The 144,179-nt window shown below is 43.6% G+C and overlaps 3 protein-coding genes across 7 annotated transcripts; 1 reads left to right on the top strand and 2 right to left on the bottom strand.

Moving 5' to 3' along the window:
* Window positions 1–20,556: 20,556 nt before the first annotated feature.
* On the top strand, window positions 20,557–49,142 carry CLDN18 (claudin 18). 2 transcript variants are annotated; one of them, XM_044252295.1, is made up of 5 exons: window positions 20,557–20,776; window positions 40,873–41,037; window positions 41,667–41,784; window positions 45,885–45,995; window positions 46,949–49,142. In XM_044252295.1, exons 1-5 carry the CDS (start codon window positions 20,557–20,559, stop codon window positions 47,118–47,120), a joined length of 786 nt encoding a protein of 261 aa, XP_044108230.1. In that variant the 3' UTR covers window positions 47,121–49,142. The 2 variants fall into 2 exon arrangements, with proteins under 2 accessions (XP_044108230.1, XP_044108229.1); XM_044252294.1 differs by lacking the exon at window positions 20,557–20,776 and adding an exon at window positions 29,800–30,102.
* A 28,042-nt stretch (window positions 49,143–77,184) lies between these two features.
* On the bottom strand, window positions 77,185–121,197 carry DZIP1L (DAZ interacting zinc finger protein 1 like). Of its 4 annotated transcripts, none has more exons than XM_044252291.1 (18): window positions 121,009–121,197; window positions 116,918–117,174; window positions 114,168–114,252; window positions 110,001–110,582; window positions 107,564–107,648; window positions 104,248–104,369; window positions 103,390–103,551; window positions 100,327–100,455; window positions 94,886–94,948; window positions 93,316–93,456; window positions 91,019–91,049; window positions 89,892–89,945; window positions 85,583–85,716; window positions 84,695–84,887; window positions 82,003–82,219; window positions 81,382–81,572; window positions 79,684–79,823; window positions 77,185–78,126 (listed from the first exon to the last, which is right to left on the bottom strand). In XM_044252291.1, the coding sequence occupies exons 4-18, from the start codon at window positions 110,499–110,501 to the stop codon at window positions 77,965–77,967; spliced, it is 2,325 nt and encodes a 774-aa protein (XP_044108226.1). In that variant the 5' UTR covers window positions 110,502–110,582; window positions 114,168–114,252; window positions 116,918–117,174; window positions 121,009–121,197; the 3' UTR covers window positions 77,185–77,964. The 4 variants fall into 4 exon arrangements, with proteins under 4 accessions (XP_044108226.1, XP_044108227.1, XP_044108225.1 ...); XM_044252292.1 differs by having other exon boundaries at window positions 116,918–117,101; XM_044252290.1 differs by lacking the exon at window positions 121,009–121,197 and adding an exon at window positions 120,758–120,885.
* A 6,260-nt stretch (window positions 121,198–127,457) lies between these two features.
* Window positions 127,458–132,710, bottom strand: A4GNT (alpha-1,4-N-acetylglucosaminyltransferase). The gene is made up of 2 exons (XM_044255170.1): window positions 132,274–132,710; window positions 127,458–128,149 (listed from the first exon to the last, which is right to left on the bottom strand). The coding sequence occupies exons 1-2, from the start codon at window positions 132,682–132,684 to the stop codon at window positions 127,535–127,537; spliced, it is 1,026 nt and encodes a 341-aa protein (XP_044111105.1). The 5' UTR covers window positions 132,685–132,710; the 3' UTR covers window positions 127,458–127,534.
* Window positions 132,711–144,179: the final 11,469 nt, after the last annotated feature.

The following is a 144,179-nucleotide window of genomic DNA, read 5'->3' as shown; positions in this document are numbered from 1 at the left end:
TCCGGCAGGGCATCTTCCAGGCGGCCCAGCCCCCCTCCCACCAGTCCTTGGGGACAAAAGGCCCAGCGCCTGCCTCTTCTAGGTCACAGCTTCGGCAGGACCAGAGATGGGTCGACAAGATGCCTTTGAAATGAGGCTGACTTACTGAAGCTAATGGATATTCAATGAACGCTCTTCCCAGCTCACCAGAAGGAAGATGGTCTGAACCCTGCTCTCACTGTGAGGCGGTGAAGGAATAGGAGGCCCAGTTGTTCTGAAGCTTGGCAAAAGAAAGCACCAACCGTACCATTAGCTTGAAGATAAACATACCCCAGAGCTCAGGGAGAAAACCTTCTTTAATTGCTGCAGCACCTTCTTGGCATGGGTACCTCATCCCCAGGGAGGGTTTGGAGCGTTATAGGCCGATGAGGGACCACACTAACTGTGCCTCCCCCTGAGGACTTCAGAGATAATTGCAAGTTGAAACACCACTGAGAAGGCATCCCGATTGATGATTCACTCAGCAGGGGTCATTTGGAAAGCCACACTAGATTTCACTATTCAGAGGAATTTCTGTGCCCTACAAGAGAGCCCCTACTCCACAGCAGCAGGCCTTCCCTCGCTGTCATAGATATTCAGATCAGTGCTTTTCAGAAAGAAGACTTCGGCAGGCAGTGGCCTACCTGCCCCTTCAGCCTCCTAGAATAATAGTCTAAGGCCAGGAAGTGCCAAAGCAGATGAGAGCGTAGAACGTGTTGAATAGGGAGAGGGAAGTGAAGATGAAAGGGTCCTCCAAGACATTTGCCACTGAGCATGGACGTCCCTTAAACTCCAGCAGGTTGTACACTGAGGGTTCACAGCTTCACTTGTGCCCCGGGGAAAACATCAGTGTTCGGTGTGGATCCTATTCACAAAGTGATTCTTCTTTCCAAATTAGAAGTTTAAAATCTCTTCTATCCATGCAACAGAAAGTGTACCATATGGGAAGAAGGCCCAGGGTTCTTCTGAGATGGATGGAAGGACACCACAGCACCAAGAAGCAGTTTCCAGAATAACAAGTTACTGAGTACAAGTTTCCAGTCACACACTCAGATGTTTAAGAAAGCAAGTTTGTCCGTTCTTTAACAACTGAGTGTAAGTTCTACTTTGAGCCATATTTCACTCAATGACAAAAATTTGGATCCTCATTCCTTATGTTTTCCTGAATGTTGAAGCCAAACCAGGGAGCTTATATGGTACCAAAGCGTTAGAGAAGCACTGTCCGTAGAAAATTTAAAAGCAATAATAAAATCTATTCAAAATCAGCCTGTTTTTAAGTATTATCATGTACAATTCTATATAATTTATGTCAATGAAAAAATTATCCTCCAAAAATATTTTTTGTTGGTTTAATGTTTAAACAATCACTATGGTTACCCTTAAGTATAAATAATATATACATGGGCTTCAAATCAGCACATTTTCGTTACTTCACTTTCAATAAACTCTTTTTTTTTTTAAGATTTTATTTATTTATTTGAGGGAGAGATAACGAGAGAGAGCACAAGAGGGGGTAGGATCAAAGGAAGAAACAGACTCCCCACTGAGGAGGAAGCCTGATGGGGGACTCCATCCCTGGACTCCAGGATCATTACCTGAGCCAAGCCAGTAGCTCAACTGACTGAGGCACCCAGGCACCTAAATAAACATTTTCTACGTAGAAGTTAACTTCAGAAAGTACCTATGGATTCAGCTCCTGCACTGTATTTTGCAAAACATACTGGAGGGAAGGAAAATCCTGAGCTTTACTCTCATGATTACACTGGGCCCCTACACCAAACTGAAACATGATGGAAAGAGCTGGGAACGTCTGCCAACAGGTGTCACAATGACCCCCTCACATAAGGATGTGCCTGAAGACAGCAAGAGATGAGGAGACACACAGAGCTGGTCTCCAGAAACCTGGTTGCTGCCAACAGACCAGAAACCACCATTCTAGTCATCCTCCCAGGTAGAGACTTTCAACTAGCTCCTTGGTGAAGAGAAAACTAATCATAGAACCCATCTGCATATGCTTAATAACATTTCAATTTAACGGTCCTGTAAAAAAAAAAAAAATGAGTTCAGTCTCATTAACAACCCCCCTTTAGTCTTTCTAAACATCTCCCAAGCTTGTTTCAAATAGATCCGAATGGCTGGACTTCCAGAATCAATGAGAGAGTCCTGCGGAGAGGTAACAAGGTAAGCAGCACCTGCCCCCACTAAAGGCCACATTCACAAACTTACTTCTTTCTAAATAAGCTTCATGCTACACTCAAACTCATCTTTAAAAACAAAAACAGAAACACCATAAAACCTCAAGTTGCACAGAAGATAAGAATTTGAAAAGTATCTAATCTGAAACTGTAATTGGAGGCATTAATCTTTTTAATTGGAGGGTAAAGACCTCTGCCCACCAATCTGACATTAATTTCACTAAAAGAAGATATTAGAAACACAACCTTGTAATGGAATTATTAATCTGATAAAAATTTTACTCACCACCATGAACAAGCAAACCAAAGAAGAAATAAAAATGTCCACAAATACAAGAAAAGGTACTCACTGGGGGACAATAACCAAAGCATTCCACGTTAAAATGGGACATCATGTCTGTCTATTCTCTCCTGAAAGTAATAAGAATATTGATAATCCTTAGTTTTTAAGGCTATGGAAAATTATCAACAAGCATAATTTTTTTTCAACAAGCATAATTTTTTTAGCAAATGTATAAGCTGATCTAACTTTTTGAGAGAACAGTATGATCAAAATTTTAAGTTCTTTTTTTTGTGTTTATACTACATATTTCACTTCAGGGAGTTTGTCCTAAGGAAATAATGAAACAAGTGGGAAAAGATTAATGTCCTAAGAGATCATTGTTCTTTCTAATAAAAGACATTGACAACTAAACATATATTGATATGGAATTGATTAAATATAATATAGTCACACGATGGAATCCTATGCAGTCTTTTAAAAGATTGAGGAATATTTTTATGTAATGACATAAAAAATTATTCCATGATATATTAAAAATAAAAAGGTTACAGAATACTGAAAAAGACCAGTCCACTGAATAGGCACGACTGTGGATATAATAATAATTCAACTTTATCTTGGGCCTTTTCTCATCACTTTAAAATTTGGTCAGTGTGTGTAAATATTCTTTGAGACTAGAGGACCACAACTGCAGGTCCCTGATTTTTCTGTTCACTCTTGGTTAGACAAATCTGCAACCACTTTAAGTTATAATTACTGTCTCAGTCCAATGGTTAGTCCATGATATTAATTAAAACTCCAAACTTGCTTTAATATCATTTATGTGTGATACCTATTAAGATATTAGTCATTTGTCTGTTAGCTTTTCTCTTGATGTTTTACTATAAAGTAAATTTGTTTCAGGTCAGAAGCCTATTATCACAAAGGAGGATGGGATTGTCTTCTTTGCTCTTCCCCACACAGAACTTCCCTTCTCCTCACTCCTCTGGCACCCATCCTTTCCCAAGAAGAACTGTCAGCTAAGTCTGGCTCCTTGGGGTAGGACAGGAGGAGTGGTGAGGGGATAGGGAAGGGCCTTATTTGAGTCTAATGGTAAACTCCTTGCTCAAAGACATTGAATCAGAAACAATAGAGCAATGGGACACCAAAGAGAATCTAATCTGAAGTCCACGAGGAGTGTGGGGCTATCGGTTTAGCTGGCCCAGCTCTGATAGAGGAGGAACAGAGGGAAAAAGGAACAGAGGAAAGCCCAAGTGGCAAGAAAGGACTAGACAGTGGTTGGGAGATGAAATAGAATGACCTGTGCTAGAAACAGTAGGTAGCTCTGGGAATTAGGAAAGAGGGAGCATAGAGAGTGGGTGAGGAAGGGAAAGACCATAACCACCGCCCTTATTCTACGTTACGGGCATCACCACCTCCTGAGAAGGCTGTCTTGTTTGTCCTGGAACAAATCGCACCACTGAGGCTCAGAGAAGTTGAGTCAACAACAAAGCAAGAAGTTAAGTCCAGGACTTCTGATTCCAAATCCCTTGTTCCTTCCACACATCAATGGTTCCCAAACAACCCACAAAACCAATATCAGACTGGATGCTCAGAATCACCTGGAGAACTTTTTAAAACGTCATAATCCATAATCCTTGGCCTCATCCCAGACCTACAGAATCAGAATCCCTGGGAGAGAGGATCAAGAAATAGGATATATTCATAAGCTCCTTAGGTGATCTGGTGGTGCTGCCAAGTTGGGCAACTAATATACTAGGTGTATCACATTACCTCCAATATATACCTGTAGGGCAGGGGGTGGGGAATGAACCATCATCTCCTGAGCACCTACTTCTTTACCTTATTATGAGCATCTCCTGTGTACTGCTTTAAGTATATCATCACAAGTTGTCCTTCCTTGACATGGTGATAAGATTAGTACCACCTCACACCAGTGAGGAGGCTGAGAGCAGTTATGTGACCTGTTAAAGAGCCCTTAACCAGTAAGTAGCAGAGCAGGGGCCCGGACCTCAATCTTGCTCCCAGTCTTTGTACCTTTCCACCCTGCTGTGGTGGGGAAGACCTTATGTTGGTGGAAGGAGGATGGAAGATACTGCAGATGAAAGAGATAATTACAGAGCAACTTAACAGATCCACAGTAGTGACTCAGACTGGGGGACACCTTGGCTGGGAGAGCAAGTGGGAGGGAAACTGAAGAACCGGTCCAGGTGCTGTGCCTATGGGTTCACCCAGCATCTCCAGAGTCCCTGCCCAGTGAAGACCAGGTGGCTTGGAGAAGCCTTTATTCCAAGAAGCTGGCTCCCTCTTGTGGCAGCTGCCGCTCACGGCGGAATGATCTGGGACCAAGCAGTCTGGTAGAGAGCCCGTAGCGACTTGACTGTGCATTGGAATCACGGGGAAGCATTAAAATATACCCATTCCCCAAGCCAGTGAGGTAAGACTATTTGGGGAGACCTAGACCTACCGTGTCCCACATAGTACCTACTACCCACATGTAGCTATGGAGCCCTTGAAATGTGGCTAGTTTGAACGGAGATTTAAGTGTAAGATATACACTGGGTTTCACACACTTAGAACAAAAAAGAGAATGTGAAATAGCTCATTAATAATTTTACATTAACTGTTAGTTAAAATGGTATTTGGATATACTGGGCTAGGTATTTTCTTTAAACTAATTCACTTACCTCTTTTTACTTAAAAACGTAGTTACAAGAAAATGTAAAATTACGTATGTGGCTCACATTTGTAGCTCAGATCATATGTAAGATTGCCAAATTTAACAAATGAAAATGCTGGATGCCCAGTTAAGTTTGAATTTCAGATAAACACAAATAAGGTCTTTATTTAGTAAATTTTTAGTCTAAATATGCCCCCATGTAATATCTGGGACACATTTAGACTAAAAATCAAATTCATTGTTTATCTAAACTTCAGATTAAACTGGATATCTCATATATATGGAGCCCCCGGTACGTCTATTGGACACCAGCCTAGATTCCTGCTACTGAGAATGTGGTCTGAAGAGCAGCAGCATGGGTCTTACCTGGGAGTTTGTCAGAAATGCAGCATCTTAGGCCTCACCCATAGCCACTGAACCAGAATTTCCAATTTAACAGGATCACACATGATTCATGAGGACCTCAGTGTTTTAGAAGCACTGAGATTGAGAGCCACCAGTGAAATGGAGGGGTATAGGGAAAGGAAGGTGAGTTTGCCCGGCACCCTCTGCCAAGGCAGACAGTCCTATATTTCAAACTCTGAAGCCACCCACCTCTCTCCTCCTCTATCCCCACCATATACAACACATAAGAGTTCTGTTGAATAAACAATGTGAATATGTGGGTAAGTGGGTGGATGAATGAATGAATAGTGAATGCATCTTTGAGATAGTGAATAAATTCCAGAGCAACTAGGATGATTGAATGGCAAAATTCACAGCGACCTATGGACTCTGGACTTTGGAGGCAGATGGCTTAGAAAGAAATGCCACCCAAAAAGCTATCCCTTCCTTGATCCAGGATGATCCCATGAAAGGAGGTGCACTCCTCCGGGCTCAAGTCTCTCCATCTGTAGCCTAAGAAGGGTGGGGAGCACTGCCTTCTCTCTCCAAGCCAGCTGACTTGGAACTTTTGTGGGACCTAAACACATAACCCCTTGCTCATCCAGGGGCCCCTCTTGGCCCCTGGTCTGATCTAAGTCACTGGTGTCATCTCAGAGCACACCCCAAATCACAGGAAATGTTTCAGATTTCCTTTAATTTTGTAAATTGGTCAGGTTTTAGTCAGTTATTTCTTTTTCTAAAATGGTCATTTCTTTCTTGATTTTTTTTCTTTCACGTTATATACTATAATATCCTAAATACCCAACAATAAATCCCTTCCTGCTTACATCACTTAGAATGGAATCTGTTTTCTATAACTAAAAGCCCAGGCTAATAACAACCTTCTAAGTGAATCTCAAATCCATTTGCTTCTCTCCACTGGCATTGCCACTCCTTGGGTGCAGGCCACCATAACTTCTTGCATGGCCCACTCAAGAGTCTGCTAGATTACCTGCTGTTAGTCCTCACCCACTAGTCAATTACATTCTCCATGTGCAACCAAAGTAACCCTCTAAGATGCAGATGTGATCATGGCCCTTCCCTCCTTAAACCTTTCATTGATTTGTCTTTGCCCTTGTATTGGAGTCTAAAATTCCTAATGAGACTTCAAGACGCTCCATGGCCTATAAGGCCTCCATGTCCTGGCTTCTGCCCAGCCGCTCTCCCCTGTCTACCCTGCCTCACTCTGTGCTGCAGCCATTCCCAACCTCCCCTAGCTCCTGATCCCTTCTTCACTCCCAGGTTTTGCAAGAACTTCTCTCTACCTGGAATATTCTTTACCTGATTCTTCCCACCCTTTTAAGGCTCAGTTCCAATCATCCTGCAAGCCTTTATTAGTTGTCAGTTTTTTCAGGAAATTTCCATAACTACGGAGGTAAAAAAAAGTTCTCTGGCGTATCACTCTGTACTTCAACTACTTTTTCATTTTGGTAACTTCTTCTGTCTGTTTCCTGCCTCTAGACTGAGCTCTCTACGGACCAAGACTATATCTGTGTTATTCACCATTGAGTCCCTAGCACTTCACGGAATGATTAGGACACTTATTAACTTTTTAAATAAGTGAATGCTTTAAACATACTTGCACATAAATTGTACCTAATCTCTCAGTGCTTCAGTTTCTGCATCTGTTAAGATATTGAAGTTCCTATCTCACAGAGCTGTTACAAAGATTAGATTGGGCAATACGTCTAAAGTTGTTATAATAATGCCTGGTACAGTGTATGTGCTCCATAAATGTCAGTGGTCATTATTATTTCTTCACCTAGGGGTGCTCTGTGTGAGTTAGTATTGTGGAAATTGAGGAAGCAGCTGAGTTTGACATCTGGGTGTAGATGGTACAGAACAGGAACTGCTACAGGGGCACAGGATCCCAGAGGCAAAAGCAATGAGATCGTAAGACCCTCAGAAAATCACAGAACTCTTGAACAGGGCTTTGGAGACCCATGAGCTCCAGAATGAATAATAAAACCGGTCTTACTTAGATCTCAAGTGTTCTGGGTAACTATGGCATATACACAGACATATATCCATACCCAGGAGAACAAGCTTTAGGCAAAAAGTAGTTTCATTTCAAACTGAGAAAACTTTTTTTTTTTTTACTCTATTCACTTCTCCTTCCAAAACAAAAACAAAAACAAAAAAAAAACCCTGCAGACACAAATCTGACTCAGGCATACACCAAAACAATGTACCTTAGCCATCAGGATACTTGGATTCTCAACCTACAAACAACTCTGCTATGGTAGGTGGTGACATCACATTTTCCCCAAGAAGAGTTAAGTGTGTAAGTAATTTGCATGTGTGTAACTATAGTGTTCATTCCAGGTACAGCTTGTCATGAAGGAGCAGTAGAGCTCCGATCTCTAATGAAATAGAAAAGTGCTTACAGCTTAAATGCTAGTTGTTTCAACTTCCCTCCTCAAGTTTTCAAAAATCAGAGTTCTGGTTTCTCAAAACTCATATTGCACATAAAAAGTGAATCTTGAAAATAACATAAATATTCAACAGGGAAGGAAAGGTTAAGCAGATATGATAATAAAATGTGAAAATTTATGCTTGCAGTGAATTTTGGATGAAGAAATATTTTTTTGATAAAGACAAAGTTAAAAGAACAAAACATGATTAAAAACTGTGTGTTAGCAGAGTAGCGCAGTGGAAGCGTGCTGGGCCCATAAAAACTGTGTGTTTAGTTTGATCTCAACTATGTAAAAAAGATACATATTCAAATAAAGATGACTAGAAGGAAATAAAGCCAAAAGATTGGCCAAATATTAACCAAAATAAAGCCAAATGTTAGAGGTAGAATCATAGTTTATCATTTTATTCTGTTATTGTTTCTCAGATTTTTAAAAAATTTACTTTTATTTTATTTTTATAAAGATTTTATTGTACTTTTTTTAGAGCAGTTATAGGTTCACAGCAAAATTGAGAGGAAAATACCGAGATCTCCCATATGCTCCCGGCTGCCCACACATTCACAACCTCCCCCAATGATCAGCATCTCCACGGGGGTGTACATTTGTTACAAATGATGAACCTGCTTTGACACATGGTGTTGTACACTTTCTGGGTTTAGACAAATATAGGACAACACACGTATCCACCATTAGAGCAACATACAGAGTAGTTTCCATGCCCTAAAAATCCTATGTTCCACCTATTTGTCCCTCTTTGGGATCTTTAAACTCTTCTCTTTTTTAAAGATTTTATTTATTTATTTGACAGAGAGAGAGAGAAAGCACAATCAGGGGTAGCAGCAGTCAGAGGGAGAGGGAGAAGCAGGCTCTCCACGGAGCAAGGAGTTCAATGTGGGCCTTGATCCCAGGACCCTGGGATCATGAACTGAGTCAAAGGCAGACGCTTAACAACTGAGCCACCCAAACGCCCCTAAATTTTTGATTCTTTAACATTTTCTACCATTTTATATCACTGTTATGGTAAGAGAAAAACAAATACTGTCATTTAAAGAAACCCTTTGTGAAGGTGAATGCAAGTTGAAGCTTCCCGTTTCCCCTCGACACAGAAACACTTTGGGTGTCTGTTCAGCTCCCCTGAACAAAAGCACCCAAAGGTGAACCTGCAGTTTCTGTGTTGAGTTTCAGGAGAAGGCAGGGACGCTTGAGGACCTACAACTAGTCAAACAGAAACCAGCCGTCCCCACCTTGTTTGCTCTCTTGCCTCATTCTCTCCTGAGAGCATGAGACACGAAGTACCACAGCTTCCTGATTCTGAGTGGTGATTCAGATAAGGTGTGTGCTGGTGGGTAAAGGAAAACTGCAGTGATCCTCACCCCAACCATATAGGGGGTTATTGCATACATTAGCTAAAGGTGATTTAATTTTATATTTTAGTATTTTTTATTTCCAGTGATCAAAAGTCAGGAGGAAAACAATCTTCCCCAGTTCATGTACACCAGCTCTTTAGGAAAACAGCATCACTGCGCTCCCTTTTATTAGCCCAGGAGGACTGGCAGTGTATTTTCCTTCAGCATGCCTCCACCCTCCAAAGTGAGATTTTGATTCCAAATTCTTAAATAAGATGAGTTCTTGGGGGCACTTGGGTGGCTCAGTCAGTTAGGCCTCTGCCTTCAGCTGAGGTCATGACCTCAGGGTCCTATGAATCGAACCCTGCAGGGAGCCCTGCATTGGGCTCCCTGTTCAGCGGGAAGCCTGCTTCTTCCTCTCCCACTCCCCCTGCTTGTGTTCCCTCTCTTGCTCTCTCTCTTTCTCTGTCAATTAAATAAATAAATAAATAATCTTTTTAAAAAATTTCTTTCAATAATGTCTTATGGTTTTCAGAATATAAGTTTCATATTTCTTTCATTAAATTTATTACAAAGTATTTTGTTCTTTTGGATGCTATTTTGGGTGGAATTATTTTCTTAGTGTCATTTTCAGATTTTTTCATTCCAAGGATATGGAAATGCAATTAATCTTTGTATATTGACCTTGTATTCTGCAACCTGCTCAACTCATTATTGGCTCCATTAGTTTTTTCATCAATTTAATATTATTAGAATTTTCTATATTTAAGATCATGCCATCTGAAAATAGTAATAGTTTTACCTTTTCCTTTTCAATTTGGATGCCTTTTTTTTTTCATATTCTTGCCTAATTGCTCTGTGTAGACCTCCAGTAAAATGTTGAAGGAATGATGAAAGTAGGTAGACATCTTTGTCTAGTTCCTGATCTTAGGGTGAAAGCATTCAGTCTTTCACTATTAGATAGTTGTTATTTGTGGGGGTTTTCATAGGTGTCCCATATCAGATTTAGGACATTTGGAATCATATTTTTATTTCCCAAAAAAAATCCTTTAGAATTTTCTTTGTTACACATCTGCTGATGAAGAACTCACTCATCTTTTTAAATGTTTTTTTCTTTATCTTCATTCTTGAAAGATGCGTTTGCCAAATACATGTAAAATTGTAGGTCAGCAGTTATTTATTGCACCTTGAAGGTATCATCCCTCTGTCTTCTACCTTCCATTGTTGCTGACTGTCCAACTACTGCTCATTTGAAAGTCATCTCTTTTTCACTGGCTGCTATTAACAATTCTCCTAATCTTTGATTTTCAGCAATGTCATGATGTGTCTAGGAATAGATTTCTTTTTATTTATCTTGCTTGGGAATTTGGGGACCTTAAATCTGTGCATTGGTGTCTTTCATCGGTCCTGAAAATTTCTCAGAGATTATCTCTTCAAATACAGCATCTGCTGCATTCTTGCCCACTTCTCCTTTGTGGATTTCATTAAACATAAGTTTGGTATCCTATCACTGTATCTTCTATGACTCTTACAACCTTTTCTTTCTCTCTTTCTTTCTTCCTCCCCACCCCTTCCTTCCTTTCTTGCTGCCACCCCCTCTCTCATTTATCCACATATAATATTTTGGTTAATTTCTTCTGATGGATCACTTCATTAATGACTTCTTTGAATATTTGCTATTGTGTTGTGTTTTATTTTTGCTGGCTTTTTCTCTTATTTATGTGCATATCTGGTTATTTTTGGCTATATGTTGTATATATATTTTTTTAATTATTTAAAGGAATAATTTGAGACCCACAATAAAGAGATAGTGCTCAAGGGAGAATTTGAATTTCCTTTATGTCAAGTGCTCCAGGTTGTTGCTAGCATGAAACTACCTTAAACCAAATTATCTGTAGTACTAGGGATTTTTTAAAGCTACAATTCTGGACTTCTGAATCATCCTTATCTTAAGCGTTTACACTTTTGGGATCCCAGTTTAATGTGGGGTAGTGTCTTGTCTGTCCACATCTAGTTCTCATGGAATTTTTATTTTTTTCTTCTGTACATATCCTACCAAGTTGTTAAAACAAATGTCCTAATTTTGAAGCATCAGCAAATGTCCTTAGTTAAAAGTGATTTCCATGCTCAATTACATCTCAGAGTTCCATTTTCCTTTCACTTTTGGTCTGGTAATTCTTTGTAATATTGTCAGTTTATTATGTTTTCAAGAAGATTTTTATTAATTTTTTGAAATTTTAAATAATTCCTAGTAGGAGATTTGATCAAATTAGCTTGCCCACCATTCCTAAAAATAGGTAACCTCCCCACTCGGCTGACATTTTCACCACTTCTACTGCCCATCCTAAAGGTAATAGAACAGTTTTCCCTATACTTTTCAAAGCATCCTTTCCTGAAGATTCAAAAATCCACCTTCTTCTCCTATTCAGTGAATTCTCAGTGCTACCACTTTTTTTCTCCATAGCTAGATTAGGGCCAGGCTAACCAGGAAGTAGTCCATATGGGATATTAAACCATCACTGAATACACTGGAAATATAATGTCAATTAGCTGAGGTTTCCTTATGCAACTCCTTACCTTGTTGGTGAAAAGTTAAATAGACAACTCCCTCCAAAGCAGAATATGCCCTGTGGTGAAAAAAATTTTTAAAACACATCTCTTCAGCACCTATATTTTTCTCTGAACTTCTCCAACCCAGAGCCTGCCTACTAATGGTTGCTGAAGCTCTCTGTTATAGAGAATTGGAATTACAAAAATGAATCATGCATGACATAGGGCCACTTCCTGAGATTTATTTTTAAATTTTTAAACTTTTTAATAAGCCTACCAAGGAAATGTCTGCTTCGGAAAATAATAAAATTATGGGGAGAATGAAAACTTCAAAAAAAAGTGAAGAATATTTTATGGAATATTTTTAGGGCAGCTTTAATCAATGGGAGAGAATTATTCATAAAAATAAGTTGTCCTTGCCACTTCTAAATAAATGTTGAACAAATATTTAAAGATTTTAGTTTGGACAGAGGGCTCTAAGTTATTAGTCTGCTTAAATGTTCCTTGATTTTGTCTACCCCTAGCTTAGGTGCTCCCCAAAAGACACTCACAAACCCACTTTCAGTGTAGCTTTTCAAAATTTTGCTGTTAATCACCCTAGGTAAGGGAATAAATAAGAATAAAGAAATAAATACAAAATCACCCTAGGCAAAGGAATAAATAAGAATAAAGAAATAAATACAAAATCACCCTAGGCAAAGGAATAAATAAGAATAAAGAAATAAATACAAAATACAAAAAAATAAAAACAAAAATCTGAAATTTTCCAAGCCTCTTACATTATTAGTTCTGTATTACCACTCCTTACCATTTTCTGAAATAATAACCAAGTCCCACTACATATCAGTTCTCCACTTTTATACCTGCCCATTAAATTCCATGCAACTACTGATTATCTCCTTTATCTTAGGGAAGACTGTCCCCAGGCATCAAGATGCAGAAATGTGCATCTATGAAAGATGGCTTCTGGGTAATATAACATGTATTTCTTTCTCTCTATCTGATCAGCACAAGCTGCATTTGTCAGGATTCCATCAGTTAAAGGTAGAAAAACCCAATTCAAACTGGCCTGATCAAAGGGTAAAGTGGGACAGTGTGTCTGGAAGGAGACTTGGTTGTTCATATAACTGAAGAAATTTGAGAGTAAAGCTCTCTACAGGCATTGTCTAGTACAGAGACTCAGACATCATCAAGAATTAGTATCTCTTGTGTGCCTGGGTGGCTCAGTCAGTTAAGCAACTGCCTTGGGCTCAGGTCATGATCCCAGGGTCCTAGGATCAAGCGCCGAATTGGGCTCCCTGCTCAGCAAGAGACCTGCTCCTCCCTCTCCCTCCGCTGCTTCCCTGCCTGGGCTCTCCTGCTCTCTCTGTCAAATAAATAAATAAAATCTTAAAAAAAAAAAAAAAGAATTAGTATCTTCATTTCCCCTGCCTATTTTTCTCTAAAATTGGTTTTATTCTAGATTCCAGTAGGAGGCTCCAGCATCTCCGAGCATTTGCCAGACTCAGTGCCAGAAGGCCCAGCAAATAAGCCCCTCTTCCTTCCCAACAGTCCTAACAAAATATCCAGAATTGAGTCTCACTGTCCTGGTTTGCCTCATGTGCCCATCTGTGATCCAACCACAGCAACCAACTAGGTGAAAGACACTGGTTGGCCAGCACCCAGTCACATGTCTGCCTCCAGAGAGGAAACCAATCCCCCGGAACCTAGTGGATTGAGAAGGATACAGGGTTGTTCCTCAAAAGAGCAGGCAAACTCGACCATTCTCTTACACCGTACACAAAGATCAACTCAAAATGGATAAAAGACCTCAACGTGAGACAGGAATCTATCAGAATCTTAGAGGAGAATATAGGCAGTAATCTCTTCGATATCAGCCACAGCAACTTCTTTCAAGATACGTCTCCAAAGGCAAAGGAAACAAAAGCGAAAATAAACTTCTGGGACTTCATCAAAATCAAAAGCTTCTGCACAGCAAAGGAAACAGTCAAAAAAACAAAGAGGCAACCCACGGAATGGGAGAAGATATTTGCAAATGACAGTACAGACAAAAGGTTGATATCCAGGATCTATAATGAACTCCTCAAACTCAACCCACACGAAACAGACAAACACATCAAAAAATGGGCAGAAGATATGAACAGACCCTTCTCCAATCAAGACATACAAATGGCTATCAGACACATGAAAAAATGCTCATCATCATTAGCCCTCAGGGAGATTCAAATTAAAACCACATTGAGATATCACCTTACACCAGTTAGAATGGCCAAAATTAACAAAACAGGAAAGAACATGTGTTGGAGAGGATGTGGAGAAAGGGGAACCCTCTTACACTGTTGGTGGGAATGCAAGTTGGTGCAGCCTCTTTGGAGAACAGTGTGGAGATTCCTCAAGAAATTAAAAATAGAGCTTCCCTACGACCCTGCAATTGCACTCCTGGGTATTTACCCCAAAGATACAGATGTCGTGAAAAGAAGGGCCATCTGTACCCCAATGTTTATAGCAGCAATGGCCACAGTCGCCAAACTATGGAAAGAACCAAGATGCCCTTCAACGGATGAATGGATAAGGAAGATGTGGTCCATATACACTATGGAGTATTATGCCTCCATCAGAAAGGACGAATATCCAACTTTTGTAGCAACATGGACGGGACTGGAAGAGATTATGCTGAGTGAAATCAGTCAAGCAGAGAGAGTCAATTATCATATGGTTTCACTCATTTGTGGAGCATAACCAATAGCATGGAGGACAAGGGGCGTTAGAGAGTAGTAGGGAATTTGGGTAAATTGGAAGGGGAGGTGAACCATGAGAGACTATGGACTCTGAAAAACAGTCTGAGGGGTTTGAAGTGGCGGGGGGGTGGGAGGTTGGGGTACCAGGTGGTGGGTATTATAGAGGGCACAGCTTGCATGGAGCACTGGGTGTGGTGAAAAAATAATGAATACTGTTTTTCTGAAAATAAATAAATTGGGAAAAAAAAAAAAAAAGAGCAGGCAAGGTGCAATAACTTAGGTGACAGCTATCCCAGTCTGCTTAACACTGAGGGGTTTTCCCAGGTCCTATGACTTTCAGTGATCTAAGTGGGATGGTCTCAGGCAAACCAGAATGTCTGGTCACACTAATGCTGGTATCAAATGATTCAAAAAGCTAACACTGAGCCACAGTGCCCTGTGACGTTTGTATGTATCTGGAGCAGTACAAGATTCTCCATCAAAATGTATGCTTCTCCCTCTTTCGGATCTCATGTAAGCCCTTCCTGCCCTATCCTCTGTGGCTGAGCACACACTCTCAGTCATCACTGTTTTACAGTGTGGGATAGATAGGTAAACTGCAGACTCAGTCTCATGCTATTCACTTAGCTAGATCCAAATGAGCCTGACACACTCCAACCAGAGTTCCAAGTGCCCTTTCTGTTGGTAAGCTCTGCCTTGAAGTTCACTCATTATGTTTCTTGTTCACTGTACTCCCCCCAGGCCCATGTCCAGGTTCCTCTCTCTTCTCTTGCCTCATTCCACTTCTCTTCACTTTTTCCCTCTTTTCTCTTTGATCCTAGAGAATGAGGGTGACTCTCTCTTCAAGCCCATGTCTATTCTCAGCCTTAGAGTAATGCTGCTTTCACATCATTCATACTTTCCAGTCTCCCTCAACTTACTTACAACTGCCTTGGCCAATACTTTCCAAATAGGGAAAGTACACAGCCCAGACATGGATCAAACAATCCACTGGGGCACAGAAAGATAATTTCAGAACTTCTATTTACAATCACATTTATATTATCTTCCTTTCATTTCCATGTTAGGCTATGTTTTACAACATAATACTTAAAAATCGTAGCACATATAGATCATTTATGATTATGTGTATCTGGGGACCAGGATGGTATCTTATTTATTTCCATATTCCCAGTGCTTGGTGTACTGCCTGACTCACCAATAGCTTTTTAAACAAATGCATCCCTGAATGAATCAAATCAATCAATCAATAAATGATGTTTCTTAGTCTCTGTCCCTAAAGCATTCTAGATGAGTCTCTTGAAAGGTCATAGTCACTGCACTTAGGGACTTTTCATTGCTTACTTTATCTTCCATTGTCTGAGGTAAATGATTTTTCACCAAACACACCACCCCCTCCCTCCACCCACCTTAGCCCCTGTCCTCTCAACCAGATCATCCTGAGTCCTCAAGATCTCCTATCTTTGTCCATCAACATCTCCTCCCAAAGTCAATACCTCCCCTCAGGATCACCAAAATTCTCCCTGTGTCACCTTCAGCTCAAGAGCCATCTCTCTGCCCCTATATCCTGGCTTGCTCCCCTCCAACAATCTTAGTGGCCAGCATCTCACTGGTTATAAGACATCTCCTAGCATCCTCCAACTCTGGGCTGGTCCATAGCAATGGTTTTCCCATCTGAAAATAAATGAGGGAAAAGATGAGGATAATGTGGAATATAAATATGAATACATATGTCATAGCTATCCATGACTATGCTTTATTCTCAGATTGTGGTTTTCTATATTTTTCTGTTATAGAAAACATTCTTGTTCTTATAAATGAGACTGATTGTTGCAATCAGTTATTGCTTTACTAGACAAAATCAAAACCTGGTGTCCTCTTTGGGTCCTGGAATCTTTTGTATGAAAATATTCTCATTCATACAATTCAAAAGTCTGCGGATTACCAAACCATCAGCAAACACGAAAGGTTTTGTTTGATTTGTTTTTAAGGTAGAGAAAAGAGAAGCTGATTTATGGGGTGAAATACAAATAGTTCAGAAGAGGTTACCAAAAAAGTCATGCCTTTCAACCATTAGGTTTTAGCACACCTCTTTCCTAGTAGCAGAGTTTAGAGCTGGGAAGTCAGGGAGCATGTGGAACACTGAGCAACAGTGAGAAAGGGATGCTCTCAGAGAAAGACAGGTGAGGATAGGGTAGTCAGGATCATCTATGATGTCATCACAGGTGCCAAGGGCTGATTCTGTCTTAAAACACTTGCCCTAGAAGGGCCTCCTATATTTTAGGGTACTCCTTGATATTGACATGTGCTGGCAACAGGAAAAATCTGGACATGTTGGATTGTCCATATTCCTTCTGCATCTTTCTTTATCACCAAAGGGGGCAGTGTTTGGGTTTCCCAACTAAAACTGTTTAGCAAACAAATAGGGACCTAATTCTTCTCTTACCTGAAAGGATGCATAATGTTCAAATTCTTTTCCAAATATGCTATGTGTATTTTTATTAAAAATCCATATACTGCGGTGCCTGGGTGGCTCAGCTGTTAAGTGTCAGCCTTCGGCTCAGGTCATGATCCCAGCGTTCTGGGATCGAGCCCTGCATCCTGCTCCCTGCTCAGTGGGAAGCCTGCTTCTCCCTCTCACACTCCCCCTGCTTCTGTTCCCTTTCTCACTGTGTCTCTTTCTGTCAAATAAATAAATAAAATCTTTTTAAAAATCCATATATTATTAGTCACTCAAACTGAGACTCAGAAATATGGCCAGATCTAGAGAACCAACGGAACACTGGGCAGTATCAGATAGCCATACTTATAGGCTTTAGAATTAAATCTCAAGACTGAAATGGCATGGGATATTTGAACCATTTATACCCCCTGTCCACAGTCAGTTATTATCTTGTTACTCCCATAAACCAAACCAAGTGGAAATGAGTCACCAAGTGCCTGAATCCTGTCCATAGAACATCCACATTAGGCTGAAACTCAGGGTTCAGTGGTCATTTTCCTGAGTCATAGCTAACTTGGCAGCATGAGCTCAAGACAAGAACATGCTGAGTCTCTTCTATAGATTCTGGAATGGACATTTTACCTGGAAAGAGCAGGTTGGTTCTCTCACTTCTGCAAATTTTAATTTGGGTTTTTGTTTTATTTTGTTTTGTTTTTTGGAGCCCACTCACAGTGCTAAGGACTCCTGGACATAGTGCTATGCAGCCTGTGTTTTCAAAATATTCCTATACAGTGGGTAAAAAACATTCCTTATTTTTCTGGAAAACAGAGCACCTGTTTTGGTGAAATGGTAAAACAATGTGAGAGTTAAGACATACACTTCTTTTTTTTTTTTTTAAGACATACACTTCTTCACATGTTATCATTCATACCAAGATAGCTTTGCCTCTGATTCCCAGATCTGGTTAAAAAAAAAAAATCCTGCAAGTTTCCAAGAACCCTGGACCACTGACCATCTGGAGAGAAGGTTAGATAGAAGTGTTCTCTTGACTACCATGTGAGGTGTACCTCCAGCGGCCAGAAGGGCAGAGCTATAAGGAACAAGCCTCACAGTCAACTGAAGGGCATTCTGGGTCAGAATCCTCTCCCAGTTGAGGCCTCTCAATTGCCCAATTACAGAGCACATCACTAAGATACGAGGCCCGCTGTTTCTGCTGGTCATGTAATGAGATTTCTCCTGGGCAATTCCCCTCTCCCTGAAGAACTACATGAGATTGTTTTGAGCCCTCATCCACTTTGGGAAAGTCTACTGTCCACTCCAAATTTTACATTTTTACACCCACTGCTGATTCCAACTCCCGGCCCATACTCAAGCCTTGTTCTCTGCTCTGCCCTTCCAGAGCTGTTCTCCTCTATGCACTCAAGTATCAACACAAATACGGAACTCAGCCCTCAGATATTACTTGTTAGAGCAGTTTCAAGTTCACAGCAGTATTGAATGGAAAGCAAAGAGAGTTTCACATACTCCCTGCCCCCATACATGTGTCGCCTCCCCCACTATCAATGTCCAGCAACAGAGTGCCACATCCATCACAACAGGTGAACCAACACTACATCATTATCACCCAAAGTCCATAGTTTACATTAGTATATACTCTTGGTGTTATACATTTATGGATTTTGATAAGTATACAATGCCACGTGTTTACCCATCATAGTTTCATACAAAATAACCTCACTGCCTTAAAAATCGTCTATGCTCCTTTGATTAATCTTCCCAGAGCTCTGAGCTCCTTGCAATCACTGATCTTTTATTGCCCCCACAGTTTTGCCTTTTCCAGAATGTCATATAGTTGGAATCATACAGAAGCCTTTTCAAATTGGTGCTTTCACTTAATAATAATGCATTTAAGTTTCCTCCATGTGTTTTCAAGGCTTGATAGATAAATTTTTTGTGCATTGGATAATATCTCATTGTCTGGATATACCAGTTTATTTATCCATTCACCTACTGAAAAATATCTTGTAACTATCAAATTTGGTCCATTATGAATAAAGCTTTTATAGACATCTGATGCAGGTTTTTGTGTGGATGTAAGTTTTCAACTCATTTGGGAAAACTCCAAGGAGCAAAACCACTGGATCTTATGCTAAGAATATGTATATCTGTAAGCAACTGCCAAACTACCTTCTAAAGTGGCTGTACCTTTGCATTTCCACCAGCAATGAGTGAGAGTTCCTGTTGCTCCACATCCTCATCAGAATTTGGTGTTAGTGTTTTGGATTTTAGCCATTCTAATAAATATGAAGTTATTACCTTGTTGTTTTAATTTGTAATTCCTTAATGGCATTTTTTCCCTATGCTTATTTATCATCCATGTGTCATCTTTGATGAGGCACTGTTCAGGTATTTTGCTTATTTTTTCATCAAGCTGTTCATTTTCTTATTGTTGAGTTTTAGGGTCCTAGTAGATTTTGGACAAGAGTCGTTTATCCAGGTAGGTTTTTTGTATATAAAATATTTCTTTGAAAATATTTTCCTTTTGCAAATATTTTCTATCTGTGGCTTGTCTTCTCATTATTCTGAGGTTGTTAGTTACTTTTGATCTCGATTTTTAGAGATATAATTCTGTCATCTTCTGGTTTCTATTGCTGCAATTGATATCCTGACAATAATTTCTTTCTTTCAAGTTTTTTAAAGGTTTTTCCCTTTATCTGTTGTACTTTGCAATACTACAATGCACCCAGATGTTGATTATTTTACTAACCTTTTGTGGAAATGTTGGGCATCTTTAATATGGGATTAATGCTTTTCATCAATTCTAGAAAATTCCTAGGCAATCACTTACCAAATAGTGTCTTCCTCTCAGTCTCTTTACTCTCTCATTCTGGGACTCCTATTAGATATATGTTGGAGCTTCTCATTCTACACTCCAAGCTTCTTACTGCTGGTTCGTGTTTTCTATCCCTTGATTTTTGTCTATTTTTTGCATCATTTTCTCAGTTATATATATATATATAGTTATATTTAATTTATTGAATTAGAGCAGCATCGATACCCTGGGAGGGCCTCACAGACAAAGCATTTTCATCTCCAACTATTTTTGAGGCATGACAACCTGCAGGCCCTTCCAGGCAATGCCCTCTACCCCTGCTTTATCCTCTACAGAGAGGAACCTGGCTAATCAGGAAAGAAACTCCCTCTGAAGGTAAACAGTGAGTAGAGTGTACATATGGTAGAAAACAAATGGGTCTTGGTACCATGTTGTGGAAATTATCTCACTGGGGTAGATAAAGGAGGAGGACAAGCTCAGGTGGCACTGTTGAGCCCCTCCTCCATTGCATGGCCCATTTGTGACGTGGGCACCAACCTCCCCGAGAAAACGCCATCCCTACACCCTGCACACTCAGAACCAGGCTGTCCCTCTGTCGTGTGGTCCTCTGTGTCAAGGCTGCACTCCACCATGGCTGTGACTGCCTGCCAGGGCTTGGGGTTCGTCGTTTCGTTGATCGGGATTGCTGGCATCATTGCCGCCACCTGCATGGACCAGTGGAGCACCCAGGACTTGTACAACAACCCAGTGACAGCTGTTTTCAACTACCAAGGGCTGTGGCGCTCCTGCGTCCGTGAGAGCTCGGGCTTTACTGAGTGCCGGGGCTACTTCACCCTACTGGGACTGCCAGGTAAGGTCTGTGCTGTGGGCCGGCAGGGAGATGGAGGCCGCTGCCTGGGGCACCACAGAGGGATGGCTGAGGAATGAGGAGCAGCAGCGACCAACACCAGAGTCAGAACAGAAGTGCAGCAACCTTAGGGAGAGGCTCTTCCTGAGCTGTCAGGACTCCTGTTCCCCTCACTGGCTAGTGCCCAGTTTTCCCCAAGGGGTCCATCATTTCACAACTCCTATATGACCAACAGCATGGAGACTCAAGCACACAGAGGAACAGGACTCAAGAGGCCCAATTTAGCCCCCAATTCCCCCTCCCTGAAATGGGGACTGTGGATCTCATAAACGGAGTTTCATCTCCAGGCCCTTTTATTCCTGGGTCCGGCTTCCAGGAAGCCTAAGCCCGCAGCAGCAACAGAAAGGGGCAGAGGAAAGAGATTCATACAGAAAAAGAACTGAGGGCCATGGTTCTCTGAGGGGTGCTAAATGGGCCCCTTCTCTGGGCTCTCGGCTCCTGCCCTCCAGAAAATACTGGCCACATGGAGTCAGATTCTGGGTGCTCTCTCTGTACAGGGGCCTTCTGTGGTAAGGGATCTCTGCCATGGAGGCAAGATGTGTGGTTGTGATTCCCCAGATTGGTATGAACCACACAAGGACTGTGTGTTCATTGGCTTAGTAGCTTGGTCATTTTAACTTGAAGAAAAATTCAAGTCTCAAGAGTAGGTTTTAAAAGTGTTAAAAAAAAAAAAAAAAGAGGAAATGTTAGAAGTGTCTTTCACTCATATAACAGAGTAAAACACTGAATAAACTTGTCATTTTTATTTTTTAGTTTTTTGTTCCTTCCGTAAATTTACATCAAAGTCTTGAGAGGGACACTGATCCAAGAAGGGCATTGGAGGGAGCACCAGAAATAGAAAACAGGGCTTTCCCCTCCAGGAACTTGCCATCTGACTATAGGGTCAAGGCTTAGAAATGCACAGAAGCTAACAATAAAGACTTAAGTCACACAGTGAATCATTCTTTTATACACTCCACACCTACTGATGGAGAGCTCACTGCAACCTCAAGATTCTTGGGGCTAGCACCCTTGAAATGATGAAAGTGCACCCCAGGCTGGGTATGACCGGGTGACAAGTGAGGCCAGAGGGCCAGTGCTGCAGAGATGAAAGAGTATGGAACTGCTCAGGAAAGGCTCCACTGAGGAAGAAAAGTCATAAGTGAGCCTGGAAAAGCAGGTAGGGTTTGGAAAGGGCAGGGACATGGAAGGAAAAGCAGCATGAGCAAAGACATGAGGGTGCTACCCCTCAAGTATGACTTGGGGGAAAACTGAAGAGTGACCTTGGCTGGAGAAGAGGGTGGAGAATTGTGTGGGCACAATCATAGAAGGCAGTGAATGTTCTCTTCAGAGGTGGGGACTGGGTATAAACAAGCGGACATGAGTCAGATCAGTGGGTGACCAACTGCAGATTCAGTGGGGTCTCTCTCCACGAGGGACTAGAGCAAAGATGAGTCTCTCCCACATTCTTGTATCCTGCTGACGCAGGCTTAGCTCTGAGACTCCCTCACCTCAAATGCAAAAGTTCAGTCTCTCCAGAGACAAGGACCTGCGTCCACACAGAGCTAGAGGCCTTGGTGGAGGGACTCAGCCGCACAGAGCGCCCATCTGAGGCATTCATACGGTTCCACAAAGGGAGGATAAAAATGGTGGCTCATGTACTAGGACTTGAGTAAACAACTGGCTTGCAACATTTTGTGTAACCTCTGCAAACTGCCCTGTGAGCTTGGGGCTATTATTATCACCCTTTTAGGAACAAGAAAAATGAGTTTGAGTGACTTGCCCAAGGTCAAATACAGCTGGAGACAGGGCTCAGACCCTGTTGTGCCTTCACCTAAGCCTCAGAGGTTTGCCCTAATATGAAGACCTGAGACTCTCGGGCTCCAAACAGAAATCTCACCTCACCCAAAGCAAAAGCCCCCAGTGCAAAGGGGTCTTCCTAGCCTCACCTCTTGCCAAAGCCTGGTGCCCCAGCCCCACACAGACTTCTCCTTGGGCAGCTGTCCTGGACTAACAACAGCTATAAACACGCCCCATATGTATTTTACAGATGGAGTCTGAGAGGGGCAGAACAACTCGCTCAAGCTCACAGAGCTAAAATTGGGCCAGACCGAAACTGCCCTTTAGGCCTTCTCTCAGAAACTTCGAGTGTGTGTGTGCACACGCATATATAAGTCCTGTCAGTAGATAGTTTAGAGAACCATTTTTATAAAGAATTTTATAGGAATCCCTTTTAAAGGAAAAAAAAATTCTTACAGACCCTCAATGTTCACTTAAATTCATACTTATTTTAATGTTACTCTAATGCATCCAAGTAGAACAATAGATTTAAATTCCCAATGCATGTAAGTCTTATACAAGTACAAAAGGCACATTTGCACATGTAATATAAATAACACTGAAAAGCTAATCAATCCAAAGTTCAAAATTAGTTTGGTGTTAGGGATAGTGCTCGTTTGCATTTGGATTTTAACAAAGATACAGCCTCCAGGCCATTGCTGCCTTTTGTTTATTTCAGTGTTTCAACTTCAGTATCATTAACAGAGATTCTCTACTTGTGTAGGTTTGTTTTACAAAATGGTGTTAGTAAGTTTGAGGTACTCACCTCTCACACTCAAGCACAACTCTGTCATTCCTGTGGTAATGAGGTTTCTGAGGCTCAATGGCTCTCAATGGTCTTGTTCATTTGAAGTAATGTCGTATTGAAATGTGGGTCTAAAATTATCAACCCAATTATTTCTGGAATTGGGGAGGGAACGTTCTCTGCTATATATTTACCACCACTGATTACTGCTATCAGGTATGTGCAAGGACCCGGCAAGGCAATGCTTGCCGGGGAAGCTGGTGTGGTGTGGAGCCCAAGGCACAGGTGCCCTAGCTTGGAGCATCAGAACCACAAAGCGAGGAGAGGTTCCCTCGCTGTATTTTCTGTTTGAGCAAGAATGAACCCTTTATTCACATAGCAGTTGAGAATATTTAATTATCTTCTGGTATAAACGTGATAATTACCACCAACACAAACATGAACCCTAAGAGCCAGCCTGAGGATCTGGAATGTACTTGTTTTAATGTCCTTTTCATTGTCACTGAGATAAAAGTACAGAATTTTTAAATGTCCACTGAGAAGCCGCACACCCCGAAATGCAAGCACAGACTCAGGCTCAGAGGGAAGAAGTCAGGCCCAACCAAAGCTTCCAGAGAAACTTGAGGCGTAGGACTGGTAGTCAACCTTCCTAGATAAAATCATTTCACTAGCCACATAACTGGAAGCCAGCCTGTCCTGGACTGATCGGGTTTGGACAAGTGTCCCTCTTGGAGTGAAAAAGAAGCTTTACTGAGAAAAAGTTAAGTCTTAATTAAATGGAAATATATACTACAGTTTCCTAGATAATAATATTATAATTTTATTTAATTATGAATTTTTGAAGATGGGAATTTGTCCCTAATTAATGTATAATAATAAATCCTTTATTATTGTATTATTATCATTAGTAATAAATTTATTGAGACCTAACTATGTATAGGTATTTGTTTAATAAATTAGCATGTGTTAATGTGCATAAATTACATAATTGTATACATTTACATAAGTTACTTATGCATACTTAAATTTTCACAGCAACACTATGATGTTAAGTAGTAAGATTATCTCCATTTCATAGATGAAGAAACTGAAGCATAGAAAAATTAAAGAATTTGCCTGATGATACTGTAATAGTAAGTGATAGGGGAAGATTCAAACCCAGGCAGACTTCCTCCAGAACCTAGGCTACATACCAAGAATTCTTATCAAAATACCAAGTTTTCCTTCAGGAACTTGACAAAGTTGTTTATCTATAAGAAGAGGCAGAGGAAATTAACTTTTAATAGTTTTCTTACAGAATAAAATGAAAATAATGGGCTAACTCCACTGGATATTTAACCAAATTTTAAAGTTGTGGTAATTAAAATTGTATTTTGGCCCAAAGATGGACAGAAAGGTATATGGAACAAAACCTAAAATTAAAAACACATATATGTGAATTTCATATAGAGAGGGTTTACAAAGCCATGGAGAGAGGAAAGCTTATTCAATAAAGAAATTGCAGAAATTATTAATTAGCTTTTTTGAGGAATAAAACCAAAATAAATACCAAAGTAGATTCCAGATTAAGTAATGTAAAAACAAAAAAATACTTTTAAATCTTCTAAAATTCTAAAGTAATTCTAATATTGTTTTCTTCCTCTAAATGGAAAATATGCTCCTAAGCATAGAAATGATGGAGGAAACGCAAAAGCAAACTCATCTAACTACATTATTCAACAAATATTTATTAAGCACATATTATGCACCAGGTACTATGAAGCAATAAATAGAATATGTAAAACCATGAAAAAATTTAAAAAGCAAATAATCAATGAGAAAATATCTTTTTAGTAATTATAACAGTACTATATGTTGGCTAATTGAACATAATAAAAAATAAATAAATAAATAATGGTATATTAAGATCTTAAACAGAAAATTTATTCAATAAATCAATAGGCAAAGTCCTAAAATTCCAGTAAATAAATGAGAAAGGAGTATAATCTGACAATTCAGGAAAAGGAAAAAAAATAGATTTTCATAAGCATTTGGTTTTTTTAAAGTTTCAAACTCATTAGTAATCAAAATAATGCAAATTAAAACAAATGTTGTATATAACTTACCAAATTCACAAATTAGATAAGGGTGCAATGAGACAAGATCTTTCAAATACTGCTGCTAGAATAAAATTCATAGGAAAAAAATCTGGTTCTATATAAAAAAGATTTTTTAAAAACTTCACGCCCTTTGACATCTTAATTCTACTCCTAGGAATCTATTCTAACTGATTTAATCAGAAATGCTGGCAAATAGTTTTGCAAGGATGTTCATCGTAACATTGTTTTTCACACACACACACACACACACACACACACACACAACTTGGGAGGGGTATAATCCAACTGCATAAGAATAGGTGCTGGGGTGCCTGGGTGGCTCAGTGGGTTAAGCCGCTGCCTTCGGCTCAGGTCATGATCTCAGGGTCCTGGGATCGAGTCCCGCATCGGGCTCTCTGCTGAGCGGAGAGCCTGCTTCCTCCTCTCTCTCTCTGCCTGCCTCTCTGCCTACTTGTGATCTCTCTCTGTCAAATAAATAAATAAAATCTTTAAAAAAAAAAAAAAAGAATAGGTGCTGTTTAGGTGAATAATAGCACCTCTATGTAACAGAATATTAATCTGCTAGTACTAAAATACTAATTTGCTCATATTGAAATAAATGTTTAATATTACACACATTTAGTGATGTTTACAAAGAGCTTTAATTGTCTATGTATGCAATTAAGTTAAAAGAGCAAAACATCAAGTCATATAATCTCTTAATCATCTGAAAATACATACAGAGAAAGGATAAAAAGGAAATAAGCCAAATAGTTTCCCTAGTATTTAAAATTATGAGTGATTTGGTAAAATTTCCTCTACTTCCAAATTTTCAATAATGAGCACCAAAAAATCTATTCTAATCCCTAATCGGAAATTAGGGATATACCATGTGGTAATATTTTTTAAAAAAGAAATTAATAGACATATCAGTGATTTGTCTTGCTAGTATATTCATTCTACTCCTCCTGTATTCCTAGCTGTGATATTTTATATTGCTATTCAATCACCATATTTTCCTAATTACAACAGAAGACATTTTACATATTATTATTCCTAAAATGATGTAAGGAAAGGGTGGGAGAAATTTTTTTCTCCAATATCAGTAAAATAATATGAACTGCTGAACATTTCTGACCCAAAATGGCACTACCAGACCACATTTAAACCTGAATATAGGGATGGTTTCCCCGAAGAAATCAGCAAAAAATTTTCCTCCATTTTAAAGTTTATTGAACAAAGTTATACCAATCCCATTATTGTTAAACAGAATTAGACCATGAATTATTATTATTACATATTATTATAATCAGACCATGAGTTGTTATTATTATTAGAGATACATTTAATGTATTTTTTTAAGATTTTATTTATTTATTTATTTGACAGAGAGAGATTACAAGTAGGCAGAGAGGCAGGCAGAGAGAGAGAGGAGGAAGCAGGCTCCCTGCTGAGCAGAGAGCCCGATGCGGGACTCGATCCCAGGACCCTGAGATCATGACCTGAGCCGAAGGCAGCGGCTTAACCCACTGAGCCACCCAGGCGCCCCACATTTAATGTATTTTAACAAAGCCTCTCCCATGAGCGAGGAACCCTCTGTGGACCCCCATTCACTCTTGAGCAGTTACCCTTAAAGTGATGGTCCACTCATTTTATAGCCACCAGGAAGTGACAGATTCCATCTTCCAGATGTTTTTAAATCTATCAATATTTATTTTACATTTAAAAAGTAGATAGACTCACATTTTTTTTAAAAAATATGGAGATGGGGTGCCTGGGTGGCTCAGTGGGTTAAAGCCTCTGCCTTCAGCTCAGGTCATGATCCCAGGGTCCTGGGATCGAGTTCCGTATCAAACTCTCTGCTCAGCAGAGAGCCTGCTTCCCTCTCTCTCTCTGCCTGCCTCTCTGCCTGCTTGTGATCTCTCTGTCAAATAAATAAATAAAATATTTTTTAAAAAAATATGGAGACTTACATTTTCTCTATATTCATTCAGTATTCTACTAGATAGAAGTAGCTTCAGTTTATCCTTTAAAATTAATTTTTCCTTCTTCTAAAAAATGAAGTCACTGTCACCATTTCAGACGAGATCGGGCGTGTTCAAGGTGGTATGGCCATATACTGTCACCATTTCAAATAAGAAAGAAAGCTAATTCATTATTACCTGAATAATGTTTTTCCCCAGGTCTTATAATTTTGCCTAAAGTATTTGCATAGGGAAGGGGGAGGGAAACAGCAATGAGCGAGAATAGGTAACTTGTAATAACCTATTTCTTTTGTTGTTGTTGTTGCTTTTCCATCTACTATTTCAGTGGCATTATAGTCAAGATATGGGGTGGGTGTTAGACGAAGGTCAAAAAATGAACAACTGGAAACCAAGCTCTTTATGAATAAAAATACTGCTTCTTGGTTGAAACAAGAGCAAAATGGACTCTCTCCATAGAAACAGTGGCAGAATCATTCTTGAACTATTCCAGTACTTTCCAATCTAATTGGTCAATCCCCATCCAGGAGCAGATACTAGAGGCCCTTTTTCTAGTTGCTTCCTCCTCACCTTTTGTACTTGGCCTTGTAACTCAGTTCAGGGAAAACGGACACCAATGCTGTTTAACCAAAAGGGATGTAACTCCTGCTTACTCTCTTTTTTTGAGTTTTCTGGCTCATGATTCACTCTCTACACTGCTCACAGAACCTAGAGCAAGATAAGCACTTGAGGGGAGTGTGGTGTCTATTCAAACTAGGGGGGAGACCATCCATATTTGCTTTCTGTGTTTGCTGAGGAGAAAAAAGGAATGGGAGCAGTGGCTGGGTGTACTCAAGATAACATTGAAATGTCCAGATGCAAAGGCTTGTTTCCTGGAGAACTTGTACAGGCTAGAGATTGGTATGTTGGATGTGTTTCCAGGCCTGGAAATCCAGAGCTGGGGAAGCTGTAATTACAATGTTTCTGGGGGTGCCTGGGTGGCTCAGTCAGTTAAGTGTCTGACTCTTGGTTTCAGCTCAGGTTTTGATCTCAGGGTCGTGAGTTCAATCCCCATGTTGACTCCATGCTGGGTGTAGAACCAACTTTAAAAACAAAAAAAGATGGTTCTGAATTCAGAGGCAAGACACACATGACCCCAAGAAAGTAGCAGGTCAGTCAATTCTCTTACAAAATCGAACTGGGTAGGAAAAATGCAATGGCTAATTTCTGGCCAGGTCTCTCTTTTTGTAATTATATAATTCCTGATATTTTGACCAATTACAGTGAAAACTTTTCTGCAAAATGTTGAAGACAGAGTGTGAGATCTTAAAGGGCACTGAAGTATTCTACTTTAATATGCAAATGTTACAGACGAAAAAACCATGACCTGCAGATGCTGAGCAGTTTGCCCAAAATCATCTAGCATACAGCATGTTAGTGACAGTGTTAGGAGCAGATCCCAGGGCTCTCAGTAACCAGATCAGGCACTTGGGCCCAGCCAGCCCTGAGCCCTTCTCTGGCCTTCTAGAACCTTCTGTGTCTGCCATGTGGTCTCCATGTGGTTCTCACGGTGTGAATGAAAGTGTGACATGGAGGTCAGCTGGACATCTCGCTTCTTCTTCTCCTATTTCCAATACCTATAAAACAAAAGTAAATCTCTAGGATTTGCCTTCCTGTTCTCAAAAGTGGGGACACCTTGCCTGCCTCTGCCACTCCACATAGAAATGGAGAAAGAATATCAGATCAGAAGTGGGGACTGGAGCCCAATCCTTGCTGACTTTAATGCATGTGTGATCCAAGGCACTTGAACAAGTTCTTCAATCTATTCCTACTTCACTTGCCTCAAAATAGATATGAGTTGGAATAATAATACCTACTCTACCCATTTCTGTAAGAGCAAAATGGAAAGATGTGCATGGGAAGTAGTTTATGAGCTGTGAGGAGAAAATGTGGAAGTCTGATTCAAGGTGCAGTCTCCGGGGCCTTTGTTTTAAGTGAGGTCAGCCAAAGTGGTTTCCTGTGACGAGCAGAGCCTCAAGGAAAAGCTTGTAGGGGTGCTGGACTCATCAGCTTTCTCCCCAGGTGGTGATCAGTGAGCTTAAGGGACAGAGCCAGAGCCAGGGACCTGGAAGAGGCTGGCACGGCCTTTGAGCAAGGTGTCCATTCGGACGGCTCAGCTCTCAAACCAGCCGGGCCTCCGCAGCTCGACAGGACAAGTGCCTCTTGGGGCTGCTACCCTAACAAATGAAAAAATAATGCCCTTGAACCAAGAGTGAAACTGAACTATCTAAGGAAAACACTGTGAGCAAATACCAAGAGCTTAGGGAAACCATCTGATTAGGGCAGCCAGGCTCAGGAGCACTGCCCGCCCGCCCGCCCACACCCGGCTCAGGAGGAAGGCGCAGCTCGTCCTGAGCAGGTGGTTGGAGGGTGCGCGGGCTAAGGCCATGTCCACCACCACATGCCAAGTGGTGGGCTTCCTCCTGTCCCTCCTGGGCCTGGCCGGCTGCATCGCCGCCACGGGGATGGACATGTGGAGCACCCAGGACCTGTATGACAACCCCGTCACCTCTGTGTTCCAGTACGAGGGGCTCTGGCGGAGCTGCGTGAGGCAGAGCTCAGGGTTCACCGAGTGCCGGCCCTACTTCACCATCCTAGGCCTTCCAGGTAGGCCGGGCGGGGGACCGACTGGTGGGGGCCGGGCAGGGACTGATCCGCGCTCCCTGCAGCACCAGGGGTGATCCTTGAAGCCTTGGCTCGGAATAAAAGGTGTGAATAAGAGAAGTTGGCCTCGTGACAGAGAGGGCTAGATCATATGGGAGAAAATTTGGAGAATTCATACTCAAGTCAAAGGAAGTACAGGGCATGAAGAAAAGGGATCTGTTCTTAGGGCATGCTCGGGATACTAGCATAATGGTCTTCAAAGGAGGAAATCATGGGTATGTATGTGCCTCTGACTTGCTCTTGCCTGTGCAGACACGGAAGCAAGGAAGTAGGATGGTGAATATTTTCTTCTAGCCAAAAAATGTTGACTGAGAGCTCACTTCCTTTCATTTTCAATTCAATTCTTCTTTGAAAAGTTGGAGTCTCGGGGTGCCTAGGTGGCTCAGTGGGTTAAAGCCACTGCCTTCAGCTCAGGTCATGATCCCAGGGTCCTGGGGATCGAGCCCCGCATGGGACTCTCTGATCAGCGGGGAGCCTGCTTCCCCCCCCCCAACCTGCTTCTCTGCCTGCTTGTGATCTCTGTCAAATAAATAAATAAAATCTTTAAAAAAGAAAAGAAAAGAAAAGTTGGAGTCTCTGTGAGTGCCAGAAAATATATATTGCCATTCAATTATAAACACCCCTTTCTTGCTTTGCATTGAGAAGTTCTAGTATGCACTCCTAAAAAACAACATATGCCAGAATATTATAAAGTTATAATTAAAATAATCTCACAATATAAATACAATTATAAATGTGACATCTTTTCACCCCTGAAGATGAAGTACGTTAAACCCCTACTTTTAATACAGATTATTATTTCAAACGTGCTCATAGGAACTTTGCATTCTAGATATCCTGGGATCTACTTGTATTTAAAGAAAGAAGGTGGGCAAAAAGAAAATAAAAGGCCGTTCTAACTAGCGGCTCCAAGGAATGGCCAAAGATATGAGTTTGGTGAGGAAATGTTAGGTTTGCCACTCTGAAACAAGCACCTTGTAAGCAGGTAGGTGGAAATAAATTTTCCCGACACTACCTATACAGCACTTGAAATTGAATTATGAAAAGCAATTCAACTAATGTGTCTTCATTTTTGGAAAGAAATAGAAGATGTGTAACAGAGTAGAATTGGAATAATTGCTGCATTTTGAAAGCCACTTTTTAAAAAGATTTTATTTATTTATTTGACACAGAGAGAGAGAGAAGAGAGAAAGTACAAGCAGGGGGAGCAACAAAGGGAGAAGGAGAAGCAGGCTCCCTGCCTAGTAGGTAGCTGGAAACAGGACTCAATCCCAGGACTCTGGGATCATGACCTGGGCCAAAAGCAGACTCTTAACCAACTGAGCTACCCAGGCACCTCTGGAAGTCACTTGTACTGCAGGTCCAGCAGGATCACCAACTGAGACCTGCTTAGGGAAACAAGGCAGGTAGGACCTGGCCACAGGGCAGATAGCCACAGAGGAGGTCTTATACTGTGGTGTGAGGGGAGAGGTCAGAAGGCAGACGGTACAAACATGGATTGCTGAGCTGCTAGCCTCACCTTATTTTAACTATTAAGTGAAGGAAAAAGATTGACCTCATACTCAAAAATAAGGGATGACATCCTATGACTTCATACTGAAAAACCTCGAACCAGGACCCCACACATTACCAGTCTCTCATTCTGTTTCTTTTCCACTCATGGAGCCCCACACCATCCTCCCTCATCATCCCCTCTGATCAGCCCCTGTCCTTCTTGCCTCTTTCATCTCTCCTCCTTACTTAGGCTTATATTCTTTTCTCCTAGAAGATCTCGTGATTCTGATCATTATCAAATTCTGTCTCTCCCTGGGTCACTGAAAACCAAATTAAAAGAGTAAATTTTACTTCCCCTCTCACTCTTTGTCTTTCTCAGTCTGCTTTCCATCCTTCCTCTTTTTGGAGTGTATACTCCTTTGACTATGGCAGATGGTCAGGTAGACCTTCCAGTCACCAGCTTCTAGTTCTCAGTTCTCATCTCCCGAGATATTTTAAAACACAAACTTTCCCATGGATTCCCGGTTCACATAAATTCGGGGCAGAAATGACAGCCTGATGCCCACAGCCCCCTACATGCTTCACCTTGCCTGACTTCTCTCTTAATATTCCTCTGCCCCCAGGCTGTGCTCCTCCCTGTTCATCTACTATACCATGGGCTTGGTCCTGGATATCCATTGCCCCCAATGCCAAAAGCCCCCCTCCACCGCTGCCCCACTGCCATCTCACAAATCTTCTCATGTGCAAGGTCCAGCTCAAATATGACCTCCACTGTGAGGCCTCCTCACATGCCCAAATTGAATAGGATCTCACAATTTTGAAAAGCTGAAAAGCTCCAGGCAGCCCTCACACGGGTATACCCCCAGTCCTTCCTGCCTGGATTGGGGTAAGAGGATTCCATCAAAAGCCAGGAAAGACATTTCTTGAGCCTGAATTGCCAAAAAGGAGATACCTTAAATAATTGATAATGTATGGCCATGGAGAACAGTGCAGATTTAAGAACAGCCGGGCCTTCTGCAGCAGAAGTGACCAAAATGTAAACTGGCATCCCATAATACATATATTTGTTTGGTGACTTAAGATTTGGCCGACTTGGGGTGCCTGGGTGGCTCAGTCCGTTAAGTGTCTGACTCTTGATTTCAACTCAGGCCATGATCTTAGGGTCCTGAGATCGAGAGCCCAGAGATGGGCTCCATGCTGGGCTGGAGCCTCCTTAAGATTCTCTCTCTCCCTCCCCTGCCCCCAACTTGCACCCTCTCTCAAAAATAAAATGAAATAAAATAAAATAAAACAAAACAAAACAAAAAATATTTGGCTGACTAAAGTAAGGGATGGGCTGGTAGATTGTCATAAGGAAAAGGGTAAAAAGATACTCCAAAACTAAAGGCAGAAATATAAGAAGATGGAGCAGCCAGAGAGGAGTCCAGTGGGTGGCTGGTGGACATTGGTGGGGCTTCTGAGGAAGCAGAAATGGGTAATATTAACCACCCAGGACTTAGCACCTAGGGGGAACTTGGCCATCAAGAATAACCACTGAAAGCATTTTCTTGAGGATGACAAGGTGCGTAGGGAAGAGAGACCTGAAGCAGAGGATCTGAGTGAAATGCCTTAAAACAGAAATGAAGGTTGCAGAGAGTTTAATTTTGACCTAGAACTCAGAGGAGTACCACCCTCTAGCAGAGCAGTAAGCTCTAAGGTATATAAAAGCATGAGGCAGGTACCCCTGTAATACCTGAGTTAGCAATAATAATATCACTACCAATTATCCACTTCTTCCTAAGGATAAGCTCTTTTCTTGCAAAATATCACATAACCCTTCATTCATCTGATTAAAATGTATCACATTTATTTAGAACTTACAGCCACAGAATAATTTAATTCCATTCAACTGGCTATATTTTGTAACCAAAGATAGACCAATGACATGAGTGTTGGTGGTAACAGGACTGTTTACCTGTAAATGACTAGCTCTGTATGATGAATAGCCAAAGATTCTTTCTCATTATATTCCAAACAGTTAATGCAGCATGTAGTTATCCAAAGACAGTGCCCAGAAATAAAAACAGTTACCATTTATTGGACTGCACATAGACCCTCCAGTTTAATCTTCACATCAATACAGCAAAATGTGTATTAGCTTTGTTTTTATAAAAGTGGAAACTGAGGCTGAGATAGGGAGACAAAGTAAGGTGCCCAATTTCCCATGGATGGAAGATGGCAGAAGCGGGAAATGAACATGAGGCTGTAAACCTTCCAAGTCTGTATCTCTTCCCCTGCCCATGCTCAGGCCCTGCTTCTGCATTCCAGCTAGAAGAGTCTGCCTTTAGAATTGAAGAGAGTGCTCTGCACTTGTACACCAGCGCCTTGACCCGTTTATCATCACAAATGCACAATTAGGAGTATCAAATTTAAAGAATGGATGACTTGTGTATCATTCCCTTTCCCCCACCCTGGAGACAGTGGGGGTGGGAGAAAGGGCAGTCCAGGAGCAGGGTAGAGAGGAGGCAAGGACCATGGCCCTGGTCCCATAATGACATCATGGTCAAGTAATGTTTTCTTTTTTTTTTTTTTAAGATTTATGTATTTATTTGAGAAAAAGGGCAAAAGGAGGGGCAGAGGGAGAAGAGAGAGAATCCCAAGCAGACTCCCCACTGAACACAGAGCCTGATATGGGGCTCCATCCCATCTCCCCAAGATCATGACCTGAGCCAAAATCAAGAGTCAAACGCCCAACCGAGCCACCCAGCCACCCCAAGTAATGTTTTTTCTAATGTGTTTTCAAATATTTGGATTGAATATGGTGCTGTGGTAGGGCCCTGTGATAGAGGCAAGTGAGCTGGGATTAAGAGCATAGCTTGACCAGGTACATCTCCTGACCTTGCTTTCCCCATCTGTGAAATGCCTCACAATAAGGCATCTGTATGAAAGTGTTCTGCGAACCATTTACAAGATCTGGCTCTTGGTGTCAATAAATCATTACTGCCCTGTCTACAACACCCACAACAGTTAGGACACTTGATCTTCCGGGGTTTTCTCCTTCTCCAAAATCAAGCATCTTTTATGAATCTTTATGCAAAGTAAAGATTATTTAGGGACCTTCTTTTTCTCCTTTCAGTCCTCCATTCTAACTATGTTCTGGGCACATCATTGGTTTCCAGCCCCTTTGCAGGCACTGAGGGTCTTTTTTTTCTTTTTTCATACAACTGGCTGCATTTGCCCCTTTCTATTGCAATGTGAAAAAACAACAGCCACTGGAAAGCTAGGGAGTTTCCCATTAACCTATTGATCTATTTACACACACAGGAATGGGGTTTTTTCACAAAATCACCCTTAACCCAGAAAACAATTCCACAAAATCTAAAGCAAAAATCCACAAAGGAAAAAATATGAAACTGCTTTTCAGCATCTTTTCCAAAGGAGCCACCTGGTTTATTTCTCCTTCCTATTGGCTGACTGCTTCACATGAAGCAATAATAATAGCATTCGTAATCCTATGAAACCAGGTGTGCTCCAATGTCTGGTGGAAGAAACTGGCCCCAAGAGGGAAAGTGGTTATGAGTTAGTTATACACTTGAAATTAAATCTGGGGGAGCCTCTTGGTTTTGCTCAAGATGCTTTCTCTTTCTTCCCAAAAGAAACATATTTTAGCCCAAACAGGCCTTTTTCAATATTTGGACAAATATCTAAACGTGCGCACACTATTGTGTGTCTGAAGGAGATCCCACAGAGAACTGAGCACACATCTACAAAGCCGGAGAGAATCTGTGCCTGCAGCATGAAATGAGGCTGCCCGCCCCATGCAGACCCAGGAATCAGAATGCCTCCCCAGCTTGTGACTGCCAAGGCTGTTGCTTGGAGAGCATGGGCAGCCACATTAAAAGTATCATGCTCCAGCATGGGCCAGTCAGTGGTGGGCACCATTTCTTAGTGGGGACGCACGTGGCCAGAGTCACATAGTTGAACCCCACCTGAGAGATGAAAAGGAAGAGCAGTGAAGGTGGATGCCACCCCCCCCCACCCGTCACCTGTCCCCTCCCTCATTGCCAGTCAGATCTTGAGGCCATTTTTCCTGATCTTCTCCCCCACAACACCCCCCATCTTGGTCCAGGTCTTATTCTTCCTTCTCATCTCAAATCTTCTTCCCTCCTGGCCCCTCATATTCCCTCATGCATGGCTTTCTCAAATCCTCAACCATATTTTATCAGCATGTGACAGGATTCAGGTTTATACCGTTGGTACCAGCCAAAGCCATGTGGGGCTAAAGAGAGAGAACTTCTTTTCTCTTCTCTTCTTTTCTCTTCTCTTTTTTTCTGATATTTGCTGAGCCTGGCTTAGTTCTGTGCTGGTGCCAAGTAGCATCTGGTGCTCACAACATTTTTTTGCAAGAAATAGCCCTGTCCCACTCCAGGGCTGAGGAAACTGGGCTTCAGTGAGGTTAAAAGATTTGCCTAACAATACCTACCTGGCTTCACATTGTTCTGTAGAATTTCATGAGATACAAAGGACTTCCATATTGGTTCCCTGAAATCTCAGGAGAATCTAGGCCCTTCTCCCTTGTTCTGAAGGACCTTTTCTCTGAGGTCTGGCCTCAGACTTCCCTCCTCTGGGCTCCCCTCCTTTGGACTCCTCCATCAGCCCTCCCTGCCTCCAGTTTGAAGCCACTTTGTGCCTGAGGTGTGGGTCCTCTCTAACTGCCACTAACAAATGCCCCAGGTCACACCTTTGTCTTGTAAGCCCTACTCCCCAACACCCCAGCTAACTCCGGGATGACAGCCACTGGGGACTCTTTCCTCTCAACTCGTCACTCTGAGCACCTCCTCCTGAGCCCTGTGGAGGGCTGTTTTCCCAGATTACTCCTTGAAATTTTGTGTTATTGAACAATTAAATGAAAATCTCTAGGGGTGGAGGCAAACATTAACATTTCTTTAAAATTTCCCCCAGAAGATGCTAAGGTACAACCAGGGCTGAGAACCACACCCAAAGGCACCCTGCCTGTCAGTCCATAGCTGGTTTGGGGGAATTAGATATTTTGCAACTGGGAGGGAACACTGAGTTCCCATTTTTTCTGTTTGCTTCTTTCAGCCCTGAATCCTGCCCACCCTTCAAGCCTGATAATGCCTCATTGTTCATTGGAAAGAATGCTGTAGTCACACCTTTGGTGCGGGGAATCAGTCTACAGAGTCGTTGACTCACCTGTTATCAGCTGATAAGCCTATATGCCTCTTGCTTAGAATAGCAAATAAGAGACAGAGTGGCTAAAAGAGAAACCTACCTCCTTTGGGAGCAGTTTCTCTGGTTACCTATCTATGAAGAATTAGAACTCCAGATGGTAGAATCTTCCATCTTGAAAGGAGGTCACCCCCATGCATGTCCATGGTCATTTCTAGGCTTAGGGGGTTTCCAGCAATGAGTGGTGGAGAACATTTCCTCCTACTTTCTGGAACCTGCCCCCACCACAGCTCCCACTCTCAGAAGAACCCCTCAAAGAATCTCTAAAGCAAGGCAGTCTTTGGTCCATCCATCCAGGTCCAGGGTTGGGACTTGGACAATCATCCCACAAGATATAAAGCATAAAACATGAAACAATGTTGTGTCTTTTCCAAGCACAGGTGCCATTGTTCATCCAAAATCCAGAGATCAAGAGAGCAGGAAAGAAACGAGGCCTTGTCATGCAAACGTGGCTCCACAGAGGCAAAAGGACCTCTGAGAGCCTGAAGGCAAAGGCTGACCAGGACAGGCTGCCCAGGGCTCCTGTATCCAAGGGCTCCCGTGGCATAGCAGCGGCAACTCTCCACAGGAGGCAAGCCCACCGTGCTTTCACCTCCCACTTGCCAGTCTCACCGCCATTCTAATCCAGCAATGTCAGGCAAGATCATGTGCCTCAGCCAGGCCACCTGGTGTTATGTTCTCCAGAACAAACATTAAAACTACTCAGTCAAAAGAGTCCATGATTCCACCCTCACCAAGAGTCCAGCAGAAATGTAGAATGAGGAAGGGACATCCTTTAGCTTGCCTCATTAATATTGTTTATTTGGTTTTTATTTGTTTGGTTGGTTGGTTGATTGGGTTTTGGCTATTTTAACCAGATGCCCTGCTAGGTGGTTCTCAAAAGGGATAAGTGATTTTGTTCTCTGAAGAGCTTAAGGCTTAAAATGTCAGAATGAGAGCAGTGTTTAAAACCTCTAACCGGATTTTGGGTGGATTTGAAGCTCACGAGAGGCCCATGGGGACAAGATGAAGGGAACGTCAACTCCCTTTCTCTTCCCATATGTCCAGTTTTCTGGTAATAACATACATGTTAGTAGAGCCTGAAGGATATTTTCTCAATATCTGCTGGATATTATCCAGATAAGGATATTATCTCAATTTTCTGCTGCCTGGATGTTCTCTCCATAGTTGTCCTGAACCAGGCTTGTAGTGTAATTGTATGTGTTAAAGAGAACTAGAACCATATCATGAGCAACTGTGGGTCTAGAAAGTGGGTCTATTATTACTTAGCCAAGGTACTCCCAAAGTGAAAAGAAACTTGAGGTTCAGGATTTCCTGAAAATATGGATTAAGGATTTCCTTAAAAATATGACCTTCCCAAGACAGACACTGCTTTAAGGCAGTGATTATTTTTTGTGAAACTTTATACCTCCTATGGCATCTGGCAAAGGGTTTTGTAGACAATTTGAGCTTTAAAATATTCAGTGAATGAATGACTGAACTCATTGATGAGTTGTATGATTATGTGACATATGGCTATGAGTATATACCAACATATGCTGGATGCAAACACAAAAATGTAAAGGAATACACAAGTAGTTGACACATCCTTATATTTGTTAATAAAGGAATGAACAGGCTGTTTGTTCCCAGTCTCTCACAGGGCCAGCCGAGCCCTTGAGCAAAGCTTCAGAGAACATAGGTGACACTCTAAAGCCCTTCTGTATTAAGAGTGGATCCAAGGGCCACTCTAAAGGCCCTCCTGAGCTCTCCTTGACCTACTGGGGTCACCACGGCTCTGGCATGAGAACTCAGCTGTAATCTCAAGATGCCAGTGTTAATCAGTTCAGTTTTCCCAGGAAAGAATGGTCAGATCCTACAGGATTGACCCACACCATAAACCAACACATTTGCCCTGCTAATATATATAGTTGCCAATGGGACCAAGACTGATGATGGTTATGGACTCTGAAAAACAATCTGAGGGGTTTGAAGTGGCGGGGCGGTGGGAGGTTGGGGTACCAGGTGGTGGGTATTATAGAGGGCACGGCTTGCATGGAGCACTGGGTGTGGTGAAAAAATAATGAATACTGTTTTTCTGAAAATAAATAAATTGGAAAAAAAAAAAGACCTAAAAAAAAAAAAAAAGACTGATGATGGTTGCATGTAGAATTCTCTTCTCAGCAGAGAAGCAAAGTTAAAATCAGAAGTTTGTTCAGGGAGAAGAGAATCAGAATCAAATGGAGTAGAACTAGAATGGCTGGATACCATCATCTCCATACAAGAAGACACCCTGGTGAGAAGGTTGCCTGGGCTTCCATTCCTCAGACAATGCAGAAGGCTCTTGAATGAGTTCCGCATGATCTACCTCTCCTTTTTCAATAGACTTCATCGATTGCCAATTCTTCCATCTTACCAGCTGCTTTGTGATATGCACCTCAGAGTGAATGAGCTGGCAGGTCCAGTGATAAAGGCCATATTTCAGACAGAAATCTTCCTGAAGAGATTAGAGAGAAACTGTTCCCAGGAAATTCCTTGTCTTGAGAGTCACATTTAGAAATAATCTCCTGGGACAGGTTATTCCCTGAGATGATTTTTAGAGACTATTTCCCTGTACATACTTAGCATCCATTTGAGGGGATGATATTTCACGGCTGAGTCTCCATGTTTAGAAGATACATTCTCTTAGGTGCTTACAGATCACCTGACCTTGATGGCAGCCTGCTTTTCCAGGATTAGGTACCTCAAAGTGATGTACTGTGATGGAGAAAGTAACCATTTTGGGATGGTTCTGGGTTTGACGCCCAGGTCTTGTTTGTTCCTTGGTATGTGTCCTTGAGGCTCTCTAACCTCTGACTCTCAGTTTCTTCAACTATAAAATGGAGGTAATCATATCACCCACATTGCAGGGTTTGTTTTGTTTTTTTTTACTGTGGATTAAGGTTTTTAATGTCTAAAAAGCCACTGATAGCTTTCAATCAAAATGTAGTAATTGGCTACATTTGCAATTGCTTCCCAAAATTCTCCAGTTCTACTCTATCAGAAATACCCATGCTCAGTCCTTTCCCTCTGGAGAACACCAGGGACTCATTTGTCTTTCTTTTGTAAAATGCATTATGCTTGTAGTGGGCATGTTTAATGACTGTTTTTCCCCACTTTGGCATAAGATCCATGAGTGCAGAGGCCATGCTGACCTATTAATTAAGGTCATTCCTGTGCCTAGTCATAGGGGCTCAGAAAAAAACTGTTGGGATGAGTCACTGCATATTAAGGACACACTAGAAACCACTGTGGATATATCTGGAAGGGAGGTCACTGCTGGAGGGACCTACAGTTTCCATTGCTTCCCGAGAAGGGAACTGATGATAAACTGGTTGTGTTGAAAGGCCCGTGATTGAGACATCAGGCTTTTCTTATACACCCAAAACCTACGACTCATCCTGACTGTAATAGTCCCTTTGCAAAGAGACAAAAATACGGTGCCCTTGGTATATTACCTAGTAAACTTGCTCATGATGTGCTATAAATGAATATTGGGTTTTCCTAAAATGGACAGAACAATACGAAGCTTTGAGCCCATATGAAGAGACTAAAAGAGAAAAAGTTGGGGTTAGAAGTCAAAGTCACACGGTTTTACTTTACAGTTCTATCAATAATTTTTCATGTCACCTTGGTCAAGCCATTTCCTCTAAGTAGACCACAGATTATCAAGCTTTAAAATGAGGAAACAGAATAGATCAATTCCACTGGCTGTCCCAGCTCCACAATGTCCTCATTCTACAGACAACCATGGCCAGGTCCTTCAACAATCAGAGGATTGGACATATGGCTTTGCATCTCTCACAACTCCACGTCCCCGGGCGATGGCAAGGGTCACAGTTTATGGATTTGCTATTTCTTGGGAATTTTGTGCTGGTTGATTGTGGTTGCTTTGTTTTACTGAGCCAAAGCCTAATCAGTCATGTGGAGATGGCCTTATCTGCAGCTCGTGTCTTGTTCCTCCTTCTGCAGCCATGCTGCAAGCAGTGCGAGCCCTGATGATCGTGGGCATTGTCCTGGGTGCCATCAGCCTTCTGGTGTCCATCTTTGCCCTGAAGTGTATCCGCATTGGCAGCATGGAGGATGCCGCCAAAGCCAACATGACATTGACCTCTGGGATCATGTTCATCATCTCAGGTAAACAAGGAGCTAAAGTTCCCTCTCTGAAATGGGCTTCTGGGAATGTCAAAGCTAAATCATTCTGGCAGAGGAAACACGACTTCTATCTACTGAACATGATGACTGGACCATGAATCAGAGCTTTACACACTGGGATTCAAGATCTGAGATTAGGGCCCAGTTATGCTGTACAGAATTGTCATGAGTGTTAAGGTCCCCCTTAACTGCCACCCCACTTTATTAGAAGAGATTATCAATGCTAAGGTAGTCATGTGACTCAGTCCCTAAAGGCATTATTTTGGTAAGACTCTAGAAAAATGATTTTAAGGGAAGAGCACTTAACATCATGAAAGGGCCAGGCCCAAAATATTTGTATTATTAATCCCTTGTCCTAAGATGACTGGAAAATCTCTTTCTGCACACATACAAATCCTTCTACAATTAGCAAGATAAGAGAGTCTAAGCACCTAACACAATGTCTAGCACATAGTGGGAATTCAAGAATCAAGGATTGGATTAGCCATTCTGTTACAGGAATGGAATATTCTGCATCCTGCTCAGCTAAATTCATTTAAGCACACATTGCCTCAGAAACATTGTGATCCCTTTAAAGCTGACTCTGGAGCTTTCTTGTTCTTGGCCCACAGGTCTCTGTGCAATCGTTGGAGTATCTGTATTTGCCAACATGCTGGTTACCAACTTCTGGATGTCTACAGCTAACATGTACACCGGCATGGGTGGGATGGTGCAGACCGTTCAGACCAGGTAATCTCCTAATCTAGTCTTAGTATTCTGTGGTGAGTACAGTTGTAAAAATCCTATTAAACACATATGCCTAATGTGACTGTCAGTGTCTGAAATAGCAAAAATTTATCAGAGGCAACCATGCCATATCGTAAATCAACAATGATCTGTAAATTCATAATCTTCATTTCAGTGAAATATCCTTGGTGCTATGACTTGAGGCTGAGCTGACATTTGCATTGAAATACAGTGACAGTACACAGTATTTATCTAACACGCTTACACAGGCCCCATTGTGGTGGCAATGAAACAGGCACTATTAGCCCAGGCATGTAAATGAACCTCAACCTGCTTCTCCAGGCCATGACAGGAACCTGGCTAGGGACAGGTGAAAGCTTGAATAGAACTGAGCAGAGTGGGGTACAGGTGTGAAGAGTAATGTTATGTTTCTTCCTTGTACAGCTGAATCTTCATTTCATTCATACATGTATTCATTCGACAAATGTATGGAGCACTTGCTGTGGGCCAGGAACTGTTCTGAGTGCTGGGGATAAGACAAGGTCCCCATCCTCATGGAGGTTGCGGTCTAGCCAAAGTAGATGAACCCCTATGATAATTTGGTGTCTAAAGGAGGGTAGAACTTCTAAATGATGGAAGAGCAATTCTGAAACCCATGTTCATTTAACCACTTCAAAGAGATGTATTTCAAAGCAAGAAGCAGCAGCAAATTCTTAAAGAAGAAAGATCTTGTGCTGAGTCATGTAAATATTATATCTAAGTGACCTGTCGTCTGTGGAGTGGATACACTTGGTATTCCTCCAGCCACACCATCGTGGGATACAAAGAGGGGATGAGGTTGGGATGAATCCATTAATCTCTGACTCCCTGGAACTCCAGTCCCCATCCTTGCTCTGCTTTGTTTCAAGAGAGGAAGAAATGATCCCCATAAGCTCTTCCCATCCTCCTATATGATTTTTCCATTATCTCTCTTGGTTACAAGGACAACTTAGAAGTATGCTGACCAACTCATTTTGGTTTTCTGGGAACTTTGCCAATTTAAGCACTGAAAGTCCCACATCCTGGGCAACTCTTCCTTCGTGGGCAAATCAGGATGGTTGGTCAGCCTACTTAGAAGAGCCCACCTTATCTGGAGTATCTGGGTGCCTGGGGTCACTGTCCCTGCCTAGAGGGGTCATCCACCCAATGGCACCTGGGATTAATACCTCCATCATTCTCCCACACCATCTCCCTAAAACCTGCCCCATCCCTTCGGCAGCCAACTTATATTCTGAGATCGAGACTAGAGTATTCTGAGAGTCCTCCTGAATGCCTTCCTCCATGGATGGGCAGCAGTTTTTCCCTTTCTTCTGTCTTCTTATCCTATCTACCCAGAAATCACCCAGGACAGTACAGCTTCCAAGAAAGGCCTGGCAGTCAGTTGAAGGGACTTTCTGGTACCCCATTGGGCTTTCTGGTATCCCTTCCTCTGCTATTGCTGCATTGAATGTACCTGAGCTGCAAATTGCCTGCCTTCATGCTATACACAGCTTGCGAGATATGTTGTATTAGCCTACACATTGCATTTTATAACCTGCATTAATCACCAACTTTTTAAAAGTAGAAGTGTGTCGTAGATTGGGTTACTCAGAAACAGATCCTGTGAAACAGATCCCAAGGCTCTGTTTAGCGATTTATTAAGGAAGGGGAGACTGGGTAGGAGAGAGGAACCCAGGATAGAGAAGGGAGTAATTGCAATGAAGTCTGGGACTCAACCCAATCCTGGGGAGCTGTGAACAAGACAACCTCCGAGTTGCCCTGACTTCAAATTGTCACCTTTCTGCACTAGTCAGCCTCTGTGCTTGTGGGTGAAATGGCTCCAGGGACTGTACCAAAGCTAAAACTCCAGAGGGGAAACATGGGGGCTGGCAAGCAAAGGCAAAGACCACAGGAGCTGAAGAAATGATTAAAGGAACATAGGGGACCTGGGTGGAGCACCATTAGTGCTCTCTACAGGGATATTTCACAACACACACACACACACACACACACCCTGTTTTCCCAGCTTCTTGCCAAAAAAAAAATCAGATCTGACAGTACTGGGCCCTCATCCTCTATGACGACAATCTCTGCAGTTAAGAGACGAACGCCCTCTTAGCAAGGACTCACCCTCTCCAGTTTATCAAATGTCCCAGCTCTGAGGTCATTTATCATTGGGCTTGTGGGGTTTTTTCCCCCAAAAGAGAGAGCTAAGAAAGTGAAATATTTTCTTATACCCAACCCACTTCACTCATTTAAATTCCATAGCCATCCCAGTTAAGTATTTAAGTTTGCTGACCTTGACCAAGAGGTCTAAGTTAAAGAAGGGGACCTCATTCCCCCTACACAAAAGATAGAATTAGCTTCATGACTAACAATGAGGGCCTGGGAGACAGAGGGATCTGCATTTGAATCCCAGCAACTCCTTCCTGGGTCTTTGAAAAAGTTGCTTAACCTCTCTGAGCCTCTGTCTCTTCATCTATAAAATGGGAATAATAAATCCTGCCAAATGGGACTGATGGAAGAATTAAATAAAATTGTGATAAAAGAGTCCATCACAGTCTCAGTAAGGGCTCAATAACTGGCGCGATTTTTGTCATCATTAACATTGTGCAGTCACTCAAACATCCGTAGGGGTATCAAGGACAGGGTTTCTGTCAGGGCAGAGGGACCAGGACTGCCCCCAGGAGATTCACCCAGGGGCTGAAGAGGAGTCCGAGGAAGAGGTCAGCTGTTAAACCCCTAGCTACAATGGGAAGGACCAAGGGGGTGGGATGAGGTTCTTCATTCCAAGCCAACAGCACTCAAACCAAATGCCTGTCTTTTCCTAGTCCAAAGGAAATAAAAATAGCCTACAACTAAATGTTCTCCCAGAACTTTTTCAAGCCCTGAGCTAAGTCTGCCAGCTCTGCCCTTTACATTACACTTGGTCATCCAGCTTATATTGCTTACTTTGATCCTGCTAAAATGTGTATACTTTTTAACCACACCTAAAGTATCTTATTTTCTTAGGTTGCAGAGGTCTGCACACATTTCTGTCTTCCAAGTACTGGTATAATGTTCTTATTTTGTGATTTGTAAGCATACGAGTGATTCACAGTGTTCTACAAACATCCCCGTGATCCTTAATGAGCCCAAGGGGAAAACCTCCATGGGCAGGCATCCACTGTGCTGAGCTCTCCCTTCCTGTGAGATTCTTGGAGATGAAGGGAAAGTTACCAGCTAACACTGAAATACCCACTGACTTCCTAACATCTTTTGGTCACAGTCTCCACTACCCACAAAGGTCCATTTGGAATGAGAATTATTTTATTTTCAGGACACCTGTTCTCAGACAATCCTGCTCAGAGGTAACAAGTCCCATGGAGGCATCCCTCCTAGGAGAAGTGTACCAGCTTTGGAGTCAGATGACACAGGTTAAAGTTTCAGTGTGGGCTCTAGTACAGAAGCACTGGGAAGGTAGAATCTGTGTTCCCTATGTCCCAGTGCCAGGGCAGTGTCAGGCACATAGTAGGAGCTCAATAAATATGTGTTGAACAGATGCATAAACAATGAATGGAAGAATGAATGGTCCCTTCACACTAGTTCTTTCTGAAGATAATGCTCCTACCTGCATGGGCAGTTTCCAGGGTACTTGAATTAGGTAAGATGACAGCTTATTAGCCCACAGGAAGAACTCAAGGGGCCAAAATACCTTCAGAAATAATAACTTCAGACTGATTCCACGTCTCTCAAATTCCTCTTGCCAAACCTTTAAGACACTCCCTAATGCCAGTCGGGAGGGAGGTGAATTTCCAGAGATGTTTCTCTGAGATTAGAGACTTATAATTAATTCCATGCCTGAGTGATGCTAGGGGCCAGAGAATCCCACTGCCGTTTGGCTGACTAGCTTCCATCCCAGTTCTGCTCTCGAAGGCACCTCATTCACTTGGCCAAGACCCAAAGGAGTGTGTGTTCAGTGGCATGGGCGAGAATGGGTGTGGAAGCCGCAGGAACTGACAAGAGAGGATGGGTGTGGCCAAGTACAGTGGGTGGAGTCTGGAGGGTTGAGTTGCCCACATTCATTGCTTCATTTCCCCCCTCAGGTACACCTTTGGTTCGGCTTTGTTCGTGGGTTGGGTCGCTGGAGGCCTCACACTAATTGGGGGTGTGATGATGTGCATTGCCTGCCGGGGCCTGGCGCCTGAGGAAACCAAGTGAGTCTCCCCATCCCAGTGCAATCAAACATTGAATCCAAGTCCATTTAAAAGTATAATTTGGAGCCACAATGATCAGTCTAGGTTTATGGATGAACTTATTAACTAAAGGATCCTGAACCCTCTCTTTTATGGGGAACCTAAAGAACGGAATAGGAACATTTCAGCTGAGTGGATTTAGGAACGATCCTGCTTGAGAGAAAAAAATATCCCCCCAGGTTCCTTCTGACTTCAGGATTCGATGGTTCTCAGCTGAAAGCAGTCCGCCCACCAGGGGATATTTGGCAACAGCTGAAGACTCCTGATTCTTGCAGCAGCTTGGCAGTGGTGCAGGGGTGATACTGGGATCAAGTGCAGGGGGCGTGGGGGTGTTGCTGCTAAACTTCCTGTGACGCACAGGAGAGGCCCTCATGACAGAGTCCTCTGTTCCAAAATGCCAAAGTTTTGCTTCAGAGAAACCCCACTGTACTGGAGCTGGGAGACCTGGATCCCGGGCCAGATCTGCTGCTAACTAGTCCTGTGACTTCTAGCAGGTCATTTGCCTTCTCTGGGCCTCTGTTAGGTCATCCATAAACTGAGCAGATGAGAGAAGAGTGGCTCCATGTATGTGCCTTCCAGCTTATAAATTCTGTGATTTTTTTTCTGGCATAACCATGTTCCCCCAGACATTGTTTCTGATTCAGCTTCATTTTAATTGATTAACAGAGGGAACTCACTAGTCATTAATTACCAGCTCTAATACAAAACAAGAAATTCTGCTCCAGTGCAGAGGCAGAAAAACCTGTGTCTCAAAGGCTAGACTGACCAACCATCTGAGTTTGCCCAGGACTAAGGGTTTCCTGGGATGCTGGACTTTCAGTGCTAAAACCAAGATATCCCGGGGTAAATGGAGTGGGTTATCCTCTTACCAAATACATCTGTGGTCATGGAATGTTTCTTTTTTTTTCTTTCAGCTACAAAGCTGTGTCTTATCATGCCTCAGGCCACAACGTCGCCTATAAGCCCGGAGGCTTCAAGGCCAGCACTGCCTTTGGGCCCAATAGCAGAAACAAGAAGATATACGATGGGGGTGCCCGAACAGAGGACGAGGTACAGTCTCATCCTTCCAAGTACGACTACGTGTAGCATTCCAAGACACCTCGGCATGGGCAAAAGAATCCCCCAGTTAGAATGCACTTGAAAAACAAGGAAATTTTACCTTGACTCCTGATTGCTTTTGACTCACAGTTGAAAGTTAGAAAAACCTTGATTTCACCCGTGAGGTGGCCAGATGGTCTGGACCACATGTCTCTATGTCTCTAATGTTCCATCACAAAAACAGCTGAGTTATCAGATATGAATTAGAGGCTACCGTTCACAGTTTCCAATCCCCTATTTCTTTTTTTTTTTTAATTTAACCTTTCTAATCTGATGATAGACTGTGGTTTGAATTCCTATCAGACAATAGCCCATCGATGATCTATTTCCCAACTCATCCCCCAGAACAATTCTGCAAGGAAAAAAGGAGAGTCCATCAAAAGACATCATTTCCTGCTATTTGATTTTAACCTCCCCTGCCAACTTGGCTACTAATAAACACTGATTGAAGAAGAGGTGATAGGGAAAGATATTTGTTATGTCTCCAGCTCATTATCTGAGTTTTCTTACACTGTGATCTTGACATTACCTGGACCAAAGCAATTTCAGGTTAAGGAAAGCTTTCTGCTTTTGCTGGCAACTGCTAATTCTAATATGATGTGCCCAGGGGTCTCCTGGGCTCCCCACTGCAGGTCCTCTTTCTGTCACAGGCCAGAAAGTGTCCCTAGAGGAATGAGAAAAGGATATTTGTGGGTAATCTGAATATATGTGGTATTCTCAATATAGTTAGAATAAATATTAGTGAAACAATACACTGAATTAGCCTCACCCCTGCACATGAGTAGAAGAAAATGAAAAAATAATTGCTTTGGTATTGTCTATATTGACTTTGTAAAATCAGCCTTAAGTTTGAATTCCATGAAATGTTCACTGATCCTAAGTATTTTCCTTTGAGCTCTCCAGGACTATGACTACACATGATAGATACAGTGTAACTCTGTAAAAACCAAATGATGAAGCTGAAGGAATGAGTTGAAACCAGTTCTTTCAAAAGACAAGCACAACTACAAAGTGATGAGCCTGGATGTAATGTGATGGCAAGTGACCCCTATGCACACTTGCATGGCTAGAGGTCACTGTCAGTTGACAGGAGCACTTACTAGGCACTGTGGTCCTCTTTGATACTCAGAGAGCTCTTCCCTTCACTAACTTTACCTACAGTGGTTGGACCATTGGATGTTCAAGAACTGAAAGCTCTTGACAGCCACACACCTTCCCTGTGTTCACATGCCTGCTGCAGAAAGCCTGAATTCCTTCCAGGCCACCAGAATTCCATCTCAACACCAGAGCCAGAATAGGTCCCCAGGGAAGTAAAATAAGAGCAGTCTCTCAAAACTACCCAATCAGGGAGCAGCACTGGCACTGGGGGAATCTCACCATTGGGTTATTATTTGGGGAAAAAAGTCCCTACACCAATAGTGCATGTGAAAGTGGCCTCCAGGGATTTGGGTGACTATTCATGGGGGTCTTCGAACTCAACAGAGTATGTCTGGGGGAAACCAGATCACAGCCCATTAAACAGAGATGAATTTTGTTCACCAACATACAAAGCAAACTCAGAGACCCTTCTAACTGAGACCGCAATGGTTCTAAGCTACATCAGATACAGTATTCATGGAACTCATTGCCTGAGATGGGATAAAGGGTGGATAGATAATTCAAGGAAAAAAACAACAACAACAAAAAAGGCAGAGATGGGGGAAGACAAAACTGAGCAACCAAGGGCATGGAGATTGTGAGGGTTCTCAGGATCTGACTTGAAGGCCATGGGCACAATGAGCTTTCTTTGCTACCACCAGAAAGTCCCTGGTCCGGTCTGAGGCACTGAGGTGTGGCTCAGCTGGGTTTTTAATCAGCACATCCTCTACCCAACACTTTGTTGTATGAAAGCTTCCGTGAGTTAGACTGTGCTTTGTAATTTTGTTATTGTTGCTCTAGCCTATTGTATATGCATTGACCATTGACCTGCATGTTTTGTGAACTAAATATTAAAATTACTATTATCTCACATTTCAATAGCTCCTGCTTTTTTGTCCTAAGCTTCAGGACGTGGAGGGGGTGTGTCTCAGCACCTCAAAGTTGAGGGTATCTTCTGGAATGTTTCTGCTTGCAGAATCTCCCTGCTCAGCAGTAGCCTGGCTGACTAGAGGCCAATGAGGTCTGATTCCACACACTTAGTGGTTCCTGCAAGTTGAGAAGCCTGAATCAAAAGGACTTTCCAGAGCAGGCAGGCATGCGGCATGCAATCCAGGGCCACATTTAGCCTGTCTGACCCTCAGTGCACCAGCCGAAGTGTCTAATGTCATTGGCCTGCCCACAAGCTAGTAAAATAGGAGAGCCAATACCTATCTTAATGCTGTCAAGAGCTGGCTTCACCAGCTCAAGTAGTTATACTCACTGAGGCTGAATCAAGCTAAGAAACATGACCTGTAGAGTCAGAACAACCCAACCACAAACCCAGACCACCCCACTTCCCAGCTGTGTTAGCTTGAGCAAAGCAGTTAATCGTTCTGAGTCCTGGTTTCTATAGAATGAAAATAATAACCATAATGGTATAATGCAAGTAAAGGACATATTTAAGTGACAAACACTCAACTTGCATAACTTTAAGACAAAGAGGGCTTTGACTTAGGTAACTAAGATATCTGAGACCAGCATTGATTTCAGGCATAGATCAAGGGATAGATCAAGGGATATGACCAAGATTCTACTTTTTTTTCTGTCCGTACCTCAGTTCTCCTTTCCTCTCTGTTGGTTTGCTTCTCAGGCAGGATGTTCCCACAGGATAGCAATGATGGCTGCTCATATCTCTAGGCATATGCCATTTTTCAGCTGGAGTACCTTGCCAAAAGGAAGTATCTCTTTCCTGATATCTGTAGGAGAAAAAAATTCTGATAAAACTTATTGCACTGTTTGAGTCATAGCCACTCCTAAACATCTTCATATAACCAGAGCAATCATATTTAGCTTAGCTGAGCCTGGGTCCCACAGTCAAAATATGGAGATTTGTCGTATCCTACAAAGGACTCAAGAGTCCTTAGAAATCAGGCAAATTCATTGCTTTGCCTCATTGTTACCCTTTTGGTTGAACCTGATCTCCAGGAAAAGCTTCAGAGGCACAACCTCTAAACCTCTCTGACCAATTACCAAACAGCATAGTATTTATAGTACAGAGAGGGAGGATCTGAGCGATTACTCTAGTTCTCTCAGAAAATGGATAATTAAGACCTAAAACTGACCACGACATTACATTCCATTTTAAACTAATACTCAATAGTAAAAGCAGTACTGCTACCTAATGATGAGATAAGATGATATCCGTTAGCCACCACCACCACAGGGTTGCTGAAAGAAATCAAATTTCTTCCTTAGAGAGCCTTTAGGGACAGCTGAATCTTGTGTGGAGCCAAGGAACACACAACTCCCTTCATAGAAAATATCATATTTTGTTCTGTCGACTTAGATTTTTGGAGGAATGTAAATATAATGTTATACCTAATATAAAAGAAAGCTAAAAATATTTGTCTTTTAATTGAGCAAACCCCTGTTTTTAATTTCCCCTAAGGAAATAATCAAAAATATTTATGCCCAAAGATATATGTCAATTGTTTAGACTAGTAAACCTGAATCCAAAGTATTTTTAAAGTGGTTGCTTCAGGTTAGGGATATGATAATGATACTTTTTCTTTATACTTTTCAGTATAAAGAATATCTTCACTTTATACCCATACCCAGAATAAATTCTCCTTTCCTGAAGAGACATTAGAAATGAAGAAAAAAGCATTGAATGATGATGAAAGATCACTTTGAGCCTTAAAAAGAGAGACAATTATGAATGTTAATATTACCTTATTATCGTCTGTTTAGATCTAGGAGATCTCCGATATAACTTCACATACTTTATGAATACTAACTCAAATCGTCAGAATAACTCAGGAGACAGGTACTATTATGCCCATTTCATAGATAAAGAAACCAAGGCTCAGTAAGGTTCTGTCTTGCCCGTGTAAGGTCATAACTGTCCTAGTTTCTTCAAGATGGTCCTCAATTTAGACTCAAAGTCCTGCATTCCAGGAAACCTCTAGCCCCCAGCAAACCAAGACAGCTGGTCGTCTTATGCCAAGGTTACATAGCTTATAGACAATCATGGTTCCAACCAGGATCTGTCCAGCTCCACATCTCACTCTCTTTCTAGTATGCCAGAGTAAATCCCACTAAACAGGCAAAATACATGAATACGTAGGAAGGAAGGAGGGAAGGAGGGGAAGAAGTGAGGGAGAAAGAGAAGAGAGGAGAGAGGTAGGGAGGAAAGAAAAAAATCTACTTTAAAGATAAGGGTATTTGCCTATGAATCCAAGAAGCATAATTATTAACATACTGTAAATTCAACTTTTAATTCTCAAGTTAAAAAAAATGTTGAACAAGAGCAAATGTATTGTAAATGGTGGACACATGGTGGGAATGGAGGAGACCATCAGGCCAACTGGTCCCTTCCAAGCTGACACATTCACCTCAGCAAAGTTCTCAGGGTACTACGCAACATGTGTGCACTTTTAAGGGCTCCTGGGCTAGATAGCACTGTGGTGTGATGCTATGCGAAGGGTATGGAAACTCCGGGGTCCCCAAACTGCACTGTCTGCAGGTGAACTCCTCCACTGATGATAGCTAAGCCACCCAAAGGTTCTTGAGGTTGGGTTTAGGCCAAGACCCATGTCATCTCAGCACTACTCTTAACTTGAAGCCCCAACACTGGGTCTGAGTCAGTCTCCCCCAACCTTCTAAAGACTTCCCAGTCCTCTCTTGTCTCAGGTGGAGCTGGATGTGACTGGCCTGAGGTTTCTGGTCTTTCCCTGTTATCAAAGTGGCTGCCCTTAGTCCTTGTTGACTATAAAAAGCTTATTTGTTCTATTCGACAAGCCAACTTGAATTTTTTGGAAGATGAAATACCAAACATGTTAAGCATGTAAGACTTAGCCACCCATACTTAATGGCCAAAGGAGGACAGTTGCCATGGAAATGGCTCTGGTAAGGACAATGGAGTGAGGCTGAAGGGTCAATAAAATTCCATAATGGGGCACAAGCCGCCCAGCCAGCCGGTCTCTTATGGTACTGGGAGTGTTTGCACAAGTTTTAGGAGTTAAGTCATAATTTGGAGAGAGAGAAACAAAAATGTCCAGCTGCAAACAAACATGTTGAGGGGTGGGAGTGGGAGGTTCAGAATATGGATGGAGATATTTTTAATGTCAGTGGTGAGTGCATGGCTTCTCACAAGGACTGGCAGAGCCCGCCCACCAGTAGCTTTCATGCAGACAGACCATCCCATCCAGCTGCAGAGGAGCACAGCCAAGAGAACAGAGAAAACACAATGAAGGCTTGTGGAGAGTTGGCGTCAGAATGACCCTCACAGCCTCTCTGGCAACATACACACAAGACTCAGGCTGGCTCAGTCTCCTGGATCCAGTAGCTCCATCCCCGGGAATCTTCTCAAAGGAAGTCAGGCTGACTGTGGTCCTGCTGCTAAAGGAACCATTGGCAGAAGGCTGGGGTGCAGAGAATATGAAAAGAAACATGATACCACTATCTTTCCAGACACAACTTTCCAGTCTTTGCATGTTCAAGGAATATCACAGACAGTGGTAGAAGAAAGCTGAACAAAAATAAAGACTTGACTTCAAAAAGCAGGAGTCGATCCACATGGAAAGAATAAGCTCCCCACTTGGAGAATGTAAAAGTTATGAGGGCGCCTGGGTGGCTCAGTGGGTTAAGCCGCTGCCTTCGGCTCAGGTCATGATCTCAGGGTCCTGGGATCGAGTCCCGCATTGGGCTCTCTGCTCAGCAGGGAGCCTGCTTCCCTCTCTCTCTCTCTCTCTGCCTGCCTCTCTGTCTACTTGTGATCTCTGTCTGTCAAATAAACAAATAAAATCTTTTTTAAAAAAAGTTATGTGTACTACCTGGGTTCTCATTACTGCCAGTGCTATGCCTACAAAAGGGACATCAGTATGATGATGTGGGGGAAAGATTTCAGATACCAAAAACAATCACAAATGTCTGTCTGGATGTATTTGTGAAGTTTCTGGCTTTCTATATGATTTTACTTACTTCTTGGACTTTTGAAGGCATAACATAGTGGTTCAAGTCACAAAATAACATGTTTTAAAACACATAGTTAATGTTAACTTCAGGGACACCTGGCATGCTCAGTCTCAAGTGTCTGCCTTCAGCTCAGGTCATGATCCCAGGGTCCTGGGACCAAGTTCTGCATTGGGCTCCCTGCTCAGCAGAGTCTGCTTCTCCTTCTCCCTCAGCCCCTCCCCACTGCTTGTGCTCTTTCTCTCTCTGACAGATAAAGAATAAAAATATTTTAATAAATAAATAAATAAAGTTAAGTTTAAACCAGGGAAGTTGATCAATATTCATTCTTTTGCTCTAGAGAAGTTCTGATCAGCAGCAATACAGTCATCTGCATTAAATTGTTATTCGGCTTACAAGCATTTTATTGAAGTGGAATGAGTGACAGATTAAGTGGAAAAAACATTTCCCCTGTTTTATATGTACTTATTACTTAACATTATTCAAATAATTTTTATTATCCTCTTTCTCTACTTTATTTATAGATATTGCAGATGTGAGTGGGAAGTTATTGACGTTTGGCTCTGAACTTGGTGTCCAAACTTAAAATTCTTCCCTTAGTCCCTGTTGGTTGCCTCGTTCTTCGAGCCAACAGTCATTCAATTCATTGCTGCTTCACAAGTATTTAAAAATATTTGAAACTAATATTGCTGAATGCTCCCTTAGTAATTAGTCTAGACCCAAATCAAAAACAGATTGTATTTGTGATTTTTTTTATTTGTCCTTGGAACCAAAATCCCAATATCTTTATCTGAGAACAAGAACACAAGGAACCATGCTTCACAGGTACAAATGAATATAGCAGATTTCAGAAAAACACTTATTACACACACTATCTTGAATTCAAACTGTCATGAAAGTCTGGGGTACAGTGTTCATCCACAGTGATGTGTAATATAAATGAATCACTACTGTTTGGGAAAGCTCTTTGAAGCAAACACCAAACTTTTTTTTTAACCTTTTCTCCTCCCACCCAAAAAAAAAAAAAAAAAAAAAGATATACATAGAACAAAAGAGACAAAGGCTGAAGACACAAAGAAGTTCATTGCAAGGTTATTTTTAATAATGTAAAACCAGGAAAAGGAAAAAAAAAAAAACCCTAAGAGCAGGAGAGAAGTTAAACTGTAGCACACTAGCATAATGAAATATAAATACAGAAGATAAAATTGTGTTTAAGAAATCATCATAACAGATGGAGAAAATCTCATCCTTTCATGTTACAAGAAAGGGTAAAATTCATCATTGTAAATACACTATAATCTGAATCATGGGGGAAACAGACAAGAATCTGAAAGGAAATGCATCAAACTATTAACAGTTCTGGCCTTAAAGTGCTGAGACTTGGGTAAGTTTATTTTCTCTTATTACATTTTTCTTAATTTTCTATAATGGGAATGTAGTTTTTATGTTTGCAATGATGATAAACATTTTGCAAGACCTACACATGTTCTCTTACCTCATAGCACTCCCCAACCTCTTGGCTCTTCCCCGCTTCTACTATAGAGGCTGGAAAAGCTCAAATTGTCACTTTTCCAATCATCTTTGTCCTAGCAGAAGCCATAAGGCACAGTTCCAGCTGTGAGGTGTGAGTGGAAGTCTGAGCCCTGTCTTTGCCCTTTTTTCTTCTTCCTGCCTAGATTGCAGACATGGTGGGCAAGTGGGGCAGTAACAGCCATCTGGGAACCAAGCTGGGAAGGCCAAGAGAATCACATGCTGGGCCCTGAACTAATGCCAGTGGCTGAGGTTGTTAAGACCATGATGAAAAGTATTGGAGGAAACTGTATGGCAGCAAGGCCAAGAGCAGAGGTTCTCAACCATTGCCGTCGTCATGTGGACAGATTTTGTCAATACAAAAGCCCAGGTCCTAGTCCTGGAAACTTTTATTTAATTGGTCTAGGCAGTCAGCTGGGCATCTGGATTTTTAAAACTTCCCCAGGTGGCTTGGCCAGGGCTGAGAACCCAGTTCTGGAGGCATACAGAAAAAGAGGTCAGAGGTAATACCACACTACCCAATGATTCAGACTTCCCTTTATGTGAAAGCAATCAATCCCACTGCTACTGGATTTTCTGTTGCTGGAAGTTGGATGTATTCCTAACTGATAAAATTGTACTGTTTCTTAAGCCTGGGCTAAGTGTGTACATATGTGAGTTTAATACTGATAAAATTCCATAGCACATACTGGTCACATAGATAGTTCTTTTCTCAGTGTGGACTTTCCCCCTTTGAAATAACACCCAAGCAAAGACCAGATTTATGAAAGTATATAAAAGTAAGTTTTGTTGCCAAGACAGAGATCCTCATGCCCTCTCATCCCTTCTGTGTCTCCGCTGGTATTACCCACTGTGGCAGAGACCATGAAGTATCACAAAAATCTCACATGGCATTCTGGCCCCAGCCCCAGATGCCCTCCTCTTGATGTTAGTACATGGCTACACCTCTCAACCATAGGACCTTGTTACTCAAGGACCAGTGGGTTGGCTATTACCAGGGAGCTTGGTAGAAATGCAGAATCTCAGGGTACCTGGGTGGCTCAGTTAGTTAAGTGTCTGCCTTAGGCTCAGCTCGTGATCCCAGGGTTCTGGGATCAAGCCCCATGTCCACTCCTTGCTCAGCAGGGAGGCTGCTTCTCCTTCTGCAGCTCCCCCTGCTTGTATGCTCTCGCACTCGCTTACTCTCTCTCTCTCTTCTTCTGTCAAATAAATAAATAAAATCTTTTTTTTTAATTACTTTAAAAGCTTTAAAACCAAATAGGAAAGCAGAATCTCCATGCTATCCCAGACCTTTTGAATCAGAAACTGCATTTTAACAAGATCCTCAAGTAATTTGTATGCTCGTTGAAATTTGGGAAGCCCTGCCATAGCTAGAGTTAACCATGTTTAAAAGCAGTGGTTCTATCTCAACCCATTTCCCTTTTGGTTCCTCTTTTGCTGTAAAACAAAACAAAACAACAAAACACAACAAAGTGGAGACAGGGAGGACTAAGCAGAGACAGAGAGAGGCAAGGTTGTACTAAGAACAGCCAGGAGGACCTGCCTGCCTATGTAATCAGCGGGCTTTCCCTTCTCCCCAGGTGTGGCTGGGACCTAGAGCCCACACAGCTCTCTTCCCACTGGCATGCCCATCCCAGGTGAATACTCCACCCACCAGCGAAGAGGAATGGGAAAAAGAGCAAATTAATTTCCTTCTTTTAACCTTTTTGCTACAGCAAATGTGCCGATCCCACAGCAAACTCTTTAGGGAAGTAAAATTTCAGACAACTTTGAAGGGAAAAATTAATTACCACATTTTGTGTGTCTAGAGAAGAAAATAGGACTTTAGGAGACACGAAGGGACATGGAGGGGAGAGGTGGGGAGGGGAGAAGTGGAGTCTATATGCCCACCTTGGGAATTCTCACACAATAGAACAGACCACCATGAGGGAGATCTGTTTGCAGGAAGATCTAGGAGGAAGATTGCATATGTCTGTGCAACTAACCAATGCTTAGATCAAACACAAAATGTTTAGGCTTTAGCAGTAAGAGGGAGCACCTCAATGACTCAGTTCATTAAGCATCTGCCTTCAGCTCAGGTCATGATCTCAGGGCCCTGGGTTCAAGCCTGCTTCTCCCTCTTCCTCTGCCCCCCTCACTTCTTGAGCTCTCTGTCTCTCAAATAAGTAAAATCTTAGGGGGAAAAAAAAAAGACTTGGGAGGCCTGGTGTCTCAGTCCGTTAAGTGTCTGCCTTGGGCTCAGATCATGATCCTGGGTCCTAGGATCAAGTCCTGCATCAGGCACCCTGAGCCTGCTTCTCCCTCTGCTTGTGCTTGTCCTCCCTCATCTCTCTCTCTCAGACAAATAAATAAATAAAATCTTTTTAAAGAGGGCTTCAGCGACAAGAGAGAACAGTCTGTCTCCAAAATTAAAAAGGGAGGGGCTCTACTTGGACAGAAGAAAGTCAGTCTGAAGCAGGAGAGGCAAGGTGCCCTAATGTGGTCCTAGAACGCTGGTTCAGCATATTCAGGATAGAACATTTTAAAATCAAACACAGGGTGGCATTCCTCAACTGCCCTTGGTCTCAGCTCCTGGGACCTTATGATAAGATTTTGGGCAGAGTCTGGAATGGGATGGGTGATGTTCCTCTTGGATGAGAGCCTCCCCTCCCCCCAACCTCAGACAGAAGCAGTTAAGCACAGACACCAAGATCTTCAGGAGTCCCAGTCATTGCCTGCCAGTCAAGGCAGCAAGCTGAGCTGACATGGGAAGCCTACCCCACCACACAGCCAGTTTGAACACACAGGAATGCTGGGAAAAAAACGGGAAAAAAAATTTTTTTTTAAAGATTTTATTTATTTATTTGACAGAGAGAGATTACAAGTAGGCAGAGAGGCAGGCAGAGAGAGAGAGAGAGGAGGAAGCAGGCTCCCTGCAGAGCAGAGAGCCCGATGCGGGACCCGATCCCAGGACCCTGAGATCATGACCCGAGCCGAAGGCAGCGGCTTAACCCACTGAGCCACCCAGGCGCCCGGGAAAAAAAATTTTTAATCTTTAGCCAACCTAGAGCATGGCAACCACAAGTGCTGGAAATGAAGAAAGAACTCAAAGCCAAAGTGATGAGTGGGAGTTGATGCCAAATGACCCACAGGGGGATTCCACTAGATATGCATCATGAGGTTTGTGTTTTAAGCTCCTTTGGGAAGCATCAGACGCCATGCCTGTAGATATTTGAACTGAGCTCACTACATAAAGGAAATAGAAATACTGCCTTCACTAGCCCACAAACACTGAACAGAATATGCCACGGATTGTACACCAAGGATGGAAAAGAGATTACCTGTGAGGAAAAGGAACCCACATTCCATGCTGTATACAAGACTTCAAGGCCTAAAATCTGTGCTTCTCCCAGTTTTTCCTGGCTTAGGGGTTTTTCCATGGCACAGAACTTATTACCAAAATTCATCTGGGGCAGCTCAGCTGCTAGTACAACTTAGAAAGTTCCTGTCAGAATAACCCTCCTGCAGATAACGAATATAAATTCAGTTTAAAAAAAAATACAAAAACAACCACCTGAAGACACCTAAGAACAAACAAAGACAGGCATATTCTGGAGGATAGGTAACACTTGGAAGAAAGGAAAAGCATAAGGCAAGTTTCCCATTTTGGTGGCTTCTGGCCCAAAGGATGACCAAAGTCAGGCAGCATGGATCCAGAGCAGCTAAAACTGTGTTAGAAAACCTGCATTCTTTATGGCCTGAGGAGTCAAAGAACAGGGTTTAGGGTAACCATAGCCACCATAAAATGAGAAGGGAATCTTGGGATAAACACACCCAGGGAGGTAATGTCCAAATTTTGCATGTAAACTTTTCCCCATATCTCTGATTAAATCCTGAACTATACAAGTACAGGGCTGACTTACAAACAGATGGCTTAGGATAATAAAATGAAAGGAGATTTGAGATGCCCCCAAGACACGGAGTTTGTAGTAAGAGTATAAGCAAGTTAACTGTTTACACAAACAAATAAACAAAGTCAACACACTTTGGAAGAAGACAATGGAATCCAGAGTCTCCTAAAACATGCATTCACAATACCCAAAATAGAATAAAAATTATTTGATACACACATGACATGACCCATTTTTCATAAAGAAATCAATCAGGGAGACTAACTTCAAAATAACTCCAGTGTTAGATTTAGCAGATAAGGATTTTAAAGCAGTTATTGTAACTCTGCTTAAATATACAAAAGAAAACATGCTTATAATGAATTTTCATTATGACAGAAAATCTCAGCAGAGAAGTAGAAATTATTTTTTTAAAACAAGAACTCTAAAACTGAAAATACAATGTCTGAAAAGTTTTTAGATATATTATGTGAACTTAAAAGCAAAATAGAGGTGACTGGAAATCATCAATTAACTTGAAGGCAGATCAATAGAAATTATCCAAAATTAGAGATAAAGGGGGGGGTGGGAGGTTGGGGTACCAGGTGGTGGGTATTATAGAGGGCACAGATTGCATGGAGCACTGGGTGTGGTGAAAAAATAATAAATACTGTTTTTCTGAAAATAAATAAATTGAAAAAATTTTTAAAAATAGAGATAAAGAAGGGGTATTTTGTAGAGTTTTTTTTAAATTTAAATTCAATTAGCCAACATATAGTACATCATTAATAAAGCCTCAGGGACTTATAGGATAATATCAAAAAGAAACTAGGGACATCAGAGGACAGTAGTGTGATACTATTAAGGTGCTGAGAAAAAACTGTCACCCTAAAATTCTATATCCAGCTGAAATGTCCTTCCAGAATGAAAGCAAAATACAGTTTTCTGATAAAGGAAACCATGAGAATTTAATGCCAGCATATCTGCCCTACAAAAAATACTCAAGAAAGTTCTTCAGGGGCGCCTGGGTGGCTAAATGGGTTAAAGCCTCTGCCTTCAGCTCAGGTCATGATCTCAGAGTCCTGGGATCAAGCCCCACCTTGGGATCTCTGCTCAGCCAGGGGCCTGCTTCCCTTCCTCTCTCTCTGCCTGCCTCTCTGCCTACTTGTGATCTCTGTCCATCAAATGAATAAATAAAATATTAAAAAAAATAAGGAAAGAAAGTTTTTCAGACTGAAGGGAAATTATGCCAGATGGAAACTAGGATCTTCAGGAAGAAATGAAGAGTATCAGAAACAGACCTTATTAAATAGGACATTGTATATCACTAGGTATAATGCCAGGTTCTAGGCTGAGAATTTGAACAGTCAGTGTACTACATCTAGCCTCCCACTGTAACCACCACAGCAGTTCTAGCCAGCTGTCAGTGATCCACACTTCCCCACATAACTGGGAGTTTCTATGGAGCCACACTAAAAAGCAAATATCTGTTTATGTATAATAGTAATTGGCAAATCTTGGCAGTCCCTATACACAGTACTAAACCAGGAAATTCTTTTTTTTGTTCATTTAAAATTTTTTATTTCTTTATTTGAGAGAGAGAGAGAGAATGTGTGCATGTGCATGAGTGGAGAAGGGGGAGAGGGAGAGAAAGAGAGAATTCTCAAGCATACTCCCCACTAAGCACAGAGCCCAATACAGAGCTTGATTCCAGGACCCTGAGATCATGACCTGAACCAAAATCAAGAGTTGACCACTTAACTGACTGAGCCACCCAAGTGCCCCTAAACCAGAAAATTCTTAACTTTGGAAACCAATTGAAAGAACAATTGTAAAAATGTCATTCTGTAGACATTTGATATAGAAGTAGAAGCTTCCAGGATGCAAATTTCCTCACAATTCCCATATCTTAAAGGCATTTCCTAAGAAGTCCCTACATGATCAAAAAAGCCAGTACAAAAGACAAAGAAATATCGGTTGGTCATTCTCTGCATGTCTTGTCCCACACTAGGGGGTAAGGTCAGCTTTTAAAAAAAAATCTTTTTTCATTTCGTATTTGTCACCAAGCTACCAGTTTTTTAGACATCTCCTCTTACATTTTAGTCTCCCCTTTTATTGTGTGTTAATACTGAGTATTTGTGTAACACAAAGTAGAACAAAGTCAATTCCATAGTCTTTGGTTCTCAACCAGAATGTGCTAAGTAATGGAAGACTTCTCGACTTCTAGAAGAATAACAGAAAAAAAGTAATGTTATGCCTAGCACATTGAATTGATTGAAAATACCTGCTAAAATAACTTCTCCACACAAATGTGATAGTGAGAGAATTTTGTGTATATGTGAAAGCTGTAGGGAGATAGGATTTTAAAAGAAATGAAATTAATTTCACTCTGCTTTTAATCACCAAGAAACTGTTTCACAAAAGGATTACAGAGTGTCAATTGGTCACCACCATTAATGGCAAATAGTTCAACTCTGCCCTCCCTTTAAGCACATTTCCCTCCTGGATGTGGAAAGAAAGCCTTTCTGAAGCAACAGTCATCAGGCCAGACTGTATTAAGGGAATGACTGGGCCCCTGCAGTGAACAGCTTAGCTTCAGGGAGCTGCTGAGGGGTGTGTTTTGCAGAAGAGGGCAGGATAGACAGGAATAAAGACACTACTGTGAGCCCCATGGTTGGCTGTCCTCCCATCCCCTGCTGATTCATGTTGCTATGGAATGGAAACTCTAAAAAGAAGTTGAACATGGGACTGCTCCACTTAGGTGCAACCCTTTTACTTCTTCTTTTCTACAGGGACACTAGCTCCCCTTTGTCTGAACCTGAGGATTGGCACTGAATTTATTGTTTTCGAAATTGAGTTTGCTGCACATAATATATTTTCAAGATTCACTGTACTCACTTACTGAATAAATATGTATTTAATGTCTATTTTACACCAACATAAAGAAAATTTGCTGTTAAAATACAATATTTATGAATCATGTAGAAAAAATTTTTTTAATCATCAAAGAGAGAGAAAAACTGTCTGAAATAAGTGAAACTGTAGGGCTTCATGGTAGGTACTCCATACAGATGCACCCACATTCCAGGACATACTTGAACTTCCCATATGCAAACTTCTTTCACTAAAGATAAGATCACTATCAATTATTGAATAAAGCCAATTAGATCTTCAAATTTATACAGTTGAATATTTGTTCTTCAATAGTTTGGACTATGTTCCTCACCTGCAGACATCCCATCTCTGATCTCTTCATAATGTATGATAATTACCTTCTTTATTGCTTTACTAATTTCAGTTGGGATTTACTATCACTTAAAGCCAATGCCTCCTAATCCAAACAAACATGGACACCCAAGCCAGGCTTTCATCAAAGACCATGGGCAGATACAGCTCCCACAGAAATATCCACTGTGCCACATGGGTTTGGTGAACATGAGGAGAGTGAAAACCAAAGCATGTCCTAGGACATCCTATCTCAAGGGAAGAAAATTGGGAAAGAACGAGTTTTCTTCAAGGATGAGTAGGGATGATTCTGGTTGCAGTATGATGGTTTCATTTTGATTGTCCTCTAATCTACTGTGCATAGTGTTGTATCTGAATTCTAGGGCAAGCACTACAAAAAGAAGTGAAAAATATTGACAACTACTTTACTAAAATCTCCATGACGTGGTTTGAGGGGTACTAGTAGGTTTGGTTCCATGATCTGGCTGTATCAGGAGATGGGACTGAAGTGTCCCGGGAAGAAGGACTGGTCTCTGAATCTTGGGTACTCTAAGCTGGCATTAAGTCTCCTTGTTTGGAGCCAGGGACAATAAATGGTTGGATCTTAAATGTCAACACAGACTGATTCCAATGAATTGTGGTTAGAAGGACTCAGGCATGAGAGAAGGCCAAGATCAGTGAACAATGTCTGTCATGGAACTGGCTGGGGAATGGCAGCAGACATGCCACACACTCATCCTCCTGAATCCCCCTGAGATGGAACTCAGCCAAGCATCCCCTGCATCATAGTAAGGATGTGCTTCTTTCAACATCCTGTGTTATGCATTCAAAAATCTTGTATTTATTTTTTATCTCCTCTTAAGCAAGGGTGTACTTATAAAAGTACACTGTCTCCAGCCAATCCAGTCCTTGTTGAACAATCCACCAAACCCAAGAGCCATTCTCATCGCATTCATTGTCCCTTATGCTTCAGAGCACTTAACAATCCTCAACTATTGCTATTTCTTGAAAAGCAACAGCACTCCACCTAGTGAATTTCACTTCAGAATCTTAGTACTATTGTTGTTTTTAGGATTATTCTTGTCTTCCTACTTCGTACTAAAGATTTAAACCATGCGTAGATTTGACATGCTTCAAAACTTCTTTTGTTCTTTCAGGGAGCTTTTGGAGAGGGTCCAACTTCACAATGTCCCTGGGAAGCAAGGCCATGCAGAATCCTTTGAATTTACTTCCACAAATATTTCTTGAGTACCTACTTTGTACCAGGGGCCATGGCAGGTACAGAGATGAATGAAGAAGAAAGAGAAAGTATCATTTGTTGAGATCCTGCTGTGCTAAGCAACATGCCAATACCTTGTTGGGAACATTGAAGTGTTTCAGCTCATTTCATTTCCATAACAACCTCCCGAAGCATCACTATCACAAACACAGCCAAGAAAACTGAGGCTCAGGGAGGTTACATGACTTGCAGAATCACTCATCTGGTGATTACTGGAGCTGGAATTTGAATCCTGTCTGACTCAAAGCCCATCGTGTTTCAATGCACCATGACAGAAGACCAAATTAGAAGTATGCTTCATAGGAAAGTGGGAAGAGGGTCCTGGGAAATTAGGAGTCAGAGTACTTCCCAGCAAGCTGTGTAAAAGTGGGCCAGTTATCCACTCTTAGTTACCCACTCTTAGCTTCACCAGCCTAGTCACGGGCTAATACCTACCTTGCAGGGCTATTGCAAGGATTAAAGAAGATATGCGTAAAGCACCTAGCACATGGGAGTCTATAAAAAATACCTATTTTTATTCACATCCATGTAAATTACCATTTCTCAAAGAGGTAGGAGTCATTTCCCTACACACTGAATTCTCAGAGCTTACATTGGGTACAAATTTTGAAATCTAGGATCAAAGTTAACAAGATTTTGTTATTTTGTTATATGGCTTTGAGAAAGTTTATGGTTATCTCAAGAATCTCAGGAAAGTCTTCAAGAAGAGAAAATTCCAAATCAGAGGAAAGTTCAAGGACTTGCTTTCCTACTCTCAAGTCCTCCTTCAGCCGAACTGCTGGTCAGGAATGACAAGAGGACTCACCATTGTTGAGTCTGCTCCTAATTGTGCATGAAAAGTGATAACTACCAGGTCTGGCCCCCTGGAATTGCCACAGCATCTGCAGTGAGAGGAAGGCCATTATCTAAACTGCCTGGAATCCCACAGCAAATCTCTACAGAAGGGCACAAAGATACACCGGTTCAGGCTTCTGTTGGTCTCTGGGGGGAAGCTGACTTTGTTCCTTAATGCCGTGACAAATGTGTCCTTGAATGAGGGAATTGGCAGGACACCTCTCTCTGCACTGAAACCTGATCGAAAGCAAGTCCAACCCCTTCTGTTCTCTCAGGAGTCCCCACAGTTTCTAAGCTGGTTAGTCCTTTGTGATTCAGCAATTTCTATGGCAGGAAGACACCATCTTTGTTTCATCTGGAGATAATCTATTCATGGTGCAGCATGAACCCTCAAGGACTGGGCTGCCTCCCAAATAGCGAAGGATCATTGCCTGAATGGAAGGACTTGAGAGAAACTGAAGATGCATCCCCATGACACCCCAAGCAACCCCCCCCCCCCACTGCCACCCAATACACTTGTTTTCTTATCTCTTGTCGCCAATGTTGCAAATCCTACTTTGGAGGCAGTGGCATAGGCAAGCAGCACTTCCCACACTTTTTTAGCAAAGAACCCCTTAAAAATAGAGTAATGGCAGGGGTAACTACACAACACTGTGAACAGACCATAAACTACAGAACTGTGCATTGTACAGTGATGACATTTATGTTCTATAAATTCATCTCCATGATAATAAAAAACACATTAAAACAAAACAAAAGCAAGGGAAACAGCCTTGGGAAACTTATCCTTGGGAGGCCTGAAGGGCCTGGACTCAAGTGCACAGCTTGAAGTAGGGACTCTCACGTGCCTGTTGCATTTCACTCCCTAGAATAACCTCCACTTGCTGTGGCTTTTGAAGAGAGTTAAACAACAAACTGCGACCAAGTGAGTTTGTAAGTCTAATTGGTTTTATGAAGCAATTCATAAATTGGGCATCATTCCATCTAGCAAGTAGAGAGATTCTCCTAGGAACCTTATAAAATGGAAGGTTTTTATAGGAAGGAGGCTGGGGCAATGAGTTACTAGCAAAAGAAAAGAGAGGATTGTTTCAGGCCAGAACTTTTGAGGGGGAGTAGTTTGGGGCTGGAGGGCAGAACTGCAGGGTTTTTATCATATTGATTATCTCACTAGTGCTGATCACGACATTTCAGATTGACTTTTAACAGGTTACAGACCTTGGGTCACGGGTGACTCAGTCGGTTAAGTGTCTTACTCTTGATTTCAGTTCAGGTCATGATCTCAGGATTATGATCTCAGGGTCATGAGATTCAGCCCTGTGTCAGGCCCTGCGCTGGGTGTGGAGTCTGCTTAAGATTCTCTCTCTCCCTCTCTCTCTTCCCCTCCCCCACACCCCTACTCTACTCTTTCATCAAATAAATAAATATAAATAAATATATGTCGGTCACATTCCTGGGATAGGAATTAAGTCATTAATTCCTGTAATTAAGTCTTGGTTTGCTGTTGTCAGGGCAAATGACTTCAATTTGGGTTTGTCTTTTAACTTTTTAACAAGGGTTAAAGTTATTTACCAATTAAAATGTTCTACTTTTAGGCCCTCATTTTCAAATAAAATTGAAACCTCAGGAAGACATACCTTAGTTTCCTGGGGGTTTCGGAAACTTGTGGCAGCCCCACTCCCTTGTGGGCTGCCAAAGCATGTGAGAACCTGACTTACCAGGATGCAATACCAGGGTGTGATCCCAGGGATGATTCCAGAGTATGGATCCCAGGGTGTGGACCCAGGATGGAATCCCAGTGTGGATCCCACCCAAAGTGTGGTCCCAGGACATAATCCCCGGATGTGGGTCCTAGGGGGTGGATCCCAAGTTGTGATCCCAGGATATGATCCCCAGGCATGTATTCTAGTGTGTGACCCCAGGGTATAATCCCAGGGTATGACCCCAGGTGTGATTCCAGGATGTGATCCCAGGGTGTGGATGCCCTGGTGTGATACCATAGTATTGTCAGAGAGGAAGACTTTCCTCTGCCCTTGCTTCTTCTAGCTGGACTTAGAATCAAATTGGCGTGAGAAAAATTAGCAGCAGAAAGTCAAATTTAATAGCACACCTATGGAAAACCCACAGACGTGAAATTCTCAAGACAATGACGGAACATGAAGCTTATATGAGCTAAGCACAGGCCTAAGGACACAAAGGGGAGAAAACTCATTAGCAAGAAGGTGTTTGGAAAAAACAGGATTGTCCTATCATGTAGCTGAGTTCCTTCTGTAAAGAGGGCCTAGTCAATACTTCTCTTCCAGTTGCAGACTCTCCTTCCAATGTAAGTTTAGTCAGTTATGAGGGAGGCAGAGCACTTTTCTGGCATCTGCTGGGTTTTTATTATTTTCAACTCAAAATAATCTTTATGTCGAAGTGGCCCATTTTGGGGTATCTCATCCTGTACCTCTTCAGTATAATCCCAAGGTGTGAGTCCCAAGGTGTGGTTTCAGTATGGGATCCTAGGGTGTGGCTTTGGTGTTGTGACCCCAGGGGGTGACCTCAGTGTGTGGACCCCAGGCTGTAAATGCCAGGGTGTGAATCCTTGCTGTTGGACCCTGTACATTCAGGTCCCTGAGAGCATCCATTTCCTCCTCTGTTAAATCAGGAAGCTAGTACCTATGAAACACACCCAAATAAAAATGTTCCTTATGTCACAGGAATAATTGAAAAAATAAACCAACATCTACAACAGCTCCCAAAATACCACACATACAGACACTCCTACTAGAGAGTATCTCCAGATTTGAACGAGCTTATCCAAGGCAGGAGACCTGAGGTAAGCAAAGAACAAACAAAAAAAGAAAGAACATTTGGGGCTCCTGGGTGGCTCAGTGGGTTAAAGCCTCTGCCTTTGGCTCAGGTCATGATCCCAGAGTCCTGGGATCGAGCCCCACATCAGGCTCTCTGCTCCATGGGGAGCCTGCTTCCTCCTCTCTCTCTCTCTGCCTGCCTCTCTGCCTGCTTGTGAGCTCTGTCAAATAAATTCAAAAAAAAAAAAAAAAAAAGAATGAACGTTTAATGAAAGGTTTCCAGATGAAGCAAAAAAGAAAAGTTCCTTTACCCAGCCATAGAGACCTGTTAAGGCCAAGGTTAGGACAGTCTTCTGCAGATGGAAGAAATGTCTTTTCCTCATTATGGGTTCAGACTGTATGGTCAAGAACAAAATGTCTTCAGGACAGTACTTACTTTAATGCATAAACTGGTAAAAAAGGTGAGTATATCTAACAGGAGACTGAACTTGGAGGACTCCCATCCATCATCACTCATTAAGACCTAGCTCACCGCAGCCTCACTTCCTGGGCCCAGTGTGCAGGGGCCTAGGGTTCTCATCAGCCTCTCTTAATGGTGGTGTGGTCATCTAACAAGGTTCTAGAAGGGCAGGAATAGTTACATCACTTGGACAAAGGAAAGCAAGCTCCCAGGCCTCAAGGGGCTCTGCTCTTTTCCATGTCCTCCTTGGGATTTTCAATCCTCCCTAAGGCCCAAATGGGCTGGGGCAGCAGTGCCATTTGAAAGGACGCCTCAAGTCCAGATGAGGGTGCAGAGAACTCAGTCCCTGTTTCTCCCCTTCTCAGTTCTCGCTGACTCTCCACCCTGAATGAGGGGTCAATCAGATGCCCAAAGGGGCTCTGGGACTTGTGGCAGGCATATGCTCTTACTAGCTGGGGCAGTGATTCCTTGTGAGAGCATGAAAGTTGGGTTCCAAAAATGCTACTAACATGCTAATTTGGGGTGACACTTTTTTATTTTATTTTATTTTATTTATTTGACAGACAGAGATCACAAGCAGGCAGAAAGGCAGGCAGAGAGAGAGGAAGGGAAGCATGTTCCCTGCTGAGCAGAGAGCCCAATGCAGGGCTCGATCCCAGGACCCTGGGATCGTGACCCAAGCCAAAGGCAGAGGCTTTAACCCACTGAGCCACCCAGGCACCCCCCCATTTTTCACAGAAGAAGTTTAAGGTTCTTAGTTACCAAAAGTCCGTTGCCACGTGAACGGGCCCATGTGTCAATTCTCACGCTTCCATGTTTTAGTTCAGCGCTGCCACAGGCTGACAACTCGGGAGAGCAGAGGGTGACATTTATCCTGCGTGTCCCTCACTGCTGACACCCAGGACAGTCCTCCGACTACTCATAGGCTTCAACAGTCCTCTGAGAGTGGTCCCTTCTGTACCCCCTGAGGTGTTTCAGGACTGTTGCACAGCAACACAAATGGACTCTTCCAGTTGATGTCCTTTCTTACCTCCAGTTGTTGTGGTGATATCCTGCTCTCCTGGGTCAGTCTTACACCATGGTAGAGAACACAGGGACATGCCTTGCATAATGGACATGCCTTGTGTAATGGACACACCTTGCTCTTCTCCCTCCACCCAAGAACCCCTTTCCTATCCTTGCTGCAGGCAGATGTCTGTGGAAAGCAAGGGCATGGTCAACATTGAAAGGGAGCACATTCTAGAAAGGCAATGATTAAGGTCTAACAACCTCAAGAGAAGACATGGTTGGAAGACATGTTAGTCTACATTTGTGTTATAAAATTCTAAATGGTAAATTTACCAAGACCAGAAAATTACCATTTGATTTTCCTATATACAGTGGGCAAGATTTATATTTGCACTCATCAACAACGAAACACTACAAGATTTGAGAGTGTCATTGGAAGGCTGTATTCACAGGTGGCATGATTGTAAGTAATGATGGAGCTAGCATTAAATAATAGGTCTCAGGGAATTGCAGAGACCCGTAGATCTGTATTGTTTCAATACACACAGCCACAGCTTTGGGAGAAATAACAGTGTTGCTACCTTTTCCTCATGGTGAAGGATATGAAGTTAGCCAGGAATGGTACATTTGATAAGAAAGAACAGGAAGAGATGGTGCCAGGATACTACCCAGGGTCTTCACACGCAATGTCTTGACAAGAAACAAATCCCTAAGTACCTCTTCTCCACCAATTTGTCTATGCTCATGGGCCCATGAGTTTTGTAATTCTTTGTTTCAATCAAATTGTTTATACAGGCAACCCCATGAAAAATATTTGCCCAAGGCCATGTACCCCCTGGAGGTTGCCTGGACACAGTTGTGTCTTTTGGAGGCAGGGGAATGGGGTTTGTGGGGAAGAGCTGGGCAGACACCTGCTTGGGAAAGTGCATTTAAAACTGAGGACAAAAGAACCCAGTAATGAGTGGAGGCTTTTATCCCCTTCAAATAACTTCATTATCCTTCCAAAATCCTCTCCAAATAGAATAAAAATAAATTGTAAAAAAGAAAACTGAGCAAAATTAAAGTTTTGAACATTTTAGGTTAATGTCAGGAGAAAGTATAGCACAGTAGTTAAGAACAGTGGCTTCTAAAGCCAATTACCCTGCCTCAAACCCCACTTCCATCATTTATAGTCATGTGACCTTGAACCTATCTGAGCCTCAGTACTCTGCTCTGTAAAATGGGGGAATAATAGTAATCATAGTCTCATTGTCTCAAAAGTCTCATTGATATGCTATTTGTATAACTCTCATGACATACTATTTGTACAATAAATGCTCAATCAATGTAAACTGCTATTGTTTATTTGTTGATGTAACAGACCAATCATATACAGGAAAAAAAAATCCCAGATCTGTTTCTATTAAATCCAGTTAATTATCCCATTTATCTTTACATTTAGCATACTTTCATTTTTTAAAAGTGTTTTTGAAAGGATATGAGTCTTCTAATTTAAAATCACATTGTATCCCAGTAAGGATAGACAAAAACAAATCCATCCATACCTACAAACACTGCGATTTTTATAGAATTGTAGAGATTGAAAGAAAACTTAAACTTAAATCAAGAAAAAGGCAGATTGACTACAAAGCAACAACATTTGGAGTGATGACAGAATTCTCCAGAACACAATGGAATCGTGTCTTTAATGTAATGACAGAAAGCAATTATCATCCTAGTATTCTATACCTAAATAGTTTGTCTTTTAAGAATGAGAGTGAAATCTTTCTATTTTCCATTTTCACTTACTCTAAGGGCACCCAGTGTAAAAGCATAGAGCATCCCTAAACCCATGCAACTTCAAGACAGGTCTTCTTGATCCTTATCCCCCCTCAGACTGTCACCCCTAAACCCCACCACTATGGAAACTGGAAGTGACTGAGGAATGTATTGAGAATGCCCAAATCCACACTCTGAAATGAGAAAAACACACAAGTTCATGGACTATTAAACCCAAGTGTATTTGCCACCTGTGCCACAGCTGCTGATGAGTAAAAATTCTGTGATCATTTATATAGAGCCACATTCCAAATATTGGGGTTCCAAGCCGCTCCAACTTTGACCAGTAGGAAATTACATCTTTTGCCACAGAACCCTTCCTAACCTTTTTAGATCTCTCAGAATTCACATGTGAAATGCAAATGTGCCTCAGTCTGCTCACCTGGGGGTCCTAAGTAGGGTCATACTCCTTCCTGGAGTGCCTGGGAGGCCCCACATAAAAACAGAACCTCTACCTGCACTTTCCCTTATCTCTCCCCCTCCCTGTGTCCTGCTGTCCCTGCTTGTCTCACAGATGTGCCTCATCCCCTCCACTATGGAGTTCAGACTAACCATTTTCTGGCTTCCTCTGGGCCACCCCAAAGGAATTGTCTCACCATAGCAGAACTGTCTCTGACCTCAGCGGCCCCCCTCTGCCCAGACCCAGGTCTCTCCCACAGCCACATGGGCCCCTAGTGATACCGCCCTGAACCTATAATTCCTAAAGGGTTTTTTCAAAAGTCATTTTGTTTCTGCTATACATTAATCACAAAAGAACTAATTCTAAAGCAAAAAAAAAAAAAAGAAAGAAAGAAAAAAGAATAAGACAATTATATGAAAAACGGCTCAGAACCATGAAATAGAAGCTGATTATAAATATAGGCTTGAGGCATTATGAAATGAGGCAGCTCTAAATTTTCAAAGAACAAAGAGAAAGCAAGAGGATTTTTTAAATATCAAAAGGACTTTCAGGTTATAATTAGTAAATTGAGTAACCTTTTTAAAGGTAAAAGTGAATTTCCAAAGCCTAAGGCCTTCATGGGATTCTAGAATACCATAAGTCTAGCAAATGTCCCCTGCCAACCTCCCCAGTCCCCAGGTGAGAAGACTAAAGGTTACATGACTTGCCCAAGGCCACCAAACCTGTTTGTGGCTGCCAGGATTTGAATCAGGCTCCTGACTTGCTTCTTCAGGTTCTTTCCACTCAGTCTACAAGAGAAGCTGCATTCCCAAATGGGCCACAACCCCAGAATTACATGGACCGATGCAGGGTGGTGGTGGTGGTGGTGGATGGGAGTGGTCACTGTGTAGGTGGTGGTGGTGCAGGAGCCAGTGGTGCTGGTGAGATAGATAGATGACAGACAGATAGATAGATAGATAGATGATAGATAGATAGATGATAGATAGATAGATAGATAGATAGATAGATATATGCCGAGGGGACAGTTTAAGGGCAACTCAAGGGCATGTCAGCCAAAGCTGAGATTCAGTTATAACAGGGTACATCTAAAAAATTGATGGACTGAGGAACATGGTGCAGTGGGTAGAGACAAATCAATTAGATGTATCTATAAACAAAATATAAGAAATAATACAGCAACTGAGGAAGCAACAAAGGATTTTTCAGTGCAAGATTGCCATGCATGTTGGCTATTCCCAGGACAGGGACCACTTCCCAACGGTGAGACTCTTGGAGAGCACACCTGGTGGAAACCCATAGATATCTGTTGATTGCTCTTTCCATGCAAGACTCTCAGGTACACCTTGCCCACACTAAGGTAAGCAGGGAAACAAGGCAAGTAAGTCCCGGCTCTCTACCCTATCTTTTGGTTTGGGTTTTTTCAATCACAAGGGAGTTTCCTGGCTGAATGAGACAGTTTGCCAAGTCCTACCCACCTGTCCCGGAGAGGTGGTGCGGGCTGGAAGAACCCTGGTTTTCTCTTGCAAAGAAGTCCCCATACCGTGAAGTCTGAGTGTGGCCATGGCTTTGTAGCCCACAGTGCCACCATGTGGTAGGCACCAGCTGGCTGATACAACTGAAGCTTTAAGCCAATGTATTACTTCAGGCCAGGGAACCCTGAGCACTTTTCTTTGCATGGCTACTGTGCAAATCAATGCAGAGAAAAGGCTGTTGAGCCTTAGGGTGCAAGAGACCTCAGGGACCATCTCTCAGGCCCGAGTTCTCAACAGTCTCCTCTGTAAGGTCGGCTGTGGTTGAATCAGTGAGCAGCAGGTGGTTCTCTGTTCTTGAGACCACCCATGGGATCCAGTCCTCTGATGCATTCCGTGGACAATGAAATGCAGCTTCAGCTTCTACAAGAGCCTAGTAACAACGAGCTATTGACAGTGGCAGGACAATTCCAATCATTATCTCACCCTGGGTCGGGTCCTTCTACCTGCCACCTTCACACCTTTATTTTAAGCCCCCTGTGCCCCTTGGAAATATTTTTCTTTCTGGTTCCTTGCTTAGGTTAGTTCCACTGTCTAGTCTTGTCATTAGGTAGAACAATGTATGAAGACACTCCTGGCATAGGAACAGACATGGAACTGGCCCAGCTCAGCATATCAGATGGCAAGCGTCTGCTCTGTGCATGTTAAAGTGATCCAAGGGTCAGCAACACAACCTCCTCCCTACAGAACTTAGCAAGTGTTGGTGTCTGGCAGCACCATTTTCTGCCTGTTGTTCTCAAGGTGGAGCCTGCAGCATTATCTCCAGCAGGAAGACAGGCTGGTTGCCATTTGTAACAGGCATGAAACAGACATAGAGCAAGCCATGCAGGTATACAATGATTCCTTCCAGTCCTTTCCTCCTAAACCTAGAAAGGACTTGATGGATATTTGTAACTCCCTTCAGAAACTGGTAGCAGGCGAGGAGGGCAGAAGGAAGAGAAAAAAGGTACAGAATTCCACTTGTGGTTCTGTTGACTTTAGAGTTTGCTTTATTTGAATTCCCTGTAAACGTACAGTTTGATTACAGTATGTAAAACAAATTAGGTTATTTCACATTAGACCTTCCAAAGCTGAAAATGGTCTTACTACATTAGATCTTAGCCAAAAGGCCAAGAAGTGATTAATAATGGTCTTAATCTTCATTTTGGTTATCTACTACTACCAAGTTCCAGCCACGAGCCCAGAGCATCTTCTACTCCCTAAATTGTGGGTTTATATTTTTAGACGGTTTCAGGTCGTAAACGTACACTTATTACTAATTTCTAATCAATATCACCCCCACGTGTCTAAGTTAAATTTTTTTTAATAAGCTCTATGAGCTCAAACTCATGATGCTGAGATCAATAGTTGCATGCTCTTCTGACTGAGCCAGCCAAGTGCCTCTAAGTTAAACACAATTTTGAAGTTACCTCAGAAGACACATCTATTTATTGGGCATTGGGGCGTCTCAGTTAGCTAAGCATCCAACTCTTGATTTTAACTGAGGTCTTGATCTCAGGATTGTGAGGAATGGGCCATTCTACCCAAAAGTATTCAAAAGAAACACCCAATACAACCCAAATAGTTTCTGTAGTAAACAACAAAAAGAAAAAGTTAATCACATCAACACGGGGTGGGGGAGATTAAGAATATGATCAGGCAATTTGTACAAGGAAAAATAGAAATAATTGATATGACAATGAAAAAGGGACTCCTGATAGAAGATTACTAAAAAATGTCAATTTTTTTAAAGCGAGTTTTCATTTTTCACTCATCACATTGTCATATCCCAACATTTAAAGACAAACAATACCCCCTGGTGGCCAGGGAAGGAGAAAATGAGCTCACACTGCAAACATTAATCTAAATTGGTTTGGGTTTTCTGGGGAGCATTTGGCCATCGATAACAAAAATCCCCAAAAGTAGGTGGTTTGGAGCCAGGGCTCCAGGGCCAGGCAGTCAGGGCAGATCGCAGTTATACTACTTGCTGGCACCAGGACTTGAATCAAGTTTCTTTCAAGGACTGCTCTATGTCTCAGTGACTAGTCGTTCTGTGACTGTAAAGAGTTGCACCCTGACTGCTGTGAGGTTCAGCCGGTGATTATTCATGAGCACCTTGGACCAGTGCCTGGCACATAACATGGCTTTCATTATGATGTTGGTCCAGGCAACCTCACTTCTAACTATTTATCCTGAGGAAATCTTAATTAAGGGCACAAAGATGTATATATGCATTTATCACTTCATTATTTAGCAAGGGCCAAAAGTGGAAATGTCTGGTTAAATAAATTTTTGCAGACTTTACCTTGTAATACTATGGGCCCATTAAGTATAATTATGTTGATACATATGTACTGATGTGAGCACATTCATATTCTGTTTTCAAGAAGGGAGGTCAAGCTAGGGAAGAATAAATATAATGGAACCCTAGGAAGGAGACATACATTTTTTTTTAATCAGAGCATGTATTAGCATGTATAGCTTGTTGTTAACAGACATGTTAACCATGTTGACCCTTGATTTGGGGGTTACTCAAATTTATTTTTCTTTTTTGATTGTGTCTTCCAATTTTTCTTCATCAATCTCATTGTTCATATAATTTTTAAATAATTTATTATGTTCATACTGAGATGGTTAATCTCAGTCAATTTGACTGAGCTAAGGGATGCTCAAATAGCTGGTAAAACATTCTTTGTGGATATGTCTCTCAGGATGTTTCTGGAAGAGATGAGCATTTGAATCAGTAGCCTGAATGAAGAAGATCCATCCTCCCCAATGTGGGTGGGTATCATCCAATCCACTGGCGACCAGAACAGAAAGAAAGGCAGAGGAAAGATGAAATAGCTTTCTCTTCTTGAGCTGGGACATTTATCTTATCCTGCCCTCAGACATTGGAGCTTCTGGTTTGGGGACCTTTGGACACCAGGACCCTTCCTTGTTCTCCAATCTGCAGATGGCCATGGGATTTCTCCATCTCCATAACCATATCAGCAAATCCATATGATAAATTCCCTCTTTATACCTATATTCACACCTATATCCTCTTGCTTCTGTTCCTCTGGAAACCCTGATTAATATACACATGTTCCAAAGTTCTTATCAATTTTGCCACACATTCTAAAATTGGTTTGAAAGTGGGGAGGGATAAGCAGCATAATGTTAGTCTCCAGAGTAGATAGAAAAACACATTCAGAAACATATAACTTCATAGTGAACACTCAGGTACAGAGTCATTCTCGGTAATTATCACTAGTGTCTGTGTGTTCACATGCAAACACATGTGCACACACATCTATTTCCTTTGGGTTCCCCCTGAAAGCAAAGCCTGAGGGAAGGATTTGGAAACAGGTTCATTTATTTAGAGATGCTCCCAAAAAGCGTAAGTGAGGGGCGCCTGGGTGGCTCAGTGATTAAGCCTCTGCCTTCAGCTCAGGTCATGATCTCAGGGTCCTGGGATCAAGTCCCACATCGGGCTCTGTGCTCAGCAGAGAACCTGCTTCCTCCTCTCTCTCTCTCTCTCTGTCTACTTGTGATCTCTGTCAAATAAATATATAAAATCTTCAAAAAAAAATAAAAAGAAGAAGAAGAAGCGTAAGTGACAGTGAAAAAAATGCAACAGTGGGGAGAAAGGCCAATAAGAGGAGTGCTAGTAAAAAGTAACTGCTGCAAGCAACTGGGATTCACTCCCACTGGGCACTCTCTGAGAAGCTGTGATAAACCTCAGAACTGTCCCACCAACGCACAGGCAAGCTGGAGCAATTACTCAACTCCCCTCCCACCTGGGCTGCGGGCTACCCTGGTAGCATCAGCTCTCCCACGCTTCAGGGTTACATCTGCAAATAGGCTACGCAGCCTCCCACAGCATCAGAGACACCCCTTGGCCAAAGAGCAGTGACCCTAGGATGCATGTGTGAAGTGGGTGGGCTGCCAGCCAACATCAGCTCAGAGTTGCAGGACACCTGGATGTGGTGGGGGGAGACCCGGATGTGGTGGGGACGGAGGAGACCTGGATGCGGAGCCACCATCTTTCATACCTCCCTTGCCCAAACCCTGCTAACAGGATACCAGGACTTTGTTGGGAGAATCCTGGGAGGCGGATGAACCCACTACACTTCCCACTCACTGCCCCTTCTCCTCCTCACACACTCACCTGTGACCATCGCTGCACAGGTCCTCAGCTGCCCAAAGGTGTGAGAAACACAAAGGGAATTTACCCCCGGGCGGCCAAGGCTGCACCAGCCCCAAGTCCCACATCATGCCCTTCATAAGCTGTCTTCTGGCTTCAGTGAACAGCCTGGTACTGTGGCCCCCTAAGACTCCCCCCAACCCCAGATACCCTTTGTCCTCTGCAGTGCCTTTCTTCCCTTGCTTCCCCTGGTTCCTCCCACCAGAACTTCTGGGCCTGGCCAGGTGTCAGAACCCAGAGGTCAAAAGAAGCCCGGATGGAGGGTTGGGGAGGGCAAAAGACCCCAGGTCGGGGGAAGAGAGAGATGGCAAAACTGGCCATGAGTTTCATTCCTAATGGCTGAGGCTGGGTGTTGGGGATGTGCACTGATTACACTACTCCTGTAACCTGTGACCAATGGGGACCCATCACAGCAGCAGAATGTTAAGTACAGCTGCAACTTCTTACCCAGCCCTCTCTTAGTTTGCCTTTACATTTCCCTTACTCTCCTCCTGCAAAGAGAGGTCTAAGGCTTGCCCTCCTGTCTCCCCATTTGGCTGCCTCTCCACTAAACCCTTTCCTTGCTGCATACTCAAAGTCTCAGTCATTGTCTTTGCTGCCCGACAAATGGGCAGATGGACTGAGGTTCCTCTACGTGTGAGTCTTGGAGGCACAAGGCTGCATCTCCCTTGAGGCCAGAAATTGCCGTTGGACTCTGAGGAATGGAGTAGGTTGACAGGGTGGGGGCACTAGAGCCCAGCCCTTTCTCCCCAGTGGCGGTGGGGGGTGGTAGGAGGGGCCCCTGCTCCATAGCTCCCACTGGGCGGGCGGAGATGTCAGCCCTGCCAGGCAGTCTGGGGGTTCCCTCTCCTCTCCCAGTGGTGAGACCTCCCCCACTCTCTGAGGGCTCTCCCTGTCCCTTCTGCTTCCTCCGCCTTCAGCCCAGCCAACCTCTGGCACTCCTAACTCTATCTTGGCAACCACATCCCAACAGACCTCACCTGACATGACCAAGGTGCACTCACTTCACCCCCACTCTGCCCCTGCTGAAGCTCCAAAATAATGAGTACACACGAGTTGTAACCATTGTGTTATTTAAATGTTCACATATAATAAATTAAGCTCTTCACATTAAAAAAAATACAGTGGTGGCATAGATAACTTAATTTTGGAGATAATATCAAAAATTAAATTTGTGGTTCTTTGAGCATGGAGTCCCATCCAGGTGGCTTTCCTTCCCTCCTGCCACTGCGGAAGCACAGCCAGACATCAGCTCTGAGACCCTCTCCAGGACCGCCCCTTACAGCACTGGCTGGCTCAAGCCCTACTACCATAACACCCTAAGCTCTGTCACTAGTTTAGCACCCTATAATTCCACCCCAGTCACCTCTGCCAGCACCCCAGTTCAGCAGGGAGAGGCTGAAGGGCCTGGCACAGAGCAAGCACTCAGTAAATGACTTTGGATCAGTCACTGAATGACTGACTGAGGCAGGTGTCCCCACAAAGACACTCATCATGAGTGTTACCTGCAGGGTAACACTCATCTACACACTGTTCCCACAGATTTACAAAATGCCAGCAAATAAAGATCAAGGGGCTCCTTCAGGCCAGAGTGAACATGGAGGTGGGAAAGGAGACTGCTCATTGTAACCCTTTATAACTCATTATAACCCTTTCTCAAGCCTTGGGACCCAGGGGCACCAAGCACCCCTGGTGCTTGGGAGCAGGACAGGTAGGAGGGAAGAAATTATATCCAACTTCTGCTCTGCTTCTTTCCAAAGGAGATCTCTTGGTTACTGGCGAAGACAAGAGGCCTAGCAGCCTCTTCTGTTCAGAGAGCCCACCTCTGGGGCAGGATCACCAACCAGGGACCCTGGGTTGGCCAGGGCTCCAGGGGCTGGCATCAGACTTCTCCGGTGGCTTTGAGCGAGACAGGATCTTCGGTTTTTCTCTCTGGCCCAGGTCCTGGGGGAGCTCTTCCAAGGAAGAAATCTCCAAGTCACTCTCAGCATCAGAAAGCTACAGGGAGGGAAGGGGGAGAGGAAAATGCATTCTAACAATGGAGGATGAAATGCTGGACAGACATGGGGGCAAAATGCAGGTTTGAAAGGAGCAGGAGGGAGATGCTCCTTCTCCTGTTTGTTCCCATTTCCCTGTCTTGGAAGACCTGATTCAGAGACCCAGAGTCAGAGTGATTTCAAATGCTCCTGAAATCCCACTGGCCAAACCAAGGCAAGTTCTCTGGAAAGGCTTATGGCAAGTCAAGTTGCTCTTCTAATTTAAACTTTGTCCAGATTTGTTAATTCCCCACACATTGATGGAGCTGAAAGCCCAGAGCATTGACTTTTCTGAATCCCTGAGCTGAATGCAGCCCAGGCTAATGTGCACCTCCCCTCCTCTCAGACAGCTGCTCTGGGGCCTGGTTAAACACCCTGACTCGAGGAGTAGCAGAGACGCTCCAGAACACCAGGATCCCCTAGCCTGGAAAGCGGTTGGGCTGTAGCCAACAGAAAAGCCTGAGCAGGCCAAGGGCCCAGGCAACCTCTGGGCCACGGACCCCACTCCAGAACTTTCAGTGCCCTCCTGGCCTTTGATAGGAACATCCTATGCGTTTTTTCCCAGAATGTAAGGCCAAGCAGCTAGAACTACCCTGGGTCGAGGGCAGCAGGCTCTGAGCAGAGCCTCAACCTGCTCTGGGACATAGGAGAAGGGACAAATACTTGTTTAATCATTTGGACTTCCTACTCATAAACCACACACAGCCTGCACAAGAAAACAAACACATTATATAATAAGTGTATGATCTCATGAGGACCAAAAAGTGATTGTCCACTCTCCTGGTCATCCCAAGAGGTGCCTTTTCAACTGAGAAGGGTGAGAGAGGAATGTGAAGTAATGAGCTCTACATCTTTCTGCCTAAGCAGGTAATGGGCATGTAGGAGTTGTTCCCTGACTGGAGGCAGTGGGGAGGGGGTCCTGATGGTAATGGTTGCAGAGGCTGATTGCAGCTAGAGTCTCAGAGAGGGAAGACCACCAAGACATTCCTAGTGATAAGGAATGACCTTGAATATTCTGAACAAAGATCTCTAGATATTCCCCTTCTATGTTGTCACCTACTACAGTGTGCTATGGGATGCCCCTCCAACACCCTGCCCTCAGAGAGAAGTCTCCTCTGCACACACATCCTGGAGTTGGGGTCCAGAGCTGACTGAAGGAAGGAGGTGGGGCCCATGATGGGATGAAGCTGAGCCAGAAGACAGTAGCTACTGCAAGCATCCGGGCACAGAACCAGGTCCCAGCTCTGTCAGAGGCGGGACATAGGAGCATGAGTGACCAGGAGAAACGATCTGTTGAGCAGTTCCTTGTGTAATGAACCAAAAGACTTCTTAACATCAACAAGGATACAAATAAGAAGTGGCCATTCCTCCCCCTGTGCAGGGGCAGAAGAGACAGGGAGGTCACTGGCAATGTCCCACTCGGGCCAAGGCTGACACTACACCCCACCCCAGTGCCCCAACACTTGGAGTTGGCTCTATTGGAAATGGCAAGACAACCTCCAAGAGTCCTATGCCCTACCTGAGGCTTGTTTCCTGGCACGGCAGCCCTCTGGGGCCCGGTGTTAGGCAGTAAGAACAGACTGACCCCTCCAGAGGGCTTCTTCACTGGAGCTTCCAGCTGTTTCTCAAGGTTTTTGACCAGCGACTGCACTAGTGTTCCTGGAAGACAACCAGAGGGAAAATTCCAGAGAATGAATGCCTCATTCTTATAAGTCATGACCAGGCTCTGGTGTGGACAGAGGGAGTGTGGAGAAGGGTCAGAAGGAAGAAGGAAAGGCAGCCACAAAGAAGAGGGACAAGGACAGAGAGAAGGCCCAGGCCAACGTGTGCTGGTAAAAAGAGGCTTTGCCCATCTTAAAAATATAACTTCAGTTAATGACATGGCTCTGAACAGAGGCTTAGGAAGCTGTTCTTCCCTCTTAATGGCAGGACCTCTGCCCAGCTGGTATATGAAAAGCAAGACTAACAGGCAAACACAGCCTCCTTCAACATCTTCACTGAGAAGAGAAGTATCATAAATGTAAATTATCACAGAAGGGCCAAAGGCTAGACAGGCTTTCTGCAAACTCCATGCAGGAAGAGGGCTAAACAGGGACATAGACTATGAACAGACTCCTGGTGACATGCTAAACCCTGCGGGATGTCCAGGCCTCAGGAACGGCCAGGAAGCAGGGAGCTAACCACCACCTTGTAGGGTTCAAATGACTGAGGGCCTGAGCAGATGTCTGGGGCTACAACAGCCCTTGGTTCATTGATTCATTCAAGAATTGTTTGTTTGTTAAGGGGTGCCTGGGTGGCTCAGTCAGTTAAGCATCTGACTCTTTTTTTTTTTTTTTTAAGATTTGTTTATTTATTTGTCAGAGAGAGAGAGAGAATGCATAAGCAGGCAGAGGCAAAGAGAGAAGCAGGATGCCCACTGAGAAAGGAGCCTGATGTGGGACTTGATCCCAAGACCCTGGGATCGTGACCTGAGCCAAAGGCAGTCGCTTAACAAACTGAGCCACCCAGGTGTCCCAAGCACCCGACTCTTGATTTCGGCTTAGGTCATGATCTCAGGATGATGAGATCAAGCCCTGAGTCAGGCTCTGGGCTCAGCATGGAGTCTGCTTGAGATTCTCTCTCTCTCTCTCTGCCCCTCCCACACACACACACACCCCCGTTAACTCACATGGGTGTACGCTCTCAAATAAATAAGTAAATAAATAAAATCTTAAAAAAAAGAATTGTTTGTTAAGGGCCACTATGTCCAGGCACCGTGTTCCTTACCCTTCATTGTCTTGTCCCAGTACCTCATTTTACTGCAAAGGAACCAAAACCCCTCACTCAGACACAAGCAGGTAGCAAGTGACAGAGCCCAGACTGTCTCAGAGGACTCCCAACTCCTTCTTCCAAAGTCTTTCCACCCTGTCATCCAACCTGGTGGCTATCAGTACCTGGTTCTGGTGGATTCTGGTGGACTGGGAGGCTTGGAATGAGTGAGTGAGCTCCTCCAATCTCTAACAGTTAAGCAAAAAAAGGGGCAAAATAAACCTCTCTCAGGTTCTTCCTTCTGATATCTCTGTAATCCCAGGAAAATATCTGATGGGAGGGAGGGTCATTCTCCCCAAGTTTCAATGAGTTGCCAAACCAGAAAACCCAGAGAAAATTACAGGGTATTTCCAGAACTAGAGAAATCTGGGCTGGAAAAGTTCTGTCCCAGTGGTCCCAGACCACTCACCTGAGGAAGCCAGCCCACCTGAGCCCTTGTTAGGGGGCTGGGCACTCCCTTCCGAGGTCTCAGTGTCAGACCAGTCCCAATCATCCTCTGGCCGGGACCCCATTCTGGAGGGACCTCGTGGGGGCTGGAGGGATGTCTGCTGCACCGAATTTCCCTCCTCCGAGTCCTCTTCAGAACTGAACGGGGGCGTACTGTCATGGAGGGGAAGAAATGAGGCCTATATGGACCAGAAACACTTTAAAAGCCAAACCTCACCACTTGTAAGCATGTTTGGTTTGCCCTGAGCCAGCCCTGCTCCTTCCTTGGGCCCGGGTGACAGTCAGGAGCCCAGAAGCCACACCAGCAACTCTGTTAGAAGATGGGGACCAAACCCTCCTGGTATAGCAACTAAGGCTTAAGGAAGAAATAGGGAAGGAAGGGTAGATTTGTCCCGCCTGGGAACAAGGTACCCTGGTCTCTTCATGGGGGCTTGGGAGGGGACCCCACCTGAGGCACCTCCTGTTCACTTCTCTCTCTGCCCCTCACCTGTTTGCAGAAGCCTGTGGGAAGCCCTGATAAGGACTGCCTGAGGCTGGGAGCCGCAGCCACAGACCCAGTAGGAATGCAGAGTCCAGGGCTCACCTCAGCCCAGGCCCTGGGGAAGCAGGGGTGCCGGAGAGTCCATGTGCTCTGGGACGTGGAGCGGGGGTGGGCATGTGGGCCAGGCTGGGGCCATGGCTGCTGCGGCTCTGAAGAGTCGACGTGGGAGGCTCTGTTGTTTTGGATGGCAATGCCACATGCAGGGTCCTGGACTTCGTCTGTGCCTCTTTGATGACCAATGTGTTCTGCTGGCTTTTGACTAGAAACACAGAGAGGAATAAGTTCCAGGGCATGACCATCTGGGCCCTCGAGCCTGAAGAAGACAGAGAGGGAGGTTCTGGCCCACTAGAAATGGACAAGTCACTCTGTCACTCTATACCATAATAGCCACAGCCAATAAAGTCCTTGCTCCCACTCCCAACTGTCTGTCCTGCTGCTGGCTTGACTCAGGGTTGGGGACGGCCCATAGTTCCACCAGAGACCAGGAGAACAGCTTGTGTTCCAGGGTCATGACATCATTCCAGGAGTCCCACGGGAGTCAGCAGGTCTGAAGAGGGGCCCGGCTTGCCTGCAGCTTCACCCTGCAGTCCTAGGGCCTGATCTCCCCAAAAGCCCCACCCTCTCTACCCACCCAGGCTGCAGCTGCGAGAGTTCAGACAACCTTGCAGGAAGGCCCTGCTGCCACCAGAGGTCGCCACAGGACCACATGGGCCACCCACATCCACCACTGTCCTCCCAAACATGCCCGTGGCAGGAGGGCTAAAGGCAGGCCCCAGACCCAGTGCCTCCCTCTTCTGAACTGCATCAAGTCCCATTGAGGCTGGGGTAGGAGTGGGGCAAGGATCCAGGATCAGCAATTTTTTTAATGGAAGAGAAGCAAATCGCAGGGAGTCAAGAGTAAGTTCTGTTGCATGAAACTCACATGTGTGGACTGTCACCGTGTAAATAGGTTTCTTACAGTAGTTCAAGATAGAAAACGTCTGAAATACACTGCTCTCTGAGAACGCATTTACACAGAAGTAGATCTTCTAGGAGGGGCAGACTGAAGGGAAGGGAAGGCAGACAAACTGGCTGAGGAAAAGGAACGGCGACAGCTAGTTACTGCACACCAACAGCAAGCTAAGCCCTCTACCTACAGCATCCACCAAGCCCCGAGCCCTTAGGACAGTGCTGTTCTCCCTACTTTACTGAGGATGCAGGAGATCCAGGGACTCAATCAAGGCCCACAATTCCATGGAAGGAAGTGGTCAGTACAAACTCAGGTCATCGGCCACCCCAGAGCCAGGGGTCTTGCTACTCATGGCCTTGCTTCATCCCACAGCTTTGCCCCAAAACAAAAAGAGGCGCAATCAAGGCAGAAATCAGAGGTGAGCATTCACATAGCACTCATGGGACCTAGAAAACTAGCATGTGGGCGTAGAGCTGGAAAGAGAGGTCTACAAAATGCTGTAAAAACACATTACTCATCTCCCACCTCCGAGACATGCCCTGGAGAAGGTGGGGCCCCTGGACCTGGGAAGGGGAGCTTGGCAAGGGGTGGTTCTCACTCTTGGCTTTCTGACCACAGAAGCAAGGGCCAGACAGGAAGAGGCACCTGGAGGAACAGGTACCTTTCCTCTTTTGGAAGCCTGTCCTCAGAAGATGCTCTCATTCCTCTTCCCTGTCCCCTCTCTCCTCTCAGCCCACGCACCCACACACCCCAGCCCTATGCTTGGCCCCATCACACCTCCTAGTCTGGGCTGGTTTCCCAGCTGAGGTGGCAAGCCTTGGCACAGATCAGCCTCAATAGATTTTAAAATTATCGGTCCCTGTACCAACAAAAATCATCTCATATCCACACTCTGGAATGTGTCCCCACTCTGGAAAATTCCTTAGCATGAAGAGTTCAGGTTGGGTCTGCCTATACAGGAGGAGATAAGAGAATTGGTATCCCTCTGGCCACATATGAGGGAAAGGAGCTGCAACATCGTCCTGCACAAAGAGCCTCGAGCCCCTGAAGCCCTCCCTAGAGCCCCCAGTTTCAGCAGCCCGGTGGATCTGGGAATCCTCCAGAAATGGGGGGAGCTCAAACCTGAGAACACAAATTCCCTTGCTTTCTCAGTATCTGGAGGACATAGACTAGAGGGTCCTCAGCCACACATTTGAATTCTCCCCAAGAACCACTGGGCCTGTCCTTGTCACAAGCCCCAGGGGCAAATCAGGGACTGTGATCTGGCCCAGGGAACCACAGTCAAGCTCTGAGGATGTGTGGGCAGGCAGAACTCATCCAGCCTCGCACGCCCTCCCACGGCTCCCCAGCAGATTTTCCATCTGATTCCTATTTGCCTCCACCTGCAGCCCCAGTGCTCTCAGGCCTTGGGTCTTCTCCCGGCACTGACATGCCCCACTTCAGAGCTGGAAACAGAATGGGCTACTCTCTGTTAGAGCAAAGTTCAAGTTGTGATCAAAGCAAGTAAAGTAGTGTAGAGCCAAGCTGCTGAGTGGGGCAGCAAGCTCAGAGCTGACCACAGGCCCAACTCTGGCTCTCCACCAACTTCCCTGGGTGACTCGGGCCCACTCCTGGATTCTGGTTCCCTCAACAGAGAACTTTTGGACTCAGTCATCTGTGAGGATGCTCCCCTCTCGCCCTTGAAAGTAATGCCCTGCTGGGGACAGGCAGTGCACCCTCCTTGTGTGCAAACCAGCCCAGATCCTCCCAGTCACAGCCCCCAGGGATGCCCTTTTGCCGGCTCACCTGGAGCCTTGGTGTCTGGCTGGGACGCTGGTGCCCTCTTCCTCTGTCCCTCCTTCACTCTGCTGGTGGCTTCCTTGACAAGTTTTTCCCTCAGACTCAGAAATTCAGAAAACCTCCGTGCCTTCTGCTCCCGCTGGGTTCTCAGGAGGGACTCAAGGTGTCTGAGAGTCTGAATGGAGATTCCCTTTGCATCCTAAAAAAGACAGACATTCCTCTTTGAAGACAGAAGCCCCCTCATCCTCCCTCAAAGCCTCTCCTACCTGCTGCTGGCCTGGGAGTCCCTTGATCAGCGCTGGGTGTTCTCTGGCAGAGGATATGGTGAGCGTCAGAGCAGGGTGGGCAGGGGGTGCACATTCTGCACAAAGTGTGGTGGTTTAGGGTCTGGGAGCCTTGTCAAAACATGCATGGTAGGCACCTGGGTGGGTCAGTCGGGTAAGCGTCTGTCTTTGGCTGAGATCATGATCCCAGTGTCTAGAATTGACCCTGGCATAGGGCTCCCTGTTCAGCGGGGAGTCTGTTTCTCCCTCTCCCTGCCACTCCCTCTACTTGTGTTCTCTCGCTCTCATTCTCTCTCAAATGAATAAATAAAAATAAAAATAATAAATGGGCACAGAAGAAAGCAGCTCATGAGTGGAGAGCACAGAGAGGTCAGGACACAGGGTGACACCCCCAGCAACCACTAGAAACGGAGGAGAGAGACCACACTGCTACCCTGAGGTAAGGAGAAGCCATGTGGGTTTATATTCCCAGATATGAAAGACTTCCCAGCTGAACAAGTAAGACGAAGAAGCCCACGCAGCTAAGAGCAATCAAGCACTTGCCAGGTTAAGAATGCCACGTATCCAAATGGTAGGCAGCAGCCCTTGCAGCTGTGGCCCCCGCGCTTACTCTCTTTATCCCCATGCTTTCCAGTTTCTCTTCCAGGGTGTCCTCCAAGATTGGCCTGAACTGCTTCAGCAGGGTGGGGTTTCGCCTCAGAGCAGCCAGCACATTCTGCTGTCCGTCTCGGGAGTCCTCCAGATCTGCAGCACACAACAATCCACCAAGGTCAGCCTAGCCGCCCAAAACCTCCATTCTCAAAGTCACATAGCACCTGCGTGGCCCTCACCAACCCATGAGCCCAGAGCCACGGACCCCACCTGAGTGTCCATCCCAGACACTGGGGATGGTTCTGCTGCGGGCTCCCACTGCTTCAGACCACATACCTACCTGCAGGATTCTCTGCCCCTGCCAGTCAGGGCCACCATGATCTGGGCTCAGTGCTGCCCAGGTGAATCTGGGATTTGTGGGCTTTGGACTTGCTCTTGAGCCCTAGCAGCAGCTTGTTGCCGAGCTCCATTTCTCCCCCAGCCCAGTTTTGTTGAGACATAACTGACACAGAGCAGCTTATACGTTTAAGGTGTATAGCATAGTGACTTGACTTTATTCTGAGATTATCACAGTAAGCTTAGTTAACACCCATCCTCTCATACAGATACAAAAGAAAAAATGAAACAAGTTTCCCCTTGTGATGAAACCTCTTGGGATCTACTCTCTTAGCAGCTTTCCTGTCTGTCTTCCAGCAGTGTTAACTCTGGTCCTCCTGTCCATGACCTCCCTGGCACTCGTTTCTGCTCTCACGGGCACCTTGTACCTTTTGACCACCTTCCTCCAATCCCCTTCCCCTACCCACCACCTCTGGTAACCACAAATTATGATCTTTTCTTCTACGAGTTTGTTTTTTGGTTTGTTTTGATTCTACATATAAAGGAGATGATACAGATTTGTCTTTCTCTGTCTGACTTATTTCATTTCACACAAAGCCCTCAAAGTCCATCCATGTTGTCACAAATGGCAGGCTTTCCCCCCTTTTATGGCTAAATAATATTCCATTATATATATTTATGTACCTCAACCTCATTATCCATTCTTCCATCAACAAACACTTAGGTTGTTTCTGTATGTTGGCAATTGTAAACCGCAAATTCCAGGCCCTGCCGGCTGCCAGCCCTGTGTGATCCTGGCCCCAACTGATGCTCACTTACTGCTGTACCATGTTCTGCTCCCGTCCAGGGGATCGAATTCTGCATGGGACAGACACCATAAACTCCCTTCAAGTTTACTGTCTCTAGAGATTAGAGACTCGCCCTCCAAAGCAGTACACAAAAGGACCACAAGAGTTAAAAATGCATATTCCCTGGCCCCACCCTCCAGAAAGTCTGATTCCGTAAGTCCAGGGAAGGACCCTGAAAACTGCACTTTAACTTGTCTAAACGATTATGGTGGAGGTGAGCCACAGACCATACTGTGAGAAATGTGGACCCAGAGGATAATAAAATAAGCTATTACAATAAAATGTGGCCATTGCTGCAAAGAGGCCTTCCAAGGAGACGGGTCTAGTGTGGGGTGGGTGGCAGGAGGGAAGGTAGGCACACTGCCCTTTGAGCAGGACCAGCCCTTAGATTCACTCAGTAGACATTTTCTGATAAGTAATATGGAGAATGAACAAGCCTGTACTGGGGTGCTGGGGGGCACAGAAGAAGACCCTCAAGGGGCTCACATTCAAGAATGGTCATGTCAACTGTAGCCACACATTTGAATCTCCTGGGCCCCATCCGAAACTAATGACATCAGAATCTCTGAAGCTAGGCCCTAGACCTCAGATCTTCTAACACCCAAGCCTGAGAACCAAGTGTTCTAGAGCAATGGTTCCCGAACTGTGAGCCTGAGCAATGGTACCACCAGGTAACTTATTAGAAATGAGGATTTTCAGATCCCACTCCAACCCTACTGAGCCAAAAATTACGGATTGGGAACCCAGCAACCTGTGTTTTAGCAAGCTGCCCCCCACAAGGTTGATCCTCCTCCATCAAGTCCACGCTGGGGCGTAAGCCCCAACCGTGGCCGCACATCAGAATCACCAGGAGCTTTAAATACTAACGATGCGTGGAACCCACCTCCTATATGTTCTGTTAAGGTCGGGGATGGGGGGCTGGTGGGGTCCTCGGAGAGTTACAAGTGACCTGGGTGATTCTTAATGTGCAGTCAGCTGCAGACAGCCATTGGTGTGACAGTGGGGCTCCAACAAGCATCAGGACGCCCGGAGATTGCAAACTGCAGGACCCCACCCCAGAATTTCTGACTCTGCTTATGTGGGATAAGGCTGAGAATCTGACAACTTTCCTTTCTAACAAGTTCCCAAGTGGTATTTTTCCTGCTGATCCGGGACTAGAAGAGGCAGGCCAGCATACGAAGAGGTCGAGCACAGTGGATCAGTGTGGGAGACACCAGCTACATGTGACAAGTGGGATGGGTAGGGGTCAGCCAAAGCACCCTCCTCAGCTCCGCTCTCCACGACTCGGCAGCCTCTGCGGAAGGATTTGGTTCCTCCACTCTATGGACCTCAGCAGGTCCAGTAACGTGTTGTGTTACTCAGCAGAGAGCTTCCCCCAACAAAATTACATGCATCTCTAATTTGTACTTCTAAATTCCAAGGTTAAGTGCACGGGATGGGGGGTGGGGAGTAGTAGAGGACTAGTTAAATTTTGGTGGGGCACCTGGGTGGCTTAGTGGGTTAAAGCCTCTGCCTTTGGCTCAGGTCGTGATCCCAGGGTCCTGGGATTGAGCCCCACATCCGGCTCTCTGCTCAGTGGGAAGCCTGCTTCCTCCTCTCTCTCCCTCTGCCTGCCTCTCTGCCTACTTGTGATCTCTGTCTGTCAAATAAATAAATAAAATCTTTAAATAAACAGATAAATAAATTTTGGTTCATCCATCCAACAGAATACTGTAAAGCCCTGCAAAAATAATGAAGCAACTGTACATAAAGGGACAGGAAATGATTTCCCAAATAAGTTGTTGAGAAAGTAACCAAATACAGAGCAGTATGTATAGTATGATCCCATTTGGGAAAAAGGAAAAAAATGCATACACATATGTGCCTATATCTGCACCAAATATCTCTGGAAAGATAAATGAGAAAGCACAGCAGTGTGATCTCTGGGTGGAAACTGGATAGCCCAGCAGGAGGGAGACTTACTTCTCACTGTACACACACCCTTTTGCTCGCTTGCTCACTTGCTTGCTTGCTTTTTTTTCTTTTTTTCCAAGAGCATAGATTACTGTCTCAGAAGTAAAGGAAGAAATATTACATTAAAAAACAAAATTCCGGGGCACCTGGATGGCTCAGCCTGGGTGTCTGCCTTCAGCTCGGGTCGTGAATCCTAGTATCCTGGGATCAAGCCCCACATCAGGCTCCCTGCTCAGCGGGAAGCCTGCTTCTCCCTCTCCCACTCCCCCACTTGTGCTCCCTGTCTTGCTGTGTCTCTCTCTGTCAAATAAATAAATAAAATATTTAAAAAAAAAAAAAAAAGAATGTTCTTATAAAAAAAAAAAAATTCCTGGGGCGCCTGGGTGGCTCAGTGGGTTAGGCCTCTGCCTTCGGCTCAGGTCATGGTCTCAGGTTCCTAGGATCGGGCCCCGCGTCGGGCTCTCTGCTCAGCGGGGAGCCTGCTTCATCCTCTCTCTCTGTCTGCCTCTCTGCCTACTTGTGATCCTCCTCGATGTCAAATAAATAAATAAATAATCTTTAAAAAAAAAAAAAAATTCCCATGGTGAACTCTTTGGTGACACAAATAAAACCCTTTCCTGGGTGCATTGGTTGGGTCACTTTTGTCATATCAGAGCCCAGCTCCAGAGGGCAGGCCCTGGTCAGCAGGTCAGCTGCGCACACTCACTGATCTCTCCTGGGAGCTCTTCTCCCCAACTCCCCCAGGAGCTCCCACAGTCAGAGGAAAACTGCTATTTTTTTTTCCACTTCTTCTTTGCATCCCCTGAATCATCTGTTTGAGCTCTCTCTGCATACCAGACTCACCACCGAACATACTGAATGAAAACAGAAGGTGCCCACGACTGTGGAGAGGGAGCCCAGGCAGATTCTGAATCCCGCCTCCGCCTACCTGCCGGCTCTGTGACTCCAGGCAAGTCGCTGGCCCTCTCTGGGCTTCCCCATCAGTGAGCCATCAGATCGCACATTAAGGCCTGTGTGTAACCTGCCTGGCACACACAAGGTGCTTAAAGTACTCGTCTCATGTTCCTACTTCCCTTTCCCAGGCTTCTGGTAGCCAGACACAGTGAGGGAGAGACAAACTGGACAAGGAGGACAAATCTAATGCAGGACGAATCCTGCATTAGACACCAGGGAAAGAGAGTCAGGCCTCACCTTCCTCAGAAGAGTCTTCTTCTGTGACCACAGCCTTCAGGCCCTCGCAGGTCCCTGAGGAGAGCCCAACAGTTAGTGGCCCCGATGCCCCGGATACCATCCCTGACTTGGAGGAAAGTGCAGAACACAACATGATTGCGGGCCAGAAAGAGCAAGCCTTCCAGTCGTTTCTTCACCAGGAGAGGCAGGACGGATGGAGTTGCAGTCATGAGCACAGACAGCGCGAGCCAGAAAGACCAGAGTTCCCAGCCCAGCTTGCCCTTTGCTGGTCCTTCACACCCCCACGTGGTGGGGGTGGGCGGGGGGGCTGTCCCAGAACCTCAGCAAGCCCCAGTCTCCTCATCTAAAAAATGAGTCTGATAATGCTGGGTCCACATTAAGTAGTGGGGACAATGTAATGAGACAATGAATCTAAAGTGCTTGGCGACATGCGTGGCACACATCCCAGCCCCAGCCCTCAGGACGTTCAAGGCCACAGGGAGGGTGCTTCTCTGACCTGCTGGCCAAGCTGGGGAAGGAACATCTGACCTAGAGGCAGGGATTAGGGACAGGCATGTGGGTTTGCAAGAAAAGGCAGAAAGGTGGCTAAAGAGGACAGAAGAAGTGGGAGTCCAACGGGCGAGGTTTCATAAGGGCCTGGCCAAGGTCCTCCACGCAGGGGCAGTCTCCTGTGTGTTACTGGCTCCCTTTAGACACCAGCACGTGCATCTATGAGACACTCACACACCCAAGAAGCACACAGCAGCACACCAGGGTAGCCAGAAGGAAGACTACACATACTCTAGACAGGCCACATTCATATTCAACTTGCTACACCCTGAGAGGAAGGTCAAAGTTGATGGCTCGAACCCTAGGCATAAGGAATTAGAATCTTCTCGTGAAAAGCTCCATCAGTCACTGCCCGCAGGATCTTCACTGTTCCCTGGGTCTCTACCACCCCACAGAGAAGAACAGGCCAGGCCAGAATCCATCTGTCTGTCCCAGAAGCAGATCTCTTCTTGCCCTCCCTCACCCAGCCAGCGAGCCTGACACCCCATGACCCCGGAGCTGCTCTCACTGCCACCCCCTCGTTCTATAAACTGACTGGTGGAGGACAGGAGAGAGAAGAGGCCCCCATGAGAACTTACCCTCCTTCTTCCTGAGAGACATGGTCTGGATCTGCAAAGATACAGAACAGAACAGGCAGCTGGGAACCCTGCTCTGTGCCGTAGGCCTGCCCAGCACCATAAAGAAGGGACAGTCAGTTTCCATATCCCCCACTGGAAACTAGAAGGAACTCGGAGAACGCTGCCCCAACCCCCCAGTACGCCTCCTGCCATCCATATGTAAGGGGGGCGATGGTACTGAGGTTGAACAACAGCATCCAGGATGGGGAGGCAAGAATGCCCCTCTTCAGAGAGGGACTGTGATTTGAAGGGCAGGAGCCTCACATGAGTGGAGTGGGACAGGCATACAGCAATACTGCTGGTACACTTGGTGGACAACCAGGGTGAGGCAGGCTCCCCCCACCATGGGGACATGAGCTGAGGACCCCCTGGGCGGAAGGAGGCATGAGCTGGACAGTCATTAAACTGCTGAGCCCTCCCTTTTCCAGAAGGTGCCTCTTCATCCTCCTTCCACACAGTTGCACATGGGACAGCCATCTGTGACAACGTGACCGCACACCACAACCACAGCCAAGTGTCTAGGTTGGGGCAGAGAACTCTGAATTGGAAACATGTGAAGTGAAGAGCCAGTGGCAGCCAACTGGTTTGAGGTTTGTTTGTTTGTTTGCTGCTTGTTTGTTTGTATTGCCATATGGGGTAGGTATGATGTGAAAGCTGATCTTCAGAATAAAAAGAACAAGTTTAAGCAGATCTAGAGAAAAGGACAGAGACACACAGCAAAGGAAAACTCCTGACCACATTCATGTCTCTCGTTCTAGTTAATCCCAGACTCAGCTGCTCTCCTGCCTTGAACTTTCTGAGACATCCTGTCTACCCTTAAGACAAATTTCCTCTTCTGCTTAAGCTGCAGTTGTTTTTTATTATCTACTAATGAATGACACATCCAATGCCAATTTCCAACTACTTCTTTCTTTGCCTACCTCTATTCTAGAGACTCTAAAACTAATTATTTGCCTTCTAACCTTCCTTGCAGCTATGGTTGCCCATGTAATACAGCTCTGACCAATAAAATATAAGCAAAAGTCTGAGGAAGGGGCCTTTTCATCAACTTCTTCTACTGAATATGGTTGTGATGGTTGGGGCTATGGCAGCCATCTTGCAATTATAAGGGTCAAACATGAAAACAAAAGTCAACCCACTGAAGATGATAAAAAAGAAAAACTGAGTTTGGATTTTCAATGACATAATTTTGCTGCTAAACCAAGGCCATCAACTGTCACCTCTTTTGACGTTACAATACAAATAAACCCCTACTAATCTATTCTAAATTCAGGTTTAGCCAATGGGCTCTCTAGTGAAATATCTGCAAACAGGAGTCCCAGGTAACAGAAAGAAGAAATCTCCAGACTGGACCTGAGGTGGCCAGAGCAGCGAAAAGCTACTCTTTTTACTGGGCGGGAGGCCCAGTAAAATGAAAAGCAGAAGAGAGGGTCAGATCCATTACCCGAGTGAAGTACAGCTGGGAGAACTGAACACAAAAACCAGGGAGTGGGAACAAGAAGACTGAACTAGATAGTGACAGGAGGTGCTTTGCTCAGAGAATCTGTGTGGAGGGGGTTTCAGAAGCAAGGCAAGGCCCTGAGGCCACAGAGGGGCCCCTCTGATGGCAGAGACACCTGTCCCCTGACCTGCAACTCAGAAGGGGGAGCTGAGCCCAGAGTGGGCAGAGAGTTAGCAGTAGGTCAAGGGGTCAGCTCTAGGAGAGAGGTGCTACATGAGCAGATGACTTCTCACCATACTAATTTGTCTGACAACATCTTCAGCGGCCATTAATTTAGGACAAGTGTTTTGACCAGGAAATGATGTCTGAGAACGCAATGAAAAGAGCCCAAGTTTTGCAGTGCACTGCATGGCCAGGGCTGAATCCCCACACTGGCTCTTATAGGGTGTGCTCTGTGGACTTGAGGGAGGCACCTGCTTCTCCAGCCTGTTCCATCATCTGTCAAAGGAAGATGGGAGGAAGCCAATGTCTGCCTTGAAGGGCAGCAGTGAGGTTTAAATGAAGTAATACACCAAGTATCAAGCAGGTGCCGGCCCTCAGACATTGTCTGGTGTTAGTGTGAACTTAGCTCAGCCCCTCCGGACAACAGGGCTATCTTCAGCCTGGAAAGAGACAGCCGCAGCTTCATCATTCTCTTCTCTCCTGAGAGAGCCTCGTTAATGAGACCACTGCCAGTGAGACCGGAGAATAAAGGAGATCCTCACAGAGAAGAGGCCTAGAGGCCCCAGGGCCTGGCAAGGACAGGGGACAGACCTACCATCTCCTCCTGGGAGGCAATGAGCCTGGCTTGTTCCTGGAGCTGGGCGCGGAGAGCACTGATCTGGCGCTGGGACCGAGCAGCTGCTTTCCTCTGATCCTGAGACAGGGAGGCCCGGAGCATCTCGTTCTGCTCCTGCAGCTGGTGGGTACAGGGGACTCAGTCAGGTGTCGCAGCAACCTTGGAGTGCCCTGGAGCTGCAAAGCCTGCTCTTGGAGGCACACGCTAGCTGTAGTTTCACCTAAAGTGGGGTGGGGGCTTCCAGACCTGGGCAGGTGACTTCTAACAGGATGGACTACTTTCCAGTTTGGGCATATTTCCAAGCTGTGCTTGAGGGGAAGTGAGAATTGGATACAGACCCCTACAATCAGGGCAAACAGGCTTTCTGTCCAGCATGACCACCCACGGAAAGGAAAGTCAGATAACCTGAGGCCATTCATGAGTCATCCAATGGTGTTTTTAGGGAAAAACCGGAAAGTGAAGAAAATACCGTACCGTGCTATTATAAGAGTAGAGAGAAGATGAGACTGTTTCTATTTGCATAAAGATACTCTAGAAAAATACCCAAGAAAGCAGTACAAGTGGACAGACAGCCACGGGGTGGGTGATGGGGGCAGGTAGACGGAGTTGGGGTAGAAGTGAACCTCCATATATTTCTGTATATTGTACTGAGTGTGCCTTCATATGTTTCTTCCACTTTTGGAATAAATTAAACCGTATTTCCCATCTGAAGATGTTTCAAATAATATAAAACCATCAGATGGTCGGAGCTCCTGGGTGGCTCAGTGGGTTAAAGCCTCTGTCTTCAGCTCAGGTCATGATCGCAGGGTCCTGGGATAAAGTCCCACATCGGGCTCTCTGTTTGGCCAGGAGTTTGCTTTCCCCTCTCTCTCTCTCTCTCTCTCTCTGCCTGCCTCTCTGTCTGCTTGTGATCTCTCTGTTAAATAGACAAATAAAATCTTTTTTTTAAAAACCCATCAGATGGGAATTACTGGAAATGGGAGTGCTGGCCTCTGATCTGAGCACCTGCCTCTTCTGGACTTTCTGTAGGCAGTACCTGGAGCTTCTGATAACCAGCTTCCTCCTCAACTTGCTTCCTCCTCAGGGGCATTTTCATAGGAGCTGTTTTCTCATCCTGAGGCCTGCTGCTCCCTATTCCCCGATCTCAGTATTTGACCCTTTCCATGTAGGCTCCCCTTGAATGATGGCTGAGGTTCTCTCATGGGTGGGGTTTCAAGGAAGAGCGTAAACATGAAATGACCAGACAATGCATCTAAGGTTTCCAGGCCTGGTCTCTGTGGACGGCCTGAAGGGGTCCCTGCATAGGGAACCACAGAGTAAAGCAGGTGTTGGGTTCAGAAGACAAGTCTCAGAGGCCCTGACTCCGGGCCAGGGAGGCTGCTGTTTGGGTGGCTGACCCCTTCTGGGGATTGATTGGGGTCAGCCACCAGGAATACCATCAGCAACCAAATACTGGTCAGTTTGAGGGGGCTAGTGATAGAGGATGGGGGTGCCGTAGGGTAAGAGGAGGTTTCAGGAAACCCAGCTCCCCCTGACCACCCAGAGTTACCTCTTGCTTCTGAGCTGCATGCTTTCCCTGAAGTTCCTTCATTTTTCTCTTCCATTCTGCTTTCTGAAAAAGATAAACAGGACTCTGGATATCAGAATGTACTACAAAGCTACAGGAATTAAAAAGTGCTGGCTCATGATTAGGCAGAGTAGTAAAAAGAACAAAAAGCCCAGACAAAGACTCGGGGGTGGTGGGGGACAGAATCTTACTCTAGGGGAAATAGATTATTGACAAATGGAGTTCAAACAGGTGGTTAACTGCCTGGAAAAAAAATATATGAACTTGAATCTTTATTTCATATCTTAAACCAAAATAAATTTTAGGTGGGTCAAAGATTTAAACTTAAAAATTGGAAGTGATATCAGTAAAACGGTACCATAAGAAATTCCAGCTCTCAAACCACCCACAGGTGCGGATTCCTCTGTGGGAGCCCAGGAACCCAGCTGAGAGTTTCTGACACTTCAAAAGAGAAAAACAAAAAACAAAAAAAAAAAAAAAAATAAACCTGAGAATAGATGCATTCCAGAGAAGTTTCACTTTACCTGCCTCAGCTCTCCCCAAGGAGGCACAGTTTGATGCCTAGAGAGACACCCCCTCAGCCTGCAATTTTTCCCATGAAGGAAAGTGAGAGCAAGTGAGCACCCACCACCCCAGCCTCATGGGGTGCTGCCCAGGAGGCCCACTTCTTTCCCCGGCCCTCAGAACTGGGGGACAGAGCCAAAGCAGCCTGTGGTGCCCAGCATGGGGATCTCAACAACCATCCACAGATCCGACTGGCTGGTTTGTAGACACCAGGAGGTGTAAGATGAGAAGTATTTACCTGCAACCAATATTAAGTTATTATCAGCTTAAAATAGACTGCTGTACTATAAGATGGCTTATGTAAATCTCACACTAACCACAAAAAAACTATAGCAAATATGCAAAAGGTGAAGGAATCAACGCATACCATTACAAAATAAAACCATCACATCAAAATGGAATTCAGCAAGAGAGAAGGAAAGGAACAAAGTAACTACAAAACAGTCTGAAAACAATTAACAAAATGGCAATAGTAAGTCCTTACTCACCATTAATTACTTTAAATTTAAATGGACCAAGTTCTCCAATCAAAAGACACAGAGTGACTGAATGGATTAGAAAAACAAGATCCAGCTATAGGCTGCCTACAAGAGATTCATCTCAAGGTCACACATAGGCTGAAACTGAAGGGATGGGAAAAGATATTTCATGCAAACCACAACCAGGAGAATGGGGTAGCTATAATTCCGTCAAAGGCTTTAAGTAAAAAACCGTTACATGAGAATAGTCACTATATAATGATAAAGTGGTTAATTCATCAATATAACAATTGTAAATACAGAAGCATCCAAAATCAGAGCACCTAAACGTATAAAGCAAATATTAATACAACTGAGGGGAGAAACAGCAATACAGTAAGAGTATGGGGCTTCAATGGCACACTTTCAACAACGGAAAGATAATCCATGCAGAAAACCAAAAGGGAACACTAGACTCGAATGTCACTATAGACCAAATGGGCAAGACAGACATATACAGAACATTCCACACAAAAGGAGAACCACCTATGGAATGTGAAAAAATATTTTGCAAACCACATATCTGATAGGGGGCTCACATCCAAATTATAAGGAACTTCTATACCTCAGTACAAAAAGAAAAAAAAAATTAATAGACAAAGAGGCTGAATAGACATTTCCCCAAAGAAGGCCTACAACATTAGACATTAGTGAGCACAAAAATGTAAATCAAACCACAGTGAGATACCACACCTTACACCTGCAAGATGGCTATTATTAAAATAGATATAGGTAGATAGATAGATATATAAAACAGGTGTTGGTGAGGATGTGAAGAAAAGAGGATCCTCATACACTGCTGGAGGGAATATAAATTGGTGTAGTTATTATGAAAAACAGAGTGGAAGTACCTCAAAAATTAAAAATAGACTTACTCATTTCTCCTGGATATCTCCCAGGTAGACATGAGATGTATTTGTTAATAAACTTGTTTGTTTTTGTTATTAAAAAAAAAATTTAAGGGTGCCTCAGTGGCTCAGTCAGTTAAGCATCTAACTTTTGATTTCAGCTCAGGGTCATGAGATGAGCCCCACAATGGGCTCTGTGCTCTGAGTACAGTCTGTTTGTACCTCTTCCCCTGCACCTCCCCTCTTGCAAATGCCCTCTCTCTCTTTCTCAAACAAATAAATAAATAATTTTAAAAAATTAAAAACAGAACTAACATGTAATCCAACAACCCCACTTCTTGATACTGATCCAAAAAAACTGAAATCAGGATCTCAAAGAGATACCCTCCCATGTCCATTGCAGCATTATTCACAATAGCCAAAACAGGGAAACCTAATAATCCACTGATAGATGAATAATAAAGCAAACATGGTACATACATACACTGGAATACTATTCAGTCTTAAAAAAGAAGGAAATCCTGCATCAACATGAATGAACCTAGAAGACGTTACACTATATGAAACAAACCAGATAAGAAAGACACAAACACTGTATGATCTCACTTACTTGTGGAATCTAAAACCCATAGAAACAGAGAGAATGGTAGTTGCCAGGGGTTAAGATGGGGAGAAAGTGGGAAGGTTATGGTCAAAGGGTACAAGGTTTGTTCTACAAGGTATGTTGTATATTTAAAATTAGCTAAGAAGGTAGATCTTATGTTGTGTTATCACCACACACACAAAGAAAATAATAATAATAATAATAAAGAGGGTGGGAAGAAACTTTGGGAGGTGATAGATATGACTGTGCCCTGATGTGGTGATGGTTTCAAAGGTAAATACTTATTCCCAAACTCACTGAGTCATGTACACCAAATATGCACAACTTCTTACATGCCAATCATACCTTAATAAAGAGGGACGTATGAATGAAGGAATAAATAAATAAATAAGGCCTTAAAGGAAACACAGAAACATTTTCTTTTTAAACCTCAGAGTGGCCATATACAAAAGATTGATAATTTGATCATTTTGACCACATAAACATTATTAATTTCATATGGCCAACAAAACTGGAGGCACAATATTGTGGGGTTAACAACCACAAGAACAAGGACGCCTGGGTGACTCAGTCAGTTAAGCATCTGCCTTTGGCTCAGGTCATGATCCCAAGGTCCAGGGATTGAGTCCAGCATTGTACTCCCAGCTCAGCAGGGAGCCTGCTTCTCCCTCTGCCTGCTGCTCTCCCTGCTTGTGCACTCTCTCTCTCTCTCTCTCTGACAAGTATGTAAATAAAATCTTTTTTAAAAATTAAATAACCACAAGAACAAGAAAAGTTTGGGTTAAGTTCCATATATCATAGAAACTCTCAAATTGGTAAGGAAATCCATAGACAAGGAGGCAAATGATGAGAACAGAGGTCATTTCTTAAAGTGAAACCTGTAAAACATTGTAGTAAAAACAATTTACCAATCTCAGTTAGACTTTAAGCTCTTTCTTTTTTTTTTTTTTAAAGATTTTATTTATTTATTTGATAGACAGAGATGACAAGTAGGCAGAGAGGCAGGCAGGGATACAGGCAGAGAGACAGGAGGAAGCAGGCTCTCCACGGAGCAGAGAGCCCGATGCGGGGCTCGATCCCAGGACCCCGGGATCATGACCTGAGCCGAAGGCAGAGGCTTTAACCCACTGAGCCACCCAGGCGCCCCAATTAGACTTTAAGCTCTTTCTTAACAATCTTAACAAGCAGAAGCAGAAGCACAATCTGATAGAATGATCAGGTCCTTCCTTGTCCTGGAGCAATCAGTGACACAGACCAAATGTAGCTGGACCATTGTAAGATTCCTCCAGCGGTGGCCGGAGCCACCTCCTGCAGCCTCAAGAAAGCAGACTGGGTCCCAGCCTCTCCAACTCCACACACAGGGGCCTCTCAGCAGCAGCATGAAATCGGCCTGGGTGGGAAAACTTACACTATGGACAATGGCAACTGCTACAAATTAAAGCTTTTTTCGGTCCAGAGAGTGGTTGTTGGATATTTACCATCACCAACAAGATCCACTGGAAATGCCTTCAAAACAGGAGACTGTCACACTTCCTTAGAGTTGTTTTCAACTGGGTTGGAACCAAAATGAGGGTGAAGGTACCCAGTAAGGGACATAACTGTATGTATTTTGAAAAGATGCCAAGCAAACCTGATATTGCTCCCATGTATATACCAGCCTCACCTGAGAACCCTAAGAATCTGATCCCATGCTTTCATGTATCGGCAGAAGGTCTGCAAAGGTAAAACCTGATGTCTTCCACATGAAAAATGCTCAACATCATTAGCCATCAGGGAAATATGAATCAAAACCACAATGAGATACCACCTTACACCAGTCAGAATGGCAAAAATTAACAAGACAGGAAACAACTGTTGACGAGGATGTGGAGAAAGGGGAACCTCCTACATTGTTGGTAGGAACGCAAGTTGGTGCAGCCACTGGAAAACAGCATGGAGGTTCCTCAAAAAGTTGGAAAATAGAGCTACCCTATGACCCAGCAATTGCACTACGGGATATTTACCCCAAATATATAGATGTAGTGAAAAAAGGGGGCATATGCACCCCATTGTTTACAGGAGCAACGTCCACAATAGCCAAACTGTGGAAGGAGCTGGGATGCCCTTCAACAGACAAATGGATAAAGAAGATGTAATCCATATACACAATGGAATACTACTCAGCCATCAGAAAGGATGAATGCCCAACTTTTGCATCAACATGGATGGAACTGGAGACGATTATGTTAAGTGAAGTAAGTCAAGCAGAGAAAGACAATTATCATGTGGTTTCACTCTTATATGGAACATAAGCAATAGCACAGAGGACCATAGGGGAAAGGAAGGAAATCCAAAGGGGGAGAAATCAGAGAGGGAGATGAACCATGAGAGACTATGGACCCCAGGAAACAACCCGAGGGTTTCAGAGGGGAGGAGGGAGTGGGGGGTAACTAGGTGATGGGTATTAAGGAGGGCATGTGCTGTGACGAGCACTGGGTATTATAAGCCACTAATGAATCACTGAACAATGCATCAAAAACTAATGATGTACTATACAATGGCTAACTGAACATACTAAAATAATAATAATAATAAAATAGAAAATATCAAACTGCATAATGCATAGAGAAGATATTGTTTTGTTTAAAATATATTTCCATTTTATTTGTACATACATGAACACATCAACATAGGTCTATCTGCATATGTGCACATATATGTATATGTAAAATGTAAAATTTTCTTACTGTGCATGAATTCAAAAATTTTAAAGGTTAAAAAAAAACAAAAACAAAACAAAACAAAAACCTAATGTCTTCCAACTTTCATAAAGCCAAGAGCAAAACTGAGAGACTTGGTTGAAAACAATATGGCTGGCTGTGGGGAAAAGGGCAAGAGCCCTCAGCTCACCTGAATGTCCATCTTCTCCCTCAGGACCTGGAGCTCCTGAGTCTGCCTGAGTCGCTCCTCAGACTCCTCATCCCGCAGTGACCCGAGATTGGACTCCACCACACTGTGGGACTGCAGCACCTGCAGTTTCTGAAAAGTCAGGGCCCAGTTTTATTCAGATGAAGATCTAATCTTGATGTTGTCTTTTATACGGTCAGAAGGGCCCACCACACCCCACCACAAACTCCAGCTTGTCTTCACCGGACATCTATGTGCCTGCATATAATCACACAAGTCTGCATTCCCCTCCACGAGGGTTCCCCTAAGAGCTCAGTGCTTACGCAGGAGAAGCAGGCACCCATGGACAAAAAGAATTCAAGAGCAGAATTTCAACTGCACTGAAATTCAACTGTACCCAAAGCCCAAAGCTCACCAGACATTTCTGCCCCCATTTCCTCCTCAGTCTTGAATACGCTGAAGAGAATCAGACGCTTAGAGGCTTTGGGAGGGTCTCATGCACTCTGGACCATTCCCTGAGCACTCCTGTCCCTCTTCCCATCAAAAAATGCTGGCTGTCACCAAGAAGGCCTGGCTTTGCCTGGCTTGGAGTGGTGTCACCAATACCTAGTGATTCCTGAGCATGCAGTGTGTAATCTGAAGGAAAAGGCACAGAAAGGGGGATCCAAGAGAACAGGCCTTGCCACCTGTGGTTACACTTTTAAACATACCACTTCTGCAGTCACAAAAGCAAATTATCTCCATCTCTATTACCACACCAAACTCACAAGCCCCCCCCATTAAAGCTTTAAAGAACTGCACGTCCCTGAGTTTAACTTGTTACCATTCTTCAACTCTTCTAGACTGCTAAAGCAGTATCAGGTAAAATCTTAACCATTTCTAATTGAGTATTATCATAGAGTAAAATGCTTTTTCAAGTGTATGTGCAACCCTCAGCTTCTGATGTGTCATTACTGTCTTCACACCGATGTTTAGACAACCAGAGAGCAGGATTTCTCAGCATCACAAACCTTCATGGCAATTTCCATTCAACTAGGGACTCCTTTGGCAGCTGGATTTACCCTACATCTTCTCTCAAGTTCTCTCTGCAGTCAGGCAACTTAGCCAAAGTAAGCTCACAGGCCTTGGTATCAAAGAGAAAATTTTGAGGAGAAACATCTTCAAGAAGTATTTCCCTTTCATTGGCCCTCCTAACACCAAGGGGAATCTTTTCTTGTGTAATGAGACAGACAGTCTTACTGTGTTATTCATTCCCATGGTAAATGAAATCTTATCTTTTTCTCCCCTAAATAAGAAGAAAAACTAACAAAGTAATTATCCAAATACACTGAGATGTGTGTATCCAGTTTGGTTCCTATAATAATAAAGTGTCACTTGAGAGGAGATGGGGGAGACATACGGACACAAAAACACAGCATAAGCAATTCTATAGAGGAAAGACCAAAAAAATGATGTTCCAGTTTAGGAAAATGTGATCCAACTTAAAAAGAAACCATGGATGGTAAGAATTATGTCCTTATTTACCAAAACTTCAAATTTCTGAACTGAAGGAACCCTCTGAGGTGGTTTCTGAACAATAACTCCAAATTCAAACCAATACCTATCTATCAAATGTCTAGTCAGCTAACACCATGTTGGGAGAGGAATGGGAGTCAGCAGGGGTGTGGGCGAGCTCAGGAATGATGAGCACAGAGTTGGTAAGAGCATGAGCTCCATGGGGTAGAGTGGCATCTTGTCGCCCACATATCATCCCTGACCACATGCGGGAACATTTAGGATGGGAGGACTTGGGTCACTAGAGATAACCACACACACACACATCATCTCAACCCCAAAGCCTTCCCCATCCATGACTTCCCATCTCAGATTGAGATGATGGACCACCCAAGATCCCACGCATATCCTATAACAATCTCCTCCTGGAAAAGTTGTCCAGATGTTTCTTTAGCAAAACGTAGAATGATTGTGAGAAATGCGATCAGACAGTTCATTTTCGGTTTGAAGTGGCGGGGGGGTGGGAGGTTGGGGTACCAGGTGGTGGGTATTATAGAGGGCACAGCTTGCATGGAGCACTGGGTGTGGTGAAAAAATAATGAATAATGTTTTTCTGAAAATAAATAAATTGGGGAAAAAAATCAATAAAAAAAATATATTCTCCTTGATGCTAGAAGGACCAATAATTAGAGCTAAATATATTCTGAACATATTTCTCCTCAAAACATTTTCAACCATACAGTCATACAGGCTTATATGGGAAGATACAGTCCAGGGATAATAACCTATAATAAAGTTTTCCTGAATAAACCTGACAGTAGACCCAGTAGAAGAACAGAGGCTTTGAAGTTTCAAAAGTCAAGTTCAAATCCCAGGTCTACCTCTTAGTAGCTGTGTGACCTCATAACATGGGGCCTCAATGTCTTCTCCTGCAAAGGAGGAATGATAATAGCTTTCTTTTAAGGAACTTTAAAAAAGAAATAAGTAAATGGATATTGTACCTACTTTGAGAATGTTATGGTTGTTTTGTTGTTGTGAGGATTAAAAGTTAATGTATATATATAAAGTGACCCACACAGGAGCTGGAAACCAGTAACTACAGTCAGTAAATCTTATTATTATGTGTGATCTCCACAGACCCCAGTAGAATGCCTGGCAGGTAGGCAGCACTCAACTTACAATTTGCTGGGAGAAAAGTGCATTCATTTAAATTCCGCCTCATCTCTTGTCCAGTGATGAAAGAAAGCCCTTTGCAAAAATAAAGATAATGTCTGGGAAGTTCTTACTACATACCAGACAATGTTAAGTGCTGTCTGTGTGCTAATGTAGCCCTTTCAGCAGCCTATCTTACAGAAAAGAAACTGAGGCACAAGAAGGTTAAGTAACTCACCTAAGGTCACACAGCCAATATATGACAGAACAGCGATTTGATTCCTGGCACCGGCCTCTGTTACCCGGCCTCACATTATATTAGCCCAAATGGCAGATGAAATAAAACTAGTACAAACTAAGAAATTTTGAGAATAAACAGCTTTTTAGCAAAAGAACTTTCAATGCTTTTGTGTTAGGTACCTCTTCTAGTGCAGAGTTATGGCTCGCAACACTTTTAAATTCATCCCAAAATAATTTTCTTAGCTTGTCTATTTCCTCATATAGCTTGGCCCGCTCTTTTTCTTTCCATTCATCAAATTCTTTCTTAGCTTCTATTTCCTTCTGACGGGTGATCTCTGCTTCCTGGAAAGAAAAGCAAGAACAATAGACTCATTAATTCCACATTATGGCAAATATTGATTGAGAAAATGCTAGGGCTCCTTGTCTGGGCAAGTCACTATGGAGACCCAAAGAACATTCATTACCACAGTCCCCATCGTTTGGTCATGGAGTGGGACAAGTCTTATCTGAACTGTAAAGACCCTTAAGGATAGGGACCCTGTCTTTTCTCTCTCTTTGTTCGAGGCATAGTTGACGCTCGATAAACAAGGAATGATAAAATGAGGAAATGAATGAAGAATGACTACATGAAGGAAGGAGTGAGGCAAGTTTACATATTTTCATTCTACAATTATCTACTAAATGCATCCCTGAGACTGGACTTTGGAGTTTATCCAGTCTTTGTTCTCAAAAAAGCGAACCAGCCAGGTAAAGTAAGAAGCTAACATTCTGGTCCAAATGCTCTCACAGGGTGCCAGAAAAGGCAGGAAAGTGAAATTCTCCGCTTTACATTTGGTCATACAGATCTGGAAAAATAATTGAGTTTTCCTTCCCAGACAACCCAAAATCATTTGCCACACTCAGGAAGATGCCACCCTGGTGCCAACTCCCAGCAGCAAAAAACCAGCCAGACTTCTGGTCCTGTGGGAGACAGGTGCCCCATGGGTCTCCTGGGTAGTCCACAAGCGGCTCTCCCCGGTGCCTCCTCTCCATGCCCACCTGCAGCTGCCGCTGCCTCTCCGCCTCCCTCTGGGCTTCCAGCTCTCCTTGGGTCCATTTTAGCTTGGCCCGAAGTTCTTCCAACACCTCCTCCACTGGCTGTTCCTGCTTCTTCTGCTTCTCTGGGGGGTCCACGAGAAGAAAGGGTGGCCAGTTTAAGTGAAAAAGTGAGTGGAGCGCCGTTCCTCGCCTATGCAATCAGCCACACCTCAGGCTGAGACCAGTTCTGCCACTTCCATTGGACATTGACCAGGGGCAAGTGACTTAACCTCCCCGACCCTCAGTTTTCCCAAGTTGGAAAATGAAGATAACAGCACCCAGCTCAGATGGGTTGTTGTGAGGATGAAATGTGATAGTGCAAAGTGCTTAGCATATTGCCTGGCCTGACAGCTCCATAAACGTGAACTATGATTGCCATTGAAAATAACTATTTGGGCAGTCCTGACTCATGCATATGTAAACACGAGATCAGTAGAGTAACAGAAGCAGAATACGAAATAGCACGGGCACAGTGATTATTGATACAAAAAACATATCAATGGGTCCTGACAGCCATCAGAGAGGAGTTGAACATAGTGAAGATAATTGTAGTTTGAAGTTCACTTTGTTCAGAAACACAGCAAAGTATTAAGTTTCAAATGGAAAAAAAAAGCAGCATGTATTATGAAGGAAAATTTCAGCCAAGATTGCTTTAAGTGCATGGATGCTTTAACTTTTCTAAGATTAATTAAAAAAGGATGAATTGTAAGAGAACATTCTAACTAAACCACATACTTATAAACCAAGAGTTACAGGTTAATGAAAAAGACACCAATAGTCCTTGAACATTTGTTACTTTTTAAAGTACCTTTAGTTCCTATTAGATAGATGGCATCATTATTAAAACTCTAAGCCTGTCTCTGAAATGAGATATGGTTTTCCCCAGACTGGACTTCTTGGAAACAAGCAATTTTTAGATGTAGTGGAAATTAATTTGGGTTAACAAAGTGATTTGAGATAGTATGAAAAAGAAGAACAGGGGTATCTGAAAAGCCAGCTGCCTGAGAATAAAAAGATCATGAACATTAATTTAGCAAAAGTTGCCTTAAGAACATATTTTCCCTCTCCTTCAGCACTTAACCTTAAGAAAATAACAAGGAATATGCACAAAGATTTATATACGGGAATGTTGATCATCATATGATTTCCAAAAGGGAAATTTATGAGTAACCCATATAAAGTACAAAGTAATTTTAATCGTGAAATAAATTATGATAATCAGAGGATGGGATACTATGCAGCCATTAAAAATCATATTTTCCAAGATGACTGAATGACATTGAAAATGTAATATATTCTTAATTGAAGATAAGCAACAGTTAAAACTGCATAGTATAGGATTATATATGTACACAGAAAAATAATAACATAGAACAAACCAAAGTATTAACTAGCTGATACTGTCCATGGTTTTTATTTTCTCTTTTCTACACTTCTGTATTTAAATTTTCCAGGTCAAGGGACACCTGGGTAGCTCAGCCAATTAAGCTTCTGCCTTCAGTTCGGGTCATGATGCCAGAGTCCTGGGATTGAGTTCCACATCAGGCTCCTTGCTCAGTGGGAAGCCTGCTTCTCCCACTGCCTCTGCTCCCCCCACTTGTGTGCTCGCTCTCTCTCTCTCTCTCTCTCTCTGGCACATAAATAAATAAATAAATCTTTTTAAAAATCAACAAACATTTTAAAAAGATAAATTAAATTAAAAAAATTTTTTCCAGGTCAAAGACATTTTTCCCAGCTTTTTATTGTGGTAAAATATATATACTATAAAATTCAGCATTTAACCATTTTTAAATGTACAGTTCAATGGTGTTAAATGCATTCATAATTCATAATGCTGTGCAACCATCACCACCATCCACTTCCATAACTCTTTACATTCTTGTAAAACAAAAACTCTATATGCTTTAAGTAACTCCCATGGACCCCCTCCCCCGGCCCCCCACAACCATCACTTTACTTTCTGTTTCTATTTTGATGACTCTAGGTACCTTGTATCAGTGGAATCACACAGAATTTGTCCTTTTGAGACTGACTAACTTCACTTACCATAATATCCTCAAGGTTCATCCATGTCGTAACATGCTACATAATTTCCTTTTTAAGGCTGAATCATATTCCCTTGCATGTATATACCACATTTTGTTTATCTAGTCATCTGTTTATGGACATTTGGGTACTCCGACATCTTAGCCACTGTGAATAATGCTGCTATGAACATCGGTATACAAATATCTCTTCAAAGACATGTCTTTTTATCAGAAAAACTCATTTAAGAAGAAGAAAATCTGGGGGCGCCTGGGTGGCTCAGTGGGTTAAAGCCTCTGCCTTTGGCTCAGGTCATGATCCCAGGGTCCTGGGATCAAGTCCCACATCGGGCTTTCTGCTCGGCAGAGAGTCTGCTTCCCCCCTCCCCTGCCTGCCTCTCTGCCTACTTGTGATCTGTCTGTCAAATAAATAAATAAAATCTTTAAAAAAAAAAAGAAGTAGAAAATCTGTTTTCCTTTAGCAGTCTCCAATACAGAGCCAAGAAGAATTAGATATATAATAAATGCATAACAATTAACTAAATGGTGCTGTTTTAAAACTCTAAGTCTGCTCTTTGAAAAGGAAATTAAAATGAAAAAAATAAGAAAAAAGTTTTATTTAATGAGATTTTTATATTTATATGATTTATATTTTCATATTTGTATTTATTTTTTGTGTTAATAGCTATTTCTTATAAACCACAAATGTAGATATAAAGAATGTAAATCTCTTTATGAGGGAACATACAGTCTCTCTACTTGTTTTGGAATTTGAAATGGTAAAATTAAAGTGATTAAGTCATAGTTAGCTCATGTACATACAAAATGTCAAAGACCTGGTCTAACTGCTCATTAACCCAACTTAAACCCCTTCCTAGTTAGCATCAAAAAATAGCAGATTCATAGGAGAATGGAAGGTGAGGACCCTTCAGAGTCATGCCATTTGACTGCCCCATTCACAGCAAAAGCCACTGAGACTCAGAGGGGGTGCATTGACTGTGGTCACATCATAGAAAGGAATAGAGCTAACACCAGAACTTACCTATCTGACTCCCTTCTTCTCTACACACATGGTCAGAAACCCTTCCAGGCCCACATGGGATGGGTCCCCCACCACCCCACGGTAGATGGTGGGATCATCCCCTTCTTTACTGGATAAGGTCTGAGGACAGCTGTGAAGGTCTACATGCCCCACACCCACTGCAGACCAGCCCAGACTCTTCGACCATCCCAGGAGGGCCTCCTGCACTCACCGCCTTCTGCTGTGCCTGTGTGCCTGCGTTGGATATGGCCCCGGAGGAAGGTGGCATTCATAAACGTCTTGTCACACAGATGGCACTGCACAGAAGGGAAATGGTGGTAAGCCAGGATTACATCACCTGGCTCAACCTGGTGTCCTCCCAATATCAAAATTCCCATTTCCGTGGGCTTCCAGGGCTGCTTCAGAAATGAAGATTTGATCTGAATGCTACAGTGCCCTGGGAACTGGTGAGCACTGACTAGGTATTTGAGGACACCAAGGAATTCTTGTTGGTTTTTTCAAGGCATGATGATGCTCTTGTGTTTATATTTAAAAGTGAGAGTCCTTGCCTTTTAGAGATACATACTGAAATAGGTATAGATAACACCATACACTTAACACACTTCAAAGTGACACAGGGGTGGGGCAAGTGGGTAGGGGAACACATGCAAAAATATTGCTAGTTGATAATGATTGGGATGGGTAATGTACAGATGAAGGTTCATTACACTACTCTCTCTTTTGTACACGTTTAAAAATCTTCACACTACAAAGGAAAAAAAAAAAAAAAAAAAAGAAAGCCAATGCCCGGGTCCCACCCCTGGGGTTGAGAACAACCAGAGCAGAGGATAGAAGATAGTAGTGTCTCTAATTCCACTTCACTCTCCTCAAGCATTTCAGACACTGCCAATCTATCATATCATCTTTTCACTGTAAAATTTCAAACTTTCTCCAACACAACAAAATTGCAGGTTGCCAATCCTACTCAAGCAGACTAAGAGGACAGATTATTTGCGATCTTTACACAAATGTGACAGAAATTGCCAGTTGTCTCCCAAGACCCATTTTCCCTCTTTCCTCAGTAATAGAAACCCTTATTTTTAGCTGGTCGTAAGGTTAATGAGAATAAACAATTTATGCTCCAACCTCCCTTGCCATGTGACTAAATTCTGGCCAATGACATATAAGCAGAAGTGATATATGCAACTTCTAGAAAGTATCATTAAGGGAGTTAGGACCGTACAGTACCAGCTCCTTCTTCCTCTGACAACAGAACTCCCAAGTTTTCTTCAGGGGAATCACCCTGCTCCTCACTCTCCATCCACAGGCTTCTGTCCATCCCCAGCTCCAAGGTGGGACATGCGACCTAGACCAAAACCAGTCGCAATCCTGAATTCCCAGGGACCTGTGAGTGGCTCCCAGATGGATAGGAGATCAAAAACAGCCAAATACAGGACACAGTGAAAAATGGTCCAGGTCTCTGGGACCAAAGTGGGCCTTCTATCATGCCAGCCTTGAACCTGGGAAAATGAGATACTGGCACTGGTGGCCCAACTTCCTACCACACAGACAGACTCTTTCTGAGAATGGAACCCACACTAAAGAAGAGTTGCCAACAGCTACAGAAAAACAAACTAATTTCTAGTGCCATCATCTGATTCCAAGGACAAGCCACATATGAGTCCCACGAGAGCTCTGGATTTTTCAGTTAAAGTAACCAATAAATTCTTTATTGGCCTAAACCAAGTTAAACTGCTGCTCTGGCATTTACTACTGAAAGGATTCTGACCTTTTTATCATAATTAAAATTGTATCACCCCACCCACCCCCAGACTATGAATTTCTTGAACACCTGAGCCAGCATGACTTGTGCCTGCCTCCTCAGAGCCTGGTCCAGGGCCAGGCCCCCACAGCAATTCATGAAAGTGCAATGTCCTCAGGCCACATTTGCCATGCAGATGCAAATGTTCATATGCCACTCCAGGTAATGAAATGTCACTAGGTTGAATGATGGAGTCACTTTCGGGAATGGGGCTGGCAGTACCACCGTACCAGTCGTTTGCTACAGACTGATTCTACACACACACACACACACACACACGCACACACGCCTTTTTATATCACACTGCTACATACAAACAAACCTTTCAAACACACACACTCACACCCTCCATAAATACACACACCCTTACACACATATATATCCTTCATTCATTCATTCATTCATATACACACACACACACACACACACACGAACCATAAATATATCTTTAGGTGCATACTTCACACACAAACATACGTTAGACACCACGAACTCTACATACATAAGTACACATATCCAAACATTCACATGGTAGACACACATATTCACACTGTCCTTAAACATGCACAGCCTCTACATTCACACCTGCACACCCTAGACAGGCACCCTCTCCACAAACACACACATATATTATACACGTATGCACACACATCCTTCAGATACACACTTGCCCCCCAACACACACACACATGCTGAAGAACTTGATGAGACATCTCTAACATCTGCTCCTCACCCCAGAAAGCAGGGCCCATAGCAATCCTGGGACCCAGGGTGCTGGTGCCCAGGTGGCCAGGTGGTGACTGAGCCCACAGCCTTCCGCATCCCCGACCCTGCAGAGAGTCCTCACCGCATGGTAGCTGTGGGCCCCTGTCTGCAGGAGCAGCTGCTGTAAGGTGCCAATCATCTTGCGACGCCGTCGGCTCTCCTCTCTCACACCCCTGAGCTCGTCGGCCTGGCGCCCCAACTCCTGCTGGCCACGCTGCTGCTGGCCCAGGCTGGCCTGCAGCCGGGCCTCCAGCTGGGCAACGCTGGTGCTCAAGCAATCCTGGCAGTGCAGCAGGTACTCAATGATGAGCTGGGCCAAGCGCAGCACCTTGAGCAGCACCGGGTCCACAGGATGCCCACAGCGGCTGCATGCCTCTCGGTCCAAATTGCAGAAGGTCACCCCGGTGATGTTCTCCTGCAGGGCGGCCACGTCCAGCTCCCGCGCCACACGGTCCACATCCAGGGCGCTAATGCGCCTCCAGTCGACGCTCTCAGAGCGAGGCTGGAACTTGAAGGTAGGCAGAGGGTAGGCCCCAAAGAGGGTGCCACTGAGGCCTTCAGCTGGGGTAGCTGGGGACTGCATGGGCTGAGGAAGCCCTGGGCTACCCACCAAGGGAGGGTGCCACCAAGGCCACGGCAGCAGGCACAGGAGCTGAGAGAGGGCCTGGAAAATAAGGAGGAGTTCCGAGTTTGGTGAGATGCATCTGGCTGCAGGTACTGTACACCTGGCTACCTACTGTATGGGAGCCTAAGTGGGGCAAAGGGAGGGAGCTGGGCAGCAGCCATATTACCCATGGGATGCACTGACTGGGTGAGAGCTGAGGGAGCCAATGGTGTGGCTCTGTAATCACAGGGATGGGGATTCAGATTGAAGCCTTGGGCATGTTCCTTCACATCCTTAAGCCTTCTGTGTATATTGGGGATCCTGGAGTCTACTCTTCAGGCTTGTGGTTAGGAATAAGGCAAGTGAAGCACCCAGCCTAATACCTGAAACATAGGAGGTCCTCTTGCTAGGAATGAGGCAAGTGACTCTCCCCCACTGCTATGTGTGTGTCCCTGCCAGAGGTCTTTGTCAGAGGGAGGGGCCAAATGTCTAAGTGGGTCTTTCTGCAACCCTATACTGACCTCACGATAAGTTCCAATAACTTGCCGTGGGAGGCAAAGCCTCCTAACAACCACCACACTCCATCCTGTCCTCCCGTCATTACAAGACTACAGCCGACCAGGAATGCGCTACATTCCATAAAGTGTGCCCCAACTGTAAAGTGTGATCACAGGACTATGGTTTCCCTGGGGGGATGTGAGTAAGATGATGGCCACCACGGTCTGGGGAGGCTTAACAGAGCAGCCATGTCTCTGCACAGACGCTACTCCATCCATGATGGTCTTCCTTTCAAACCTACTGGTTTAGAAAAAAGGTCCAGTTTGTTCTCAGAATCCTCTCCACTCTCTTGGGAGACACAGAAATTGTTCTCTCTCTTTAAAAAGTAATTTGACAGTAGCAATAAATTTTAAAATGAACATTTCACAGCAAAGAATTCTAATTTATCCTACAGATAAACATATACAAGTGTGCAAAGTCGCTTGTGCAAAAGGGTCATGTAGTATTGTTTGTAACAGCAAGGTACAAGGAAAAATACAAGAAAGTGAAGTATGAAGTACAACAGAGGATACAAATGGTAATTCTATACAACGAAATACTATGCAGCTATTGATAAGAAAAAGGCATCTATTCACACACTAAAACAGAGAAATGACTATGTGTCTGTGTATACATATACATAAATACAAGTATACACACACATAAATATATACAAATATATACATATGTATTTCCACACCTGTTTAAATGATAACATAATCACATCAAATAATAATTTGCAAAATAAAGATATATATATATCTCACATATGTATCTATCTATATCTTTCAATATATGTCACATAGCTATAGATCTATAGATATAACTCACATTATTGCCTATGAAGAAGGAGGGAAATGAGGGGTGAAACTGGGATAAATAAACGAATACATGGATGGTGCATGGGTAGGAGATGGATAAATAGAGAAGCCTTACACAGAGCAATGATGATAATGATACATGTATATAATATATATACATATATACACACACGTATGAATGATTCATATTTGTTGCTCATATGTAATAATAGCGAAACAGAATACACTGATTTATGGTTCCTATATGTGCTTCATTGTCTATCATTTTGTTACCACAGACTACGGTATTTCTAGAAAAACAAACAAGCTGTTAGTAATGGTTGCCTCTGGGAGGGGAAAGGAAGTCGGAAGATTTTGGTTTTCCACTTTCCCCCTTCCTATACTATCCAGTATATCTTTACATCGTCATCTATTACCTTAATAATTTTTATAGAAATAATACAATTTCTGCCCTTGACCTTCAAATATGACCTGGGAACAATTAACTTACTTAATCAAGTTCTTTCCAGATCATGTGATTCAAACTTTTAAATACAAGAGAAAGTCAGAGGAGAGAGAGGTCACTGATCTCATGAAGGGGAAAGGCCTTGTGGGTTTGTAAAGAGGGGAGGGGCCTCCAGGGAAGGTCCCTGAAACCCCTGAGCCTTCACCCGAGAAAGACAGTGAGGGGCCTGCCCCACATGCCTGCACCCTGCAGGCCTCAGTGCAGCAAGTGCCAGCTCCTGTCGGACACAAATTCTACACGCAAACCTCCAAGCAGCTGTCACAATTCTCATTCTACAAACAAGAAAACGGATTTCTGGAGGGGGCTAAGAGTCTTGCCCCAGATTGGGAGGCCAGAGTTGAAGCACAGATGGAGGTGCATCTGGCTGTAAAGCTTATGGACTCTGAACACTGATTCTTGAGACTCTTTGCCCTTAAACGTGGCTTTGATCAGATCATGACCGCTTATCCCTCAAACTCATTCATTCATTCACCCACTGCCCCCCTCATTTACAGCATGCCTACTTGGGCCAGACCCCGTGCTGGGCATTGGGGCCACCAAGGGACAGGAACCACATACCATCCTGTACCCAGGAGCTCCGCGTGGCCCCTTGTTGCCACCACACCATGTCCAAACGGCTTAGCCCAGCCTTGAAGACTGCCCGCAGGCTGCCAATGGCCCACCTTTTCCACTGCAGCTACCACACTTCCTTTCTCATCTACTCTTCCCAACCAGACTCCAAAACCAAAACCATCCAGCCACCTGTACCCCTATCATGGCCATGAAAAGATCAGTCCATTTCTACTTATTGTGTTCTGTTATTTAAACAAACAAACCGAAAAAAAAAGAGAGAGAGAGAGAGAGACTAGAGTCCTGCTACTTACCATGCTGAGCTCCAAGCCGCAACTGTGTCCCTGGAGCCTCAGAGACAATTGTCACAACAAGCTATGCCTTGGAGCAACAGCAGGTTACCAGGCATGCTGTGGGCAAGGGTAACAGGACACCTGCTTCCTGTCCTCCCCCAGACAGGGAGCTCACCTACAACTCACTGTTTAACTATTTAAGCTTTGGCCTCAACTGTGTGCCCGCAGTTCTCTCTCTAAGAGGAAGGCTAAGAATGCTCCATCGGCAAAGGCAACTCTCACCTTTTTGAACATTCCTTCCAGCCTCTTCCATGAATTACTATCCTTTTACCCTTCTATTAACAAGGTGGGGGAAAGGGGAGAAGGCAGAGGGGATGGGGCACGGGTAGTGCTCCCGTGATATTCTGCTCTTCACTCGTGACCCATCTCTCCCTGCACACTCTTCCTGACGATAAGTTCACACATACCCACAGCTTCAGCAACCAAAGGCCTGCTTTAGGTTGATCCTCAGCCACTCCCAGATCTCTTTTTTTCTGGCCCATTTCTCTCTTGGGACCTTTAGATCCAGCCTTCCAGTACTGATTATATCAGAAATTGCATAAATAAAATCTTTAAAAAAAAAATGGGGTGCCTGGTTGGCTCAGTGTGTTAAAGCCTCTGCCTTCGGCTCAGGTCATGATCCCAGGGTCCTGGGATCAAGCCCCGCATCAGGCTCTCTGCTCAGCGGGGAGCCTGCCTCCCCTTCTCTCTTTGCCTGCCTCTCTGCCTGCTTGTAATTTCTGTCTGTCAGATAAATAAATAAAATCTTTTAAAAAAAAGAGAGAGAGATTGCAAATCCAAATTCGCCCAGGTCCAGGAAGTAGCATTAAATACAGGAATGTGCCAGGTATAAGAAAAACCACAGTACAAGCTTGAGGATAAAAGGCAACTGGCTCCCTACCTTAGTGTCCAGGATCCAATTAGGCAGCAGTTCTCAAAGTGTGGTCCTTGAGCAGCAGCATCAGAGCATCAGCAACAGCTGGGAACTTGTTAGAAATGTGAATTTCAGAATTTATTGATGCAGAGCCATGGTGGGAGGGAATGTTGGGGATTGTGGCAAATTGGGGAGTGCATGACCCGTTTAGAAGGGGCAGCCACATTGGGGCACCTGGAGGGCACAGCTGGTTGAGCAACTGACTCTTGGTTTGGGCTCAGGTCATGATCTCATGGGTCCTGGAATGGAGCCCTGGGTCAGCTCTGTACTCAGCAGGAAGCCTGCTTGAGATTCTCTCCCTCTCCCCTCCCCCAATTTGCATGCAGTCACTTGCTCCACCCCCCACCACCCACCACCCCCGTCTCTAAAATAAATAAATAAATCTCAAAAAACAAAAACAAACAAAACAAAGGAAAGGGCAGCCACCCCTGGGCTTCAGCCACAGGAGAATTGGTTTTCTGTGTTCTTCATTGGCTAATCCCAAATTCACTAAAAAGATATTCAAACACCTTTATGAACCGTTTCCAAACTACCTTTCTAGCTGCATCTCCCACTCACAATATTACTTGCTGTCCACACATTCATATCTCTGGGCTATCTATTTATGGGCACTGTTTTTAAATGCTTCGTGAAGAATAACTCATGTAATCCTCAGAACAATCCCTCAAGGAGGTCCTCATATTATCCAAACCACAAAGAAGTAAAGAAGTTTTTCCCAGATGCAGGAGGCAAGATCCAAACCCATGCAGCCTGCTTTCAGAGTCTGAGCTCTTAGCCACTATGCCACCACGATACAGATGGACCTCCACCACCTTCCCCTGCTCCTGCTGCAGGTGAATGAGTGCCTGCTTCAAGGCCTTGCTCACACCTGACAGCCACCATAAATCCCTCCCCAGGCCCAGAGTCAAAATGCCCTGCCCCTCCCTGGCACTCCTGGAGCTCAGGGTATACTCTCCTCTGGGTGCCTTACCACATTCTGGTCTGTACTGGTGTTTCTGTGGAACATTCATTTATTCATCCCATCAGCAAATGACTCCTGAGCCCCTTCCAAGTGCCAGGCACAACAACTGACACTCAGAATTGACGGTGACCCAGGCAATAGTCCCTGCCATCATTAATAAAACTATTTACCAGGGGGCGCCTGGGTGGCTCAGTGGTTTAAGCCTCTGCCCCGCATCAGGCTCTCTGCTTAGTGGGTAGCCTGCTTTCCTGTCTCTCTCTGCCTGCTTGTGCTCTCTCTCTCTCTGTCAAATAAGTAAAATCTTAAAAAAAAAAAAATCTAGGGGTGCCTGGGTGGCTCAGTGGGTTAGGCCACTGCCTTCGGCTCGGGTCGTGATCTCGGAGTCCTGGGATCGAGTCCCGCATCGGGCACTCTGCTCAGCGGGGAGCCTGCTTCCCTCTCTCTCTCTCTCTCTCTGCCTCTCTGTCTACTTGTGATTTCTCTCTGTCAAATAAATAAAATAAAAAAATCTTAAAAAAAAAAAATCTAGTTACCAGTTCTGCACACACAATTATAAGGTCTTCCATGCACTATCCCACTTAGTTCTCCCTACCACCTAGTGTACAGATGAAGAAATTTAGAGATGACCCAAGAGGGCAGACAACATCCCACAATCATACAACTAGTAGTAAATGATGGTGTCTGGCACTAGACTTCTCCAGAAAGACAGAAAAACAGACAGAATTGACCATACAGAATGGTATGTGCTGGGGTAGGAGCTGGGACAGGGTGCAGTGGGTGTACCAAAGAGAGCCCATGGCAGGACATTCCTGTCTCCTTTCTCCTCCAAGTCCCCAGCTATAAGTTCTGCAAGGGCTGAGACCATGGCTTATTCATATCTGTTATATTCCATCCCCGAGAATAAGACTTGCAGCCCAGATTGCTATTGACCTGGGCAGAATTATCAAAATCTTAATATCTGCCTCAAAAGTCTATATTCTTGGGTATTTGGAGAAATGAGCATATGAACCAGCAAGAATTAGGATAAAGAGGAAGAACAGAGCTGGGAGTCCTTAATTTGGACCCACAGGAGAGAAATTCCATTCAGACTTACCAAAATGCTGGATTTGTTACAGTATGTGTCCACAACCTGATCCCACTGGCCGCTAATGAAAGCCTAGAAAATGGGAGCCCTTTATGGGTGGGCTCAGGCTCCTCAGCGAGAAGCCCCAGGGCCCACATTGACTATCCAGATATGGCTGCAGACCTGAAACCCTCGTGTTTACACCCTGACCATATTCTGTAAACACTGAGGATGGCACCCCACTCCCAGTTATACAGAATTCTGAATTAGGGACCTGAGTTCACGTGATCTTAACTGAACCCCGGAAGTGTCATGCCTGTCTTCCACTAGAACCCCCAGGTTCTCAGAAGTCTTAGGGCTCTGCCATCCAAAGGTGAGCAAGAACTGGGGGAATTTGAAGATTATGATAGTAGCCATCACTGATTAAGTTTCTGTGTATCAGGCACCATGCCAGCCTTTAAAAGTACTATTTCTAGCCATCATACAACCTTGGATGTAGCTATGATTTGCCTCATCTGACCAACATAGAAACTGAGGCTCAGGAAAGCTGAGGGACTGACTCCAGGTCACTCAGTGACGAGATAATGAAGCCAGGTTCTGTCTGACTCCAGAGCTTTTGAATTATGCCCAGCTACCACCCAACAATGACGATGATGACACAGAAATTACTTCCCACCATGGAAATGACAGTACCTCAGATTTCTTGACCAAACTGCAGGAACTGAAACTTGACGGCAGATCACAACAGGATTAGTGCTGGGGACCTGAAATCCTTTCTGTATCTCCACGGAGCTTAGCTGAACGTGACTCAACTGCACAGCCAGCATCCAGGTTAGGATGGCGGGAGACAAAGCCCAAAGAGAGTGCGGCAGATTACCTGGAAACCACACACCCCAAAGGGCAGTCACACTGTGCTTTCTCCAGGCATCAGCGGACCGTCTTCCCCACACCTGGGAGTAGAAACACAAGCAGAAATGACTTGCTATCATTAGGAAATTCAATGCTGTGTTATCCATCTCTGCATGTTTTGGTGGGGTCCCAGGAAGCTTCCCAATCCTATACCAATGTCATGAATTCGTAGGACCCAAAGTAACGATTATTTATGCTAGCATTCTAAATTTGCTTCATTGTTGAACAGATGGTGTCTACCTGGGGCAATCCCACAGCCAAGAGAAAAAGCCCATCTACCACCCTTGCTTTGCACACCCCCAATGATGGGGTGATCACCACCTCACAAGGCAGCCATCCCACGGTGAAACAGCTCCTGGAGGATTTATGGTTCTTCTGAAACCTGCCCAGCTATAATTGGCCAAAGAGAACTTGCTCAAAATTCAACCAGACAACTGATCTTTTTAAATTCTGATTTTTTTTCCAATTTATTTATTTTCAGAAAAACAGTATTCATTATTTTTTCACCACACCCAGTGCTCCATGCAAGCTGTGCCCTCTATAATACCCACCACCTGGTACCCCAACCTCCCACCCCCCGCCACTTCAAACCCCTCAGATTGTTTTTCAGAGCCCATAGTCTCTCATGGTTCATCTCCCCTTCCAATTTACCCAAAAGCACATACCCTCCCCAATGTCCATAACCCTACCCCCCTTCTCCCAACCCCCCTCCCCCCAGCAACCCACAGTTTGTTTCGTGAGATTAAGAGTCACTTATGGTTTGTCTCCCTCCCTATCCCATCTTGTTTCATGGATTCTTCTCCTACCCACTTAAGCCCCCATGTTGCATCACCACTCCCTCATATCAGGGAGATCATATGATAGTTGTCTTTCTCCGCTTGACTTATTTCGCTGAGCATGATACGCTCTAGTTCCTTCCATGTTGTCGCAAATGGCAAGATTTCGTTTCTTTTGATGGCTGCATAGTATTCCATTGTGTATATATACCACATCTTCTTGATCCATTCATCTGTTGATGGACATCTAGGTTCTTTCCATAGTTTGGCTATTGTGGACATTGCTGCTATAAACATTCGGGTGCACGTGCCCCTTTGGATCACTACATTTGTATCTTTAGGGTAAATTCCCAGTAGTGCAATTGCTGGGTCATAGGGCAGTTCTATTTTCAACATTTTGAGGAACCTCCATGTTGTTTTCCAGAGTGGTTGCACCAGCTTGCATTCCCACCAACAGTGTAGGAGGGTTCCCCTTTCTCCGCATCCTCGCCAGCATCTGTCATTTCCTGACTTGTTGATTTTAGCCATTCTGACTGGTGTGAGGTGATATCTCATTGTGGTTTTGATTTGTGTTTCCCTGATGCCGAGTGATATGGAGCACTTTTTCATGTGTCTGTTGGCCATCTGGATGTCTTCTTTGCAGAAACGTCTGTTCATGTCATCTGCCCATTTCTTGATTGGATTATTTGTTCTTTGGGTGTTGAGTTTGTTAAGTTCTTTATAGATTTTGGACACTAGTCCTTTATCTGATATGTTGTTTGCAAATATCTTCTCCCATTCTGTCAGTTGTCTTTTGGTTTTGTTAACTGTTTCCTTTGCTGTGCAAAAGCTTTTGATTTTGATGAAATCCCAAAAGTTCATTTTTGCCTTTGCTTCCCTTGCCTTTGGCGATGTTCCTAGGAAGATGTTGCTGCGGCTGAGGTCGAAGAGGTTGCTGCCTGTGACAGCTAGACTCTACCACTGCAGCTGCCACTTTACTGTCTCTTCTGCTTCCTCAAGCCAAGAGGAGCTATTAGGAGAGCCAAGCTATCAAGGCAGTTGCCAGGCAATCATTGACAAGCCTGCCCTCACTCCCTGAGCTACCCTCAGCAGCACCTGCCCTGGGGAGCCCAGGCTTGTCATTAGCGCTAATTGTCGTGGCTGCCAAGGAAACCTTCACACAGTTTGCAAACAGGCCATGCAAACACACCATAGGCAAGGGATCCCAAAGGAGAGGAGAGTGACTCAGGTGCTCTCCCAAGACTATCGTTACAGATCTTCGACTTATTCTCTGCCTCTGCTGTTTTCTAAAGAAAGATGTACACTTTCCACTCCTTGTTGCCCTTCCCAGGTGCTGCACCCACTGCCCGAACCATCGAGTGGCACACAGCTCTCCCCTACAGCTGGCTTGCATTCCTGATAATGCAGGGAATTACCTGGTAATTTTATTTACCAGGAGGTAGTTTTATTTATTTTTTTAGTACAGTTGACACACAATGTTGTGCTACTTTCAGATGTACAACCTAGTGATTTGACAATTTAATACTTTATGCTATGTTCACCGCAAGTGTAACCACCATCTGTCCCCTTATGTCACTTCTACAGTATCACTAACTGCATTCCTTATGCTCTGCTTTTTCGTCCTGTGACTTACTCACTCCAGAACTGAAGCCCTGGATCTCCTTCTAAGAAGGTATTTTTAAAAGACACGACCAACAGATTTGTAAAAAAAAATCTCTTAAGTTTTTGTCACAAAAAAATTTTCCTTAAAATGAAAATCAGGGCTAGGATTTTGACTGGCATTACTTAGGAATATTTTGGAGGGGAAGATTACAAACTGACATGACCTGTCTTCCCAGGTGCAGAATTGTCAAAAATCAGCACTGCTTTTCACATCTAAAAGAATATGAGTTTAGAATATAATGGTGTTTTCTTTCCCACGAAGGAGTCATTGCGTCTTGGCAGGGTTATTTTCAGTCATCAGACCCCCACCAAATCCTCCCTAGGGGTGCATGGCCTAGCAGCAGCTGGCATTACAGGTACTTAACCCCCCCCAACCAGGACCCACCCTCTCTGAAAAGGGCCCACAAGAAGGTTCACCACCATGTTGTCCCCTTTCCTGCTCCCAGCAGTGTCCATTGAGCCACAAGCCTTTTAACCAAACTCCAGCTTTGTGGCAGAACCCAGTTAAAATCCATGAAGGAATTCAGGTTTCTGTTCCCAACCTAAAGCATATAACTTCATGGGACCATTTTATCAAGCTGGGTGGTATCCAAAACTATTTCCACATGAGGAAGATGTCTCTAGATTCTCCGTGCTGAGAGAGAGAGACAGGGAAAAAAAAAAAAAGACTGCTTATCAACCACTTGACTGGAGGACCGGCCTTCTCTAAGAGGAGTAGTTCTCACTGGCTAGTCCTCAGCTCTGGGGGCCAGGAGAAGGTGATGAGAGACCTCCCTGACAGAGGCGGTAGACCACCCGCCCTGTCTGCTGAGTTAAGTGTGAGAGGCCATGGTCAAAGCACCTCACACTCACCAGGCCTCTCTTCAAAGTCCTTTTAGAACTCAAATTCCCCTAGACAACCGAGGGGCAGGAAAGCCCTGGGCCCTAAGGAATGCTGGATGAAGAGTAGGCCTGCCCAAGTCCTCCAGACCCCCTTCTAGACCCTCGTTCCAAACAAAAGAAGTCTCCCCTAGATCTCGTTATGGAATGATCGCCATTTACGTGCAGAACCCAAAGCATCAAGTCCTCCAAACCATATTTACTTTTTTCAAAAAGTAAGCATCCAAGTCTGTCCACCAAGAGAAGCCCAGTCCTAGGGGATGCAGTCACTCCTGGTTCCCTCGGGGCGGGGTTAGGGGGAAGGTACCTCGGTCCAAAGCCGGCCAACGGAGCTGGAGGTGAGGGGCGGCGGTCATCCGGCCGCCCGGCGGTCTAGAGGCAGCTGGGCAGTGCCGCTCCCGCAGCTCCCGGACTGGGCCCCGACAGGGCGTCCGAGCCGCTATTGTTTAACCTCCCGCGGCTCGGGGCACACACCGCTGGGACTGCAAGGGCGCTCCACACCCGCAGCCCTCCCCGGGACGAATTCCTGCCATAGTTTTCCCACGCGGCCCTGCTCACCTGGGTGCAGCCGGAGCCGGCAGCTGTCCAGAGTCGCGGGCTCCGCAGCTTGGCCCCGGCCCCGCCTCCCGGCTAGCTCCACCGCCCCCACCGCCGGGAGGCAGTTCCCGGAACCGCCGGCGCCACGCGGGCCGGGGATGCACCTCCCGGAGCCGAGAGCCTGGATTACCTCCCCGGCGGGGAGAGCGCGAACCAGCCCAACCCCGTGCTGCAGACCTGCGGACCCGCGGGCCCCCGAGCCCTCCGCGCCAGCAGCTGGAGGCCTGGGGTCTGCGATGCCGCGGGCTCCGGGGATCGCAGCCCCACCTCCCTGGCACGAGGGTGGAGACTCTCCCCAGCGCCCCCGGGGCAAGCTATTTTTAAGTATGTTACGGAGGCTAGAGGGAGGGGAATGCCACGTTTAATCCATCGGGAAAATCCGGGATCCTACAGAGTGGCTCCCAGGCCTTGCTGAGAGAGCGGCCGCGTGGAACCCAAGGAGCTGGACGCGCTCCCACCTACACACACACACACACACACACACGCACACACGCACACGCACACCATACGCGCACACGCTAACAACAAAGGCTGGCCTGCTGGAAAGCGCGAGCAGTTGCAGAACTAGTACTTAAAGCAAGCAACCCCACAACCCCTAACCTTCTAGCTTGCTATGTGGATCCAGCTCTGAAATCCAGGACCAAAGAACTCTTTCTCTCCTGCTATTGGTCCCTGATCCTTAGCCAGTCACTGCTTTACCAAGACCCAGATTTCTGGGACTTTTTTTTTTTTTTAAGCCCCACCCCCACCCCACTCCTGTCTCAATCTGCCACACTGGATCTTGGGGCAGCCAAAGCAAAAGTGTATGGGAGCAAGTGTTACAAGATGTAGAGAAATCGGACCCCCGTGCATTGCTGGTGGGAATATAAAATGGTACAGCTGTTGTGAAAAAGAGAACAAGAGAACGGTGATTCCTTAAATAAGTGAAAATAAAATTATCATATGATCCAGCAATTTCATTTCTGGTTATATACTCAAAAGAATGAGAACAGGGACCAAAACAAATCTCTGCTCACAACAGCATTATTCACCATAGCCAAAAGGTGCAAACAACGGCAAGTGTCCTTGAACATATAAGAGGATAAACACAATGTGCTACATACATACAATGAACTATTATTCAGTCTTTTTTTTTTAAAGATTTTATTTATTTGACAGAGAGAGATCACAAGTAGGCAGAGAGGCAGGCAGAGAGAGAGAGAGAGGAGGAGGAAGCAGGCTCCCTGCTGAGCAGAGAGCCCGATGCGGGACTCGATCCCAGGACCCTGAGATCATGACCTGAGCCGAAGGCAGCGGCTTAACCCACTGAGCCACCCAGGCGCCCAAACTATTATTCAGTCTTAAAACATAGTGAAATACTGGGGGCACCTGGATGGCTCATTCAGTTAAGTGGCTGCCTTTGGCTGAGGTCTTGATCGCAGGGTCCTGGGATGGAGCCCCACCTGGTGCTTCCTGCTCAGTGGGGAGTCTGCTTCTCCCTTTCCCTCAGCTTCTCCATCCTCATGCTCTCTATCTCTCTCTCCTTCAAATAAATAAATAACTTTTAAAAAAATAATAATGAAATACTGATGCATCCCACAATATAAATGAACCTTGGAAATAATATGCTAGGTGAAATAAGCTAGATACAGAAGGAGAAATGTTGTGATTCCATTTATATGAGGTAATTGGAATAGTTACCTTCATAGAGATATTCCTGAAAATGGAATAGTGGTTACCAGGGGCTGGGGCAGGGTGAGAGGACTGTAGCGAATAAGAAGTTATTGTTTATTGGGTACAGAGTTTCAATGGCAAAGTTCTAGAGATGAAGAGTGGTGTTGGCTGTGCAACAATGTGGAGGTACTTAATGCCACTGAATTGTGCATTTGAAAAGGATTGAAATGGTAAATTTTAATGGTATATATATATATATATATATATATATATATATATTTCTTTTATCCCAATTTTTTAAGTGGAAAAAAAAAAAAAGACCTGGGTGGCCAGGACCAAGATCAAGTAGGGATGTCTGTAGGCCATCTACTCTGATGGGAAACTTTGTTCCTCCTCTCCCTCTTGGCCAGGACACTTCACCCCAGGAGTTGCTGCCACCTACTAGAAGAGAGAAAAGAATCAAGGCTTTAGTCAATTAGCACTGGGGAGCGGTCACACTCTGCTGTACCACCTCTGCCACAGCACACGCAAGAGTTGGCAGCACCAGTGGGGACAGGGATATAGTCCATGACAAGGAACAGGCCAAAAGAGACTAGCCCTAAATGGCTAAGCCAGGGAACATCACTGTCTCCAGGAGAAGCTGAGCCATGACTATTGGATGGGAGGAGAAAAGAGTGGGTTCTCAGTACCTATGGTTTGCATCTGGCCCCTTTGCCTCTCACCCCTTCCTCAGCCAGTGACAGACACCCACTCTCTGACTCAGCACAGTCATCACAGCTGGTTTCCTTCCTACACCTAGGGATGTGTTAGGAGACAGTGTGATAGACTGCCCTTTGAAGGTGGACTTTGGAACCTAGGAAGCCCACAATAGGAGTACTCTCTGCTGTCAACTGTGGCATCACAGCTCAGAAACCAGCTCCAGAGGCAGCTCCAGCTTCCAGAAGGACACGTGAGGTGTACAAGGCAGATCTCCCAGCTGAGATGCTAGCCATGCATGATAACTGAGGTAATTTTAGGTCAAAATTATATTGTTGGGGTTTCACAGTGCTGATGTGTAGACAGGTATAGAGTCAAAGGGAGATTTTACATAAAAAACTGGTTTGTTGATTTCTCTTGAAAAATCCGAGGATCTGGCAACAAGAAGCCTGCACTCTCACATATCAAGTATTGGCTGATGCTGACAGGGGGCCTCTTCCCTAGGCACAGCCTACACTCTAGTCTATTCCCTGAAAAAAGTCATTTTGAAGGATATTGATGCCCTTAAGAAGAGATCTCCTTTCTCAGGAAAAAGATTTTCTCTTCCGCAAAATGAAAAAGGCACTGTCAGCCTAACCAGGACTGGCTCTCTGAGTCTAGAAACAAACCCAAGGCATGGCAAACTGGGACGAACTAAAAAAAACTGCAACTAAAATATTAAAAATGTTTGTTTCCTTAGTATACAAAAAGTATATAAATCAATAAGAAATAGAAAACAACCCAATAGAAAATCAGACAAAATATTTAGGCAATTCACAGAATAAGTGAATATATATTATTAAGAATGTGTAACACTAAGTCTTACCAAAATTAATGTGACAATTAAGTACATTTTAAAACTATTGTATTGGTTAAAATTAATAGATGTTTGGCATTGGTGAAGGATGGGAAAATAGGCAATTTCGAAGAACTTTTTTGAAAATAATTTTGCACCACATATCAAAATGTAAAGTCCTCAAAAATGCAGGAATCGGAGCTTTTGCTACGGCATTACATGCACTATTAAAATTGAAATGAACTTAAATGTCCACCAGTTGGGTACTCACTAAATACATTACGATATATATCCTGCAATGAAACATTCTACAACCATTGGGAAGAATAAGTTATGCTAATGAGAAAGGGTATCAAGGATACGTACTGTTAAAGTGAAAATTAACTGACATAATAGTCATATGAGAAATTCAGGGGTGATATTCAAATATTTAACTATCAGACTTGCACAGCCACTAGCCACTAGCCCACAGGAAACTGGACAGCCTCCCAGGGGCAGCCTTAGCCCTTTACTTGCTACACTGTGGGGGTGCTGGAAGGAAGAGCTAGGGTGGACAAGGTGTTAGTTGGAAATACTTGGAAGGCCTGTGGCCAAAGTATGTTACTGATAGCACGCTATACAGAGAAAAGGGGAGAGATACATACCAACTTGATAGTAGTGCAAGAGGCACTTCCTTTATTTTATTTTATTTATTATGTTATCTTAGTCACCACACAGTACTTCATTAGTTTTGTGACCAAAACTTCTTACCAATGCAGAGAAAAGGGGAGAGACATACCAAACTTGACAGTACTGGTACAAGAGGTACTTTCACTCTTTGCTCTACACAATCTTATTGTTTGAAATTCTAAGAATGAGTGCGGGATTTGGAAAAAAAATTAATATAAAATTAATATAGAAAAATTAATATAAAAAATTAATAATACCAGCATGGCCTATTTTCAAAGTCTATCATGACATAAACATGTGCCGCAGACGAACAGAAGAGGTCATAAGGAATCAGGGCCAAATGGAACCCCAGAAATCCCACACTTCTTACTACTCACTGCTTTTAGCCCCTTGCTCCACCATCTCTTGACATATCCTCACTACCACCTCTTGACATATCCTTTCTTACAAAACAAACTGTACTTCTTAAGCAATACATTATTAATTTATTTCTGACACTTTATTAAAGACATTTTATTCTCAGATAAATCTCCCTATAAACATCAAATTATCAACATTAACGCAATGAATTCGTATAATCACAGCCCCACATAAGGAAATGTGACATTCAGATTGACCTATTTGGCCCCATCATGAAACACCTCAGATATTTTTAAAATATTAAAACTATTCCTGGGGTGCCTGGGTATCTCAGTTAAGCACCGGACCCTTGATTTTAGCTCAGGTCATGATCTCAGGGTCATGAGTTTGATCCCCATCTCGGGCTTGTGCTGCTTGAGATTCTCTCTCCCTCTCCCTCGCCCTCTGCCCCTCCCCCATCCTGCTCCCGTGGATGTGCACGCAATCTCTCTAAAAAAAAGAAAAAGAAAATGAAAGGAAAAAGAAATATTAAAGTTATTCCTAATTAAACCCTTCAGAACCTTTGGGAATGTTAGTTGCAGAACCATTTCTCATGTATTCTTCAGATGCAGAAATGAAATCCAATGTCTGTGACTATTCTCCCAGAAAGGGTGAGCTCTGAAAATCCTCACCTGGGGTACAAACACGAGAGCTTAAAACCAGCAGGAGTTTAGCTGTGAGGGGGAGAAGCAGGCCCCAAAATCTGACCATGGTGTCAGATATCTAAGAATCCAGAAATAAATAAAGCTGGGCCAGAGACATGACTCGTATTTTTTAATAAGACTGTCAGAGCATTGATTCCCAAAAGGGGAAATAGCACAGTGAAAGGGGATGGGGTGGGGGGCAACGTAGTTTGAAAACTCATCATATTTTTATATTTGGAAAAAACAGAAACTATTTTTCCAATAAAGCCAACTACCAAAAGGAAAGTGCTAGAAAATCTTGGTTGATGAATATCTATAGAAGAAATATTGATTCTCATACATCCTGGAGGGAGGAGATAAATTTTTATGTGACTGTTAAAGGGGAAATGTTTTGTAAAAATTAGAATTTGTAATTTGCTTTTATAAGCCAATTAAGGTAGGGTAGGGAACAGCAGACTCCCTGGGAAAAGCAAGAGGGTATCAGAGGGGGGATGTGGCCAGTCATTAGAATAAGTACGAGGGACCTACAATGGACTGAAAGTTCCTGTCCCACCAAAATGCATATGTTGAAATCCTACCCTTCAATGGGATGATGATAGGAGTGGGGTCTTTGGGAGGAAATTAGGTCATGAGGGTGAAGCCCTCATGAGTGGGATCAGTTCCTCTATAAAAGGGACCCCAGAGATTCCCCTTGACCTTTTCCACTATACGAAGATTCAACAAGAAAAGTGCCCTCTGCCACCGGAAGAGGATCCTCCCTCTAATTTTAGACTACCGGCTCCAGAGCTGTGAGAACTCAATTTCTGTTGTTTCTATGCCACCCAGGCTGTGACACTTGGCTAGTGCTGCCCAGACTGACTGAGACAGAACCTTGTCTGCTGGATCCAGCTCTATCTTCTGCAACTCAATCAGTGCTTGGCACACCGAAGGGACTCAGTTAATGCTCATTGACTGAAAGCATTAATGAATATCAAAATCAGGACCAGAGATCAAGTCTCTTTTTCCTCAGTCAATTCTCTAACAGGTCCTAAAATTAATCTTACAGAAGTAAATGTAACAAGTAGCAAAACTGTTAGCTGTCTCTCTTAACACCCATTTTCTCTTCCTCCTTAAATTTTTCAGCCTCTCTTGCAGCTACACTCTGGCCAGTGAGATGTAAGGGGAAGTGTTATAAGGGACTTGTAGGAGGTCTTCATAAAATAAAGGAGGTGCACCCCCCTCCCTCCTACCCAAAGTGCAGACATAATGGGCTGGAGATCAAACAACCATATAGACCATGGGCTATGGGACACTAAGGATGGCAAATGATAAACAAAAAGATGCAAGAAACCTAGGTCCCCAATGATCGTAGTGACAATACCCACCCCCACTCCCCGAATCACCAGCCTTCAGACATCTTTTACATGAGATAGAAAGAAGCTTCTATATTTTACACACTGATGTCTTTGGGAATTTTCTACTACAGAGAGAGATGACCCTAACTGATACATGGTCAGCCCCACCCCCCCGGGGAATGTGGGCATGAACCAAAAACTGCCACTCCAGGAAGTGTTCAGTCCTATGACACAGCAGCAACAGCCCAATGCTGCCTCTATTTGTTACCTGTACTCAGCGTCCCAGTCCCTGAGCCCTCTGGGCCTTGAATCAGGTCCCTGTAAGTCCTGGGACAGTGCTTACGGCAGAGGTTCTCCACCAGTGTGTTGCTTCCTCTGACCACAGTCCTCCCTTCCTTGTTCATGTAGTTCCACAGATGCAGGGCGTATGAGTCATTGAAGCTCAGGTCTCTGTCCCAGACTTCATAGTAGCGCCTCCATTCCGGATAGGATATGGGGTAAAATCTTTGGGGGTGTAGAAAGGACAAGTTCAAACACCTGAGGTCACTCACCTCCTGGAAGTCTCCAAGTCTGCACCACAGCCTCAACATCCTCGTCATCAAACTGGGACCCTGGTTGCCCCAGATTTCTGAATTGTAGTGTTCAACAAAGTTTTCCATGCACTCCCACAGGAAGGGGTGGTGGGGGAGGAAGCCAAACACCCCGTTACTAGAGTACCGAGAAGACTGTGCAGCCAGAAAGTTCTCCTCAGGGATGGGTCTGATGGAGATGACATCGGTGTCCATGTAGATGCCGCCATACTTCCAGATGATGGCCAGGCGGGACGCATCAGAACTGACGTGGAGCCAGTTGCTCTCCACACTGGCATTGATCTGCAAGAACAAGAGCAAATCAGCCCCAGCAGCAGGGGGACAGGGCAGGCTGTCCCAACAGGAGGCCAGCCCAGGGTGGCTGCGGAGAAGGAAGTAAACCAGCTTCTCAAAAATCTACTGGACAAAAGCCCAATTTTGCAAATTTACCAAACTTAGTTCCACCCAAAAATTTGCCTTCAAGTGACAAGTTTGCAGCAGTCAGTAACAATGGGAAGATTTTAGCAGCTTTTAAAGATTTTGTGAATTTGTTAAAAAAAAAAAAAAATGAAACAATGGAATGGTAAAGAAGAAACCCAGCAGGGATTTCACAATAAACACATTGAGTCATTTTCAGCAGGGTGTAATTTTTTTTTTAAACATTTTCTTTATTTGACAGACAGAGACACAGTGAGAGAGGAAACACAAGTGGGGGTGCGGGGGTGGGGGAGCAGGTAGGAGAAGGAGAAGCAGACTCCCCGCTGAGCAGGGAGCCCTCCTAGGATCCTGGGATCATGACCTGAGCTGAAAGCAGACACTTAAGGACTGAGCTACCCAGGAGCCCACAGCAGGGTGTACACTGACCACAAATATGAAACTGTGAAGAAAGAATTTCTTGAGACCTAAAAATGCTGAAAACTGATAAAGAAAAAAAATAAACTAGGAAACTGTAAATAGATCAATATGTATGTTTTTTGAGAAATTGGTAGAAGACTCTTAAAATGCGTGCATGTCTTCTTTCAGTAGTTAATTCCTTCAATAATATCCATGGAGGGCCTACTTTCTATGTGCCAAGCCCTGTTATAGTTGCTAAAGAGATAGCAGTAAACAGACAGACAAAAATCTCTGCTAAGTGGAGATAGATGATAAACAAATTAATATATGATAAGTTGAGGGTTCATAAGGACTATGCAGGAAAAAATGCTGGATAAGGGGACTATGAAGGGAACAGGATGGAGCCATATCTTATCTTGGCTTCCAGTAGAAACCTAATGAATTTGATGAGGGAATCATGCCGATATCTCAGAGAAGAGGATTCTACGTAGAGGTACAGCAAGTGCAACGGTCCTGAGGTAGGACCTCGCTCGCTATGTGCAGGAACAGAAAAGAGGTAGAGTGCCCAAAGCAGGGTAGTGAAGGAGAGAGATAGCATGTGGGGGCAGAGAGGGATGGGAGGAGAGGGAGAGCAGATCATATAGGCTGGGGTAAAGGCTGAAATTATTTGGAAGGTTTGGAAGAAAGGAGTCAAGTGATCTGACTTAGTCTTAAAAGGGTCATGCTGGCTGCTATGTGGAAAACAGACAGGGGTGGGGCTTGGGAGGTGGCAAGGGCGGAAGCACAGAGACAAGTTAGGAAGGCTGTTGATGTGGCCAGATGTCCCAGAGCCACCCTATTCTGAAAACTTAACATTGTAAAACTGATGTACCGCTTGGGGAACCCAAACTACACCCTTTGGAACATTAGCTCCAAGAAAACATTGATGTCCTACCGAGGCATCCATGCTCAAATCAGTTTGGAAAATGCTGTGTTGAATCAAGTTAACGTTTCTTTAGTTCAGAACTGCAGAGGCTTTCATCTCCTCATGTACATGATTAGTCTGTGAGGGGCAAAAAGCAGGGGGAGGGGGTGTAGTATGTGGCATCGTCCAAGACAATTGGAGCAGAGATTTATTTGTCCAAGGAGCAAAGCACCATTTAGCTAATGTTCGCCTACCCCAGGTGTGGGGAAAATAGGCCAACACACTGCCTGTTCTTTTTTTTTTTTTTTCAAGATTTCTTCATTTATTTATTTGACAGAGAGAGATCACAAGTAGGCAGAGAGGCAGGCAAAGAGAGAGGAGGAAGCAGTCTCCCCACCAAGCAGAGAGCCCGATGCGGGGCCCGATCCCAGGACCCTGAGACCATGACCCGAGCCGAAGGCAGCGGCTTAATCCACTGAGCCACCCAGGCGCCCCCACACTGCCTGTTCTTGTTTAGTCCTCCTGGAACACCCTCTAGCAGGCTAGCCCTGAGAGGGACAGGGACCTCGCCAGCCTGTTCACCCCAGGGGCCCCCTCAACTGCCAGGGACTGTCTCCCTGGCCCGTGGCCTGCCCTGCTTCCTCCCAGGGGTTCATGCTGGCAGCTGCCTAATTGTTGGGGTGTGCTGGTGGATGCAGGTGTAATCTTAGTGTGGTGAGCTGCTCCATCCCCTCCTGATGGGAGTCAACTTGAGAGCTCAAGACTCTTCAGAAGAAGAGATGGGCACACTGAGATCTAGAAGTCCCACAGGGCCAAGAGTAAAACAAGGCACCGCCCCCACAGGCCTGTCGCATAATCCAGAAAATGCCTCCAGATGGCAGTATGTAGCAACTGGGGTGTCCTCCCCCCAGGACAGTAGACTGAATAATGACCACCACCCAAAGACCTCAGGCACTAGAGTCTAGAATCTCCAAACGTCACCGTGTGGAGAAAAAGGGTCTTTGCAGTTGGGATTAGAGTAAGGATCTTAAAATGGGGAGATTATTCTGGCTTGTCCTGATGAGCCCTAAATGCTATCACAAGTATCATTTAAAGACAGATGTAGAGGGAATGTTCTCACACACACACACACACACACACACACACACAGAGGAAAAGGACACGTGCAGATCTCCACAGGAAGGATTTTTCCCTAGAGCCTCCCTGGGAACTGGGCCCCTGCCAGCACCATGACATCCACCCAGTGAAACAGATTTGGGACTTGTAGCCTCCATAACTGTAAGAGAAGAAATGTCTGCCGTTTCAGGCCACCCAGTGTGTGTTCATCTATTGCAGCAGCCTTAGGAAACTAACACAAGAAGGTGCACAGTGGCTTCACTATTGCCTCTTGGCCTGTAAAACCTAAAGGATTTACAGTCTGGCGCTTTACAGAGAAAATGTTTGCTGCCATTTGGTCTAGCCTCTGCTTTAAACTTAGAAAGGATTTTATATGGCAAGCAAACGGTGTTATTTGGATGTTGATTTTTAAATTACCTTTGAGTTTTTAAGATAGTTTTAGTTTTAAAATGAACATATTTTCATCACTAAATGCACTCCTAATCGAATCACATAAAAACCCATACTATTACCATGCATTGTATTATTTTCTTCAGGTCGTTTTCTTCCACATAGATTGAAGGGGTGGGGTATATAACTAAAACAATTACAATTACATTATAACGTAGGTGTACTTATTCTTTTATTGTATTGTATTGTAGTCTTTATACGATGTCACAGCTAAAAACTGCATAGTGAAATTATTAAGTGGTTCTACTATAATTTCCTTAAGCATTATCCAATCATGGGTCCTCTGTGAGACAAATGTTTAATTGAAATATTATTTCCTTATTATGCTATGTTATCAAGATGAAGATTACAAAATTCTCAAGAGCTCCAGGAGTTTTCTTGGATCATAAGATATGACCCAAGAAAAAAGATATTTCTTGGGTCATATCCTAATATAACCCAATCTCATATAACAGCACTCTGCCTGATCCTTCATGAATTTTCTGTTCACATAATTTTCAAATTAAATATTGCCTGGTTTCCCACTTATATGCAAAAAAAAAATACTAAAGTTCAACATACATAAGTTTAAATAAATTAAAAATAAGTGGTTATAGCCCCCAGAAAAGATCTAGAAACTCATTCAGTTCAGAATAGTCACAAAGGAGGGCGCCTGGGTGGCTCAGTTGGTTAAGCGACTGCCTTTGGCTCAGCTCATGATCCTGGAGTCCTGGCATCAAGTCCCACATCCAGCTCCCTGCTTGACAAGGAGTCTGCTGCTCCCACTGACCTCTCCTCTCATTCTCTCTCTCTCTCTCTCTCTCTCTCTCTTATTCTCTTTCTCTCAAATAATTAGTAAATAAAATCTTAAAAAAAAAAAGAACAGTCTCAAAGGAAAACTTGTTCCTAAGAAATAAGGCTGGAGGCATGAGACAAGAGGCTCAAGATGAACCTAACTTAAGTCTCTCCTGCTTATTTGAATCAGGATTCAACGCTGTAGAAAGAAGGCCAGGATCTGGGTCCTAGTCCCATCTCTGACACTGAGTCCTTGTGCTCCATTTACCTATCCATAAAATGAGCAGATGGGACCCCTTTTCTGCAGTCCATCCCAACGCTGACCTTCTAAGAGCCTCTCAACACTTACGCGAGTGTACCATGAAAGCAATGGTGTGTCTTCAAACAGACTTTCCATATCCAAAGGGAAGAAGAAAACATTGTCTATTGCTGAGAGGAGGGAAAAGCCTGGATAAGTGGAGTTTGAGGGTAGCCATGTGGTGTCGTAGAGACCCTTCATGAAGAACGCCACAGGCTGCCCAGGGTAAATCTTGGCAGCAGACTCCACAGCACAAGAGACCAGTGGAGTTGGCTCCATTCTCTCCGAGGTCTCTATGAACACGATGCCACGCCCATGGCCCAGGAGGGCTCCGGGGTCCTGCTGGGACTTCTGGGGAGGAAGGCAGGAGAAGAGGCAGCTGGACTTGACGTTGAGCTGGTAGAAGAAGACACAGACAAGCAGCAGGATGCCCAACAGGAAGAGCTGGAGCTCCTTCAGCATGTCTACGTCTCTCTCCTGGCCTGCTGCTTGAAAGAAACACAATTCATTACAAAAACACACACACAATACCTGATAAAGACAGCATGCGAGAAAATGGGACATAAATATCACTTCTAAGATTAGATTTTTAAATCCTCAAAAAATAGGGTCAAATCAAGTACAATAATAGTAAAAGAAAAATGCATTCACTAGGGTTTATCTGAGGGTTTGAGGAAAATAATCATTCACCCTTTTGAGGGACCCATAGAGTACCAGGCATGAAGAGAGAGCATCAAGACACAAGCTATGGTAGAAATTTTTCTGAAGTTTGCCCTAGGTTGTCTTGCTTCAGTTTCCAGGGCTTCAGGGAAAGGGGCAATTTTGGTTCTCAGGGTTTCTAAGTCAAGAGAATGGGAGAAAATTGGAAACCTTCATTTGGAGAGTCATAGCCAGGTATTTGAGGAAATCAGAAGAATTCAGGATCCAGCCCAGTTTTATAGGCACACAACAACCATTCAAAGACAATTAATCAGAACTAGAATTTAACACCTATAAGGATGTGTTGTTTCAATTTAATTTTTCTCCCTAAAATCATCCTCATTTCTGTTGAAGATAGCCAAATTAAAACTAATTCATTTGGGGGAAAAAAGTCCATTTTAACAAATATGACCTATCTATTTTTTTAAAATATTTTATTCATTTGACAGACAGAGATCACAAGTAGGCAGAGAGGTAGGCAGAGAGAGGAGGAAGCAGGCTCCCCGCTGAGCAGAGAGCCTGATGGGGAGCTGGATCCCAGGACCCTGGGATCATGACCTGAGCCGAAAGCAGAGGCGTTAACCCACTGAGCCACCCAGGCGCCCCTGGCCTAATTATTAATAGCAAGAATTGTGATCGATCATATAGGTTTCAGAAAATCTGCTCTGCTGGAACTTTTTATAAGGAATTTCATACTGAACTTTTAATAGCCTCTCAAGGCCAGAAGCCAAGCCAAATACTTGCCATCAGACTCATCCTATAGATTTGGGAGAATTCCTCTCTTCCTGAAGTCCCCAAAATATCCTGAGGTTCCTGTATCTGCCAGGAAGTGACATTCTTTACTCACCTGGTAAGGCTCCTGGGAACTCTATAAGCAAGGTATCAGGCCAATATTTCCAAAGGGCTTTATTAACTCCATAAAGCCAACCTTCATTCCTTAAAGTTCTCCAGTCATATCTGAGTCTATGCATGTGTCTCTCAAATATGACATTCCAGTTAAAGCTTTGGTAATACAGCCAATGTTCTTAAGGGTTTCCTGTTACAAGGAGAACAGATTCTCATTGGATTTATGCAAATGACTATAATTGCCTTGAGAGAAAGAATACTGAGTTCTGAATTCTGGAGGGTTTGGATAGGGAGAAAAGATTATTATTTTTATTTGCTTACAATGGAATATTTTACCAAATTTCTATTAACTCACAGATACCTTAAGAGAAAAGGTTTCCTTGAATCTGGAAGGGCAAACAATAGAGAAAAAGCAATGTTTTAAACAAAAATCATAAAAATTATAATCATCTTTTTCAATTCAGTTCGTCTCATGTAATTCATTCTTGTTCTGTTTGAATGCAATTTTTCCATTAGTTCTAGAGATTCTTACCCAGTTTTATTTTATGATCTTAAAGATACCAGAAACCTGTGTTCATCAAAAGTCCTTTACATGGATCTCCTTAAAGCTGAAAGGCATTTTCAAGAGCATTAGGACAATAACTGTAAATGACAAACGACTCAAAAATAGCCATGGTTAAAAGTCTGATTGTTATAATGCAGTTGACAAGGAAATTTGGTTATTTTTGTGACACACAACATTTCAATAAGTAGAATTTCAAGTGATGACATTAATAACAGGACATATTAAAACTAGGAATTTTATGTAATTTCTGCAATGGTTATAGCATTTGCCCACACAACATAACTTAAGAAAGTTTACCATCATTTGTTTGACAATGCTTCCCATGTACCATACCAAATAAATATACTAAAATTATGTTAATTGGTACTAACCAATTAGCTAATTGGTTAGTACCAATTAACATACCAAATAAACAACTCTAATTAGTCAAAAAGACTTCATTTAGAATTTGAATTTGGGAGAAGTTTGTTAAAAAGCTGAGCAGTTTCAAAAGCATATCCTTAAATAGGATTACAGATCATCACAAAACTTAAAACTTAATTAATCTGAAAAAAGGAAACCTTAATTAATCTGTTTAACAAAGGTGGCCTTAAGAGATACCAAAAGCAAATATAGCATACATATTTGTTAACAAAATTTAGCTTTTTTAATATTGAGAAGTTTTAATTTTCTTACATAATCAAAAAAACTGGTGAAGACAAAACATAGATCTTTGTTTTTTCTGTGCAGAAAAAGAAAAAAAATTTTTTTTCATAATTTCTTATCAAGAGCAGACAAACAATCCAATCCCTGTCTTTTTAACAGGGAGAAAAACCAAATTCCAATCTTTTATTAGTGCACTTTCAAAATTCATTCATTCCAATCTTAGTCTTGACCATATATAAAATTATTTTCTAAAGATTCTCCTTCACTAACATTTTATGACTTTCTTTTTCCATTAAGACTTTGTCCTTTTTCCTCTCTAAACAATCAATCTCATTTCAGGACAAAATCATTTTTATTCCTCAACAAAAATGTATCCTCATTCTTTATACAATATACACCTCTCACTTTCCTGTGTACAGAGTTGCTTTCCATATTACTTCCAACAGTCTCAATCACATTTATCAGAATTTTAATTCTTAAAAACCTCAGTCTCTAGGTGAAAACTAAGTAGGAAGCAATTATGAGCTGTCTGTTATATCAGAATTCTTTAAATTGGCCAATTTATAGATATATTTCATAATTTCTAAAAATGTGTTTTTTCATAGTACAACTTTCAATAAATCATAATACATGTTTATAAGCAGACCCAAATTTATCTTTAGTTTCTTTGTAATAAAAAAAAAACCAAAAGCAAATAAACCTATGTTTAGTAATTAATATTTCAGTATTCCACCTTATTTAAAAAACTTTTTATTCATTCAACTTATTTGTTTTTAACAATAACCCATGAATACTTCATGAGGCTGACAAAATCAACCATTATTTTTAATGTTAACAACTCTAAAGACATGTCTATTTTTTAACTTTATTTTTAATTTTTTTGAAGGGTGGGAGACTTATTTTAATTAATTAATTAATTTAATTGACTTACGTATTATTGGTTTCAGAGGTAGAAGTCAGTGTTTCATCAGTCTTATATAATACCCAGTGTTATATAACACTCATTACATCAGATGCCCTCCTTAATGTCTATCACCCAGTTACCCCATCCCCCCATGCCCCCTCCAGCTGCCCTGTCTATTTTAATTAAACCAAAAAACTTGAATTTTAACTTATTAAAGATTATCCCAGATCACATGAACTTGAAAAACATTTGGATTAGTTCTTACCTTTCTGAGTTTTAGAACAGTAGGTTTTTACAAGTGTTTGCCTTTAAGCTAATTAAAAAGAGCTCTTTTACAAATTAATTTTTAGCAATACCATTCGGAGGTAGAGAGAATATGTCACATTTATAACCCATATAGACATGTATACACAAACAAGATGCTACCAAAATCTAGCCTTTGTTTCACTAACATTTGAGGAGAGGACATTACAGATCCAATTTCCAAATATCTCTCTTCTATAAAACAAATCTAATCATAAGGTAGCACATAATCTATGAATCCATTAATGAGTCATTTTTCATTTTCCAATTAGAACAAGGCCAGTTTTGCCCAAAGATACCAAAGCTGCAGCAACAAGCCAAATGAAACCCAGAGTGCCTCTGTGGTCATTGGTCCCTCCCCAAGGTTGGGGGCTTTACTGATCGAAACAAATGGCTTCCTAGCTTCTGGTTGGTTAGTCTTGTGATTGGTTTTCTCTAATTGTGTGTACAAGAAAACAAATTCAGACCTGTCAAAAGAATCTCACTTAGGTCATCTGAGACTCCAGTCACTCTTAGTGAAAATGTCCCATTTGAGTAACCACTTCCAAGTAGAGGCTCAGTGTGTGCGGTGCATCGAGCCTGCAGGAGTTTTCCGAGACAGCTCCTTTAGGCTTTCAGTCACCTGAAAGCACCATTTGGCCTGAAGGAGCAAGTGTCCCTTCTCCCTGAAGCTGAGTGATTCAGTCTGTTGTGTTTCTAGCCAGAAAATTCAATAAAGCTTTATATTAATAACATCAATTAGCATAATGCCAAATCAAAACGACCAGCCCATCCACCCCAACCCTTCTAGGTTACCTCCACCTAGAGAATATTACTGGTAACCCTCAACAGCTCCAGTAAAAGTCAGGAACCTCTTCAACTCCAGTTGAAGAGGTTCAGATATGGGAAGAACTCACCCAATACACCTTCGAGGTGCTAAGAGGTTGGAGGGGCACAAAGACCCCTGCTGGTGCCGAGCCTGTGTTCCAGGGGACCCCCAGGTGATCTCACAAGAGTTGCTCTGCTACCCTGCTGGCTATATCCAAGAAAATTGCTATATCCATGCAAATTGAATAAACCTTCTAGAATATTTAAAAGAAAGGGTTTTATTTGAACTCAAGCTAGGGCAGTTGCCCAGGATACACAATCTTCACAAAGAAGAGGGTGATTGGCTGAAGGAACATTTGGTGCACTCTTAAAAAGTTACAAATAATTAGACAAAGGACATTTCAGAAAAATGCAGACCTTATCATAAGCTTCTAGTACATGCAAGACTGTGTAACTAAAAATCATGGGAACCAGGGAGGTTTTTTCCTTTTTCTTATCTTTGCATTTGGAATGCTCCTTTTTTGTTATTTTTTTTTAAACAGATCAGATGTACAGTGTATGCTCATGGCAGAATTAAAGCCCATACTCTGAGGTTTTGCAAAGTCATTTTGACCTTGGTAAGTGTTTAAGTATAGCTTCCCTGGAAGCCCAGGGGCAGGACCCACAAACATTAGAAGGTGAAAGATTCCTTTATTTTATCACCTTCCAGCCAGGAACTTGCAGTTAACCAATATCTGAAGTCTTAACAATGATGAAAAGTTTTTCCTGCTATCCTACTATACTTCCCAATAAGTCACCGCTTAATCATCCAATTCAAAAACTGGGGGAATTAAATCATTGGCAGAAGCTCAACACCAAACACAAGAAGTTCTCAGGATGCTTCTCCTTTTACTAAGATGCCTCAAACACAGAGACTTGGGGAATATAAGGTGTTTGCACCATCTATCAGGTGACCCATACACTAATCCTGCCTGTTTGTGGATCTATCAGGGAGGGTTAAATGTATCATAGCACAACCCTGGAGCCAATAGACTGTGCACCTGGGAAGTTCGCTTCAGACAAAATTATAGGCAGAGATGTGGGAAAGTTTCCTCATTAGACAGTCCTATAAATGGATTCTAACTTTGCAAACACAGGTTCGATTAAAAGAAAAGAAAAGCCATCACTACAAAGCAATGGACAAACCCCAGTAGTCCAGGGACCTGGTGATCTGGAATGGGAATTGATTCCCCGATTTCAGTGAAGTGGGTTCGGAAAGGGTGCTTTTGCCCAGCGGTCGCCCTTTGGTGTGGGAACTTCCTGTCAGTTTCAGGAGGTCAGCTTCATTAGCCTCCACTGATGCAGCAGCCCCCACATCTCCGGAGTCAGCGTCACTCTCCTGTGGTCTGCTCCCCAGCACCCCTGACAGGATCACTCAGTAACAGCATTCAGAGACATCCTCTGCTCAGGAAGTTACCTGTCTTCAGTCCAGAGCCTCATTCTCCCAGCCATGATCAAGTATCCACCTGGTGTTCCCCCTGGGTGTTCTGGTATGAAAACGGAGGTACCCCCCTGAGCAAATTTTGGATCCTGACATAACAGGTCCTACATCAAGGAAGATATAACTCTCCCACTCGTCTCTGGCTTCCTGTTTCTATGTGGCCAAGGCTCCCCAGGACAGCTCTTTGGGCCTCCACACACACCTTTCTTTGCATCTGAATTTATTCTCTGAACCTGGGAATTCTATGTTCAGCGTGCCTTGGCGTCTTTCTGGAGTTCCCTAGCATTGGATGGATTGGTTTTCTTTCTCTGCAGTGGGTAGGGGAGAGCAGAGCTCCTGCTCCCCACTCTGGAGTAACTAAAGGGCTCCAATTTGGGGGAGCAATACATCCCTAATGCCTATGTCTCAGGTACTCACATATCCTAGTGCCTTCTAGCTGCTTGCAGCATGGTCAAAATCACTGAGCAAGTGGTGGAATCAGAGAACAGTGAAGTAGTTGGTAGTCTTTGTCCCAAAAATGAAAGTAAACATTGGTGATGCCCTGAAATCCTAAAGCACAAGAAGTAGGACCTGTCTACCCAAGATCTAAGGAGATGGTACAAAGGAAAGAGCACTGAGCTTAGAGTCATGTCACTACCCACCCCAGGCTGAGGGCACCAGGACAAGACCCCAGGTCTGCTGGGAGCCTCGGCTCCCTCATGCGCTCTAGAAGATAACTGACTGCAGGCCCACAGTGAGCGTGAAAGAGCTCTTGGTAAGGCAAAGTGCAATGCTCACTGTCCACCACAGTGAAGAAGGGACAAAAAGAACATAACATGATGACCGTAGATGGCATTTCAACTCCCTGATGACAAACTTTATTGTTTTCAGATTAAGGAAATCTATTTCCCAGTAAATCTTGAAAAAGGAAATCCTCGGCCCTGTGTGAGAGGGGATTAGGCATGTGCAGAAGCAGTGTGTCACTGGTACAGGATGGCGGGTGTGGCGGAGTGCGGCAGGGACCTTTCAGGGCCTCAGTGTGAGGTCCTTTCTAAGTCCCTCTGAGGAGGCCTCCTGTCACCTGAACCACTCTATCAGAAACCTCCCAAGGACCCCAGATCCATCCCTTCAGTCTTCCCTCCTCCTTCAGAGCAGAACTATTTTTCCTTCCTTCTGCTCACCTTTCTGCTTGGCTGGACCACCCTAAACGTCTGTGCTTGTGGCCAGGTGCCCCAGCAGCAGCTCCTCACCAGACACTCCAAGGATGGACTTCAGGAGACCCTATGCCCTGGACCCACAGCTTGCAATAGTCCCTTTACCTGGATGCCACCTATCCATAGCTTCTCCTACATGTCACCTCAGGAATGCCCCTGCTCTTTGACCCTCTGTGACATTAACTCTGTTTAAAATTCATCAAACTATTCAACACACAATTGCAGGCCTTCTCCAACCAGCCAAGGAGGTCCTAGGGACCCCAAAACAGACATCTGAGTAGATGTGTGCAAAGAGCTGTTTACCTTTGATGAGTGGATGGGTCCAAATACACTGGTGACAGTTACATGTGTATCCAGATAGTGTCTACTTTCCTAGGAGTTTCTACCACTTGTGAAAGATCTTTTATTTCCTCCATTGCAATAAAAGCCCAACTTGGTTAATCCCATGGACTATGGAGCCTGCCATTTGCTGCTAAGTAATGAGACCTTAGGAAATGCAGATTGCTATAGATCCAAAGTAATGAACAGGATGGACAAAAAAACTCTGAATCCAGTGTTCTTTGGATTTTACAATGCTGTTCTTCGGATATTTGGAACTAGTACTATAAAGAAAATAAATAAAATAATAAAAAATAAAAAGCAGTACAAGGAAGAAAGCCACAGAACCATAGCAGAAATTTCTCCAACCCCCTAGCCCTGTGGAAAAATTCTGATAACTTCTACTGTAAGTAGTTCCGTGTTTGGGCCTAAACTCCCTCTGCCATAAAGGACTCACTGTATTGAGAAGGAAAAGGTAAAAGGCATTTTTAACAATAAATGTTTGTTGAATTGAATAACACGTGGAAAGCACACTTCTCAATTCTGTAACTTCTTTGAACTCTGATTGACTGTGAGAAGGAAATATGCAAGCCCACAATACTTGTCCTATTTACTTTGGAACTTTGGGGACCGCAGTTCCGGTTTTTAACTTATTTGTTGAGCAAGTGAGACTGATAAATTTGTTAAACCATTCAGCTATCAATAGGACAAAACCAATATGGTGATATCTTATCAACCTTGCTAATTCCTTTCACTACTGTTCTGAAGCTGGAACAAAAACTGGAGTGTTGGGTTTATATGAATAGTGAGAAGATAGCTGGACAGAGGCAGCTCCCTGCAGAGTGAGAAGTAATCCAGAGCCTAACACTTGACACGCATGGGAGAGTAATTGAAACAGGAAGGAGTGATTATCAACATTAAGTCTTGGGAAAAAAAATGTTTTTACTAATGATTAGTGAGTTGGTGCCAGAGTAAGATCCCCTCTCTCAGGGTAATATTTTAAGCTATTCTGCATGTTTAAGAAAACTGTTCTAGCTTTGTGTTTCTGGAAATAACTCCTTTTGTTCTCCACTCAGCCATACCAGTTAAATATGCTTCTGTTTACAAAATTGTATGTAGCCATCAAGAATGTGTGTCTGGGTTTGTTCAGGAAATTACTGTATCCACATGTCACTTCCCCCCTTTTTAAAGATGTACTTGTGAGTAAAAGAAAAGGGATAGGAACAAAGGCAGGGAGATGAGAGAAAATAATGGTTCTCAGTGAAACAGTTGTGCCACACACCCCAGAATTCGCTAAGCATGATACCCTCTAGCTCCATCCATGTTGTCGAAAATGGCAAGATTTCATTTCTTTTGATGGCTGCATAGTATTCCATTGTGTATAAATACCACCTCTTCTTTATCCATTCATCTGTTGATGGACATCTAGGTTCTTTCCTTAGTTTGGCTATTGTAGACATTGCGCTATAAACATTCGGGTGCATGTGCCCCTTCGGATCACTACATTTGTATCTTTAGGGTAAATACCCAGCAGTGCAATTGCTGGGTCATAGGGCAGTTCTATTTTCAACATTTTGAGGAACCTCCATGCTGTTTCCCAGAGTGGCTGCACCAGCTTGATTTCCACCAACAGTGTAGGAGGATTCCCCTTTCTCCGCATCCTCGCCAGCATCTGTCATTTCCTGACCTGTTAATTTTAGCCATTCTGACTGGTGTGAGGTGATAGCTCATTGTAGTTTTGATTTGTATTTCCCTGATGCCGAGTGATGTGGAGCACTTTTTCATGTGTCTGTTGGCCATCTGGAAGTCTTCTTTGCAGAAATGTCTGTTCATGTCTTCTGCCCATTTCTCAATTGGATTCTTTGTTCTTTGGGTGTTGAGTTTGCTAAGTTCTCTATAGATTTTGGACACTAGCCCTTTATCTGATATGTCATTTGCAAATATCTTCTCCCGTTCTGTCAGTTGTCTTTTGGTTTTGTTAACTGTTTCCTTTGCTGTGCAAAAGCTTTTGATCTTGATGAAATCCCAATAGTTCATTTTTGCCCTTGCTTCCCTTGCCTTTGGCGATGTTCCTAGGAAGACGTTGCTGCGGCTGAGGTCGAAGAGGTTGCTGCCTGTGTTCTCCTCAAGGATTTTGATGGATTCCTTTCTCACACTGAGGTCCTTCATCCATTTTGAGTCTTATTTTCATGTGTGGTGTAAGGAAATGGTCCAATTTCATTTTTCTGCATGTGGCTGTGCAATTTTCCCAACACCATTTATTGAAGAGGCTGTCTTTTTTCCATTGGACATTCTTTCCTGCTTTGTCGAAGATTAGTTGACCATAGAGTTGAGGGTTTATTTCTGGGCTCTCTATTCTGTTCCATTGATCTATGTGTCTGTTTTTGTGCCAGTACCATGCTGTCTTGATGATGACAGCTTTGTAATATAGTTTGAAGTCCAGAATTGTGATGCCACCAACTTTGGCTTTCTTTTTCAATATCCCTTTGGCTATTCGAGGTCTTTTCTGGTTCCATATAAATTTTAGGGTTATTTCTTCCATTTCTTTGAAAAAAATGGATGGTATTTTGATAGGAATTGCATTAAATATGTAGATTGCTTTAGGTAGCATAGACATTTTCACAATATTTGTTCTTCCAATCCAGGAGCATGGAACATTTTTCCATTTCTTTGTGTCTTCCTCAATTTCTTTCATGAATACTTTATAGTTTTCTGAGTATAGTTTCTTAGCCTCTTTGGTTAGGTTTATTCCTAGGTATCTCATAGTTTTGGGTGCAATTGTAAATGGGATTGACTCCTTAATTTCTCTTTCTTCTGTCTTGTTGTTGGTGTAGAGAAATGCAACTGATTTCTGTGCATTGATTTTATATCCGGACACTTTACTAAATTCCTGTACAAGTTCTAGCAGTTTTAGAGTGGAGTCTTTTGGGTTTTCCACATATAGTATCATATCATCTGCAAAGAGTGATAGTTTGACTACTTCTTTGCCGATTTGGATGCCTTTAATTTCTTTTTGTTGTCTTGATTGCTGAGTCTAGGACTTCTAGTACTATGTTGAATAGCAGTGGTGATAATGGACATCCCTGCCGTGTTCCTGACCTTAGTGGAAAAGCTTTCAGTTTTTCTCCACTGAGAATGATATTTGCGGTGGGTTTTTCATAGATGGCTTTGATAATATTGAGGTAGGTACCCTCTATCCCTACACTTTGAAAAGTTTTGATCAGGAAGGGATGCTCTACTTTGTCAAATGCTTTTTAAGCATCTATTGAGAGTACCATATGGTTCTTGTTCTTTCTTTTATTAATGTGTTGTATCACATTGATTGATTTGTGGATGTTGAACCAACCTTGCAGCCCTGGGATAAATCCCACTTGGTCGTGGTGAATAATCCTTTTAATGTACTGTTGAATCCTATTGGCTAGTATTTTGGTGAGAATTTTCACATCTGTGTTCATCAAGGACATTGGTCTGTAGTTCTCTTTTTTGATGGGATCCTTGTCTGGTTTTGGGATCAAGGTGATGCTGACCTCATAAAATGAGTTTGGAAGTTTTTCTTCCATTTCTGTTTTTTTGGAACAATTTCAGGAGAATAGGAATTAGTTCTTCTTTAAATGTTTGGTAGAATTCCCCTGGGAAGCCGTCTGGCCCTGGGCTTTTGTTTGTTTGGAGATTTTGGATGACTGTTTCAATCTCCTTACTGGTATGGGTCTGTTCAGGTTTTCTATTTCTTCCTGGTTCAGTTGTGGTTGTTTATATGTCTCTAGGAATGCATCCATTTCTTCCAGATTGTCAAATTTGTTGGCGTAGAGTTGCTCATAGTATGTTCTTGTAATTGTTTGTATTTCTTTGGTGTTAGTTGTGATCTCTCCTCTTTCGTTTGTGATTTTATTTATTTGGGTCCTTTCTCTTTTCTTTTTGATAAGTCTGGCCCAGGGTTTATCAATCATTAATTCTTTCAAGGAACCAGCTCCTAGTTTAGTTGATTTGTTCTATTGGTTTTTTGGTTTCTATTTCATTGGTTTCTGCTCTGATCTTTATTATTTTTCTTCTCTTGCTGGGTTTAGGCTTTCTTTGCTGTTCTTTCTCCAGCTCCTTTAGATGTAGGATTAGGTTCTATATTTGAGACCTTTCTTATTTCTTGAGAAAGGCTTGTACTGCTATATATTTTCTTCTCAGGACTGCCTTTGCAGTGTACCA

Source organism: Neovison vison, chromosome 6, assembly GCF_020171115.1.
Source record: "Neovison vison isolate M4711 chromosome 6, ASM_NN_V1, whole genome shotgun sequence".
NCBI classification, from domain to species: Eukaryota; Metazoa; Chordata; class Mammalia; order Carnivora; family Mustelidae; genus Neogale; species Neogale vison.
The sequence above is the reverse complement of the archived record's forward strand: the minus strand, read 5'-3'. Positions and strand labels throughout refer to the sequence as shown.

Coding starts and splice junctions, on each gene's coding strand:
- DZIP1L (XM_044252291.1), bottom strand. CDS start 110,501: ATGCAGTCCCCAGCTACCCCAGCTGAAGGCCTCAGTGGCACCCTCTTT. Junction 94,949..100,326: donor GGGAGAAGATGGACATTCAG/GTGAGCTGAGGG, acceptor TATCTTTTTCAG/AAAGCAGAATGGAAGAGAAA. Junction 78,127..79,683: donor TGCCAGGAAACAAGCCTCAG/GTAGGGCATAGG, acceptor CCCTCCCTGTAG/CTTTCTGATGCTGAGAGTGA.
- CLDN18 (XM_044252295.1), top strand. CDS start 20,557: ATGGCTGTGACTGCCTGCCAGGGCTTGGGGTTCGTCGTTTCGTTGATC. Junction 41,785..45,884: donor GTGCAGACCGTTCAGACCAG/GTAATCTCCTAA, acceptor TTCCCCCCTCAG/GTACACCTTTGGTTCGGCTT. Junction 45,996..46,948: donor CTGGCGCCTGAGGAAACCAA/GTGAGTCTCCCC, acceptor TTTTTCTTTCAG/CTACAAAGCTGTGTCTTATC.
- A4GNT (XM_044255170.1), bottom strand. CDS start 132,684: ATGCTGAAGGAGCTCCAGCTCTTCCTGTTGGGCATCCTGCTGCTTGTC. Junction 128,150..132,273: donor TGCTTTCATGGTACACTCGC/GTAAGTGTTGAG, acceptor TTGTTCTTGCAG/ATCAATGCCAGTGTGGAGAG.